Source organism: Pinus tabuliformis, chromosome 8 (genome assembly GCF_031772625.1).
Source record: "Pinus tabuliformis cultivar Carrire ecotype Pingquan chromosome 8, CPIR1, whole genome shotgun sequence".
Taxonomy (NCBI): Eukaryota; Viridiplantae; Streptophyta; class Pinopsida; order Pinales; family Pinaceae; genus Pinus; species Pinus tabuliformis.
Window position 1 is genome coordinate 439,350,166 of NC_142294.1, and position 144,179 is coordinate 439,494,344.

General features: G+C 37.9%; 3 pseudogenes; 2 read left to right on the top strand and 1 right to left on the bottom strand.

The window, feature by feature from the left end:
- The first annotated feature begins 25,887 nt into the window (after positions 1-25,887).
- LOC149235941 (protein RADIALIS-like 3 pseudogene) lies at positions 25,888-26,262 on the top strand (annotated as a pseudogene).
- A 6,633-nt stretch (positions 26,263-32,895) lies between these two features.
- On the bottom strand, positions 32,896-86,863 carry LOC149235942 (nicotinamidase 2-like; annotated as a pseudogene).
- A 7,520-nt stretch (positions 86,864-94,383) lies between these two features.
- LOC149235943 (uncharacterized) lies at positions 94,384-94,906 on the top strand (annotated as a pseudogene).
- The last annotated feature ends 49,273 nt before the right edge of the window (positions 94,907-144,179 follow it).

Below are 144,179 nucleotides of genomic sequence, written 5' to 3' on the forward strand. Positions count from 1 at the left end.
TGTTTCACCCTCAGCAATGTCGGCTTTGGAAGTGCTGCAATCATGCCCAGCATAGCGTAAATTACTTTTGTCGGCTATAGGAGCTGTTGACGTTCAGGACCCGAACCTAATAACTTTCGATCTAGAAAATAGTACACCGCGTCTCCCTCATCAAATGGCTTTCCAGATCCCAGTGATATTAAAAAACAGGCCTATTCATCAGACTGTAATTGATGAAGGAGCCTCAACATGTATTATGTCGATACAGTGTTGGAGATCACTTGGTTCTCCTTCACTAAATCAATCCCCGACAATACTTAAGGCCTTTGACGGCCGTGGGTTTCATCCTTTCGGCATTCTACAGGATTTGCCTATAGGGGTTGAAGGAAAAATCGTTAATCTAGATGTGGAGGTGGTTGATGCCCCTCTAGATTACAACCTTCTCTTGGGTTGAAGTTGGTCTTACGCTATGACACCTGTCGTATCATCGGTCTTTCGAGTAATAAAGTTTCCACATAATGGAAAGATCGTAACAATAGACCAGCTGGCTTACTTTTCATCCGACCTAGCCTCTTCTGAGAGTATACAGCATGTTGGTAGAACGACTATCCCATATAAGGATGTTGGAGTAGGATTAGTTAAAGATGCCGGTTTACTGGGAACTTTTCCTTTTCCTCCAATCAACGCATCGTCTTCGTTTGCATCCATTCATATGATTACATCAGACACCATTGTTTATGATGATCCTTGGATCATTCCTTCTGAATCTGAGATAGACTCATTTGGTGATGCTATGCCTTTGAGTCCATATGAAATTGCCTATGAAGCCGTGCAGTCTTTTGCCGACCCATCTTCAACCGAAACTGACTTAATGAATGTGGTCTGTGAGGAATCACTTTTCACATCAACCTCAGATTTAATCACGTTTCCTGAATTTGTTCACTCTGACGAGAAAATTCGCGAAATCCTATGTGTAGATGATTTACCATGGGAAGATCTCCATCACAGATCTTCGTTTTTACCTGAGGATGATCATTTTGAAAATGATTTTTCATCAATTTTTACAACTGAATATGTCAAGGAACCTCAGAATCCAATGAAACATCCTGATTCAGAGTTGAATATGGGAAACATCTCCCAAACTGTTCCTATTGACATTTCGGTTAAGCCTGGAATTGTTGAGAACATTCATATAGGTGCCTCGTGTACAGATGACGAAATTCAAATATATAAGGCCCTATTTCAAGAATTCTGCGACGTGTTTGCCTGGTCCTATGAGGAAATGCCAGGAATTGATCCCGCGATTGTTGTTCATGAGATCAAGACTTACCCGGACGCTAAACCCGTCCGACAATGTTTGCGTCAGATTCACCCACGAAAAGCAGCTGCAATCAAAGCAGAAGTTGAAAAACTGTTGAAAGCAGGGTTCATTTATCCAATCCCGCTAACGGATTGGGTATCGAATATTGTTCCGGTTAACAAAAAATAGGGAACAATAAGAATATGTATCAACTATAGGGATATTAATCAAGCCTGTCCAAAGGACAATTACCCTACTCCCTATATCGATCAAATCATTGATGATTGTACCGGCAACGAAATATTTTCCTTTATGGACGGTTTTTCCGGATACAATCAAATCAATATTCTACCTACCGATCAACCAAAAACGACTTTCATTTGTCCATGGGGGACATTTTCTTATTGAAAATTACCTTTTGGGCTTAAGAATGTCGAAGCGACTTTCCAAAGGGCGATGTCTTATGCGTTTCATGACATCAAGCACATTGTGCAACCTTATCTCGATGACTTGCCTGCTCATTCCTTACATCAAGCTGATCACCTTGTCCATTTACGAGCAATCTTTATGAGGTGTAGGCATTATCGGATTCGGTTGAACCCACACAAATGTGTCTTCTGTATAGAAACGAGTCGATTGCTGGGGTTTGTAGTTTCGAAAGCCGGCATTCGCGTTGATCCCTCGAAAGTCGAAGCTATCATCAAATTGCCTCCTCCTTCGAGTCTTCGCCAACTCCAAAGTTTGCAGGGGAAAGCAAACTTTTTACGAAGATTCATTCCTAACTATGCCAAGGTTACAAAGGGTTTTACACGGTTGTTGAAACAAAACACTCAATTTTATTGGGATGAGATAGCTCAGAAATCTTTTGATGCACTCAAACACGCGTTGACCCATGCACCGTTGTTGCATCCTCCCAACTACAACCAAGATTACTTCTTGTACCTCGCCGCCTCTCATTCCACCATTGGAATGGTCTTAGTTCAAGAAGATGAATTCGCAAGTGAACATGTGATACATTACCTTAGTCGAACGTTAAATCCCACTGAGCTAAAATACTCACATGTGGAGAAATTGGCATTGGCAGTCGTTCAAGCTGTCCAACATTTTCGTCACTACATTTTACTTCGTAAAACTACTGTAATTTCGGATTGCAACCCTATGATCTACATTTTGACGAAGCAATTGCTAGGGGGTAAGTACTCTAAATGGATTGTTATCCTGCAAGAGTTCGATTTGGAATTTGAGAAATCTAAGTCTAAGAAATCTTTAGTCTTTGCGGAGTTAATGTGTGACTTCCCGCGTGCTGACACGGAAACTGTGGCGGAGGAGCCCATTGCGGACGAATCCTTGTTTCTAATTAGCACTTTAGATCCGTGTTATGGGGATATCATCGTCTATCTCCAGACCCAATCCTTTCGGCCAGAAATTTCAAGGTCGGAACGTCGGAAAATTCAATTCCAGTCCCAGCAATACAGAATTATTGGAGATACTCTTTATCGCCGTGGGGCGGACTTGGTTTTTCGACGTTGCTTAACTGATGAGGAAGCTGAAAGGGTTCTAAATGACTGTCACTCTGGAGCGTGTGGCGGTCGTATGTCTGGGTATGCCACAGCCCAAAAGATATTACGCGCTGGCTACTTTTGGCCGTCATTGTTTAAAGATTGTATTAACGCGGTCCGAAAATGCCACAACTGTCAAGTGTTTGATCGAAAGATGCGCGCTCCACCTGCTCCTCTCCACCCTATAATTGTCGTTGGTCCTTTTGCCAAATGGGGTATCGATTTTATTACATGTAACCCTCACTCGGCCGGGGGGCATGCATATATCATTCTTGCGGTAGATTATTTTACTAAGTGGGCCGAGGCGATGCCTACATTTGAGGCAGACGGCAAAACAGCTGCAATTTTCGTGTTCAATCACATAATTGCTAGGTTTGGTGTCCCACAAGTGATAATCACCGATCATGGGCGCCATTTTCGAAACGTTATGATGACAAAACTTACAGGCCAGCTTGGTTTACGTCACGATAGCTCAACTCCTTATTATCCACAAGCTAATGGTCTGGTTGAGTCCATCAACAAAGTTTTAGTTATCATGATCCGACGAATCATTGGCATTCATCAGTCAAATTGGCACAACATGCTATTTTCAGCGCTTTGGGCGTACCGAACCTCAGTGAAAATATCAACAGGGTTCACTCCTTTCCAACTAGTTTATGGTTTGGAAGCCGTGTTACCCATTGAATGCGAAATCCCATCACTGCAAATGGCCATCGAGTTACTTCCAGCTACTTCCGAAGAGGAAAAGCGTTTATTATACTTAGCTCAATTAGATGAGAATCAACATGATGTTGCATTGGCGATCGAGACTCACGTAAAACGTATGAAAGCTCAGTATGATCGAAATGTGACCCCTCGAAATTTTTCAAAAGGAGACCTAGTGTTATTGTATGATCAAGCTAATGATAAATTAGGCGCTGGAAAATTCGTTCCTATGTGGCATGGGCCCTATATTGTCAAGCGAAAGCTAGCAAAAGGGGCCTATGAATTGGTGGACTTTGACGGGGACTCTTTAGGTAAACCCAGAAATGGTCTTTACTTAAAGAGGTATTATGCTTAAAAGAATGGATATGGAGATTTTTTAGTTAGGTTAGTTTTTCTTTCTAGCAAGTGTGTTTTAGTTTAAAAGTGTGCTTAGCTTAATAGAGTTTTTTTTCGTCATTATTCCTGCTTATCTTGGTTTTACTCTTGATATCGCAGATGTCGATGCCTCTCCAAACATACATTGGATTTGCTGATGGTGCCTGTCATAATACACGGAACATCTCTTCCGCAGCTTGGGTTATCTATTCGCCCTCTGACGAGTTAGTTTCTATGCATGGGGTAAGCCTCGGTCAAACAACAAACAAAATTGTCAAGTATAGTGCAGTGATTGAGTTATTATCTGAATCTATTTCATTTGGGATTCGGAGTTTGATAGTGAGGTTAGATTCTGAGCTCATTGTATCACAGCTTAATATAGTGTATGCCATTAGAAATCCAGTGTTACTGAGATTGTTTTTGAGAGTGCGTCTCTTGGAACGTGAGTTTGATTATATTGAATATCAGCATATTCCAAGATCTTTAAATACATTGGCAGATGCAATTGCTTCTCGAATGTTAAGTAGACATTTGCAATAATCATACATGTAAATTTAAAAACATTTCATCACACATGTTTAACAAGATAAGCCGGTAATAGTGATATATATATAGGAGTGTGTCAAAAAATACATCGTCCTCGATCATAGGTTGAAAAACACCTTATGATCGGCAAAAATGATAAGTACAAAAAACAAAAATGTCATATGTGCCCACAATAGGCGATCATCCTATCACTGGTGATGATCTCTATAAGAAACCACTGCCCGGGCCACCTTGCAAAGGAACCTCCTAAAAGGTCCTGGGACCCCAATCACATAGCGCTGAAGTCGACGAGGAATGTCATCTATAGTGGTCTCGGGAATATCTCCTGTCAAACGCTCTAAATGACCCTCCAACTCGGCCAAAACCTCTGCTGATTCATCCTGTGGGGCTGGCAAGGGTGCAACTGGTTGTTTCCTCTCGAAAGGCCGGAGAGCGGCTGGTCGCTGTGGACCCACATCTGCATTTCAAATTTTTTACTATCAGTTTTGAGACGATGGAAAAATAAAAAAAAATAAAATAGGAAAAATGTTGAAAAGGATTTTACCTGAGTCATCCCACTGCTCTCCTGGTGGAAGAGCCATGTCTGGGTCACCACGAAAATCTACCCCAGCGTAAGGGAAGTCCTGAATGGAAAAGACCTGGTTTTCCAGCCATTGGAAATACTCAGGTTTGAATCGAACAACCTCTGTCCCCTCGTCCGGATGACGGGCCATGACTGTGACCCATCGCATCAGTTTGGGCTCTCGAGGAAGCCCAACTCCAACAGTAAGGTGCTGTGGGATCAGCATAGGAACCCTCTCCAGGCCAAAACTCACAACCAAAGCCCCATAACCAAAGGTCTTTAGTCGTCCTTCTTTGGCCCTGGTCAGTTGGCCTTTCAGATTGGCCAACACAGCATCGCACCAGTTGTAGATGGTGCCTCGAAAGCAATTAACTGCCATACGCATCTGGGATCCGGTGGCAATATGTAATGCGGCAGCTCCCCAAAGTCTGGTGACAGTAAATGCAATCACCATGAGTTCAGGAAGGGATATGGTCTTTATGTCTATCCCTTTGTCTCTAGCCTGGCTGTTACAGTACTCTAACCTGAGGCTATCGACAGACTGGCCACCTGGCCTAGTCCCAGATAGAGTCAAGTCTTCGCCTCTCTTAGGCAAACCAGTCAAAAAATATATGTCTGCCGGCTCGAACTCGAGCTGGTGGCCACCAATGAAGAAGCACTAGTCCTGTATGCTCCACTGTCAACCAGCCACTATAAGAATTCCATCTGAGCCCTCATGCCAGGAATGGTCCAGAATTTGTACAAGCCGCACGCCCTCAAAGCATCAAGTGAAGGTTGATGATTCCATGCGGAAGCATCCACGTCCTCATGCTCTCTTTCGCGCCAATCTAGCATGATGTACTCTCTACATCAAGTAAAAAGATTAATTAAATTGCTAGGAATTATTTTGTTTGGTCAATTTTTGAGATTTTTTGGGTTAAAAACCCTCGCGGCGGGGTACGCACCCTCCAGGTTAGACACAGTGCGTGGGTACGCACTTCGTCTACATGGAAGGTGCGGGCCCCTGGCTTTTTCCCAATGGAGAAGAAGTCGGGGCCCGCGGGCCACCAATGTTACACCTGCGGGCCCCCGCGCGCGGAAATTTAGCCTAAAAACCCTCCAAAAAATAAAATGAATGACTAAAACAAGAAATGAAACGGTTAAAAATGAAGAGTAAGTTGATGTGGAATACCTGGAGAAGACGGCGTTCGATTCTGACGGTTGGATTTTCCGCAATCTTCATGGGAAGTTTCCTGAACGAAAGCAATGTTTTCTCACCCAAACTCAAACGGTAAAAATGAATTGTCAAAACCCCTTTTTATAAGTTTTTTGAGTAAATGAATTGCAAATTTGTTTATGTTTCACTTTGAAAAGGTATTTTACAACATTTTTATCCATTTCAAACAGGTATGAGTAATGTTTGTTTTTTTGTGCAAGATAACAGGATCATTCAGGCGAAATCTACCATTTTCAACGAAAAAACAAGTAGAGTCATCTTTAAGCCCTTTTCTGACTCCTAAAACATGAAAAGATTGCCGAGCGTTTCTTTTACACTCGTTAAAACGGAATTAAAAGACGGTCCACTTACAGCTCTTTTCCGACCGTAAAAACATGAAAAGATTGCCGGATTTTTGTCGTTTCAAATTCGATATTAGTTATAAAACGACGTGTCGTTGATCGTTTTTTTACTTTTTCGGATCAATGGCACTAATTACGAAAAATACTCCTTGGTTGTAAAAGATCAAGCGGTTCTCTCAAGTATTATTTTATACTTTTTCGGGCTTGGGAGACACAAATTTACGAAAAAGGTCAACCCTGGAGTCTTCTTTAGTTTTTTTTCAGACTCTCTAAAATTGAAAAACGCCGAGTTTCTCCTATACTGGACTCGTTAAAATTTCACAGTAAAGAGCCTGTTCAATTACAAACAGGAACGAACCACTCCTTCTTAGGGTTCGAATTTAAACTAATTTGGACTCATCCGAAGGATGAGCTTATAATCAAGAAAATGTTATCCTCCTCAAGCTTGTCAAAAATAAAGAGGTACTTGCCAGAAATGGTGGGGGAAAAGAGAGAAAAATGAGCCTGATTGTCATACTTTGTAACCACTCTTGAACACAACACTTTTATTCACCTGGGTTGGGAAATCCTTTGCCTAACAGTTGATCAAACCACATTGAAAGTCTTCAGCCGGTTTCTGGGTATTAACTTTGGGTCATTTGTCACCAAACCATCTGTTGTGTCGTTATGTGTTCAAGAGGTCACTGCCAATAAGCCATTCATCTGCAAAATATCTGTCATCCATCTTGACCATCCCTGAGTCATTCCTTGCAACTAAATTTCTTCAACTTGATCTATGATTTCGTGTTGTGGGCTTGCCTGCGACGGATCGCTTTCTATCGACATCAACACATTATCTAGAAAGATGATCTAGGAATCGTCAGTACCTTGGGATCTGCATGCCTCAATGGCAGGTTTCTCGCCTTTGACGACAGTTTACATCATTGACTTTCGATCAAAGGATTCCGTGATATGTTCGACATCAACACATCTATTCACATCTCATGGATTATACTGGGTACTTTGAGAGCCATTGACATCACTGGTGGTTTCTCTCACACTTGTTAACAGCTTACATCATTGACTGGTAATCAAGTGGTTTCTACCATGTTCGACTTCAACACATTTATTCGCATGGATAGAATCGTACTATTTCGGGAAGTAGAAATGAAGACCCTGGATCTAGTTTCCACCATCCAGGCTGCGAGGAATTTTGTATTCATTATATTGTGGACTATTCATAAACAGATGGCTGCATCCATACTGTGTTCACATGAGTCTATACTTGTGATGTCTTACAAGATCATTCCTATATCAGAGCAGTAGATAGTTTTCTAGTTAGTTTTGATCTGAGTATGGGAATGCCTACCTCAGCGATGATATGATCTCATATATATATCTTGCATTGAATGTTTTTACAGGTTTCGACCGGGTTCTCCACAAGATAATCCTCGAAATGATAAAGTACTTCACTCTTCCTATATGATAAATGAAATCCTCATCTACTACAGACTTCGCACTTTAGGGGGCAATCTGTTACACAAAAATATCGTCATCATGATTATTTGCAGTCAGTATGAGTCCATCATCACTTATACTGTCCTCCTAAGCAAGTCTAAGACCTCATCTCTTTAAGTCAAGCTTTGAAAATGAGAGAAAGACATTGAAAATCATCAAAGCTCTGGTTCCGCACTTTCTCCTACTGTCACCTGCGGGCCGGCACCCTTTGTTCGTGTCAACTGCGTACCTGCATGCTCTGTCTGTAAAGGGGTGGGTGCGTACCCCTATGAAAGTCAAAAGGCGCAAAGTTTATCTTAAAAAACTCACTTTGGGTTAATTCTAGAGGTTTCTAGAAGGAATTTTGACGTGGATTGTTCGCTCTGAGGTGGTTCATGCATCCCAAAAGAGAAGGAGCTAATCCCTTGACTAAAGGAGCTATCCCTTTGAAGGAGGGATTTATCCCTTTGAAGGAGGAACTAGTAACTTCCCTCCATTGCACTATAAATACAGGCATTGGGGTGAGGACTAGGGAGGTTAGAAGCTGAACATTTTGAGGGTAAATGCTGGTGAAATTAAAAATCTTTGGTTGAGCTTGAGAGGAGAGATCACATACCTCTTGGTTCCATTGGAGAGTGAGTGAAACTTGTCAAAGTAGAGGAGACATCTTGTTGGACCCTGGGAGGAGCTTGTACAGCGTCAAGGCAAAGGTTGTAAAGTTCTTCTTCTTTGAATTAATACAATCATGCTCATTTTTCTCAACAAGTATCTTATTTTATTTGTTTCATGGACTCCTTGACTTTCATGTTAAATATGTTTTATGCAATTGGTTTTTCAGGTGCTATTTAATTTGTTTGCCTTGTTTGTGTTTGCAGATTCGCGAAAAGGAAATCATTTGGATCAAAGGAGCGAGGGCATCCACAAGCTTGCGTTGGACCTAAGGTAGGCCCCAAAAACACTTGTTTGCCATTATTTTTAAAAGCATATTTAGAGAAAGATAGTGTCTGGTTGGTTTGCTTGTCATTAGGTCTTCTTTAGATTCTAGGAAGGTCTATCTTGTCCGCAAGATCGACTCATTCCGTGTGACACCTTAAATCATATATTCAAAAGTTTGTGGTGGATTGTTTGGTTTGCCAACAAAATAAAGTTGAAACAATTAAGACACAGGGTCTATTACAACCTTTATCCATTCCAGGCCAACGTTGGGAGGAGGTTTCAATGGATTTTATCACAGGTTTACCCAAGTCTGAGGGAAAGAGTGTCATCATGGTGGTAGTTGACAGACTTACCAAGTATGCACACTTTTGTGCATTATCACATCCATTTAAAGCCAGTAGATTTTCTACTGCATTTATGGAAACAATTCAAAAACTACATGGAAACCCAAAGATTATTGTAAGTGACAGCGATCCCATTTTCACTGGAAATTTTTGGACAGAATTATTTTCTTGTCTTGGTACTCAGTTAGCTCATAGCTCATCCTATCGTCCTCAATCTAATGGGCAAACTGAAATAGTAAACAAATGTTTGGAAGGATATCTTCTTTGCTTTGTATCTGATAAACAGACACAGTGGGTCAAATGGTTGCCTCTGGCTGAATGGTGGTATAACACTTCCTTCGATACAACAACAAAAATGACCCCATTTATGGCACTTTATGGGTATCAACCACCATCCATCACATCATATTTAAGAGAAAATTCTAAGGTTCAAGCAGTGGAACATCACATCGAACATCAACAACAAGTCCTCCAACTCTTAAAGGATAACCTCGTGTTGGCACAGAATAGAATGAAACAACAGGCAGATCAACATCGCAGTGAAAGAAGTTTTGATGTAGGTGATTGGGTATTCCTACGGCTATAACCATATAAGCAAATGTCCCTCAAGCAAGCTAAGAAGGAAAATAAATTATCACCAAAGTATTATGGCCCGTACAAGGTGTTGCAAAATATTGGTACTATGGCATACAAATTGGAGCTTCCTGCAACTTCTCGATTGCACCCAGTTTTCCATGTTTCATGTTTGAAGAAGGTTATAGGCGACAAGCTCCCAGTTCAAACAATATTGCTAGAACTTGACGAGGAAGGAAAAATTATATTGGAACCAGAAGCAGTCACAGAAACAAGAACTCGACAGCTACGAAATCGATCAATTTCAGAGTATCTTATCAAGTGGAAGAACTTATCCGCTGAAGATTCCACATGGGAGGATGAGAATTTTATGCAGAAGTATCCAGAACTACTCAAGCGTTGAGGACAACACTTTTTTGAAGGAGAGGGGCATGTTGGGTCCCTATAATACTAGCGATTACCCCATTACTATTGTAGTTATACCCCTTATTAATATTGTTGTGCCCCTATTACCCCCATATTGTTATTAATGTGCCCCATAGAATCCCTCTATTGTTATTTTTGTGGCTTTATATTATTATTTTTAGGTCGGCTCGATTATATTGTGACTCCTTAGACTCCTATATATAGAAAGGAGGTTTTTTCATTTGAATCATCCAAGAATTGTTCATTTATGTAATGTAAAGGAGTTTGCCCCCTCGAAGAGGCTGAATTCTAAGGCGTTCATCTATCTTTTCTATCTTTTCTTGAGCTGGTTTCATAACATTCCACTTAAAAATGCTACATGGATAACAACTTTAGACGTATCAAAGCATGGTAACAACATCAATGAAATCACAGACAAGAACCCATGAAGAAGTCTATTGTTGCTTGGTATTCTAATACAGATGCATTGTTAATACGTGTTTTTTAATTATTTTTTCATAGGTAGGAGTATTTTTGGGTACATACACATGTAGAGGAATTTGTATAAATTCATTATGCACACATAACCTCGTCCATCTCACATAATGAGCCAGTGAATGAAAATTTACTTGTTTAGCATGTATTTAGGTGTTTTAGAGTACATCTAGGAATTGGTTTTAATTTCTCTAATAATCAAATATCTCAACAAATCTATTGGGTTCAAGTTGTATTTCTCATGGTGTGTAAATTGAGTTATCATCATTGTTTATTACAAGAGGGAATGCGAATGTGTTTAGAATTAGATAGTGGATGTGTTCAATTTTTGAAATTTTTTGGCTTTGTGGGACCTGACCCAGGTTCAGTGTTAGTTATCCAAACAAATCCCTACACTACTGGCCCTTTCAGCATCAGCCCGTGGAGGGCAGACCGAAGTCTCACCCGTAGTATGGGGGGATGCTGGAACCAAGTTTCCACACCCTGAGATGGTCGTGATGTTGGTTTATATCCTCTGCCCCTGCTTTAGTGCAGGTCGCTAATACTTAGGGCTCTGTCAATCTACCTTTTATTCCGCCCTTTAGTACCTCCACGAAGGTGTACGATTGACCTTCGCGCAGCCCTAACCCGTGGTCCAGGTACTTTCGCGCAGCTATGACAATGTATTGTATAGGTTCCCAAGTTATCTCAAGTGTTTTACTTATCTTACTAATCAATCATAGTTAGCGCCGCGTAAACTAATATCCTTACTTGTGTTCAATTAACCGATACAATCACATATATTCGTGCATCAAATAAACATTGTAAATTAAACCCAAAATGCAATATAATCAGATGCATTAATAGGAACTAAATACACAGTAATTGCATAATACTTCTCTTTATTGATATCTTCCAGTTTAATACAAACTCTATCCACCCTGCGCACACAGCTGCAGGGGTCTGCGCACTCAATTGTGGACTTCCACCCTAGGCCTTTGCGCACTCAGCTGCAGAGCCTCTACCTACGCTAAGACCCAAGAACACTTAGACTTCTCCACTCTACTTTGCTACTTTCTTCCTTACTTAACTTTACTTAACTTAACTTAACTACTTAGAGCTTACTTACTTAGCTCCTTTTTATATAATCCCATGGTCCACGGACCATGGGTGGATCTTTACAGCTGACTTGACACTTTACAAAATAAGGGCGGACAACCCTTTATGACTCTTGACACCTTTACACTCCGTGACCACAAAGTGTGGAGACTTTACAACGTCATTACAAAATTATCCCAAAACATGGGCTTTTAGCCCCAAAACTGCTCTTGGGAGAACCCATTCCCAACAGCCCCCAACACAAACATGGTGACTCGCCCTCGAGTCACTCTACAGGCATGGAGATCTTGGCGCGAAGACCTCCCAGCTCAACCTGTGTGACTGCCACATCAACTATGCACTGCACGGCCACCTGCTTCACTTCCTCAACCAACTGCTCTGTCACTGGTCCTGAACTGTAAACCTAGAGCTTATGCTGAATCACTTGCAGATTAGCAAGCTTGCCTTCAATGGAGGCTGTGACTGAATAAGCTTCGTCCAACCAGGGCTTCAAACGCGCCTTTAGCACTGCCTCTTTGTGTTGCGCTACATCTACCTATTCCTTCAATGTTTTCTCCTCCTGTAGCTTCGCCAGTCTCTGTGTGAGAGCGAAGATGCACATTGTACCTTTTACTTCATCATATCGCTGTTGTAGTTCTTGCACCTTTGTCTCCATTCATTGTACATTAGGATCCTCCCACAGACTCGTTAGGACCTTGAACGACTGTTCAAATATCCATGTGGAGCCTGCTACTGCACTGTCTACCACTGTTATCACCTCTGTGACACCAGTTGCGCGTTGCTCCTTTACTTTTGGTGGAGTTGAAGGCTAGGCCTTCAACTGTAAATCTGTAATCTGTAGGTTTAGCTCCAACTAAACCTTAGACAACTTTGTGTGAGCGTCGTGCACCCCTATAAAAATCTTGCAAACGTGCACCTTAACTAGTTCTCCCTCAAGAATGGCCAACTCCAGTGCCATTCAACATGCTTCCTCCACGACCTGAACTATGCGCTTATTTCGGTCGGTTACCTCAGTCATGATGGCAATGGTAGAGTCTTGTTGTAGGGATAGCTGCACATTATTGATCTATTGCTCACTGATCACCTACACAGCGTGCTATTCGTGGGCCCTCAGCTCCGTGATCACCCCATCCTGCAGTAGGTGGAGCGCCTCGCCAAGAAGCACTGCCAAGTTCAACCCCACTCCCTTGAGGGCGCTGACAGTGGGTCTATCAACTTCATTTTCTGTGGTCAGTGCTCCATCCGGCAACACTATCGCTCGAGAGTCCTTCACACGCAACATCTTGGCAACTTTTGAAGTACTGATAGCAAGACTGGTGGACACCAAGTCAGCCTATGATGCGCAGATCTGCAGCTCACATAGACCCATATGGATGGTTCCCAATAGTTGTTGTTGCTGCTGCTCACATTGTTGTAGTACCTTCACAGTGACATCCCGCAACGTGTCTCCAATGTCATTCAAATCTCCCTCTCTTAGCGTGATTGGGTCCAGCGACGTCTTACTGGCCTTGGATTTCTTCCGTGACCACACTTTTTCTTGTTCTCTTGGATGTTTGATGCGGTATGATTCCATTTGTGGGTCTATTCCATGCTGCTCTGTTTGCTCGTCCGTTTCTTCCTCTGTTTTGGGTGAAGGTGACCTCGCACCTTTGTCAGAGCCATTCTCTATTTCACCTATCTGCTTTTCCACCTGCTGGGTGGCATCGGGCTCTGCCTAGGCCTTGTCAGTGGCCTCCTTCTTCCTCTTCTCGTCCAGCTAAGATATCTTGAGCTTGGCCTCCTCCTTTTTGTGCTACGCAGAAGACTTGCACGACCCCACCGCCGAGTCTGAGGTGCGCCACTTTGTCGGCCAACGATCAAGAACTACATCAATCGCATTGTCCGTTGCAAAGTAAGGAAAGTCATGCCACTTCCACTCAGGGTCCTTATGTGCCCTGATCGTGACGCATTGAAAGTCTGCCTTGAACTCCACGTACTCCTGTAGTTTGGCAAACATAGTAGGTGACAATCACGGTTTGCGATTAATAGCCATGCATATGTTCATTTCCATCAAGATCCAGAAGATCTTGTTATCCCTGATGCGCTAAGCATCTTTGGTCGCACACAACGAAACATACTTCACTGCTTCTGGCAGGTCCAACGCGACTGAGGGGAATTGACTGTCTTCCGGTAGCTCCCAGGCTACCAGCACAATGGATAGCAAGAGCCACACATAGTGGAAGGTCTTGCTGAGCTCTTGTGCCTTGCGACATCTTAGAAGGAACTCACTGCAGAGAGAGCATGCCCAATTAAACTAGACTCCTTCGGCGCATTGGGTTGTTAAAGCAACAATGGGTGCCGGCACTTCATCTGCGTGACACTTCCACATAACTTTTCCTGCCAGGATCTGCGTGGCCACCTTGACTGCAGGGTCACAGATACTCGAGATGGCATAGCCGCACGGCTTCTTCACGAGCTTGAATTTCTCCTTCATGGCCTCCGTGAGGGCCTACTCGCCACCTTTTCCGCCAAACATCATGGCCGGATTCTCCCCTATATAGGGCAGCCATGTGATCTTATGGATCAGCCTATTGGTGATGGGTATCGGCTCCTCTAGCCACAGACACCCATCATGCACCAAGCATAGCTACTATTTGATGATCGATACTGTAATGGGTGTGCGATTGTAGTGCGGCACCCATAGCAGGTTGAGCAGACCTGCTTTGTCTACACCCCTGGGCCACTTTCGTGGTTCTAATGCAATCATCCCGGTGGTTTTGTGAACAACGTAATGCATTAGTTGTTCTGTCACCAAGTGCAAGAACTTCTCATGGTCAGCTAAGTCCCAATCTTCCAGTTTCAACAGAGGAACCTGCCCTAAGCACGATCCTTCAAAGATAATCTCATCCGACAGCAGAGGTATGTGCAGGGCAACCTTGCTTTCAGCAATGTCCTTCAACACTTTGGTATTGCCTTTGCACGAAGGGACGTATTCGAGCAACTTAGTGATAGGGTCAAAACCCTCGACTTCAACGTCCTCCACTTGCACCCCCAAATCCTCATCATCCAACGAGATGTCCTCAATTTCTTCCTCCTCCAGCTCCAAGTTAATGGTTTTTCCCTTTTCCTATGCGATGGGCTTGTCCTTTTGTGGGTTTCTCCTAGGCAACATGCACACCGATATCATAGCTTGCTTGCCCTTCTTATCCTCCGCACTCTCTTTGGTCAAGGTAGGCTTCATTCTAGGCGTCCGTGGTGACTTTTGGACTTCAACTAGTACCTCTGCAACCTCTGGAGCAGCTCCTTTTGCTTCCATAACGACCTCTGGCATAGCCCCCTCGGCTATCACTGCTTCGGTGTGCATAGCTTCGGATCCTGGGATAAAATCATGGATGAAATTGTGGTTGGACTCTGGAAACCGATCAAACACTGGGTAGTCAACCAATTCTTCAAGGAATGTCCGAATCATGCACGTCTAAGAGCTCACCAACTCAATGTTCAAAATGCCAAGTGTTTTTCGTTAGGCCTCCACCTGTAATTTATAGGCCATTCTGAATTCAAATCCGACCATTCCCCCAACATTCGGTTCATTAATGTCAGATTGGCAGCAAATTTCCCAGGATCTTACCCATAAATTTTGTCTTAAATGTCAGCCGCCCGTTCCTTTTAGCCACATTCTCATCATCAAATCATGAATAGTGACTTTAATGGTCACTTTCCAGCTGACCTGCACGGTTTTTCCCTAGGTAGCGCAACTCTCTTCGCGCTATCGTGAACCCTATGAAATTGCCTCACTCCACATAATCCTCCAATCGCACAGTTCCCCAACCTGGGTAGTGTATTTTAGAGTCCCGCGCCTCCTTTTAGCTTCCTGGAGCACTAAGACTATGTTACCTTCATATAGTCATCTGTTCGGATCACTGGTGTATGGCTTCAATCGGCTGCCATTCATGTTTCCTGGGAAGGGATCTCCATTCAATTTAACCAACTGAACTACTCCACCATCGGTAACCTCCTTAATGACATAGGGCCCTAGCCAGTGCATTCTGAATTTCCCTGGAAATTTATCATACTTGATGTCATATAACAAAACCAGATCATTTACTTTAATGGTGCATGGTTTAATGTACCGATCATGCCATGCTTTTTCGCACTGCTTTTCGACCTGTTGGTGAAATCTAGCCAAAAATATTTCTTCCTCTAGCTCGACAAGCTGCACAAGCCTCTCTTCCAGGGCTTCGTGATCCATCATACCCTTGAGTGCCACTATGTGCAGACTAGGCACAATGTATTCCATGGGCATCACTACTTCAACACCATATACAAGCCTAAATGGTGTCTTCCCAATCAATTTTTTGTAGGTCGTTCGATAGGCCCATAGTACTATGGGTATGCACAGGTCCCAGTCACTTCACTGAACATTGCAAACCTTGGTCAACACGTTATCCAACACCTTATTGAATGCTTCCACCATCCCATTAACCTGTGGGTGATAAGGCGTGATTTTCTGGTGATACACCTAAAATTCCTCCGTTAGCGCGTTGATCATCTCGTTCAGAAAGTGCGTACCGCGATCATTCATCAAGACCTTTGTACACCCAAATCGCGTCAGTACATACTCAAAGAGAGACTTCGTAGTGGTTGCGACTGTGCAGTCCTTCACAAGCTGTGCCATCGCCCATCGAGTCAAATACTCAGTCGCGATGATAATGTATTGTGCTCCCGTCTTCTTTCCTTGAGGCTGAATGGGTCCCACAAAATCTATGGCCCATTTCCCAAAGGTTGTAACATCATCTGTTGGTTCAAGGGCAGCTCATCTCTCCGTGATGGCCTACCATTCCTTTGGCACACGTCGCACACCCTGAAGTAGGCTTTGGAATCCTAATGGATGGTTGGCCACCACAAACCTGCGCGTAGAATCTTCTATGCGGTCACTTTTCCTGCATAATTTCCTCCCAAGACACTCCCATGAGCGTCCACGAGGATACTGCTTCTTTCAAAACTTGGTACATACCATCGTAATACTTCATCAAACCCCATTTTGTACAAATGTCTGGCAATGACAAAAAAGTCTGTCGTGCGCACCACTAACTCCTTTTTCTGCTAGACAGTGTAGCCTTCCTTGGCAGTTCCTATTTTTAGAAAGTGTATGATGTCTTCAAAGTGACCATCTGCGACATGCACTGCAAAGAGTTTCGCGTTAGGCAATCCCTCCTCCAAATTAGTGGGCTCTTCCCCCGTTTCGATGCGCAACAGATGGTCTGGTCCCGCTTTTAGTCATCCAGGCTTCACAATAACTACAAAATCATACTCTTGGAACAATAATAACCACCTACAGCTTCTCCCCCACAACACAGGCTTATTGACCAGGTATTTCAACGCAGAATGATCTGTATACATTTTAAAATGTCCACCCAACAAATAATGTCTAAAATTTTGGAGCGCGTATACCATGGCTAATCCTTCGCACTCAGTGGTGGAATAGTTGTTCTCAGTCTTGGATAACCTCCTGCTCACGAATGCTATAGGATGGTCCAAGTCTCCTCGGTCGGCCTATGTCAGGACTGCTCCTAGTGCTATACGTGGCACATCTACATGTACATAAAACTCCTTCTTCCAATCCGGGAAGACTAAAATCGGTGCAGTGACCATTTTTCCTTTTAGTACATCCAAGCTTTTCTGACAGTCCTCGTTCCAACAGAACATGACATCCTTTTTCAACAGCTTCTCCATAAGCGCGGTGATCTGGGCATAGCCCTTGATAAACTTCCTATAGTACCCAGTATGTCCCAAGGTTGCGCGTAGTTGTTTCACACTCCTCGGTGCCTCCAAGTTAAGTATCATTGCAATCTTCACGGGATCTACCATCAGTCCCTGTCTACAAACCACATGACCCAGCAGAGTCCCAAAAGGAACACAAAACAGACATTTCTTCAGATTTGAGCGCAAACTGGCCACATGGCATTTTACCAACCCAAACACAGTCCAGTCATCAAAGTACACCTCCAAAAATTTCTGAATGAAGTCTTTGAATGCAACAATAACTACGCGTGAAAAAATCGTAGGCGCATTCTTAAATCTGAAAGGAATTATAGTGTATGGAAAACATCCCCGTTTAGTCGCAAAGGTCATCTTGCTTCTATCTTCAGGTGCGATTTTGATCTGATGGTACCCAGAAAACCCATCAGTGAAGGAGTATGCTTCCTGGCCACCTACATTATCCAATACCTCATCAATGAATGGAGTTGGGAAAGGATCATGCATGCAAGTGTCATTCAACTTCCTGAGATCTACACATATCCTTATTTCATCCTTCTGCTTCTTTTCCTATACCACCATTGGGCTCACCCAATCAGATTCTTCTACAAGCTCAATGATTCCTACCACGAGCATCTTATCTAACTCTAAGCGGACCTTCTCCTTATACTTCGGATTGAGATGGTAAGGTCTTTGCTTAACCGGCTTCGCGTCGGGTTTTAACATGATCTTCATAACACCCAAGTCTCCTATTATCCCCTTTAACTGTGTAAACTTGATAGGGAACAAATCCTGGTATTCGTAGAGAAATTTGGCGACCTTATCTACCATCATATCATCCCAATAATCTCCAATCTTCACGAATTTGGGCTCTGTTTCTATACCAATATTTACCTGTTTAGTTTTCAGTGGTGTGGTTATATCAGGATTCTTGATCTGCAGTCCCTTGACCTTGCGGTGACCCTCGGTTTCAGGGATATCAATCTTTTGGGGGTCCTCATCTTCTTCTTCGACTATCATGTTATAGCATTCCATCGCGTGGCTCAGTTGAGTAGTCCAATCAGGTTGAATCAGATCCAAAGGATCATGTGGTATCCTAAAGATTGTTGCTTTAACTTCTTGTAGCACTTCGTCAATACAGTCAAACCCATCTTTGAAGCTAAACGTCATTATGAACCCTTCATGCAGAATATCCCATTCGCCTGTGCCATGGTGAAGCTCTGTCTCCAAGTACAAGTTCATCGAGATGACATCTAAGGTGTGACAGAACAAGTGCACCCATTTAGGTTGGGGATTCGTGCCATAGGCCTTAGCCCATTTGGCCAAGTGTGCACGCGGATCATCCTTCCTGTCATACTTGTCTATTACTCATACGTTCGGCTTCCCAAAGATTTTTCTCATCATCCTCCTATACTCATGTCAGTCGTCAAAACTACCCTTGTGCGTACCCCACCATCTCGCGGGTGTAGCACGCAATGCCCAGTCCAAAGCCTGGAAGCACTGCTTCTCTGGTACTTCCCTCTCAAATGCATCCAAAAACACATCCACATCATTCAAGCCATCATAAGTGGGCAGATTTCGTACCTCTGATGACACACAATGTAGCGACCGGGTCATCATGTTACAGCTCAACGTAGTTACTTCATGTAGTTGATTCTACCAGTGCTCTAATTCTTCATCCGAGTCTGAGGTGTAGGAACTCTCGCAATCCCATGTAATTTAGCCATCCGTTGTCGGATTCACCCAATCTTTGTCTCACGCTGTTATTTTATATATGCAGTCCAAATCATCATCGCTCTCGTAATCGCATTTTAGTTCAGATAGTGCAATCCTTCGGTAGGATCTAGGGGTACTATTACGTGAAGTGATTTCTTTTCAAATATCATCTTTCGGTTATTTAGGTTGATTGCCCCGTTCATGTCAATAACCCAATCAATGCCAAGGAGCACAGGGTAGCGGTTACTGTCATCCACAATTTCTATCTCTTCAAAATCAGCCAATGCGCTCACGCCTTCAATATCTATAGTTACTCCTTGCAGCCATCCTATGGGGATGATTTTCTGCTAATTTTCCATCCTTAACTAAATCGAAGACCACTACAGCATGAGTCTTTCCATCCATTCCCAAGTCTGCTTCAGCAAAACGTTCACGTCTAACCCTAGATCTAGAATAACCTGATCCATTTCATATTCTCCTATCTGCACTGTCAGTCTCATCTCATGCCCTATCTTTGCCTTATGCCTACCAATCTTCCGTACGATGCGCGATTCACCCGGAGCATTTCCAGTGCATCTATTTATAAGTTCCTGTAACCCCTTCACAAACTTTCTATTGCGTAGCAGCTTCATGCAGGTCTCTAAAAAGGTCGTAAGCATAGAATTGTCCATTTCCTGAATAGGCTTATCTCGGCTCCCTGAGGTAGAGGCCTCAACAAAGCTCTTTTTTGCTTCCATGAACGTTTCGTGTGCGTGCCCGAAATCAAATTCAGCCTCCTTCACTGAAGCTTTGCGAACCCGTGCTTTGTCTTCAAGTTGTTTCCCTTACGTCACCCATTGCAATTCCACTTCGGAGCACTATATTCACATTCGGATCCTCTTCGCGAGGCTCAGCCCTCATCATCTGTAGGTTCTGAGTCAGCTGTGGTGGTAGCACCCCTTTATCACGTATCCTCGCTATTAGTGTAGAACAATCCTCTGTCTCATGACCAAACTGAGTACAATATTTGCACGACGGACGTGTTGGGTTAGTGCATTCACAAGCATAATGTCCTGGTCCTCCAAAATTGTAACAAATCAGTTGTCCCCGACTTCTGCTAGGTCCTCCTCCGCCTTGGCCTCGTCTGCACCCTTGAAAGTCTGTTCGTGTCATCCCAACACTCTGGTCAAGGGGTCGCATTTCTGCCTGAACTCTATAGGCGGGTGTTTTGTCCGTCATCATGCCCTACCGACCTACAAAAGTTGCAGAACAGTTACTGCGGTGTTTTTACAAACTTCTGTAGCAAATGACAGTTATTATTCGTATGTTTCCCTGCTACCTGACATATAGCGCACCACAACGCAGGCCCCGCACTCAGTCCTACTTGGGCTTCCACCTCAAAGACATCGGTCCTCCTCCTGCAATATAGTTCGCAAATACTGAGCAGTGGTCTTTTTCATGCCTCTAACCCTTACATTTCAGGCACCATATCTCTTCGCGTGCCTCCAGTCAAACTGTTTTGTCATGCTTCAAGTTTTGCATTTCAAGGCAAATATTTTGCAACTACGCATGGATCTACTGAACCCCCAGATTCAGATCTTGCATCACTGTCTCATTCATTCTTATTGCAATCTCCAAGGCCTCTGCCTAGGTCTTAATCTTCCGTTGCGACAATGCAACCCTTAGGTGAGGCAAGAGCAAAGCCACGGACCACTCGCGGTGTTGTCCATCTATTAAGTTCATATTAGCTTCACGGATTTTACACTTCAATCTCTGATCCAATTCCCAAGGTGTCTCACCTGGCTTCATCGTGATTTCCTTGAACCCCACAATCGACTGTGCCTCAGATTTAGGCCTACTAAACTCTTTATTCAGTGCGGTCTGGGTCTCTACCAACCCAGCGTTTAGTTTATCATTAGAGTACTTGATGCACTAAGTTAGCGCACGATCTTGTAGAGAACTAACCAACGTTGCCTTCTTCATGTGACCGTCTGTGACGCCCTGAGCTTCCCATACAAATTTTACGATGAACCAAGATTGGTCCCTGTCCTCATTTCCCAAGCCCTTAAACAAAGGCAGCTTCACTAAATTCACCATGTTGAACTGTGGTGGAGGTGGTGGTGGTGTGGGCAAAGTTGCAGGTGACGATGGTGAAGTTGAAGGTGGTGTAGGTGGAGGTGGCAGTCGCGGGAATCCTTGTTTTATCAACTAAAACAATGTAAACTTTGAAACGGGAACTGATACTGTTACCCGTTTTGTAGAGGTGGCAAAAAAATGACCCGATTTTCAAAAGTGTTGATGCAGAATACACATGTTTTTTTAAGAACATGCTTTTTGGAACTTTAATTTTTTTCATGTGCATTAAGTGGGTGAGGCTCGGTGAATGGTAGTGATTTTCATCCTGATTTTAAAAAGTGTGTATTCTGCATCACACCCTTTTTTTAAAAGACCTATTTTTTGACTTTAAATTTTCTAGTGTGTGAAATGTAAAAAATTATTTTCTAAATTTGATAGTTTTTGAAGTTGTCATTGTATTCATATTTTCTTGTTCTCTATCTTAATTTTTTATTTTTTTTAGTGGGGTTTTTATTGTTTTGCATTTTTAAATTAGAAAGTCGATAGTTTGAATTTTAGATAATCTACATATTTAGACATCCTTAATTAATTTTTCAATCCACATGAAATTATTGTTTCTAAAAAACAACATTTTTTAACAATGGACATAAAAAATAACCATTTTTAACATAAATATAAGCAAAAAACTAAACGTTTTGATAATTTTTTGCTAGAATTAACATGTCAAAATTACAATTTTTATACAAAAATATTAACTAAAAATGGTCAAATAATAGTTTTTTTTATGAATTTCATGTCAAAAAGATAATAATAACTACTTTTTTTTTCAAAAATTAATGATTAACTTAAATCTAACCTCATTTAGTAACCTAAACAATGTGATACACAAAACTTTAATATTCATCAACCATGTGTAAGACCAACATTATTGTTTTGCCAAAACTAACCATAAAAAATAATTTATCTAATGAATTCGCATCGTGTGACTGCACATATATTGTTGTGGCTATTTAGCACAAAGTTTTGTACCCCACGATTATGATGTCACTCAATCCTAACGAGCCTTCCCTGGCTTATCAGATGATCTACTTGCTCGTACAATTAAAATCAAATTTTTTCATGAGCTACTAACTGGATTCCTTGGTCAATACATCACCGTGTATCAGCTGGGGGATGATAAATTATCAAGGTTTGCTGGTCTGATAAACCACTATTAGAGTGCTTTCCACGACTAATAAACCACATGTAACTAAAATATTGTATGAAATGACCATGATTTCCAAGAGTGTTGGCATGTAACAATAAGTTTTTGTAAAGACTTTGTTTTTATAAGGATGTGCTCCCAATTGGTTGATGTCAAGAAACAATTACGAACTTTGTAAAAACTGTTTCTTTTCTTGAATGGTTTTGGCAAATACCATTAGTTTATGGACACCAATATTTCTAAAGGGGGGATTGATTATGGGGAATTAACCCAAAATATATGTGCAAGGACATTTATTCTTAGGGAATTGATTATTTTGTGCCTACAAGGTAGAGTCAAGCTCACATGCTAAAATGTATAAACTTGTGAGGTTGACTCTAACTTAAGGCAAAAGACTTTTGAAGATTACAATCCTAAAAATAATTTTTCCAACATGCATATTTTTTTCATTCTAACCATAGAATTGATATATTTCCATTCAATAAATTTGATTCATCCGTTTTCGTAAATCAAAAGTTTAAATGAATCCATACTTAAAACTGACCTTACTAAAGATAAAAAATTGATTTAAGAAATGAATATAAAATAGTGGTACGTTTCCGTAAGAGGCTTCTATTTATATCCTTTTAACATATACAAGGAGAGGGTTAGAAATTACTACTTTGGGTGGTTGTGATATTATAATTTGTTTACATAGTAATAATGAGATAGTGTAAATTTGTTGTGATATTATAATTTGTTTGCAGAGTAATAATGAGATAGTGTAATTTTTTTTAAATTGGTATGTATTTATTTTTTATATAAATATTTTTTTGGTTGATGTATATTTTAATGGTTATTTTTGTGGAAAATGTTATATGTTTTGAAGTAAAAGAAAAGATTTTGATTTATAGTGTTAATATGGCATTAGTTGGGATTCATTCTAATAATTTTTTTGGCATAAGACTTAGATTTTTTATTTTCTAAAAGATATATTTTATTATAAATGTAATTAAAGATTCATTTTAATTTCAAGCTTAATATATGCTGAGAGAAACCAAATTTCTTAGAGAGCAAATACTTTCAAATTTAAAAAAGTGTTTAATTGAGGAACTATATCCCTCTCATTTCATGATATCTTTAAAGTTAAGATATATATATATATATATATAAAAGGAGTAATTTGGAGAAAAACCCATTAACATTGTACATTATTGTTTGAGATAATTATTAACATACAGTTTATTTGGTTTCCAGATTTATTGTCTCACAGTGATATCATGTGTGTTTTGCGCTAGTTATTTTGGCATGATGTGAACGGTGTAAGAACGTCAGTGACTTTCTTGCTGGAACTGTTGGTGGAAGGGTTTCCCTTCTCACGGAAAGGAGGGCGTGCCACTTATTGAGACTGTGTACGTTGTTGACCTGGTATGCTTAAGAGTTGAATAAATAAGCAATTCAAACTACCATTCCAGTGAATCCCTCAATATAAATAACCCATTCTTAAATTAAATCATTAAATTGATTTTTATAACATTCGAGACTATATTATCTTTTTGTGGGATTTTATCGAGGATGTATGCTCCACGCTGCTGGTTTTCATTTTTCTGAGTTGTATTCTTTGAAGGAGTCTGTCTAGTTGTAGTCGAGGGAAATAAACTAGAGCTCACAAGCGTACGGGTCGATTCCGGGAATCGACCCGCCGCCGGTCGGGCGGCGCGGGGGTGGCGCTGCGGTGCGCAGCGCCACCCCCGCGCCGCCCGACCGGCGGCGGGTCGATTCCCGGAATCGACCCGTACGCTTGTGAGCTCTAGTTTATTATTCATTTACCTTTCATTCCATAACAAATATACCAATATCGACTCGATACCCACATAATACAATCCCGAATGAACTGACCACATAAACAAAGGAAACCATCCATCAAAGTTGCGTGAGTAGTAGAGACACGGAATCTCCACCTTTAAGCCCGCTTACAAATTGGCAAAACTTCATCACAGTTATAATTTATTAAAAATAACGAATGTTTTAATGGGTTATTGATATACATAGCCTTTGACTTGAGTCTAAGTGTAAATGTTGTTTTCTTTTTTAATCACAATTTTAATTTATTAAAAATAACGAATGTTTTAATCGGATAGACAAACTGATACATAGCCTTTGACTAGAGTGTAAGTGTAAATGTTGTTTTCTCTTTTAATCAATATTTACTGTGTTATTGATCCATTAATGTTCTGCGCTATATATACTCACTATTAATTTAACCTTTTGACTTGAGTTTACTTGTAAATAATGTTTTCTTTTGGCCATCAACATTTACTATGCTATTGACCTATTAATGCTCATTTGACTTGAGTTTACTTGTAAATAATGTTTTCTTTTGGCCATCAACATTTACTATGCTATTGACCTATTAATGCTCAACTACATTTTCCAATTGTAGACATATATAGCCAGGCTGATTAATAAGTCAATAACACCATAAATATTTAGTGTTCTGTTTCTTTATTGTTGTGTTGTTAATCTGCAGCTAAGAGAGAATCACGTTGGTGGATTAGGATTGTTGAAAGTGACATTCTTCTGATTCTGATTCTTGAAAGCGACATTCTTCTTGATGCAGACTTCATCGTGTGGTTTGTATACACTAAGACGAGTTACTCATTATTCATTCGAGAACAGTATCAGATATTCGACAACTGCCTCACTGTTTATAAGAACACACCAGGTCGTGGTATCCAAGGCAAACTGCATTCCTCGCCCCTTGAAAGAAAACGTCAATTGGAATGCCCCTCTGAGCCCATCGTGTGTCCCGTCCTCTCACAGCCCTGTATTTCATACAGTTTTTTTCCTTAGAATCCCGCTGATTTTACTGCCTAGCAGATCATTTGGAGGAAGTGGGTACTATGTTTTAGTCTTCATTTCTAAAATTTGCTATTGAGTTTAGTATGTTTTTAAGAATTTTACTGTGCTTTTAATACAATTTGGTACATTGGTTCCTTTAGTTAGATGTTTATATTGAAGTTGCTCATTGGGTTCTACGTTTTGGTAGAATTCTCTAGAAACTCCCCACCTATCTATGTGCTCAGGTAGCATCTCAAACATTTGGGGATTTTCATTGTTTTCTATAATTCTATTGGATTTTCATTGTTTTCTATAATTCTATTGGATGTAAGTTTGTTCGTTTGTTTGTTACATGAATATACTATGATTGAAAGGTTGGTAAACATACCTTAAACTTTGCGTTTGAACTTTGTCCTTGAAGGCGTCGGTTCCAGAGATAAAGAAATATGGGTAGTCAATCGGCTTCTTCCAGCGATACTGTAACAAAGTGGACTTCGCAGCAAAACAAAGTGTTTGAGAACGCCTTGGCTATCTACGACAAAGACACTCCTGACCGTTGGCACAATGTGGCTGCTATGGTTGGTGGGAAAACCCCACAGGAAGTGAAAAAGCATTATGAGATTCTGTTAGAGGACTTGAATCGTATCGAAACAGACCAGATTCCTTTACCCAACTACAAATCTTCGGGGTCTAGCAACCGCAGTAATTCTGTCGAAGAGGAGCGCAGGCAAGCTAAAAATATCTTAGTTCTTTACAAGCTTGTAACTTTTCGATTATTAGATAGTAACTTCTCTAAAGTTCGATTGGTTAGTTTTTATTAGTTCAATTAAAGTTTTTCAAATATAATTTGGAGTAATTTGGAGTAATTTCATGATACATTATCTTTGAAAAAGGAGTAATTTGGAGTAATTTCATGATATAAAGGAGTAATTTGGCATGCTGGCACTGCATTGGCAATATACCGGAGCTCACAAGCGTACGGGTCGATTCCGGGAATCGACCCGCCGCCGGTCAGGCGGCGCGGGGGTGGCGCTGCGCACCGCAGCGCCACCCCCGCGCCGCCCGACCGGCGGCGGGTCGATTCCCGGAATCGACCCGTACGCTTGTGAGCTCTAGTTTATTTCCCTCGACTACAACTAGACAGACTCCTTCAAAGAATACAACTCAGAAAAATGAAAACCAGCAGCGTGGAGCATACATCCTCGATAAAATCCCACAAAAAGATAATATAGTCTCGAATGTTATAAAAATCAATTTAATGATTTAATTTAAGAATGGGTTATTTATATTGCGGGATTCACTGGAATGGTAGTTTGAATTGCTTATTTATTCAACTCTTAAGCATACCAGGTCAACAACGTACACAGTCTCAATAAGTCGCACGCCCTCCTTTCCGTGAGAAGGGAAACCCTTCCACCAACAGTTCCAGCAAGAAAGTCACTGACGTTCTTACACCGTTCACATCATGCCAAAATAACTAGCGCAAAACACACATGATATCACTGTGAGACAATAAATCTGGAAACCAAATAAACTGTATGTTAATAATTATCTCAAACAATAATGTACAATGTTAATGGGTTTTTCTCCAAATTACTCCTTTTATATATATATATATATATCTTAACTTTAAAGATATCATGAAATGAGAGGGATACAGTTCCTCAATTAAACACTTTTTTAAATTTGAAAGTATTTGCTCTCTAAGAAATTTGGTTTCTCTCAGCATATATTAAGCTTGAAATTAAAATGAATCTTTAATTACATTTATAATAAAATATATCTTTTAGAAAATAAAAAATCTAAGTCTTATGCCAAAAAAATTATTAGAATGAATCCCAACTAATGCCATATTAACACTATAAATCAAAATCTTTTCTTTTACTTCAAAACATATAACATTTTCCACAAAAATAACCATTAAAATATACATCAACCAAAAAAATATTTATATAAAAAATAAATACATACCAATTTAAAAAAAATTACACTATCTCATTATTACTCTGCAAACAAATTATAATATCACAACAAATTTACACTATCTCATTATTACTATGTAAACAAATTATAATATCACAACCACCCAAAGTAGTAATTTCTAACCCTCTCCTTGTATATGTTAAAAGGATATAAATAGAAGCCTCTTACGGAAACGTACCACTATTTTATATTCATTTCTTAAATCAATTTTTTATCTTTAGTAAGGTCAGTTTTAAGTATGGATTCATTTAAACTTTTGATTTACGAAAACGGATGAATCAAATTTATTGAATGGAAATATATCAATTCTATGGTTAGAATGAAAAAAATATGCATGTTGGAAAAATTATTTTTAGGATTGTAATCTTTCAAAAGTCTTTTGCCTTAAGTTATATCTCTCTATCGCATGTGTGAGGAATAGAGCTACTGAGTGCACCCTTTACTTATTCGAAATCATCTTGTTGGTAATTGGTTCAGAAAAATGTTTTTTTGGTAATTTTTCATGGGTGCTTTTGAGGCAACCTATCTTATGGGTGTTTTTCTCATATTCTAGTTACCAATTAAGAATAACTTTTACTACACAAACATGGTTTCCATTGTCATGTATATCATCTATTCGCCCGAAAATTCCTTCGCCACAAAGTTATGCATTTGAATCTAAGACATAGTTTATAATAATGTGATTCCAAACCATGGTTGTTGCAAGTACTATTGTGTCGAGCACACACATGCTCGTGGGAAAAGGTTCTCCATTTTTTGTATTTCATGATCCTTTTATATAGATAGGCCTTGCACAATGTATCAAACGTTGGAAAATATGATATCATTGATAGCAGAATAAAAGAGAATATTAGATGTGCTAAGAATCTAGCTATTCAATTTCACATCATGATTATAATAATAGATTTAAACTGCTTCTAAGATTGTATTATTGATTTTTAATTTATAAAATTATTTTTTCAATTTGGTTTGGTGAAATAAAGAAACAAATAGTTCTATCTAATAGCATGTTTGTTACCTAATTGACTTTTCAAGTGTTAGTCTTGGAAAGGGATTTAGAGAATTAGTTATCAAATTTTGCAAATTATTTTCCTATATCAAATAATAAAAGAAATAGCAAAACCAATCCATGGTATGACAAAGAGTATAAAAGTGCGAGGAGAGCAATTAAGGAAGCTGTTGATGAATCTCTTAAAATGGACAAGATAAAAATATATAAAGCTCTAACTAAAAGGAAAAAGAGGCAATACATTCGTAAAAGACAAGGGAATCTCTTACACCTCTCTAAGCTAGCTCCTAAGAAATTTTGGAGGCAAATTCTGACTAGGAAGACTAAAGAGGTGTCTCACCTCCATTCTTGGAATAAGAAGAAGGATTCAGGGGAAGTTGCTAGGGGGATGCATGAGAGAATTCAAATAGGAGGATTCTCATAGATATGATTGCGCTTAGTTAAAAAACAACCGTGCATATTCATTGAACCCTTATGCTTTGGAACAATACAAATATTAGGATTGGATAAGTTCTTTAGTGATGCATACGCCCTTTGGTTGGAAGTCCTCACATGTATAGTGTATTTCAAGACCATATTACACTTCATGGACTCTTAAAGACTATTGTAATATATTGTATTTTATTATATGATACTGTGAAGGATGCCTCTTAGGTCAGCAATGGTCCAAGTAGCATGTTTTTGAAAAATTAATTGTATATATTAAATTTGTTATTTATTATGTGAATGTTTGAGCAACGATATCTATATTTGGTCGAGCTCTATTATGTTGTCTGTACTCCAATTATATATAGTTAGCATTATGGTTTTGATGAAAATTTTAAGGTGACGTTAGGTTGCCCTCGCATCCCCGACTACAGGTTTCGAGGGTGGACGTCAGCTTGTATGTGCGATACAACGGATAGAGAGACAGTACACGACAGAGAGACTCGGCAAAGTGAAAAGACGCAGACATTCTCCATTGACGGGCAGCTTGAGTTTTACCAATTCCACGCATCAAATGACGATCCACATTACCAATTCCACGCGGCGGCACCCCCGGGCCGCCCCACCCCACCGGACCGGCGGTGGGTCGATTCCAGTATCAACACTTTCGTTCTGAAGCTATATTTTGCAGGAAAATTTCGTAGAAAATTTCGTAGTCACTGCCATTTTTAAAACACCCGCAAAATTGACACCTAAAAAAAAAATCATTATTCCAGTATCAACACTTTTTTTCTGAAGCTATATTTTGCAGGAAAATTTCGTAGAAAATTTCGTAGTCACTGCCATTTTTAAAACAGCCGCAAAATTGACACCTAAAAAAAAAAAACATCGTTCCAGTATACACACTTTTCGTTTTGAGCACTGTTTTTGTGGTTTTTTTGGGGTTTTTGGGCCAGAGTTCTCGTTTTGAGTTTATAGTTCCCGTTTCAAAGTTTACATTGTTCTAAACTGCACTTCGCGAAGAACCCTGTGCTACTCCCTCTTCGTTACTCAAAGGAGGTAAAATCAGGGGGCTATATTCAAAGCCCTTTCTTCCTTCGTTCCTGTAATTCTTTACACTTCGCGTAGCTCCGAACATCAAGGTAGCTGCATAACCCGTTTTTCGCACAATAACATCTTAATCCAAGTGTTTAAAGACTTCAAGTACTTACCTCGCGGACCTTTGAAAAAACATCACTCTGATTCGTTGTAACTGACTGAGGTGTCGACCATTAATTCAGTCACAAATCCTCCTATGATACAATCGAGCCAACGATCGACAACGCGGGCGATCTTATCCTCAGAAGCTTCCAGTTTTTGTACTAGCTCTGGAGTCCAGACAATATGACCATCAAGCCTCCACCTTCCTTGGCTATCCGCTAGCTTCATGATCCACTCGTATAACTCAACTGGAAAGGAACAGAAAAAGGTCTCATGGATTTCTATATACAGGTACCTGTCTAGCCACTGTTCCTTTGTCAGTCGTGGGTTTCTATTCTCCTGCGCCACAAATTCGTGGATATTTCTATCCAACCAGCCCTTGATCTCTTTCTTAGCTGGATTCCAATGATACGACATCACACATCTCTCATGAAAATTCCGGTCCTGATGACAGAGCCATTTTTTGGCCTTGTGGGCCCTGACCCAGGTTCAACGTTAGTTAGCCAAACAAATCCCTACACTATTGGCCCCTTTGGCATTACCCCACGGAGCACGGACCGAAGTCTCACCCGAAGCAGTATGGGGGGATGCTGGAACCAAGTTTCCACACCCTAAGATGGTCATGATGTCGGTTTATACCCTCTGCCCCTACTTTAGCGCAGGTCGCTAAGCCTTAGGGCTCTGTCAGTCTACCTTTTATTCCGCCCTTCAGTACCTCTGCAAAGGTGTACGATTAACCTTCACGCAACCCTAACCTGTGGTCTAGGTACTTTCGTGCAGCTATGACAATGTATTGTATAGGTTCCCAAGTTATCTCAAGTGTTTTACTTATCTTACTAATCAATCACATTTAGCGCCGCGTAAACTGATATCCTTACTTGCGTTCAATTAACCGATACAATCACATATATTTTCACATCAAATAAACATTGTAAATTAAACCCAAAACGCAATATAATCAGATGCATTAACAGGAGCTAAATACACAATAATTGCATAATAATTCTCTTCATCGATATCTTCCATTTTAATACAGACTCTATCCGCCCTGTGCACACAGCTGTAGGGGTTCATGCACTCAGCTGCGAACTTCCACCCTAGGCCTCTGCGCGCTCAACTGCAAAGCCTCTACCTATGCTAAGACCTGAGAAATCTTAGACTTCTCCACTCTACTTCACTAATTTCTTCCTTACTTAACAATTAACTACTTAGAGCTTACTTACTTAGCTCCTTTTTATACAATCCCATGGTCCGCGGACCATGGGTGGATCTTTACAGCCGACTTGACACTTTACAAAATAAGGGCGGAGAACCCTTTATGACTCTTGACACCTTCGCGCTCTGCGACCACAAAATGCAGAGACTTTACAACTTTATTACAAAAATATCCCAAAACATGGGCTTTTGGCCCCAAAACTACTCTTGGGGGAACCTATTCCCAAAACAAGCTCTCTCGTATATTTGAAATTTATTGTTTTGGTTCTTAGTATTTTTATTTACTTCATTGTTCATGTACTTTGAATTGGATGAATAATCAATCTAACAAAGAATCGGAGATTCAAAACTCTATCTAACTAATCATTCTAAATTAAATTGAGGGCCACACTCTGGCCAACTCATCGTTACAAGTGCATTTAAGAGCCAAAATTCTACCTAGCTCATCATACAATTGAAATTGAGAGTTGAAATCTACCCAAGTGGAATTAATGGCCAAAACTCTACCCAACAATGTATTAATTTGAAATTGAAGGTCGATTTCACCTAGCAAGTTTATCCAAGCAAGTTATGTCAAGGCTCTAGCAGTTTTAATGAGAAAAGAATCATGTATTGAAGAATTTGTTGTAGCGGTTTTAAAGAAACAATGAGGAACTTTGGCATTCACTAGTTCTAATGACGTGGTGTTGTAGATATATGTTTTCTCCTTAAAGGGGAATCAAACCCCAAACCTCGTGGTCATGGGATTTAAGAGTGTTGGGTCTATATGAGGAAAGAAAACTAGCCCTCCAAACTAGCTAGAAACCACAAGATATTCCTCAGACTATCCAAGAAATTAAGGATGAACCAAACAAGTACCAAAGAGCTATATGTGAAGTGAGAGGGGAAATATGGCACAGGATTTGGAAAATGATATGGTAAATTCGATTTCTAATTGGTGTTGCTTATATTAATGAAGGAATAGTTATTCAAAGCTACAAGAAGACTTTTATTGTGGGTTAGCACAAAGTAGAGATTTATATGGGGTTTGTGTAAGTTAAGATACAAAGTTAAGATCAATGCATGCTCACACACACACATAGATATACACCCCTACACCACCATTTAACCAACAAAGCCCAATACCCAACTAACCATTCAACTAACAGACAACGAACATGGCATAAGATTTTTCAGTACAAATGTCATAAGAGTTTCCAATACCAATTTATTTAACTTTATACAACAAATAACAAGTAAATATGAAAAAATATCGAGCCTTATACACCATCAACAACTAAAGTTGATGATAAACTAGAAGTGGAAGTAGGATGCTATAGTAGAGAAAAGTTCCTATGAAAATCAAACAAAAATGTGAAGCCAATCATAAACATGAGCAGGGGCTCTGTGATAAGCCAAAGTACATAATTCTATCTCGATGCTTAAATCCCTTCCCTATAACTTGTTTAAGAATTAAGGATTCCAAAACAATTAAAACATTAATTTATCAATGTTCACACATTAGATTATAAGAATTTAATCATTGACCTCACCCTCAAGCACTTACTTGTATTGTATATATTGTGTTGATTTAAGCACAATTAAACAGAGACATCCATTCACACTTATAAGACCCCTAGAATCAAATGATATTTTTGATAGTAAAATCATCTTCTAATCTTTGAAAATCAATGAGATAAGAAAACCCATAAGCAATATTCTTGTTGAAAATAGCAACAGAAACGTTAAAACTAGAATCCAGAAATTCCAATTTAATTTGTCCTTGAATTAAATTGTGAATTAAAATTGTAATTATTTTCTCATAGCAACTTGTAGTAGTTAACTAAGTTAAGTTGACTTAGTTAATTTAGGAATTTTGAGTTGGAAGTCTTTTGGAATTCATGTAAGTGTTCTCCCTAATTTTTACGGGTAAAGGATGAGTTTAATTATGAGTTGTAATTAGATAACTTGGTTTACTGAGTTATGTTTAGTTAAATTAGTTCCAAACTATTTGTGGAACTAATATAGAGTTAACAGTCAGTTGGTTCACTAGTGCATCCACAAGTGTCACTCTAGTTAACTGAAGATTCCCTCATTAGAAACTCACGCAGGTCGATTCAGAGAAAGACCCAGTTGAGACTAGAGTGTAGGGGCAGTGTACTATCAGTTGTATGATTTAATGAGTTGTAAATATCATGCATGCAATCAAAGAAGGACCTAATTTTGGATTGCATAGTTATGGATGAGGAATTTCCCTTTAAATACGGGCTAATTCTCTTAGGAATTATGTGAAGAATTAGAAGCTTGGAGGCTTGGAAATTTGGCTAAGTATTGGCCAAATGAAGTCATCAGGCAGAGGATAGGAAATACTTGTGCAGGTTAAGTTCAAGGTTGAGTAGAGCATATTGTATTTATCCAAATTCTTTGACCAAGGGTGCAAGGAAATAGGGGCTTGGAGAGAAGCAAAAGAGGCTAGATATTGTCTTGAGCTTGTTTGTGAGATGGGAAATTGATCATACTGAGTGTTGGGATTGTTCTTGTGAGAACAAGCATTGTATTATCATCTTGGATTTCTGATTAATGCAATACAGATAGTGGGGTTTTGAATTGTGGCTTTCCCCGGATACTTATTGTGTTATGTGCCATTGATTTATGTTCCTCTTGTCGATTACTATATTCATTGATCTTTATGGGCTTCCATTGTAAAGAGTAGAAGTAGATTCTTGTCCTATGCTTTAGTACATTGCATGAGCTTGTGAATCTACAGGAAATTTTACATGGTATCAGAGAAGGATTTTTTTTGGGCTGTGAGTTTGCAGAGCAGATATGAAATTTTTTGTGAAAAAAATTCAAAAATAAATAGAAGATCTAGATTCCTTGCAGAAAAATACCCAAATTGAAAAAAAAATCTGTTGAATCAAAGTTCTGATGAGGGAGATATTGCTGATTTAAAATCAACTCTTTTTCTAGAAAATTTTGTGATGGTGGGACAGATTAAACAGATTGGTGTACTAGCCAAGAACCTGTATGCACTTGAGGTACAAGATGTATGCAAAGGCTTGAGGAGCAAGGAAAAGGTTATAGACTTATTGGTTTAGAGAGAGAGTAAATTACCCTTCAACATGCATCCCCAAAATAAGTAGTCTCAGAAGCAGCTTCAGGAAGTTGTGGAGCAACCACAACTAGAGAGGCTGAGAGGAGACCGAGTGGATGAATCCACTCATGCAGAGACCTCTAGTAGGGGGAAATTTTGAGCCAAGTGGGTTGAGGGATCACATGCATCCATACCTCCAGATGTGAGGTGGGGCAATGTGAAGTGATAGTCCCAAGAGGGCTGAAATTGGACAGGGTCCATTGAGAGGTTTTATCTCATGGATCGTACCTTGCTACAAGAACCCAAAGTACGCAGTACCAGGAGGAATCAGTGGTGATTGATGTAGTCAGAGATCAAAGTGACAAAGGCTAGAGTAGTCAGATATTGAAGAGTGCAGAGAAGGGTTGACAACAGTGTAGAAAGAAAGAGTCAGCAGAAGCGCAGAGTTTTCAGTCGACAGAGGCAATAGCAGTCAGAGACGTTGATGACATATGCATCATACTGATTCAAGTTGGATGTTTTTTGTTTCTGTAGTAGTTGTAGTAACAAAACTAGAGAGAAGTGTTTTATGCAGAACATTCCAAAGGTTCAGGATTGGGATCGAGTTGAATTCCTTTATTGTTGAGAGGGAGTGTTGAAAATAGAAACAAGAAATGTTAGAACTAGAATCCAGAAATTCCAATCTAATTTGTCCTTGAATTAAATTATGAATTAAAATTGTAATTATTTTCTCATAGCAACTTGTAATAGTTAACTAAGTTAAGTTGACTTAGTTAACTTAGGAATTTTGAGTTGGAAGTCATGTAAGTGTTCTCCCTAAGTTTTACGGGTCAAGGATGAATTTAATTGTGAGTTGTGATTAGATAACTCATTTTACTGAGTTATGTTCAGTTAAATTAGTTCCAAACTATTTGTGGAACTAATAGAGAGTTAACAGTCACTTGGTGCACTAGAGCATCCACAAGTGGCACTCTAGTTAAGTGAAGACTCCCTCATCAAAAACTCATTCATGTTGATTCAGAGAAAGACCCAATTGAGACTAAAGTGTAGGGACAGTGTACTATGATTTGTATGATTTACTGAGTTGTAAATATCATGCATACAATCAGAGAAGGACCTAATTTTGGATTGCGCAGTTATGGATGAGGAATTTGCCTTTAAATACAGGCTAATTCTCTTAGGAATTGTGCAAAGAATTAGAAGCTTGGAGGCTTGGAAATTTGGCTAAGTATTGACCAAATGAAGTCATCAGACAAAGGACAGGAAATACTTGTGCAGGTTAAGCTCAAGGTTGAGCAGAGCATATTGTATTCATCCAAATTATTTAACCAATGGCGCAAGGAAATAGGGGCTTGGAGTGTAGCAGAAGAGAATAGAGACTAGCTCGAGCTTGCTTATGAGTTGGGAGATTGATCATACTGAGTGTTGGGATTGTTCTTGTGAGAACGAGCATTGTATTATCATCTTGGATTTCTAATTTAATGCAATACAAATAGTGGGGTTTTGAGTTGTGGCTTTCTCTGGATACTTATTTTGTTATGTGTCATTGATTTATCTTCCCCTTGTCGATTATTGTTTTCATCGATGTTTATGGGCTTCCGTTGTAAAGAGTAGAATTAGATTCTTGTCCTATGCTTTAGTACATTGCATGAGCTTGTGAATCTATAGGAAATTATACAATTCGTGAGCATGGACTCATTGAAATCCACATTTCCTATAGCAATTGCATCGATGGAGAATCTCTAAACCCTCGATTAAATGAATTCTTAGCCACCGTCTCACATCACATATTTGTCATGACTCTCATTATAATCAATTCATATTTTCCCTTCTCTCGCAGGTACTGTTCGAGATCGGCGTCATAGAATCTATTGTAAGTGTGTTTATGAACACATTTTTGAATCACCCTTTTGTTGAGCTACATTCAAATGTGAATTCATTTAACCTTATGTTTTAATTACAACAATAGCATGTGTTGATGTGCTTTAAGTTGAGGGGATCGAGCCTTGGGCATTAACTTAGACTCCAAAGTGTCATTGTGAATGACACTATTCCAACACAATTCTTGCATCCCATAGTCAGAAGGGTATTTATCATAGTGACAAATGTAGACAACAAGGTGTTATAGGCTCAACAGGACTCAATCATGTGATGAATCACGAGGAGAATGGGAGTAGTTATTTCCTTGAAGTATTACGCATCAAATTTTCATTCAAGGGAAGCAGACAAAAATAAGGTTCTGTGATTGGTTGGGTTGAACAGTGCCTACCCACCCCAACCCGGCACAACTCAACTCGTACAACAACTCAATTCATAGTTGATATGTTAAATATTATCGAAGTAAAGACATTGCAGTAGGATAATGTAACTAGAACCTCTCAATAATCATCTTTCAACATTGCATGAGAGATGTAAGAACTTATGCCTATCAATAGTTCTAATAATAGTCGAGGGTGCATGTAAGGACTAGTAAAAGGTGATTAGGAAGCGCAATGAGCGACAAAGAATAAAATTCAAAGCTAGTGTTTAGCAATGGTTAGGAAAGGTGATGCATGTAGTATAGGTGGAGGATGAATGTAGCCTATCAGTACTAATCAGATGCCACTCTTAGAAACAATTTCTACATTTTTATTGAGTATATCACATTGAGCCAAGAGGCTCATTCTACAGCCCAGTATGAGGGGGATGTGTAAGTTTGTTCATCCATCCATTCGTTGAGTTGACACATGCCCCTTCAAAATAAAAATAAAAATACTACGCACTAAATAGAATAATAATGTCAGCTATAATAAAAAAAATGAATATGTTGTAAAGTAATTAGAAGTTAAAAAAAATTGTGTCAGTAAGATGTTTAAACCTTAACATTTAAATAAACTATTTGAAGATCTATGTTAACTAATTTATGTCAATATCAACTTCATGTATATCTATATATAGAAGAAAAAAAAATGTTAAAATAAAATATTTTAATGTTGTATATAAAAAAATATTCAATGTGGGTGATAAATAAAATATTTTAATATGAATTAATATTGACATATACTTACAAATATATTAATAATAAAAAAGCCATTTTAATTTTCCCAGATAAAATGTCTCGATGTACATGTTATGTAAAATATTTTAATGTCAACTATGTATATACTATATATCATTTTTAAAAAGTTACATATATATCATGAAAAAAAAAAAGAATATGGTTGAAAAATTTATTTGGTCCTATATATACTCTATATACCATTCAAAAAAACAATTTAAACAATAAAAAATTACACATTGTATTTTGCACTCTAAATAAGTTTGCACGCGAAGAATTTTGATCCCTCTCGACTCGTGTTAGATGCATAGTTTAAGATGGATCTACGTTGGATCCAGTTTAATATTTTTCCCTCCTTTCAGTGTGGAATACGTATCCCATGATCTTGGTCTTATTTTTGTCTTTATAACGTCGTTCCATTTACATGGAAAATTAACCCAAGGCTATTGCAACAATGATGTTTTAAGAAAACAAAATTTTCAAAGGATTTTTGTATCAAGCTAGAGCAAAGGATGAGTCGTCAAACTAGACAATGATAAATAAGCTAAACTAAGAAAAAATGTGATGTTGCAAAGTGGTCCTTTTAAATCTAAATGCATTGTTTTGTAGCGAAAAATGCTGAGGATGGACCTTCCACTTAAAAATGCTACATGGATGACAATTTCAGATGTATCAAAGCATGGTAGCAATGTTGATGAACTCACAAAAAAAACCCATGAAGAAGTCTTTTGTTCCTTGGTATTCTAATACAACTGCACCCTTAATAAATATTTTTTTGTTGTTTTTTTCATAGGCATGAGTATTTTTGGGTACATACACAAATAGAGGAATTTGTATAAATTCATTATGCACCCATAACCTCCTCCATCTCAGATAATGAGCCAACGAATGAAAATTTACTTGTTTAGAATGTATTTAGGGGTGTACATTGCATATTAGAATTGTAGTGTTTTTGATGTTGATTTTAAAAAGTGGTAATTCTACACCAAGCCCTTTTTTCAAAAACCTTTTTTTTTATTTTATTTTTTTTCTAATGTATGAAATGTAAATAATTATTTTGTAAATTTGATAATTTTTTAGGTGGTCTTTTTCTTCATATTTTCTTGTTTTTATTTTAAGTTTAATTTTTTTGTAGTAAGGATTTTATTTGCTGCATATTTAAAGAAAAAGGTCGATATTTCGAATTTTCGATATTCTACATATTTATACAGTGTTAATTAATTTTTCAATCCACATGAAATAATTGTTTCTAAAAAACAATATTTTTTAACAATTGATATAAAAATAACCATTTTTAACATAAATATAACTAAAAAACTACACGTTTTGATAATTTTTTGTAATTTTTTGCTAGAGATGACATGTCAAAATCACAATTTTTATAGGAAAATTTTAACTAAAAATGGTTAAATAATAGTTTTTTAATGAATTTCATGTCAAAAAATAAATAATAATCACTGTTTTTTTCAAAAAATAATGATTAACATAAAAATTAATGCGAAAATCACATAATACAAATATTGAACGCATAACAACCTTAATTGAGTGCTTATTCTTCTCATAAAATGTCAAAGTCAAAACATTACAAGAATAACTAATTAATAGTAGCAAAAAATGCACTTGATTTCAGAGCATAACTTAAATTTAATCAACAATGTCACGTAATCCAAACTCTTCGTCCTCTAGGGTTTCATCATTGTCTTCTTATACAATATTTTCTTCTTCGTTTTGCTCATTTTCATCTTCTAATGGATTTTTGATGTCTGCGAATCTCCCAATGTGGTGCTGCGGTGCCTACCCCATGCCACCACGGCGGCCCGCCCGCCCCCCGGGGTGGTGCGGGGTGGGGCTGCGGCACCCACCCCGCGCCACCCCGGCAGCCGGCCCACCCCCTGGGGGCCCGGGGGGCGAGCGGGCCACTGGGGTGGCGTGGGGTGGCGCTGCATCACCCACCTGATCCGAATGGAAAATGGCATCAACCCATGGTACTCATCGACCCATATTATTCATCGACCCATGGAATTTACCCATGGTATTGTAAATGGCATCCGCCCGTGGTATTGTAAAATCCACCCATGGTATTCATTCACCCATGGAATTTACCCATGGTATTGTAAATGGCATCTGCATGTGGTATTGTAAAATCCACCCATGGTATTCATTCACCCATGGAATTGACCCGTGGTATTGTAACTGAAAAATACTATAAGTAACAAGTCACATTTTGTAAAATGACAGATTGTCCGCCACAATGTAGCCTTTACAGTTATTATCAGTTTTAATAAAAAAGTTTCTTTGTGGTTTTGTTTATTGGGCATTCTACTCTTTTTCTTCTAGCATTTCAAGTTTTCAAATCTTGGGGGTCTCTTCCCCAAGATCCATTTCAATCTTTCAGATCTTGGGGGTCTCTTCCCCAAGATCCATTTCAATCTTTCAGATCTTGGGGTTCTCTCCCCCCAAGATCCATTTCAATCTTTTAGATCTTGGGGGCCTCCTCCCAAGATCCGGATCAGTGGTATCAGAGCAGGTTATGATTCCATGGGAACGAGGGTTTGATGCATGTTTCAGTTTCAAATTTTGCAGCAATATTCAACAAACGTCAGGCATGTGCTACAACCTCCACAGAGCACTTTCTTGGGTCACGCAGGAAGAATTTTTCTTTTCTCATTTTTTTGCAGAATTTTTTTTTGGGCGGCGACTTTGCAGATCAGATCTGTACATTTTGGTGCAAGATCTGCAAAATATAATTGCAGATCTGTATTCCTGGTGAAAAAATAGCCGATTTCAAAAAAAAAATCGGTTGAATCGGAGTCCGGATGAAGAAGATATCGCTGATTTAAAAATCAGTGGGGTTGCAGACAATTTTCAGGGCAGCGATTTTGCGGCGCAGATCTAGATGTCCTGGTACAAGATCTGCAAAATCTAATTACAGATCTGGATTCTTTGGGAAAAATTACCCAACTTCAAAAAAAAATCAGTCGAATCGGAGTCCGGATGAGGGAGATATCGTTGATTTAAAATCAGCTCTTTTTTGCATAAATTTTGGTGACGGCGGGAGAGTTGCAGCGCAGATCTGGAATTCTAGTGCCTGGATCAGGATTTCTATCATATGGGCAGATGCAAAATGGTCTTTCTGCTTCCAAAAACAGGTTATAATAAATATTCTGAGTTATATTGGCCGAGTTATGTCCATTTTAATTCTGGAGCAGCATTCAGAGTGGGTTTCCATTGGAGACGTGCCCTCCCACCCCACTTTAGTAGGCGCCTGCTTCACATTCATCAGTTTCAACATAGCAGCAATCGGCTTGGGTTATTTGGAGATGTGCCCTCCCACCCCAGGCTATGTAGGCACCTGCTACTTCATCAGCAACCAACATCATGGGTGTGGGTCATCCACAAACCCACACTTCATCGAAGTCCATTTGCTAGGCCGTACACTGTTAGTATCACAGTTGGTCACAAGCATTACAGGGTATCTCTATCCTCGGATCTTCGTTCTTCATGGTTATGGGTCATCCACAAACCCACAGTTCATCGAAGTCCATTTGCTAGGCCACACACTTTCAGAATCACAGTTGGTCACAAGCATTACAGGGTATCTCTATCCTCGGATCTTCATTTATCAGGGTTTTGGGTTAACCACGTAAAAAACCTTATCTTCAGTGGATCTTCATATTCAACAAAGGCTTTGCAGGAGGGAACTTTACGCAATGGGGACCATTGCTTCTTAAGGAGGGAGGAATGATCCGAATGGAAAATGGCATCAACCCATGGTACTCATCGACCCATATTATTCATCGACCCATGGAATTTACCCATGGTATTGTAAATGGCATCCGCCCGTGGTATTGTAAAATCCACCCATGGTATTCATTCACCCATGGAATTTACCCATGGTATTGTAAATGGCATCTGCATGTGGTATTGTAAAATCCACCCATGGTATTCATTCACCCATGGAATTGACCCGTGGTATTGTAACTGAAAAATACTATAAGTAACAAGTCACATTTTGTAAAATGACAGATTGTCCGCCACAATGTAGCCTTTACAGTTATTATCAGTTTTAATAAAAAAGTTTCTTTGTGGTTTTGTTTATTGGGCATTCTACTCTTTTTCTTCTAGCATTTCAAGTTTTCAAATCTTGGGGGTCTCTTCCCCAAGATCCATTTCAATCTTTCAGATCTTGGGGGTCTCTTCCCCAAGATCCATTTCAATCTTTCAGATCTTGGGGTTCTCTCCCCCCAAGATCCATTTCAATCTTTTAGATCTTGGGGGCCTCCTCCCAAGATCCGGATCACCACCCCACGCCACCACGGTGGCCTGCCCGACCCCCAAGGATGGCTGGGCGATTATCGAAATCAAAAGTGATGATCAATTTCAATTAGGTCATTTAACCATAGATCTTTTTCGTTTTCAAGCTATTTTTTGCACGAAAATTTCGTTTTCACTACCATTTTTAAAACATGTTCAAAATTGACCCTAAAAACAAATCATCATTTCAGGATACACACTTTTCGTTTTTAGCACTATTTTTGATGTTTTTGCGGGATTTTTGGCCAAAGTTCCCGTTTCAAATTTTACATTGTTTGTGTTAGACCTTGGGAAGAAAATGTGCACAAAAAATCGGAACTGGAGTGAGATATAATAATGATGTTTCTTTTCATGTTCCTGATTTTTCAAAGCCTATACTGTTTCATAGTGCTAGATTTCTAGATGATGTTATCTCACAACAAATTATCAGATGTCAATATTGTGACAAAGTTGGACATGAGAAAGATCCGTGTTATGATGTTCACCGTGAACATTGTGGAAAGAATCATCATCATTCAAACAGATGTTTCAAGCATAAGAATACTGCAAGAGAGAATTAAATTCTGATGGATTTTTTTATGGGATTGATCTAAAACTGCCAAGAAGATTTACAGGTCATGCCAGAGGACATGTTCTAGAGTATTGTCTAGTCTTGCAGTGAAAAGTACTTCATCTTCTCACCCTCTATCTGACAAGGGGGGAATTGATGGAATTGATGGCCTGTAATAGGTTCGAAGATTTGTCAAGTGAACCTAAGTTATAGATAATCAGAGTTGTACAACTACAACCTAAAGTCTAAGTTCAAAACCAGATTCAGAATTGTAGACAAAGTTATTTTGATTTATGCTCCATGAGCTTTTATACTCTATGAGCATGATTGCATGTTTTTGGCATGTTGAGATTTGTGACAGAGCACTTCCACTAGCAGAAGATGCAGATTAGGAACTGTTTGAGAGTTGGCTTGTTTAAGGAACTATTATGATAGTTCTAGAGTTAGTGATCATCCTTAAACCATCATTGGTTGAGCCCTTGATTTCTCTCATATTTTGGTATTGTCTGTGGTTTTCTCTTAAAAACCACCATCCTTGGGTTTTGTCATCCTTTGAAAAACATTTCTGAGAGACATTCAGCTCTTGGCTGAGATGCATATTTGCATTTTTAGCTTGCATTCTTGGAATTTTATACATCCCTTCTGATTAAGGGGGGGAATGTTAAACACTTAATCCTCGGATTATGATTTGGGTTAGTGTGTGTTGTGGTGAGTAGTTATTGGAGTCTACGAAACTTAGGAAACGGAATCAACAACTTACTTATTGTAGTAATATGTACATGATGTACATCATTCTTTGAGATCCTTCTTAATAATACAATTGAGTTGGTTTCCAATTTGTGTGTCTAACACAGGTGAGTTGTTGGGTTCCTGTGGGTCACAAAAAAAATTATGAATATTAATAATGGAGTCTAGATATTCCATGGAGATTTTGATATGTTGTTATAGACATTTTTGTGCCTTACAGCTCTAAGCATGAAATGTCCATAAATCAAGGGATCCTAAGTCCCTAAAAGTGTTGTTCCGACCCCTAAAGGAACAAGGTCAACAAATTACAGCTTCTCCCAGAAGTTCTCCACCAGAAACTGCTCAGAATCAGTCAAATCAGGATCATTTCAGCTGCTCCACTGGCTAGCTGCGTTGCATAGCACCCAAATACACTAGCTAGGTGCGTTGCAACGCACCTAAATGCACTACCAAGGTGCATTGAGCGGGAAATGACAAATGGCAGTGTCATTCCGCGAGGTGGAAAGACAATGGAAGCTTCCAGAATCTTCTCCAATGACACTTGCCTCACTGAGTTTGACCAAGGATGAGTAAGAGGCTCTCAGTCTCCAAGTGGAAGCAAGAACTAACAGAGAGAAGCCACTAGTCAAATCATAAGCTGACTCATCCTCCTTGCATACATCTATATATGGATCCCTCATCCCAGAGATCCAGAGGCTGGAATATTGTACATTGCAAAGAATTGTTGTTGGTTTTGAAATAGATATCAGAGTATTGGGTGATTTATGCTTTGTTGGAGGTGAAGAGGGGCTTCTCTGCTGGGAGGTTGATGCTGGATCAGGAATCATCAGTTGTAACTCCTCCTGGATCTTCTTGTTATATCAATAAAACTATTTGAGTTTCTCCTACATGCTTGTGGATCATTGATGTTTGTTACATTTGTATGTTTAGCTTAAATCTGATCCTAAGCTTTTTATGAGTATGAACCCATGTCGTTGTATAGTTTCCTTCTTCTATGATCTTGCAAGTACTTGGTGAAGTTGGGCAAGTAAGGGAGCAGGTAGCTGGAAGCTGTCAAAGAGGAGAGAGATTGGATCAAAGGACTAACGCAAGACACAGGTTGGTTCATCCTATTTCTCTTTGTTTGTAGTTCAAAAAGAAGAATACAAAAGTAGTTTTCTCTGTTTGTTTCTAAGGTCACTGTCACACCTTAGTGGGATAGGGTCGTTCTGAATAGAAAATTTTCCCGTTAACAAAATGGCGACTCCACTGGGGACGATTGTCTAATTAGTTTACTTGTGTTTCTCTTGTTGTTTGTTTCATAAACTTAGAAGTAGCAATCGAACTGCATTTTCCATTAACAAAGGCAAAGTAGACATCTGCTACTTCAATCCATTCACTAGATCTGTTTATGATTTGAACAGTTGATTCACAAATGATCTGATTGCCCTTTGTGATAGCTCTTAGACCTTCTTTAAATCTACCCTCTGATTGTGCATTACTAATTGCTTTTACTCGGCCAAAAACCATAGATTAAACTGCAAACCGTGACCCAAAACCCGGATAGAATTCTCGTTTCTGCCCCAGCGCAGGTACTGTGAAGAGTTCCTGCATTTCAGTGCAGTTCCCGAGAGGCAAACCTGCATTGCAATCCAGTTTCTCTGTGTAGCAGGTGCGTTGATCAGCCTAGCCTTGTGCAGCTGAGGTTCTTTGCTCAATTTTTTCAGTTTTGTCTCTGATTTTTGCAGCCTGTGATCAGTGTATGTGTCTGTTTAAAAACCCCTTTTCTTTGTTGTAATTCCGCCTCAGTTGTATAAAAGAAGCTGTAGATGTTTTTGTGTGTTTGTTACGTCATTTACAGTTTTCCATTGCAAAAGTAGAATAGTCATACTGTCGTCCTTTGATTTAGATCCATCGCAAGTGTCGATTTTGATCATAGGAGAAAGTTTATTTGTTGTTGACATTTGATTATGCTTTTACTTTTGCCTTTGGTCTGAATTTGTGACTTTCTAGTGTCGAAACGACTGTTTATTTCAAAATCATAAAGTTTCGTAATCGTCTCTACCTTTTGATTTCAAAAAGAAGCTTGTTTGTGTTTTTCACTTGAAAGCGAAATCAGATTTGTACAACAACTTTCTTTTTAGGCATCAATATTAAGAAAGTGAAAAACAAAACACATGCATGTGCATTTGCATATTGGTAGTCTGTTTGGCTTGATTTAGGAAAAGTGCATTTACAGTGTGCTCTTTGCTCTTTGTGAAAAGATTGTGTCTTTCTTTTCCCTTGTAGCTAGGATTTTCATTACTGAAAAGAGATAAAAGTTTGTTTATCATCTTTAGATTGCATTTTAGGAATTACATCTACATCTCGTGGTGATCCCAAAAGGCAAACTTCATAAGAAAGATCAACTTAAAATAAATTCAATGAACTTAACAACGCTTTGGAACTTAACGCAAAACATTTAGAGGTCTAGGCTAGAGACGTATTCCGGCGTCGTAAAGCCTGGTAACTGTTGTCCTCACTGATGGTTGGGTGATTCCTCCACTTTGAGACGATAAGTGCCAGTACGGACTTGTGCTCCCACGTACCGTCGAGTATATATTGGGAGACCCCTATAGGCTTAAATCCTTTTATCCATAGGAAGTCGTGTCGACCGCCCTACTGATCGCAATGCACCGAACATAGCATTCGGGAAGATTGACTGCCGTACCGTAAAAAGTATTCTGCAGTTTTGTGATTGGTTTGGTACTCCCTCTACCTAGACCTCCAGAGCAGTCCCTTTCGTTCCTTTTCAGACTCCTTAACGGAAAAGGTCCATCTAAGCACTTGTCACTTCAGGATCATTAAAAATCGAAGGAGACTAGAGTCATCTTTTGTTTTTTCTCGACTCTTAAAAACTGAAAAAAAAAGTTGTGTCAAAGCGTGTTAAAATTTATTTTAAACGGAATATTCATACCATTTTCCTACATTGATCTTGGCTTGAGAAAATGGAGCCTACCAACCAAGGAATTCCCCTTGGTGGAAATCCTAGTCCCTTCTCCTCTTGGGGAGATGTTGGTGTGCCCCATATGGCCACATTGTCGCTTCCAGGACTGACAATTGGCTTGCCAGTATGGCTCTTCTCAACCAGTGTCGTTCAGAACACCACTATTCCTGAACAATCGAATCAGCAATTAGACGAGTCCAGAGTTACCCACCAACCTTCTGCTTCCTCTAATTCTTCCTCTCCTCCTTCTTCTTCGCTTGATGGGGCTGGTAAAGCCAAAAGTAAAGTACCTAAGGAGAAGAAGGAAAAGAAGAAGAAAGAGAAGAAGAAGAAGGAGCCAAAAGCGAATGGGGGCAAACGAGTGTCGTCTAACGAAAATCCACACACTGCACCGACCACGCCTAAATCGCCATGTGTCATTTGCAAAGGAGACCACTTTCACAGAGATTGTCCTTGCATCCCCCGGATACTAAGGGACTGGTCTCCTCGTTTGCACAATCCAGTGTCATCAACCTCTGGTGATCATGTTGAAAGCACACCGTCAACTAGTGAAAGTGAAGCCCTAGGACAAAAAGGGAAAGCTAGATTTCCTTGTAAACTGTGTGAAAGCGATCATGCCCTCCACCGTTGTCCCTTCTTAGACGAAGCTAAAAGAGTTTTGGATGATCGTCCGGTTTCACCGTTACGACTTCCTCCTGGATATAAAAAACTCTTGTCGAGTTCGTCACTAGTTGAGAATCCAGCTGGCCCGCTCAGGTGGTCAGCTGAAGCATCTATCATTGAATATAAACCATCTGAATCCATACCAGACGAAATTCAAAAGGTCGAGGCAGCAGTTGACCCGGTCTTACCTTCAGAAGTTTTCTCTTCGGATGATACAGTCACTGAGGAGAACAAGGGTGACAATTTACCCATTCCTTTACCGCAGGAAGGAAGTTTGTCAGAGCCATACCCGGCCGTCTATTCGGTCCCACCTCCAAGCAACCTAGTTGTCTCCTTCGACTGGAATCAACTAGGCAGACCCCGTTTACCAGCAAGCATACCATTTTGAATTATCGTTCAAATATATAGAATGGTCATGGCTGGTACCATCATAGATGAGGGGGCTTCTGTGAGTATCCTTTCCTCTATTGCTTGGAAAGCGCTTGGTTCGCCATCGCTGTCGCCTGAGATGATAAATCTTACAAGCTTTGATAAAGGAACCAGTCGACCTTTAGGGATCCTTCCCGATGTGCCCATAACATTGAGAAGGAAGACTGTTCGCATGAACGTAATGGTAGTTCAAGGACCCTTGGATTATAACCTACTCCTTGGACGTGACTATATTTATTGCATGGGAGCCATCGTCTCCTCACTCTTTAGAGTAATGTGTTTTCTGCACGAGGGAATAATGGTCAAGCTCGTGGACCAGCTTTCATTTCCAGGATCACGCATAGCAAATAGTCATATAACGTCCCTAAATGGTCTCTTCACGCAAGAAATGTCTCAATCCCCAATCCATCCTCCCGATGAGCGCGAGTAATTCGGAGGGATATGACTGAAACCCAGGGGGCATGCATCCTGGTCTGCTTCGGCAGGAAAACTTCAGGTATAGGGTAGGTTTCCGCGGGAGAATATGACTAGTCTGTACCCCGTCCGTCAGTGGAAGAGGGGTTATTCTAGAACAAGATTCTCTCGTCAAAGTTATGTGAATTGGTTGATCTCGCCACTCACCTTTGTCTATTTCGATAGGCATCGCCGAAGAAGTGTTTTGGTTGCGCCGCGAATAGAACAATCTTTGGGTAACCTGTAAGAGGTAGGCCTCTCCCGATAGAACAAATGTTTTGCCTGCAAATTGAGGGGTAACCTTGAAACCATATTTTATACCTGGGGGCATGCAAACCTTTTGGAGTGCAAGCTAAGGGCGGCTATTTATTTTTTTTAAATTTTTAGGTCCTCCCTTTAAACCCGTAGGCTAACCCTTTAAACTCGTAGGATAAGTCGTCACCTAACTTGCACAAAGAAAGGATGTGGGGCAAAAATCTAAAAGTTGACGTTTATATATGAGACATTCTTATCATATGACTGGATTAATCGAGCAGTTTTAGCGCATAGTTCAAGCTCGTTAAAAACTAAACATAAGATCTGAGCAAATGTTTCCATCCGCGTTTAAGCTCGTTAAAAAATGAACTATTCCCCGGTAAATAACCACCGTGAATGAAGCATTTCAGCCATTAAAGCCTTGGTCGTGTTTGCACCGTCACCTCCACTTTTCCATTGGCCGATCATTCACCTCCATTTGATTTTTTACCCATTTTGAGGAACAGCTGCGAAGAGTGATTTCACTAGCCATCCTTGTCACACTGCCGTGATTGGAAAATTCCAAACCTTACCTGGAATCAGCTGCTACCCATTTTATCACTCGTTCCTCAAAAGACGAGTCTTCTTTAAGCTCTTTTCAACTGACTCATAAAATATGAAAAGATTGCCGAGTTTTGGCCTTCCAGCTCGTTAAAGCGACAGGAAGTGCTATCCCTCCTCTAGATTTTAATCTTTTTGGACTTGAGGGATTATTGCACAAAAATATCGAGCGCTTGTTTTGTTCGGCTCGTTAAAACTATCGAAAATTCATCCCTTCTGTATTGTTTTATAATTTTTCGGACTTAAGGGATAAGATGACAAAAAAGGAATTTTGGAGTTATCTTTACGTACCTTTTCAGACTCTCTAAAAATTAAAAGGACTGAGTTATCTTTGTCGTTAGACTCGTTAAAAAGATTAATAGCGACAAACTTGTCTTTAGACGAGAACGAGTTTCACTATCGCTAGGCTCGTTAAAACATAGCGATGGGTTTGCCCGAAGGGAAAATTGTAGAACAAGCATATGTTATCCTCCTCAAGCTTGACAAAAATAGAGAGGTACTGGTCAGCAATGACTGGGGAAAAATTGGGAAGAAAACTCAAAGAATCTTTATTGGTAGCAAGTCGCTCTTGAACATGACACTTCCACTCCGTGCCCGAGTCGGGTTGGGTTGTTTCATTCACCGGTCACATCACCATGGTCATGCCATACCATCCACATTTGGGGTAAATGCTACCGATCCATCACATAAGTGTCGCCGACATGTTCAAGAGAAGTCATCCAGAGAAGTCACCTGTGTCCCATCCACTACCATACATTATACTTCATTCTTTCATGACCGCCATCCTGGACCATATATCATCAGATCGTTTTCACCTCCATCAAAATCATTTGCTCCGTTCCGTGTCATTGATGTGGGATTCATTAAGGCCCTCCTTTGACGGATCGCTTCTTGACGACATCAGCTCATTATCCAAGAATTTGATCTAGGAACACCCCATTCAGTACTTTGAAGCTTGCATGCCTCAATGGCAAGTTTCTCACTTCCCGCGACAGGTATACATCAATGACCTTCGACCGAAAGATTTTGCGTGGTGTTCGACGCCAAGTCCTTTATTCACACCACGTGAATTGTACTGCAGTACCTTGAGGGTCATTATCATTATCGATGATTCCTCTCGCGCTTGTTAACAGTTTACATCATTGACTGGTAATCAAGCGATGTCTTTCCATGTTCGACTTCAAAACATTTCTCACATGGATCGACTTGTACTTCGAGTGAAGATCGAACGAGATTGAAGACCCCGGATCTAGTTTCATCCATCCGGGCTGCGATATATATTCAGGAAAATAAAGACATTGAAATGTACAGCATTGCAGCACAGATAATCATCCTACCAAAAGGATGATGGCTCTATCAGAATCATCAGTCTACCATCAGACGATTGTCTGTCCTATGTACATGAAAATGAATTTATAAAGCTGAGCATGGGAATGCCCGCCTCAGCTAGATCATGAAAACAGTATGAAGATAATGTATTGTATTGTATCTTATTACAGGTCTCCTCCCAGCATTGAAAGAACTTCGGATCCTCCTAATAAAGCATTTCACCCAATAAACGGCCTCATACTTTAGGGGGAAACTGTTATAGACATTTTTGTGCCTTACATCTCTAAGCATGAAATGTCCATAAATCAAGGGATCCTAAGTCCCTAAAAGTGTTGTTCCGACCCCTAAAGGAACAAGGTCAACAAATTACAGCTTCTCCCAGAAGTTCTCCACCAAAAACTGCTCAGAATCAGTCAAATCAGGATCATTTCAGCTTCTCCACTAGCTAGCTGCGTTGCATAGCACCCAAATACACTAGCTAGGTGCGTTGCAACGCACCTAAATGCACTACCAAGGTGCGTTGAGCAAGAAATGACAAATGGCAGTGTCATTCCGCGAGGTGGAAAGACAATGGAAGCTTCCAGAATCTTCTCCAATGACACTTACCTCACTGAGTTTGACCAAGGATGAGTAAGAGGCTCTCAGTCTCCAAGTGGAAGCAAGAACTGACAGAGAGAAGCCACTAGTCAAATCATAAGCTGACTCATCCTCCTTGCATACATCTATATATGGATCCCTCATCCCAGAGATCCAGAGGCTGGAATATTGTACATTGCAAAGAATTGTTGTTGGTTTTGAGATAGATATCAGAGTATTGGGTGATTTATGCTTTGTTGGAGGTGAAGAGGGGCTTCTCTGCTGGGAGGTTGATGCTGGATCAGGAATCATCAGTTGTAACTCCTCCTGGATCTTCTTGTTATATCAATAAAACTATTTGAGTTTCTCCTACATGCTTGTGTATCATTGATGTTTGTTACATTTGTATGTTTAGCTTAAATCTGATCCTAAGCTTTTTATGAGTATGAACCCATGTCTTTGTATAGTTTCCTTCTTCTGTGATCTTGCAGGTACTTGGTGAAGCTGGGAAAGTAAGGGAGCAGGTAGCTGGAAGCTGTCAAAGAGGAGAGAGATTGGATCAAAGGACTAACGCAAGACACAGGTTGGTTCATCCTATTTCTCTTTGTTTGTAGTTCATAAAGAAGAATACAAAAGTAGTTTTCTTTGTTTGTTTCTAAGGTCACTGTCACACCTTAGTGGGATAGGGTCGTTCTGAATAGACACTTTTCCCGTTAACATATGTTATACCTTTTTTATATATAAAAGTTAATCGTTTTTAGTTATGTGTATTTTCAAATAAGGAACGAAGGAGAGATAAGGTCGCTCTTATATTGGTTGTTTTTTCTACTTAAATTATCAGTAGACACATAAGGTCGATCTCATACTGGTTTTTTTTTCCTACTTCAATGATGAGTATATAGAGAATGTATATATTCTTCTTTAGAATATATACAATATTTTTTCTTTCAAAAATATTAATGTTATTAATATCAACACATTAACATCGTGATTGTTAATATTTCCTTATAACAACTCAAAGTTTCGGAAAAAATGAGTCGGAGGAGATAAAAGAGGAGACCCAATGAGGGTTAGGGTTTAGCTCCGAGTTCTGAAGCCTGAAGCACTTCCCCCTGAGCCTGTCCCTGTGTCGTTCTAGCCGCTATGTTTATTATATGAATGACGCCGTTTCACCTCTGTCATTCTCTGTTCCGGTTAGGCTTTTTACCCCTCCATTTTTCACTGCCCTTCCTCGACCTTCTCCACCTGCTCTCGGTCTCAACAGCGACAGGCACAAATTTCTTTACGGCGACAACTGGTGTGGGACTTTCGAGGAGGTTATGGAGGGCCTAGTGGATTCTTTGAAGGACCCATTAGAGGGTGCCCCCATCTAGACAACACTACATGCAATCCCAGTAGGCTTGTTCATTACAATTGTGAGCTATCCGACACTATAGCGATGTTGCCCTCAATCTCAGGACCCTCGTGTTCAGTCGTTACCCCCCCAAAGGTCATCCCCTCCTGGCCAGCTTTTGCAACTCCTCCTCCGTTGTTGTCCACCCTAAATTTTGTGGCCCACTCCATAGGCCCTAATCTAGCTGACTCCTCCTCAAGCCTCGCATCCTTCCCCCCATCAGCTGGCTCCCACAACCCCTCTACTACTCTACCCAACGAACCCTTTGTCACTTCTATAGGGTTTCATCTGGCATTGATTTCTTTGGCCCCTCCATCCGGCAATTTCACCAAGGTCCCGTCTATCTCCAAAGCTTTCCCCTCTAAGCCTCTTTAAAATCCTCCTAACCCTACTACAAACCCTCCTCTGAGAGGCCCTCAACAGGCCCAATCTAATGTAGGGCACAGGCCAAGCAAGAAGCAAAGGTGCATAAGATCTAAAGCACAAGACGTAATTCTCAGTTTAGGTGAGGATATTCAGTGGGGAGACACCATGGATACAACGGACAGAGTTCTATTTGGAAGAGTACAGGGATAGAATTATATTGTGGCCAGGCTGAAGTAATGGATGACCAAAGTATGGGGACATCATCTGGTTGATCTTCCCTTTTTCCAAGCCTTCGTCAGGGGATGGTTTGCATTAATATTTTCAAGGGTCGAGCATACAAACTGGGTCCTATCATCAGTCTGGCATATTGAACAAGATCCCATCCTCCTGCGCCGATGGAATCCCCTCTTTGATCCAGAGAGAGAGAAACTTGGGGTTGGCCCCCTTTGGGTTCACCTACTAGGACTACCCCTACAGTTCTGGTCCGAAGACATATTTAGGCGCATTGGGAATACCCTAGGTACATACCTGGAACATGACAAATCCTTCCTTTCGACCGGCATGATGGCTTACGCAAGGATACTGGTACACTTAGATACCAGGGAGGGATTACAGGAGCACATTACCCTCCAATGGAGAAATTTCTCAAGGCTGCAAATAGTGGATTATGAAGGGGTGTCCTTTAGATGCAGGAGATGCCATAAGGTTGGTCATCTCTTTCGGGACTGCCCTCTTAACAAAAAAACAACAGTAGGGGAGTCTAGCAAGGCAATTCCGACAAGGAAACCTCAAACGCAAGAGGAGCATCCCCCCTCTGGAGATGCAGAGATTCATGCTGACCCTAAAGCAGCTAAGGAGACACCTACAAAAGAGGTCCTGAAGAAGCACGACAAAACACCTCATCGGCCTCCCTCTCCTTCACTCACCAAGGCAATGGCGGCTATCAGGGCTGCATTATCTTTGGGTAAGAGTACCTCTATACCTTGCTCTAATAATATTTTTGCTCCATCTAAAAGCATTGCACTTTCTGCTTCTATTAATAATAAGTACTCTGTCGGATGCACACAGCTCCCCATTTCTTTGGCTTGCCCTCTTCATATCCCCTCTCCCACTTTCTCTATCACCCAACCTTCCCTCCCGAATTTTCCCCCTAACATAACCCCTACTCCTGAGTCTGGGCCTCCTTCCCCTAGATATCTGACTCGATCCAAGGTGAAAATTCAGGCCCCAGACAATTTAGGTATCGACCTGGATACAACCCCCATCCCTCCTAAACTTCCTCGAGGACATCCTTCCTCTCTCCCCAAAGCAAAGATGCAGGCCAGAGAGGAGATTGCATTAGGGAAACAAAACACCATCCACAGGGCACTTAGAGCTTTGAACACCCTGGCCAACCCCGCTCCATGAAGTTGTTCTCATTCAATTGTAGAGGGCTTGCTAGGCCCGATAAAAAATTAGCACTTCGAAGACTGATCTATGCCGAAGCAGTTGATATAATTCTTCTTCAAGAAACCTTGGGTACTCCTGAATCCATCTCCCATCTGCTCGAAACGATGCTCCTAGGATGGTCCTTTCTAGCACTTGATGCAAATGGTCTATCAGGTGGCATTGCTCTAGGATATAACACTCGATCCATCAACCGTTGCAATAGTTGGGGATTCTCTAGGCATATGGGAGCAGACATTTACTCAGCCAACCTGGGCATTGAGATCAGGACTATTAATGTGTATGAGCCTTGCCATCATAGGCCTGAATTCTAGGATCAATTTCTGAGCTCTGATATTCTACAAAAGGACCACTTAATCTTGGGAGGGGATCTAATCTTGGGAGGGGATCTAAATTTCTCCATAGGCCTCTCTAAATCATGGGGACATCGTTCCCAGACTGATCCCCTATCAGCTTATTTTGAGAACATCCTGGAAACCCACAGTCTATTGGACATCCCTCCAGCAAAGTTATAGCCCACCTGGACAAATAACAGAGCTCGGGAAGACAGTCTGGCCAGAAGACTTGACCGCTTCCTTATTAAGGAAGGCCTTCTAAACTTTTGGTTTAATTATAGAGAATGGGTGGGAACGAGGGGTTTATCAGATCATCTACCTATATATTTTGAAAGTAGAGGGGGGATTGATAAGCCTAAGGGTCCTTTCAAATTTAGCTCTTCCTAGCTAAAGGATGCATCTTATGCTCGCATGGTCACGGATTATTGGAATGCCCACCCCCCTGCTGATGGGGGGCATATAGCAGAGGGTTTTGCTCATAACCTAAAAGAGCTGAAGAGACTCTCTAAAATTTGGGCACATAACAAGAGAGTACAGGATGACCAAACCCTAAGGGATACCGAAGTAAAGATTGTTGACTTTGAAAACAATCAGGGAGGAGTCTTCACCTCGATTGAACATAAGGATAATATCACATATTTATACACTAAAAGAGGAAAAATATTAAAGGATAGAGAAGAATCGTGGAGACTGTGAAGCAGGGCAATCTGGCTACTAAAGGGAGACGATAACACGAAATTTTATCACAAATGTGCAAATGGCCAGAAATCACTCAACACCATATGGCAGCTCACAAATGAGAATGGAAACTCTGTAAACACCTTCCCACACCTTGCATCCTTGGTCTCATCACACTTTAAGTAGATTTACAGAGCTCCCACTAATGCCACCCTTGCTGAAATCATTCAAGTGGCATAGTTATTTCACCGTTTTGTGGATTAGGAGGATGAAATGGAACTGACTAAGGAGGTCACTCTTGGAGAACTTGAAGCTACTCTCAAATGTTTCAAGAGAGACAAGAGTGTAGGACCATATGGCTGGTCAGTCGAGTTCTATTTGGCTTTCTTTAAGACGCTTGGTGCAGACCTCCTCAAGGTCGTCGAGGACACCAGGATCAATAGCAAGATGTATGAAGCTTTCAATTCCACATTCATTTCCCTCATACCCAAAACTGATAATATGACATCTTTTAATGACTTCCGACCCATTTCATTGTGCAACTATACCTATAAAATCATAGCTAAGATCATTGCAAATCGATTGCGCCCCATCCTATCCACCCATATCTCACCTGAACAATTTGCCTTCTTTCAAGATCAATAGATCCATGATGCAGTTGGAACATCACAGGAGGTGATGCACTCTCTGCAGACTAAGAAAATGAAAGGTATGATACTAAAGGTTGATCTCTCAAAAGCTTTTGACAGAGTAATCTAGTTGTATATAAGAATGCTTCTAACACACCTTGGGTTTCCATTTGAATTTATTAAATGGATCATGATCTGTATTACTAATATATCTTTCAGTGTTCTGGTAAATGGAGCGGCATCACCTTTCTTTCATTCAGAAAGAGGCCTCAGACAGGGATGCCCCCTATCTCCACTGCTCTTCCTGCTCATCATGGAAGGGCTCAGCAAACTCATCAAAGAAGAACACAACAGGGGCAGACTCCAAGGGATCAAAATCATTGATAGATGCATACTGACTCATTTATTATTTGTGGATGATGTGTTGATATTCCTCAATGGAGGCATAGGGGACCTGACTATCATGAAGAATACCTTCTCTCTGTTTCAATCTGCTACTGGCATGATTGTCAACTGCAACAAGTCCACATTGATAGCACCCGGATGCTCTCCACATGAGATTCAATATGCTCTCCAAAGATTCAACTTTACCTTGCTGAGAATGGAGGAAGGTCTTAGATACTTGGGATACAAGCTAAAGCCCCTGGGATACAAAATAGCAGACTAGACATGGCTTATAGCTAAACTGGAAAAAAGACTCAATATTTGGTATCACAAGTACTTATCCAGGGCAGGTATATTAATCCTCATAAAAGCAGTATTGGAGGCTACTCCAGTATATTGGATGTCATTAGCATGGATACCTAGGGGCATACTCTCTAGGATACAAACCCTATGTTGCAGGTTTCTTTGGAAGGGAAAATAGTCTAAAAGAATCTTTGCCTCGGTCAAATGGGACGCTCTCTCACTACCAAAGAAATGGGGAGGTTGGGGCATCAAGAAGTTGGAGGACTTTTCCTCAGCTCTAGCAACAAAACTTGTTTGGCAACTCATCACTTCAAGGCGCCTGTGGACAAGGGTGGCCACCTCAAAATACATTGCACCACTCAATTTAATGGATTGGCTAAGACAATCTCTAAGATACACCACGGAGATATTTGTTATATGGAAGGTAGTTTTGAAATCTCTGGAAATCATCAAATCTGGCCTTACTTGGAGAATACAATCTGGCACGGTTGTGCGGATAGGGGGGGATCCCTGGATTAGATGTGGGAATGCCCACAGGCTATGCATCGAGCTCAAAAACCATCTCAATGCAGCGAGCATTACCCACATTAGTCATATTGTTGACCCTGATCATACAACTATGTTTCAACAAGCCTAGAAATCGGCTCGCATCCTACACACTCCTCAGCAATGGGAACATCAATGGGTTGACTACACAATAGCCTTAACAAAAGCACGCATTAGAACTGTTGAAGGGGAGGATGAGATAATATGGGCGATCACAAAGTCAGGAAAATACTCTCCCAAGGAGGGTTATCTTGCATTAGTTGAGGCTCACCGACCTCAAGCCATCAAGCCCTAGCGGAAACACCTGTGGAAGCTCAAAGCACCCCCCAAGGATCCAACTTCTCATGTGGAAAATTCTTAAAAATAATATCCCCACTAGCGACAACCTCCTTAAACAAGCTCAGCATGGACCATCTTGGTGCTGCTTATGCAAGAGAAACAATGAATTTGTGGACCACCCTTTTCTCGATTACCGAGCCGCAAAGGACCTCTGGAGCTTGACCTTAACGACCTTTTCCTCCCAGATCATATGGTAGGGATTGACTATAAAGGAGGCCTAGTCTACTTGGTGGAGTAGAGCAGACCCATCTAAATCTAGGAATCTTCCCCTCCTTATCTTCTGGGCAATCTGGATAGCCTGCAATAATCTCATATTTAATAACATTACCCCTCACTGACCCTCCATTTCTACTCACATTATGACTGACTATAACACCATCCCAGATGATGAGGATATCCCTCAGACCCGTACCATTGTCCCGGAATCCATTAACCACCTAATTCCTTGGGCTTATTTTGATGGATCTGTAGAGGAGGTTGGCTGTGGGGGAGGTGCCATCTTGTACCTAACTGAATCCCACTTCTTTAAATTACAAATGAGCTTGGAAAGAGGCACAAACAATTATGTTGAACTAATCACGGCTAAATTCCTCATACAATTCGCTCTGGAAAAACACTGTAGAGATCTACAATTGTTTGGCGACTCAAAAGTTGTATGTGATTAGATAAATAAAACATCAAATTGTACTGCATATTCACTGAGACATATCTTGGATGAGGCATACCGACTTATCACTCAATTTGACTCATTTGTATGCCATCATATTTACAAGGAACGAAATTCAGTTGCCGATCTATTATCCAAAGAAGTTGTGGTCAGGCCTCTCGGCACTTGGATGATTCAGGAACAGAGGGATGGCTCTCATTACCAGTTTTACCATCGGTCGTTTATGGACATAACAAACTAGATGGCTCAAAGGGAGCCTGGTTATATGTTTATTATGCTACCATTTGTAAATATTCATACATGCTTTTAAATTATCAGATGTATATATAATAGTCATGCACTCTCTATGCTAGAGTAATTATGTTTTAATTTTGTTGAACTTCATCAGAGATCTGTGCCTCCCTGCGTGGATATAAGGCACCAATTTTGCTACACTGGTTTATCTTTTTTTTGATAGGCACTCTGCCTCTCTTACAGCATATGCATTATGCATATACAATATGTAATTTTCTTGCACATAATGGAAATTACGATTTTTCCAAAGGGAAATAAAATACATTAACATCGTTAATATAAATAATATTAACATTAATATTGGTAAGTAAAATTATCAATGCTTATATTATAAACAACAACATTATTATTTTAATGCTAATAATATAAAGAATATAATATTAATATTAATAACAATAACATGATTAATATTAAAAATCCAAATGTTAATTGGTAAAAAAAATTATCAACATTTATACTATAAACAACATTATTATTATTATTAATGTTAATAATATTAAAAATATAATATTATTAATAATAACAATAACATACATGATTAATATTAAAAATGTATCTTAAGTTCAGATCTATCAGTCAAGCATTATAGGGATCAAATAAGTCATATATTTATAGGGATCAAACCTCTCAAGTTGTAAACTTCTTTTAGAGTCACAAATTGAAAGAAAAAAAAGTACACCTCAAAAGTAATCTCTATCTTTGATAGATCTTATTTATATATATATATATATATATATATATATAACCGTGTCAACACCATAATTTTTTTTAAATCTTCATTTCAATTAATTTATATATTATAACAGATACATTTTTAAATACACATATCTTTGATATTGAAAAAGTGGAGATTATCTCTCTCTTTTTTATATGTTACATGTATAGAAATTATATGTCTCCCTCTTACACTAAATTGGAAAGCATCTATATAAATGGAATAATAAATCTCTCTTTTGTATTAAATATTAAAGGATATACACATCTGATTGATACTTAAAAGGGAAAATATAAAAATTAAAAATTAAAATTAATAAATATTTTCAATTACATCTCTCCTTTATTAGGGTGTAGAGCGTCTTATGGCCCAATAACAATATTACTAGTAACAACAATAATAATAGTAACAATAAAAACATTAAAAAAGTTACATTAATGTAATAATTCATCTTCTTATATGTAATAACGTTATTATTAATATTAATATTATTAATAAAAGTAATATCAGTGTTATTAGTAACATCATTAATAACATTATTAAGCCCAAAAAGGTTGGAGTCTTATCTATATTTAACACAAGATTGTGTCTATGCAATCACTTTGGTTTAAACATTTATGTAACAAATTGACTTTCGTGATAATGAATGTTGACCTAGATTCCAGTAAAAGAACAATGAATATTGACCTGGGTTCTAGTGAAATAATAAAGAATGTTGACCTAAATTCTCGTGAAATATTTTTAACTCCATTATTAAAATCGAAATCATTAATTTAATCGACATTGTGAGGTTCATATCTCATCAAAATCTATTTAAACATTCTAATAATGCCATAAGGAGTGGCCATTATGGTTAACTACATATGATGTTTTCATTAATTGGAAATACTTTGTGCTTTTAATAATTCCTCTACTTCTCTTCGTGCATGATAGAATGAAATCACTCAATTTAAAACATTAATAAAGATTACAATGACACAACCAAGTTTGATATTAATGTTATGCAAATGTCTTTTATCTCAATAGCCTATTTCTTCTGCTACTTTCAAACCATCCAATAACAAGTTCACCGTCTTTATTATATAACACGTAATTTGTGATTTGGAATCATTCTAACCCTTTTAAATTTATTTAAATATTTGAGTTTACACTTTAAATACAAAGTAATTTATTTAAAATTTTAGAATTATAATGTAAATAATATATAGACATTTTCTAACAACTCTTCATTTATATAAAATGGTTTCAAAGCTCTTTATTAAACTTCAGTTTTACTATCAAACACCCAATAAAACTATTTAAAAGAAACTCAAGTTTTACTATCAAACACCGAAGAAAAAGAAAACTTAGTCTATCTTACCCTTCTTCAATAGCAGTTATGGAGGTGATGTTGTCTCTTCAGTCTTTAGGTGGAGGTGATGTTGTCTCTTCAATCTTTAGGTGTAAAGAGGTCTTGTTCTGAGACATTGGTTTGGATACTATGATAACTATTGTATTTTTTTTAGAGTCTCAATAGTTGTACTTTATGCATAAATATGTTGGTCATGGCTACTCAATTTTTGGATCTATATAAGTTGTACCCATTTTTGTGATCAATAGAATTTTCTTGCCTCGGTTCACAAATATATGTGTGTGTGTGTAATTCATTTTTAACCAAATTTTTACATTTGAGACCTTATTTGGCTTCTTTTAAAAGCACTGTCTTGCATTGTGCATTAATTTCTTAGGTTAAAAGTATACACTTGATTAGAATTAGTATTTTTCCCAAGTGCAATAATGTTAGAATGAAGTTTAGCATTACTAATCTAACATTAAAGGTTTGGTTTTAACATATATAAAAATGATTGAAATATTTATCAAATACTACATCTAAGAGGCACCACTAAAGTTAAGTTGCATGGTTTGCAAGCCATCTCTAGAGAGAACTTTCCAATATACATCATGTATAGCATTAAATGAATTTTATCTTAATTAAAACTCCAAATTCATTACTATCTATTGGTGTAAAGTGCACTAACTCTCCTTCTAGAACATTTGAAATTGATCCCATGGCAATATAATTTGACTTCCAAGAACATTGATGGACCAGATTCACCATTATACTTGAGGTCTTAATGTTGTGATTTTGGATATTATTATTTATGTTGGTGCACCTTCAAATTGGTTAATACCTTCAAATGTTAGGATAGAACCAACTTTTAAGTTCACCATTTTCTCTATTGGCCAAACATTAAGTTGCTAAGCTCTAACTCAAATAAGCAAACATTGAAAAGAAATAAAAGATTGCTCCCAAACTCAAAGAAAGGCCTAAAAATATTTATTTTAATAACATTATGTTCATCTATATTTGACACAAAACTACGTCTATTCAATAGCTTTGCTTTGAGCATCAATTTAACAAAATTACTTTCCTAAGAATGAATTTTGACCTAGATTCTCTCAAAATCTTTTTCACTCCATTATCAAAATCTACATCCTTGATTTACTTCACACTTTGTCTATTTGAACATTCTCATAATGCCACAAGAAGTGTCCATTATGGTTAACTACATATGATCCATCCCATTAATTAATCGTACTTTGTGCTTTTGACAATTTCTCTACTCCTCTTAATACATGGTGGAATTGAATCACTCAATTAAAAACATTAATAACATTAAGCAAAGTCTTTCAGTAGAAATCACATAAGAGAAATTTTTGGCTGACGATTTAAGCCTTTTCCATGGTCTGCCTCTTCATCTGGTCCTAATGATGAACCACACTTGTTGGTTTGAAACGCGTCGGCCAAAAATTTCTCTTATGTGATTTCTACCGAAAGACTTTGCTTAATTCATTATGAATTACAGAAACTTGAATACATAAATTAATAACATTTACAATGACACAACAAAGTTCAATATTAATATTATACAAATGTCTTTTATTTTAGTAGCCTATTCAGTGTTACTTTTAAACCATACAACACTAAATTCAAAAAGTCTTCATAACCTAATAACATAAAAGACATTAATGTTAATCAACATATAGAGGTAAAAATGTTTTTCAAAATCAAACTATATAACATTGAATTAAGATTTATGATTATGTCACCTTCAAATAAAAACATAAGTGAAATGATGAAAGCATTCATAATTTCATTTTTTCTTTTCATTATTTTACAGCATAAAAAACACACCCTTTCACAACTTTTTAACCTATTTTTTTTATCAAAATTAGATCAAACTTAATTTTTAATTTTAATAAAACAACAACATAAATACAAAATTTACAAAAACAGGCATCTTTTACATTCAATAATGGTTAAAACATAAAACACATTAAATAATTTAATGTTCATGCCCAACCTATGTAGAAAATAAATCTGAAATTTAGTCGTTAAATAAATGACTACATTGTTTCAACAAGTCTTTATAGGTTTCCAAAGTCAACTTTGTAGTTTCACACATGTATATTTATAAGGCGTCGTTCATCGAGCGGCAAATATGTTGACGGATCTTTCTGACCACCTATTTATTAAAAAAAAAAATGACCCACTAGCTTGTTTCTTACAATCAAAATGGTTTAATGGAGTTCAAAGCATATTATATTGATGTAAAAATGTCACTGATAATTTCTATTGCTACTGGATATAAAAACCACAGATGTATAATTTTGAGCTATAAAGAAAAATGAGAAATTTTTTGAGGAAAGAGATCACTGGAAAGGATAGAGATAGAGCTTTTTTTAATAATTTTTTCTCATTCAATTCTTTATAATGTTAAAAAAAATTGTCTATTTATAAATAAATAAATAAATTGACCATCAAGAAATGATAAAGGTGAAGACAACAAAGCTACAAATGTTAAGAAGAGATTTTGAAACCATTTGCATGAAGGAGTCTGAGACAATACACTTATATTTCACACAAGTAATTGGATTGGCTACTCAAATTAGGGCTCATGGTGAGACACTTGAAGAAAGAAGGATAGTTTAAAATTTTTTGAGTTTACCATCAAGATTTGAACTCATTATTGTGGCCATAGAAGAGACGAAGGATCTCTCACAATTCTTAGTGGATGAGCTTCATGCATCATTGATATGTCATGAACATAGATTGAATATAACATCAAATAATTAAATGGAGCATGCCTTCAAGACACAAGTCTCAATTGGCTAAGGTAATGGAAGAGGAATATCAAATGCTATAGAAAGAGGAAGAAGTCGACAGAGAGGTGGATGAGGAACAATCAAAATCCAAGTCAAGGTCCAAGCTAAAATCAAGCACAAGGACATAAGTATGATAAATCTCAAGTTCAATGTCATTATTGTAAGAAGTATGGAAATTATGCAAATGAATATAGAAATAAACAACATGATCTTAGTAATAAACCAAATGTAAATTTCACATAAGAAAATCATAACCAAGACAACATGTTTTTAGCATGTAATGTAGTATAAGAGAATAAAAAAGATGTATGGTTTCTAGATTATCCCATGCTTGAATCAATACAAAGCTCTTGTTGAGAAGCAAAGTGGACAATATATGAATGTTTTGAGAACTAACAGCAGTGGTGAAGACATATCAAGTGACTTCCCATGTTTCTGCAAGGAGCATGGAATTCACAAACAACTTACAACAAGAAACACAGCTCAACAAAATCGAGTCATGGAAAGGAAAAATAGGACCAATATGGAAATGGTAAGAAGAATGTTGAAGACAAAGCATTTGCGAAATGACTATTGGGCTAAAGTTGTCTCTTGTGCAACATATATTATAAACAAGTGTCCAACCAAAAGTGTCATGAATATGATTCCTGAATAAGCATGGAGTGGAAGAAAGCATAATGTCACTCACATGAGAGTGTTTGGATGTGTGGCATATGCACATTTTCCGGATGAATTAAGAAAGAAGTTGGACAACAAGGGGGAGAAATGCATATTTGTCGTTTACAGTGATGACTCCAAGGCATACAAGCTATATAATCTAATAACCAAGAAGGTCGTAATCAACAGAGATGTGGCAATTAATAGGAGAGGAAGCATGTGTAGTTTATATTTCGTAATGTGCTAACTATTTCTTTACTTTATCGATTAATGTTCCAACTAATAGTAACTATAAACACACCTTTTGTTCATGGTGTGATAACTTCTTCTTACTACACACCTTCCAAGACATCCAACTAATATAATACTAGTGTTATTACTATATCATTTTTTCTGTGATGATATATCTATTATTAATATATCATTTTTCTATGATGATATATCTATTATCAATATATGATGTAAAGTGAGAAATATGTTGCTGGAAAGATGATCTATTAAAAGAAAGGGCTTTATGACTTCTCCCATGAGAAATTCGATAGAGCAGGTTGATAATCATGATTCAAGGAAAAATAGGTATATGCAAAAGCTATGCAAAATCGCAGAATCTGAATGATCTCTGAACAAATTCATCCTTTGTTTGACGGATCTCAAATTGATCCTAAATGTTTATCTCGAATCCTAACTCCGACGTGAATAAATTAACTTGTAAGTAGTAGGATTTGTTGAAATCCGATTAGGAATTCGGCAAGTGAAAAAAATTATTAAACTCATATCACCCACCCCGCATGGTTTTCATTTCCACTAGATTCACCTGACACTAGATTAGATTTCATTCGAATTTACTATGTGGCACACATTTGAAGCACCTGACACTAGATTAGATTTCATTCGAATTTACTATGTGGCACACATTCGCTTCAAAGCTCGACGTTGGTTTTTTTATCTGCCCAACACTAACACTATGGCCTTTGTCCCTGCTCACGCTCGACTTGTCTTGAGACATGCGTCGAGGGTTACATTGCACGAATCAAAGGTTCATTTGTGATTCATTGAATATTGAAGTTTATTTTTTAAGTTTACGAAAGTCCATAGTTTCATAGAATATTGAAGTTGTGATAAAACAACATTGATTACAATTAGATGACGCGACCCAAGAGATTGAAACTATTTTTTAAGATTTTAAAGTTGGGATTCAGGACTCTATGACCATTGCATCTACTACACCTTTTCATTTATGATTCATTTAATCATGGATTCTCTAGGTACCATTGAATCTGAGCACGTTGTCATTTTTGAGGTAGATAGCAAGTTACCAACCGATCTAACAAGCATATCCAATGTCCATCACTTTAGATTTCCCATCAAGTTATTAATTTCCCACCTAATATTAGCACTTCACAACCTTTGGCTCAACCTTATGGTTCTTGTTCATTATACTACATGATTTCTCTCATAAGTCTACATTTGGTTTTCATTCATTTTGTGGTTGTATTCAGGGATTACAACATTGACTTCTAAAACAAGCAATTGAGCATATAAATGAGAACAATAGAAAGGAGGGAAATGGAAGCATTTTGTAATATTGAAGATGCATATAAACCCTCCTCTATTCTTGAAACTCTTTAAGGAGGCCGAAGAGGAATATGGATTTGAGCAGAAGGGCACCATAACAATTCCTTGTCATGTCTTTGATTTCCAATGCATAGAGGATCTTATTAATGAAGAACAAAACGAGTTTCACAGTAACAAAAAACTCTACTTATGGTAACAATGTTGACTTTCAGCTTAGCATTCAAGTCATTATTGTAAGTGCCCTGTAGAAATTTCCAGGGATCAAGCCCAACGCCAGCGACCCAGTTCTTATAACAACCCCCTCTCACATTTACCCAAGTTCACCAGCTTAACAGGGTAAACATGAGAACGAAGAGTTCCTATGGCATTAATCGACCTCCAAGCTCTAGTTAAGGAAGTGGGGCCTACAATTGACCAAAAAATGATCCTCGAGAGAAGAAGGATCCCCCTTTAGCATCCATAGGAGGGCTAGGTGGAATTTAGGAGCATCTTCTATCTCGAAAGCCCAGAGATAGGAAATGTAATTTATCTAAGGCTCAACTGAAAGCTAAAATGGACATAGAAGATGGGAAATAACTCTCTCTGAAAGGGGCACTTAGAGCAGTGCAATCCCCTTATGTGGTGACCAAATGATAGTTTTATCCTTCAATTGAAAATGTTTTGCTAGCACATGTAAGAAGTTAGCTCTAAAAGATCTTTTCAAAAAAATTTGTCCTGATGTTATCATGCTTCAAGAAACCCTTGGATATGGAGATATCTTGGGGACATATATTTATAAAATGATGTCGGGTTGTTAATTCGTGACATCTAATGCAAAATGAAGATTTGGGGGCTTAGCTTTGGGTTTTAACGATAATAGTATCAAGCTTTTAAACTCTTGGGGGATCGATATGATTCTAGGTGCAGAGGTATATTCATCATATCTATGCATGGATCTCTCCCTTATCAACATTTATGGTATGTGCCATGACAAGGACTCTTAATGGAATTCTCTTTTATCTAAATATTTTATGAAGGCCTCAAATCTGGTGCTGGGAGGGGACTTCAATTTCTCCCTAGGAATGTTTGAAACCTGGGGGCCAATGGCTCAAGTCGACCCCTTGGAAAAGTTCTTGCGAACAAGTTAATGGTTGGTAAGCTTATTGATGTTAATTTTATTAAAATCAGACTCACCTGGAGGACAAGGTTCTCGGGTGAGGCGAGGGTGGCTAAGACACTAGATCGTTTCTTAATGAAGGAAGATCTAGTAAACCGAATCCCCCTCTTTAGATAGTGGGTAGGGATGGGGGTGAGTCTAACCACTTCCCAATCATCTTGGAAATGAAAGGGGCCAGTAGGAATAGTGGTTCCCCTTTTAAATTTAACCCAACGTGGTTCAAAGAACTCAGCTACAATCACTTAGTTAAACCCACATGGATTCCTCAGGTCCCTATCCAGGGTTCCTCAACTCAATTTTTTATGGAAAATCTAAAAGGAACAAAACATGCTATAATTACTTGGGTGAAAGAAAAAAGGGTTAGGGGAGAGGCTGAGGTAAAACTTATTGAAGAATCTCTTGAAAACCAGGAAAGCCCAGAGGGGGATGGATATGAGGTAGAAGAGAAAAAGGCGTGGATAAAATAGCTCGAAACCTTAAAAAGAAAGATCCTTAATGATATAGAAGAACAATGGAGACTTAAAAGTAGAGCTATATGGCTTGCATCTGGGGACGAAAATTCTAATTTGTTTCAAAATTATGTAAGAGGCAGAAAGAATATAAATACAATATGGGAAATGCAACAAGAAGAAGGGGGTACAACTAAATCTTTTGATGAGATTGCGTCTTTGGGGAGAGATCATTTCAAAAGCCTGTTTAGAGCCCCAGAAGAAGCTTCAATTGCAGAAGTAATCCAGGTTTCTCAACTTTTCCCTAGATATGTGGAGGAAGAAGAAAACAAAATACTAATGGCCCCTATTTCAAAAGGAGAAGTTGAAGGAGTTATTAAGTCAATGCAGAAAGATAAGAACCCGAGACTGCATGGTTGGATGGTCAAATTTTTTCAACATTTTTTTGAGCTTGTAGGGGATGAACTTACAGGGGTGGTGGAGGAATCTAGAACCAAAGGGTATGTATATAAGCCATTCAACTCCACTTTCTTGGCTCTAATACCCAAAATCGATGATCCAAATTTTTTTGAGGATTTCAGGCCCATCTCGCTTTGTAATTGCCTCTATAAAATCATGGTCAAGATCATTGCTCTCCACCTAAAGCCAATCCTCTCTAAAAATATTTCCAAGGAACAATTTGGATTTCTTAATGGCATACAAATCCATGAAGCTATAGGGGTTGCTTAGGAATCTAAACACAACATCAAAAAGAGCAAAAGAAAAGGTCTGATAGTAAAAATTGATCTTTCAAAGGCCTATGACAAAATCAAATGGTTATATTTGTGCCTCTTTCTTACTCGTCTCGGATTCAGAACTATTTTTTATCAATTGGGTCATGGGATGCATAACAAATGTGATATTTTTAGTCTTAATTAATGGCTCAACATCCCATTTTTTCTACAGTCAGAGAAGGCTCAAACAAGGGTGTCCTTTGTCCCCACTACTTTTCTTACTAGCGGCCGAAGGACAGAGGTAGTTGATTATTGCAGCTAAACGAAGAGGAGAGGTCAAAGGATTAAGGTAGCCACAAATATATTTGTCACCCACCTCCTATTTTTATATGACATCCTCAATTTCAGTGACGGATCCATAGGTGATATTGAGCAGTTGAAATCCTCGTTCGATCTTTTCATTAAAGAAAATGGTATGTGTATTAATGTTCAAAATTCCTCTTTAGTTCATAAAGCTTTATCTGTGGCTAAAATAAATAGAGTACTTACGGTTCTCCCTTTTGAAGCAAAGCCTATGATGGACAATTTTAAATATTTGGGTTTCCGCCACAAACCTAATTCTTACAGAAAGCATAACTAGAAGTGGTTACTGGCCAAAATTGAAAAACACATAAAACATTGGAGTTTTAAGTGGCTATCGAGGGTGGGAAGACTGGTATCAATAAAATTTATTCTAATTGCAATATCGATTTATTGGATTTCCCTTACCTAGGTCCCCAAAGGAATCCTAGCCCGGATTAGGAAACTGTGCGGTCGATCTTTATAGGTTGGCTCTACGGAGGAAGCGGTTCTTCCTTGGGTAGCCTTAGATAAAGTTACCCTCCCAAAGGCCTCAGGTGGATGGGGAATAAAGGACCTGCCCCTTTTTGCATCAGCTATTGCACCAAATTCTGGATGACACATATTATCAATGGATAATCTATGGATTGTTGTGTTGAAAAGGAAATATATTGACCCTTCTCCCATTAATGAATGGACACATAGGAAAGGCAAGAAACTCAAAACGTATATGTTATCTAGAAGGTCACTTTGGAATACATAAGCATTATAGAAGATGACCTTATGTGGCATAGTGGAAATGGGGAGAATCTTAGACTAGTTATCGATCTGTGGGTGGGTTGCAATGAAGGTTTTGTTCTCCCAAGGGAGCTAACGGTATTTCTCAATAATCAAGGTATTATCTTTCTGAATCAGGTTGCAGATGTTGAAGGTTCTTTGATCTAGCATCAAGGATGGAAATCTACTGATGATCTCCACTTAGAACCACAATGGGGACCTGATTAGGAGATCTATACTAGAGAACTGCAATGCACAAATGTCAGGATAAGGGATCTCCCATATGAACTTAGATGGGTTCATGCGCCCTCACGTCATTACTCTCGAAAATGTGGTTACAGTTATCAAATGGACATGAGATTTGAGGGGGTGTAGGCATGGTGGTGGAAACCACTATGGAAACTAAAATTCCCTAAAAAGTCAAGACTTTTTTCTCGTGTCTTCTTAGAAACAAGGTTCCCACGTGGGATAACCTTCAAAAAAGGAACAAACATGGACGTGGATGGTGCATAATTTGTAAAGACTCAAAAGAATCAGAATACCATTTGTTCTTAAATTGTCCTTTCATTATAAAAATATGGGAGGCCTCTTTGAGTCTCCTGGGAATTATACAAATCTGGAGAGGTTCTAGTATTGTTGAGGATTGACAGAATTGGTGGAACTCGACAAGAGATGAAAAGTTGAGAAACGTTCCACCAATAATTACATGGGGCATATGGTTGGCAAGGAACAAAGGCATCTTTCGAGACACTCCCTCGTCCCCATCCCTTATCGATTCTAAGTGTGCTTCAATATACTCTTTAGTCCCACTCTCAACATCAAATCATCCCCCTCGGATGATCAGAGAGGAACAAATAAGCCCAATATCCATTGGGCTTATTTCGATGGTGCATCTGATGCACAAAATAGATGTAGGGCATGATTGATAATTCACATAAAAGATCAAATAACCTTAAAAGAATCAATTGGCCTTGGTTCGAGATCAAACAAGTTTGCATAACTCTAATCACTGAAATTATTATTATGCTAGATTTGGGAAATTATAATTGATACAGTTCAAATTTTTGGTGATTCTTTAACTGTTATTAATTGGTTTAATGAAATTCAGAGATGCCAAAATCACATTTTGACTCCACACATTGAAGAAATTCTACATATTAAAATGGGTTTTGATTCTATATATGTTTGCCACATACACAGGGAGCGGAACTTAGAGGCAGATATCCTTTCTAAGGAGGGTCTGAAACAAGATTTGGGCACATGGCACATAATAGAGTAAGAAGATGGGAGGTTTTGTGAGTCGGATCAATAATCGTATATTAGATGATGCTTGTTTTTCAACATATGGGGCAGTCTTTCTCTACTTTTTTAGTTTACTTTTATTACAGTGTTATCAGTTGTTTATTTACAATTGTATTGTCACTATTGGTACAATTATTTTTTGTGGACATATTGGCTATAGTTACATATAAAAATTTATTGTTTGTGGGTTAGTTTCTCCGATTTATGGGGAGGCTCAGTTCAGTTTTTGGTTATTTGCATGGTCTGAGTAACAGTTTTATTCAGATTCTCTGTGTTTTTACTTTTTGTGGACTCATAGGTTCAGAAATACTTATGGCATCTACATCTGTAACTTTTTATTGACTTAATAAAAAGTTTGATTTTTTTTTCCGAAAAACAAAAAAACAAAAAACAAATATTGAATTAGGATTTATGGTTATGAAATGAGGCAATCAAGACATAAAACCTGTGATTAGATAATAATAATTTCATTATCTAATATTACTATTTCATTTTCACCAATTTTCAATAATAATAAAAATAATATCAATATAAAATTTATTTTTTCTTTAATTATAAACAAAAACACTAAAACCAAAATTCCATTATAAATAAACACTTTTACTTTTGAATTTTAAAAGAATAATAATAATAATATCTTTTGCATTCACCAACTCAATTAACACTTTTAAATCTTAAAATAATAATAATAATATCTTTTACATTCAACTCATTAAGTTTAGGTTAAGTTAAAACATAAAATGCACTAAATAAATTAGGGGTGTCAAACCATGTCTAAAACGAACTCATTAAATTTATATTAAGTTAAAATATAAAATGCGCGAAATAAATTATGAGTCTCAAACCATGTCGAAAATAAATCTTAAGATAGATTTAATCTTGATGATCTAAGACTTTTGTGATTCATAATGTAAATAGATGTCTTTCCGATTAATCACATAATCAAGATTTAGTGGACCTTTCGAACCAACTATTGTGATCCATCCTCAAGACAAGATTTTAAACTTTTAGTAAATCTTTATAAATTTCACTTTAACAAATCCACACATTTAATTGAGTTTCCATATCCACACATCTAATTGAATGATATTTCTCACCTTCTTATCTAGCACTAACTCTAATATATATAGATGTCAGATCCTTAGATGATGTTTGAGTGTTGCTATGTTAATTTTACTGAACAAATTTAATAAATAATTTATTATTAAAATCATGACATCGGCCAGTTATTAAAATAAAAAATGATTGGACGTCTTTAATGTAGAATAACTCTAATGGGCCTTACTACATTATTTCTCATTGTGGTGAAGAATATAAATATAAAAAAAAAAATTATCTCAGTGATCTGTCTGTAATCAGAAATAGCGGTGACGAATATAAATAGTAAAAGAAAAGTTTGTAATCAGAAATAGTGGCGATTAATATAAATACTAAAAGAAAAGTTAATGAAGAGGCAAGATTCCAATTTCAAAGTGCGTGAACAACTTTGGTCATACCAGTGCTACTTTTTCACTTCCCCATTATTCATTTACAACTGGTGATCAATTTATCCATTCCCCATCTATATATGTTTGCTCATCGTTGCAAAATTTTATATATATATATATTTCAATTCTACATAAATGTTAAAAAAATATGTCCATTCAAATTTTAAAATCTACTTATTCACTTGAACAATTTTGAGCTCGCACTTTTTTATTGGCTTACTCAATAACTAGTTTGGAGTTCACTGAATAAAATTATTTTTCTTTTCTTTTCAGTAAAATTTTAGTATTAACAAAATTAACATAAAAAGTAATTAGTTTTGATAGTGATTTTGAGCAAAAACTAATATCTTTAATTATAAATTAATATATTTTTTCATAAATTAAGCATCACTGATAGTATCATAAAAATGAGAGGAATGCTTTTGAGTGGAAATCTTATGTGAATAATTAATTTGTTCAAAAGCCAACAACTAAAGTGATTTCGTTTGCTATATAAAAGAATAATGGTGTTTGAAATCAAAACTCTAATCAATCTCACCATTTTTATATAATATAACCCTGTTTGGTTACTTGTGCTTTTTAATTATGTTGGAAATATATATGAATGAAAGAATATGGTTTATAAGTTACAAAAGTTAGTAATAATAACTTGTTTGCAATAAAGTCTACGATACTATTTTTTTTTTTTTTTTTTTTTTCTCGATGTGGTTCACGGGGCACCGGAGGTGGGCCGCTACGTCCACGTAGAGCTGCACGGCCATCAGGCCTACCCCCGAGGGCGTCAAGGAGATTTGACCCCGTGACCTCTCAAACCGGGAGAGTACTATCAGCGGGAACTCGACCATTTGAGCTATCCCTCGGGGGCGTCTACGATACTATTTTTTGCAACATTTGAAAATAGTTATTATTCATATTTGAGATCACATAATTTGATTGCAGTAATGACTTATTTGCAACAAAATATATGATACGACGCAACTCAAGGAATTGAGCTGCTTTAAAACATTTGAAAATAATTATTATTCATATTTGAGATCACATAATTTGATTGCATACGGAAATTAAAAATATTATGACCTTAAAAATTAAAAGTATACATGGAAATTTGGAATGTTATAACTTGATATTGGAGATGTTTCCACTGATCTCATTTACTCACCCACTTCTCAGTCCAATAATCATACAAGTTTATAGCAATGTGGATTGAATACTAGTTTCAAAGTAATTGTTGGGTTGGTAATCGAGCACAATTAGCATTATACAGACCATTCATTTTTTTATAATGTAAAATAAATTATATTAAACTTTTTCTTAAAATGTCAATCACTGTACACTTTCAAAGCAAATTATTCCTCTCTCATATAAGATCCGCCTCTCCTTACTGAATTTGATTGATTTGATATCAACCCCACAGGCCCCTCACCAACGGTGACTCCCTGAGTCACAAGAAAATGATAGTCGAAAGCCTTTGTTTGACGAAAATCTGACGCCAACAACTTGGGTTGCGTGTTCCGCACAGTTCTATGCATACAAGGCTATGCCTTTATCAGGGTAGAGTTAGTATGGATTATTAAAAAATTGTACAAAATTAAGTACTGGATTCTTAGGTAATTAATAGATAGGATTTGATATATGCAATTTTATGACACTTGTTTGTTAGGGAGAATTTTTTTATTTTTGTTTTTTTAAATAAATTTTATTTTTGATAAATCTATTAAATATTCCATAAAATTAGTCATTTCACTAATATCAGCCAATTAGAAAATAGAAATTTAAATTTCAAAAATAATTTTTGATTTCCAAAAAAATCAATTTAATAATTTTTTTTAACCTTAATAAACTTTATAGATTGATTGAAAAATTTGAGAGGTCAAATTTTTTTGACCATAAATTGATTACAATATAACCTTCCTGGTATAATAACATTTACATTGGCATTGATAAATAGCATTATTAACATTTACATTATAAGCATCATTATTACTATTAATATTAATAATATGAAAAATATTATATCAAAATTAATAACTATAGCATGTTTTGAGAAGATTTTTCGGCGTAAATCACATTAGAATGCATTTTTCAATGCGTTTCGAACCAACAAGTGTGGTTCATTGTCAGGACAAGTTGAAGAATCAGATCCTAGCTGCATGTTAAATAGATAGAGCAGAACATCCATCTCTGCATCTTTTAAGAAATGCCAGATCTGACTTCAACTTCGAAACCTACAAGCGTGTCCATTCAAAATGATGAACCTTAGTTGCAGTGGCTCTTCCGTGTAGGGATTCAATTGTGGAATTGAGGCTTCTGTGATCCATATCAAGTTTTGAGAAGATTTTTCAGGGTAAATCACATTAGAATGCATTTGTTGATGCGAAAGAGCCACAACAACCAAGGTTCATCGTTTTGAACAGACACACTTGAAAGTTTCGAAGTTGAAGTTAGATTTGGCATTTCTTAAAAGATGCATAGATAGTCGTTGGATGTTTTGCTCTATTTATTTATCATGTAGCTAGGATCTGATTCTTCAACTTGTCTTGACGATGAACCACACTCTTTGGTTTGTTACACAAACTTATCTTCATGAATTACGATGCATTTAGTAATTGTTATAAGTAATTTTATATATCGTAATATGTATTTTTTTAATTTTATATATATATATATATATATATATATATATGTTGAATTTAATGTTAAAGTTTATTCTCAGACATTTCATTATCAAAATTTTCTATAACTTCAACGTCCTTGAATTCAAGCTCTAATGAATTAGGTTATGATCTCTAGATGAGAAGTACATTGGAAATGGTTCTTCATTTGGAAGTTCAAGGCATTACTTAAATTGATTTTTTTATGTTAGCAATAAATAAAATAAAATTATTACTTGGCACAATTTATAGAAAAAAAATGTCATGGTCCAAGTCTTTGTCCACCTTGTAAAGAAAATTCTGAAAGTGCAAAACACCACTTCACTTTATGCTATTTTACCAAGAAAATTTCGGCCGAAACCAAGTCATTCACTCTATGCCATTTAACCAAGGAAATATGGGCTACAACCAAATCATTCACTCTATGCCATTTAACCAAGGAAATATGGGTTGCAACCAAATCATTCGCTTTATGCCATTTAACCAAGGAAATCTAGGCCACAACCAAATCAATCACATGTGGGAAGGGGATTTGGGAATGTGTAGCAGTCGAAGAGGCCCTAGAAGATTCACTAAAGAACCTAAATAAGACCCAACATTATCACCTTGTTTTTGTTTTATGGGTAGTTTGGGCCATAAGAAATGAATATCTCTCAGGATACTTGCATCTCCCACCAAGGATCTTTTTACAATATCAAAAGAGCATAAATAACTTTCAAGGAATCAAAAAAGAAAATGTTAAACCCATATGGGATGTGAACAATCATAAATGATAGAACAATGAATTGCATTTCTTATTATCTTATATGTACATTTATAATACATTAGAGTGATCGTTGGATTCCATATTCCAAGGTCCCTTAGACTCCCTTTGACTATCCAATTTCCACACTAACCCTTAGGATTAGGTGTCCAGCATTCCCCCCCCCAATCCGAAGGGGTATGTGTGAGTCCAAGAAGAGAGTTGTAATACAAAATGTGCAAAAATGCATGGAAACACTGGGTTGAATGTGCTCTCTAAAATGTTGGTATAAGGGGTGGTTTAAGGATGACCACCAACACTGGAATGCTTAGTGCAATTCCCGGAACTCTTCCAAGTCTGGCAAGAAGTTGAAATATTCTGCAAGAGGAAGTGTCCCTAATGCTTTGGAGAGGGAGACCTTCAACCTAAAAAAGGGAGGTCTACAACCTGTAGTGGTTTAAGGATGACCACCAACTCTGGAATGCTTAATGCAATTCCTGGAACTCTTCCAAAATTGGCAAGAAGCTGAAGTCTTATGCTAGAGGAAGTGTCCCCAATGTTATGAAGAGAGGTCTCAACCCCGCATAGATGGTTTAAGGTTGACCACCAACCAAAAGCATGCTCAGGGGCATCTTTGTCTCTATCTACAACTCTGAATCTGGTATGGCAGGTTGTGGCTCAGGCTCTCTTGATGTGGCTTTGAAACTTGTAGATGACCATCACTTCCCCCCCTGTCAGATACAAGGTGAGAGGATGGAGAAAACTTGAATGAAATATTGTTCAATACTTTAGAACAAGTTCTGACATATGACTGAAATATCTTCTTGGTTGTTGAAGCCCATTTCCAAGAAGCGATCCATCCAAGATGAATATTTGTTCTTGCAAGAGGCTTGTTTCTGAAGCATCTATTTGAAGAGTGAGTGGTTTTATGACAGTGCTCACATGGATGAAGATCAAAACAATGATCTTCCATATTGACAACTCGGTCACAATGTTGGCATTTAACAACTTTTGACTGTGAATGTGGAGGAGCAAAATCTGGAATAGGTGAAGGTGAACCGCCATAAAGAAACCTAGCACTTTGAAATTGAATGGGCTTGGAATAGTTTGGAATATGAAAGGATGCCTCCTTATCGTATCCAAGACCTGTTTTGTGCTTGTTGTGGACAAGCTCTTCCCAATGTCTGATGATTTTCTTAGGAAGTGGAGGTTGAATTTCAGCTTCTGCATGCAATTATGCTGCTTCATTAGGTACTAGATCTGAATCAACTTGTTGCTTATGGGAGTCTATTTCAGTGTTCTGAACAGAAACAAGTTCAGAATGATGACTCCACTACTATAATTCTTCTTGTTGTAGCTTTGTCTCAAGTTTCAAAAAAATCAATCATTTTTTGTGCATCTTGTAAACATGTTCTAATGTTAGCAAGAGAAGCTTTGCTGAATCTTAATGTGACTTCAATAGTAGACAACATTAGAGTGATTAATAATTCTAACAACTCATCTAGTTTGGCCATCTTTTAATCTCAATAATGAGACTCAGCAAAGAATAAAAGCTAAGGAACATAAAATCCTGAAACAAATTTGTAAATCATAGTGCACTAAGAATCTCATTACCTTTGGGCTTTGTCGCTAGTGAATGCGTTGAATCTCTATGGTGTTAATGAATATCAACACGTTGTTGTGACTAGAGTCTATCATTTTATCAGAAGTCACAGTACCACAATTTCCACATAATGATCGAAATAAAAAACACTGAAGGAGTTATTGGAAAAATTGATGAAGCCCTCTTAAACTTTGAAAAGGTTTGAGCTCTTGATCAATACAATATAACTATCATGGATAAGTATGTTATGCTGCTATAGACATGGACATACCTTTCTAAATTGAACAGACTGTTAAATGACTTATTGACTACTGATCCTAAAAGGCCAGAAGTTTGGGTTGTGTCAGTTATTTACTGGGATAAGTGAGATGATAAGAGTTGTGATTTGACAGATGCAGAAAGGAGTCTGCGGGTTGATGACAGACATATACTAGGTTACATTGTTAAGGGGAACCTATTACTATCCTACATGGCAATATCTATGGTAATGGAATAGGAACTTTCTTGAAGCAACAAGTTGTTTTCTTTCCTGGAGCATATTTCATTTCGTTTTGTCGGGAGCTCATGCATCACCTAACTCAGGTAGTGCACACTCAAAGGTGTGTCTTTGCCCCGCCTCAAGACTCAGCTACTGCAAAAAAAAATCCAACTGATCCACTACTTGTGGCGTTGGAAGAGAGTATTCACAGATATTTGGCTCAATATCTTGCTTATCTTGATCTGTGTATGGTCTCTGAAAATAATGTGGACAGCTGGTGTTGGGTTGCCTTCTTTGAAGAGACTAGAGAAACCTACAAGAGAATTATATCAGCTTGTTTAAGACCTTTGGAACATATGGAAACGAAGCTTCTCGAAGGCTTGGACAGTTCATCTGTAGAGAAGATAGCAGACATTTTGTCTTAGCTAATGCAGTTGTAATGGCATTTGGGAATGTTGAACAATTGAGGCTTTGAAATAGCTAAATTTCCACGCACAATACTTTAGTAGGATTCATCTATAGATAAGACAACAAATATTTTGTCTCAGCAGATGAAGTTGTAATGGAATTTGGGAGAGCTAAACAATTGAGGCTTTGAAATAGCTAAATTTCCAAGCATAAGACTTTAGTAGGAACGAAGATCAACCACATTCTGGAACTCGGCCTGAGAAAAGAGTGAAACCGCTCCCCACGCGAAGCCGCCGAGAGGAACAAAGGCTTTAAAGGCCCACGTCTTATTTATCATTACGACAGGCATCCTATTCTTTCTCTTTTCTCTTGTGTTGTCAATAGCTCCTCAAAAATATCCATATATGTTGGGTGCTTTGAGGGGGAAGCCAAATTGTTTGTGGATTTTATATGGCAACCAATGACTTTGAAGTAGAAGAAGAGTTCCCCTACAATGGAGGAGGGGACTCCTTTTCTATCGCCCCTCCATTCCAACGACAATGGAGAATATTACAAGGGTGATTCACGTGATTCTATTAGGAGTGCGATGGTAGCACTGGGAGAGGAGTTGAATGATATGGTCCGAGGAGGTATGAGTTAACGTAGATGACCAGAAAGTATGGAAAGGCCACCAAGTGATGTCGCAACATAGTATTACAGTATTAAAACCAGGAGTTGGGAGATGACTATACACATACCATTCAACTGGAGTGGAGAGGGCCGACTATACACATACCATTCACCGCACCATTTTCTTCAAACCAAGACTGCTCCAAGGCTACACCACAAACACGTTGTGCAGGGATTTACCAATCTGATCCATTTCTCCATAGAAACTGTGGTCTATCCTTTTTTTCAGAGACAATCTGTCAGTGGCGATGTTCAACATCCATTGTAAACCTCCTGACACTTTCGTTTCTCTTTGTTGCGCTCTCGTTTCCTCTTACAATCTGGAATGCAAACAACTATTTCTGGTAGGAAACCGACAAACAGTGTGACAGGTAGAGATATAAATTTTGAAACGGTCTGGTGCAGGTCTGCAACTTGACAATTAAGGAAGGCAGTGGGACAACGTGCAGCAAGAATAATAATGGTAGTTCTGACACACAAGAAGGCGACAGGAAGGCGGAGCTGACATTTAGAGAGTCCACAAAACAAGTGGCTCAAATTAGAGTAGGCCAAAAACTCAATTGCAACTCTGATACCATGTTAAACCCACATGGGATGTGAACAGTCATAAATGATAAAACAGTGAATTGCATTTATTCTAAACTTAGATGTACATTTATAATACATTAGAGTGACCGTTGGATTCCATATTCCAAGGTCTCTTGGACTCCCTTTGACTGTCCAACTTCCACACCAACCCTTAGGATTACGTGTCCAATGGAAAAAATAGAAAAGGATTGAGCTTCCAGATATAGATTCTTCCATCCCTTTTGGTTACTTTGATTGTGTAAAAAATCGATATCCCAATGCCTATGGGACTGGGGTATTTTACTCATCTCTCCTCCTTCAAAAATACTTTTTCAGTGGCCTCAGAGAAGGAAAATAACAATGCACAAGTGTAAGAAAGTGGTAAGAAACAACTATTTTAATGAATACTCCATAGAAGCATAGATTAAATTACCTCAACATGTTTCAAGATTCGGATTTGGTCACAGATTGGATGATCAGTTGTCTTAATCGGTTCTAACCATAATAGAAGTATCAATCTCTATGGAAATATCCAAGTAGCAGAGGAGGTAAGATCATCATTCACATATATTTCTTCCAAGCACAATTTATTGAAATTATAACCACGGAGCAAAACGGTTATCTAAAGGAATCTGATGTTTTTCAGCGAATGTATTTTAAGCTCCCCATCCTCTTAGGAGAGCTAAACGAGCAACATGATTGACTCCAAGAGTGAAAGATCACATTCAAAGATCACAATAATGAGTTTTACACATTTCCTTAAGATGTTGAAAAGCGCTTGTCATATAGTTTTTCAGCTCGACATTAACCTTCTACTCATCCCACAAAAAACCTTGGATGTTCTGCAAGAAAAAGCGATATAATTAGAAAGAGGAACTAAAATTAAAAAAAATCACCCAAAATTCAACCACCTCACTCAGACAATGATTATACCAACATTTTATTGAAATGTAGCACTTAAAGCCCATCACCAAAATCCTTGTCACATAATAAAAGGCATAGTTACATGGGAATTAATGAACTCTGTAATTTTCAAGATCATTAATATAAATCCTTCACATTTATATGCGGTAGAATTGCAAGAATATAATGGGCAGTACTTTACTCTACAATCTTTTAAATCATCAATTTACCCAACCTAACATATATCATTGTTCGGGAACTGAATAAATAAGTTCGGCAACAAAAACAGGTCTACTTCAATCTAGTAAAGCATCAACTCACCAAACACAATAATAGAATCATCGAATAATGGACAAATGAACACAACAAAATTGGCAAGAAGCATGTACTTCTGCTAGTCATTTTGGACACTGTGGGAATCCTATTCTTAGATGGTAGGATGACAATTATTTTAGTTGTTTCCTATTTTATTTTATATTTTTTTTTCTAAAGAATACAAAAGGAGATAGACAGTGCATAGCATTTCCAAAGTGGAGTCATGGATTACTTTTTTTTGTATGATGCTATAAACACATGAGAACCGTGATTTTTTCTCTTTTAAATAAAAATTGTGATGTTTTTCTTGGGATAAAAAGAAAACTGGCAAGTCTATCAATTCATATGAGGCAATGTTGCAATAAATTTAATGGACCATCAGTATTCAATTTAGTATATCATCAATGTACCCAACATCATTGTATTTTAGTAGACATGGGGGGGGGTCTTGTGTTTTAAGGAAGTTGGTTTCCTAAGTGTTGAATTATTGTAATTATTAAGGTTTCGAGTGATTTTAATGAGAGAAGATAGAATAGAGATTTAATTAAGTATAGTGAGTCATATTTGTAAATGTTCTCAAATGTTGGAGAACATGAGAGATTCAGGATAGTTGAGAGATTTGAGAATCAGTTGTAAATCTTAGATTAGGAGTTGGTTTCCTGATTTGTGGATTAAAGAGGCTCCATGGGGATAAAGATGAGATTTTAGGATTTTGTTGAGAAGTTTATGAATCTAAACCAGGAATTGGTTATAGAATCATTCTGTATAAATGTAAGCCAAAAAGGCAGAGAAAAAGTTAGTCAAGTTAGTTTGTTAGCTGGTTAGCTAGTTAGAGGTTGTGAGTTAGAGGTTTGATTGTAAACCTACCGACAGTTAGGAAAATAGAGGCCATTGATACAAAAGATCAGGCCAAGGAGGGAGTTCCTATGTAAATACATGTTTATTAATACAAACAACTTGATTCTGAGTTTTTGTGTGTGTATGGAGTAATTTAGTTATAATCTATGTGTGAACCAAAGTAAGTTCTGTGTAACAGAGGTTGCAAGTGGAATTCGAGCATAACATGGAGAAGAAGAATGATAAGAAGGATCATAATGGATCACTTGAATCCATTCGAAGGATCACAGTCGAGATTCAGGAGTGACTGTGTTAAGAAGCTCAAGAGGAAGTTGTGATGCAGGGCATCTAAAGACCAAAACCTTGGAAGAAACCCAAACCCACAGAAGAACACTGAAGAAATGCATAAAAACGAAGTAAAGGGAAGAACGAAGATGTGAAGTGTCGATGTTAGGAGCCATTGGATCAGCTAGATCAATGAGCGAGATTGTTTGTGATAAGCGGCCAGGATTAAGTCGTGTAGAATGGAGTCAACAAATGAATGAGGAAGATCAAACCAAAGTGCTTGCGGAAGGTGAATCGCGGAAATTGATCTAGATTGTCAGATCAACAGATCCGTTAGATCGACGAATATTAATGGTGGAGGAATAGATATGGATCATTAGATCGATATATCTATTAGATCAATGGTGATCAGTGACTACGGGGGTAGGACAGTACAGGTTTCCTTGATCGTGGTTGAAGTCCCACACTCGCTCCTAGCCATCGATCTCATATTCAACCTCTTAGATCACGGTCAACTACGGGGGTTAAGGCCATTTTAATCTGTGTTCTAGTTGAAGTCCCGCAAACTGTATATTTGATGGCCTCTTATATCTAACGGTCATCGCGCACCAATCAGCTCGTACAATAGTCAAGGAAGAAAGACGTGTTTATAAGCGGAATCTGTTTATCAGGTGGAGAAAAAGTGGTAAGTGGTAATTCGGGGTAGTCACCCGATTCCATTTAGCAGTCAACACGTAGCATGTCGGAGGAGAGAGGAAACCACTTTATCGGATGGGTAATCCTCATGCAAGTGCCTCACCCAATATTGTTGTTAACCGTTGGATCAAGTGTGCTTTGATCAATGGTGGGGGATCGCCGATTAGTTTCGCATCGCAATATTTCATGAGTGGATGAACCTTGGCCTTAAGAAAATGCGATTTGCGATGTGTGATGCTCAGGTGTATCATCAACCGTCGGATTGAAGGGTGAGATCAACAGTGGAGATTGAAGCCGATAAGGATTGGGCCTAAGCGGACTCAAGAAGTTTATCAATGCGAGTTAAGTGATTTGAGTTCCAACAAATGAATGGGTTTAAGTTGTGATACGATGTGACAGTCGTTGATCTGATGGAGTGAAATCAATGGTGGAGGATGAATGCGATAAAGGTAGAGCGTCGGGAAATGTGCAAAGACCGTGGATTGGCAGAAAGGTAAGGTTTACATACGCTTTGTGGAGTATTTCTATTATATAAGAATTATAATAGAAATAAAGTGGATAAAGGTTTTATGGGTTAAGTTCGAATATAACCAAAGTTAAAGAGTGGGGTTTGGTTAATATGCGCGGGGCATAAAGATTAACTAAATTTTATGAGGGTGTATAAAGTCCCGATGGAAAGGATTAATTAAATTTCAAACTATGGTTAGTCAAATATAACATTTCCGCATAAATTTTAACTAAGAACCTTAAACCTTTGTTTAAGAAGGTTTTCACCATGGATCAGGTGATTAAGGCCTGGGACCAGTGACATGAAATTTTATTTGCATAATGTGGGTATTGTTGGCTTAGCATGGCATCAGGAAGGAACAACATGCCTTAGAACCTAAGGCTAAGCCCCCAGTCATAACCCTCGGTCCTTTGAGAAGGAAAACACTTGCGGATCTAAGTGTTAAGAGAGCCAAGGATATCAGACAGTGCATAACATTTCAATTGTGTAAGTTACAATTTAGAGGAGCTCCGATATAACGCCAAGCCATCAGTCATAGTTCTAGTCCTATGAGAAAGCAATTTCTCAAGGAGCTAAAGGCAAAGGGGGCCAAGGATATCTAAGAGTGCAATATCGTAACATTCGTCTTGTGTAAGTTATGATATGTTGTGTTCTGACATGGAAGTAAAACAAGTTTAATGGATGTATGAGTTGGAAACTGAAGAATTGAATGTAGGAACAATGCATTTGGTTGTTGAAGTCAGTGAGAACTACAGAAGACTCTGAGACAATGCAACGAGGATAAAATTTAACAGACATGAATTTGAGGGAATGAAGGAAGAAATTGGCTACTTCGTGTGCACGTCTGGGAGAGTTAAATGAGGATTAGAGTAGCCATCCCTGAGGACTGTCAAGCTCTACGGAGCAATAAATAAGAATGGGACTCCGAGAGGCGTGCGTAGGCCGCCTGAGAATTAAATTCTCAACATGGAGATTTATGTAGTCAGTTAGTGAAGATCTCCATTGTCTATATCTGTGTTTAATATTGTGATAGGATTCATCCAAAAGATGAAAGAACAACAGGGGGAGCCATGTCGAACTACATTTGGGTAGTAAGGGTACAGACAACATAGATATCCTTGCAGAGTGTGCTTCTTTGAATCAAAACCAACGTTTGAAATTGATCAATTGGGGGAATTGAGCATATTGTTGAAGTGCTGAGGAGTGAGATCTATGCGTATAAGAAGTGAGGTCTAAGCACTGAGAGTAGATAGAGTGGTTATGCAGTAAGAGAAGTTGGTGTGCTGTGAGAAGAACAATGAGGGAAGAGTTGAAGAGCAAGTAGTAGATTTATTTCTTTGTAAAGAACAATGTGAGTTGAATTGAAGTAGTTGTAGCAGAGAGCCCGTGTGAGAGAGGGTAGAGTGTTGAGGATATGTTGTTGTGAGCAACGAGTAACTATCAGCTACATGAGACAAAAGGGAGTCAGTGGAACAATAGAACACAAAGAGCAGAAGTTGATTCAACAACCAACCATTTTTGTATTTTAGTTGTAATGTATAAGCCTTTGTTTTCAGTTTCAAAATTGTATGAAATAGTAAAAGAGTGGCCAGCGCAGGTTTGTGCCTGCATTCAAAATAGGTTGGTGCCTCTTGGCAAGTTGGTGCTTGCTAACCAAAGGGGGTCGGTGCCTCTTGTGAGTGGGTGCTCACAAACAAACATATGTAATTAAGTAGGTGCTTAATTTACATCATAAACAAACAATAAATTTGGTGTTTTTTTCCCTCTGGGTTTCCACATGAAAAACATTGTGTCAAATGTGTGTGTTGCTCATGTGATTGTTGTATGAACATGAATGTTTAAACTTGTTGTTCACTTCCTTTATGAATGAATGCTCCCACAAGTAACATAATATAAAGGGGTTGTAAGCATACTAGAAAAAGAAAAGAATCTCACTATTACTAATTCACCCCCCCAGTAATTCCTTATTCCAACATATTGGACTTAAGCTAATTTTTATTCAGCCATTAGACTATATCTCAATCACCATGTATGATTATCGGGCTTAATGGTATTATTATGCATAATTTAAATTATAAAAGGGCATCTCTACATGGTTACACACACTTATATATTAAATGGGTTTTTCATTGGAATTGGAAGATACAATTTCAAGCAACATTGTGATTTTTTATTATTAAAATTACAATTTTTAATACATAAATGGATTCGGCACTCTGAAAAACTCCTGGAGTACTCAAATTCTACAACACCCTGGAAAACAATTAGAGTACTCAAATTCTACCGATTAAACAACAACTACCAAATTTTGGTTAAAATTAGCTAGAAAAAATGTCCTCAAACTATTTCATCTATTAGTTAACTGTAATAATTGTTAAACTATTTCATCTATGAGTTAAGTGTACTAATTGTTATAAGTAATTTTATATATCATAACATCCATTTCTTTTTAATTAAATAATATCTCCACACACACACACACACACACATAAACCTAGTTTATAACACACTATATTTTTAAGGAATCACTAGATTATATCTCAATTACCATGTATGATGAAGCCATTATACATAATTTAAATGATAAAAGGGAATCTCTATATCTCATTTTATGATCATGGTTAAACAAACTTATCTTCATTAATTACGGTGCATATATATATATATATATATATATATATATATATATATATATATATATATATATATTACTGTGAAAATTTATTCTCAAACATTACATCATCAAAAATTTCTATAACTTCAACGTCTTTGAATTCAAGCTTTAATGACTTAGGTTATGACCTCCATAGGAGAAGCACATTGGAAATGGTTCTTTATTTGGAATTTCAAGGCATTACTGAATTTTTTTTTAAGGTAACATTAAATAAAATAAAATTATTTCTTGGCACAATTTATAGAAAAATTCTTGTCATGGCCCAAGCCTTTGTCCACCTTGCAAAGGAAATTCTGAAAGTGTAAAACACCACTTCACTCTATGCAATTTTACTAAGGAAATTTGGGCTGAACCAAGTCATTCACTCTATGCCATTTAACCAAGAAAATATGGGCCACAACCAAATCATTCATTCTATGCCATTTAACCAAGGAAATCTGGGTTGCAACCAAATCAATGAGTGGTGGAAAGGGGATTTGGGAAGGTGTAGTAATCGAAGAGGCCCTAGAAGATTTGCTAAAGGACCTAAATAAGACCCAACATTATGACCTTGTTTTTGTTTTATGGGTAGTTTGGGTCATAAGAAATGAATATCCCTTAGGATACTTCCATCTCCCACCAAGGATATTTTTAAAATCTCAAAGGAGCATACATAAATTTTGAGGAATCAAAAATGAAAAAATAAAAAGGGATTGAACCGTCGGATATAGATTGTCGCATCCCTTTTGTTTACTTTGATTGTGTAGCAAATAGATATCCCAATGGTTGTGGAACTGGGGTATTTTACACATCTTTTCTCCTTCCAAAATATCTTTTCAGTGGGCTCAGAGTAGGAAAATAACAATGCAGAAGTGTAAGAAACAACTATTTTATTGAATACTGCATCGAAGCATAGATTAAATGACCTCAACATGTTTGAAGATTCGAAGTTGGTCACAGATTGGATGATCAGTTCTCTTAATCGGTTCTAGTCTTAAGAGAAGTATCAATCTCTATGGAAATCTCTAGTTGGCAGAGGAGGTAAGATCATCATTCACATCTATTTTCTCCAAGCACCATTTATTGAAATTATAACCACAAAGTAGACCGATTATCTAAAGGAATCTGATGTTTGTCAGCAGATGTATTTTAAGCTTCCCATCCTCTTAGAAGAGTGGCACGAGAAACATGATTGACTCCAAGAGTGAAAGCTCCCATTCGGAGATCACAATCATGAGTTTTACACATTTCCTTGAGATGTTGAAAAGTGCTTGTCATATAGTTTTTCAGCTTGACATTAACCTTTTGCTCATCCCACATAAAACCTTGGATGTTCTGCAAGAAAAAGTGATATAATTAGAAAGAGGAACTAAAATTAAAAAACTCGCCCAAAATTCAACCACCTCACTCATACCATGATTATACCAACTTTTTACTGAAGGATAGCACTCAAAACCCATCACCAAAATCCTTTTCACATAATAAAATAAATAGATACAGGGGAGTTAATGAACTCTGTAATTTTCAAGATCACTGATATAAATCCTTCACATTTATATGGGGTATAATTGCAATAATATAACGACCAGTACTCAGCTCTACGATCTTTTAAATCGTCAATTTACCCAACCCAACATATATCATTGTTCAGGAACTGAAGAAATAAGTCTAGCAACAAAAAAGGTCTAATTCAATCTAGTAAAACATCAACTTACCAAACACAATAATAGAATCATCAAATAATGGAAAAATGAACACAACGAAACTGGCAAGAATCATGTATTTATTCTTGTCATTTTGGGCATTATGGGAAGCTTATTGTTAAATGGTAGGACGACAGTTCTTTTAGCTATTTCTTGTTCTATTTTATATCTTTTGTTTTCTAAAGAATATAAAAGGAGATAGACAATGCATAGCATTTCCAAAGTGCAATCATGGATTACTTTTTTTTGTATCATGCTATAAACACATAAGAACCATGATTTTTTCTCTTTTGAATAAAAATTGTGATTTTTTTCTTGGGATAAAAAGCAAACTGGCAAGTCTATCAATTCATATGAGGCAGTATTGCAAGAAATTTAATGGACCATCAGTATTCAATTCAGTATATCATCAATGTACCCAACTCAACCTATATCACTGTTAGAGATCTGAAAAATAATTCAGGCAACAAATACAAGTCTATTCCTATATTGTAAAGCATCAATTCACCAACCTTAATAACATAATAATCAAATAACAGACAAATAAACACAAGAAAAGTGGCAAGTCAATCATATGTAGATGAAAAAGCGTCGTGACTGAAGTTTGTATAATCAAGTCCAAAAAAATAGTTTCCTCAAGGATACATACCTGAACCCACTCAAAGTAGCTAACAATCACACCACAAACATTTGCATATATGTCTGGTAGTACTACAACAACCTTCTTGTATAGAATCTGAAATGCATCTAATAGTACATAACATAGCTAAATTTAAGAATCATGAGAGAAGTAAAATTACTCCAAAACCTCTACAACTTTAACTGATTGTCTAATTCACCTTGTCAGCTTCTGAATTTGTGGGATGATTGGATGCCTCTATCATTACAAGAAATTTCAACCTAAAAGTGCCCATGAAATTTTCATGTAATTTCCATGTCAACCAATCAAGGTCATTTAAATTCAAAAAGAGGTACATGTAAATATTTCAGAGGGAAAAGAAGAAAACTTTTTTTTTAATTGTATTTTTGGCTTATCTCCTTGTAAGTTTACTCAAATTTCAAGTGTAGACACTCGTTGGATGTGGAATTAAATTCCACATCCAACGAGTACCCATTATACATATTTCTAAGAAGAGCCACATTGATAAAAATTAAAGATACATTAAAAAATCATGTTCATCGTGCTTTTTTAATGTATGTTCAATTTTTTTCAATGTGGGTTTTCTCAAAAGTATGCATAATGGATACTCGTTGGGTGTGGAATTTAATTCCGCATTCAACAATTATCTACATTTGAAATTTGATTAAACATATGAGGAGATAAACCAAAAATACAATTAAAAAAATAGTTTTTTATTTTACCTCCAAAATTCATCTCTTATTTTATTATTTTAACTATTATTTTATTATTTTTCCTTAGGAGGTCACTTTTAGGCTAAAATTTCCTCAAATGAATGCATTTAGCCTTTACTTCACTAGCATTCTCCCTGTGACCAATATGCAGTAGCAGTCAAATTAATAAATTAGCATCTTTGACTTTGCAATAACAGTGATTATGGAATGTATGTATCAAAACTAAATCTCAACAAAGTAGCCTATGTAATGTAGTGCATTGTCAATTGAATTAAAAAGTACTTTCAAATCCCTATTAAAGAGGACTTCAATGATCTACAAATCAAATTCAATCTTAAAATGGTGTGTGGCTACAAATGCAAATATTTCTAAAGAACAAACTTAAGCAAACATAACTGACAATAAAGAAACTAGTTGCAAGTGGTGGAGAAATATATTTGGAAAGAAGATTGTTCAAGCAAAACGGGAAGCAATCAAGAGAGAGACATAGGCTTCCTCTTATATCTTAAAGAACTCCTCCATCAAGTGCCAAAATTTCATTGGAATGTTTAGTGACTAGTCATGTATGAACATTTAAAGAGATCACATTTGAGCACGAGATGCAAGTCATGGCTCAAAATGGACCAGGTTTGCTTAGACATTGATCCAAAGTTGCCTCAGTTGTTTGTAAGTTGTCAATATGCCAATGTACCTCGACCTATCAGTGAGGTCAACACAAAGTTGCCTTAGTTATTTGTAAGTTGTCAATATGCCAATGTACCTCACCCTATTGGTGAGGTCAACATTGTATTAAGCCACCCACAAGGGTTCCATTCTCACCATTGTCTGCCCCACGCAAATAGCATGTTTCAAAAATGGGATGAGACTAGCTGCAAGTACTGAGAGATTTTGACAGAATTCTAGTTTAGCCAAATTAAAAAGTAAACAATAGTTTTGCAACACATAGATATTTCAGAGATCTGAAAATCATATTCGATTTTAAAGTTGTGGGTTTACATATGCAAATACAAATCAAAGCAAATGTAATTGCTAATAAATAAAAAAATAGTTGCAAGTGTTTAAAAAATGTGTTTGGGAAACAATTGTTCCAGCCAAATAGGAAGCATCCAAGAGACAGACAAATGTTTCCTCTTGTCTCTTGAAGCAATCCATCAAGTCCCAGGTCAGAAATCTATGTCATGTAATAAGAGATCACATACAACCTGAAATACGAGTGGTAGTTCAAAATGGGCCAAGCGCTGGAACATTGATCCCAGGTTGCATTAGTTGATTTTCGTCTGAGTTAAACATTCCCATGGATGCTTAACAAAACATTAATCCATTCCCAAGGATTCCATTCTCAATGTAGTCTGCCTACTCGAGTCGCATGTCTCAAAAAAAAACAGATGAGACAGGGTGCCAGACTTGATGGGACACTGATCAAAGTTGCGTTAACTGTTAGTAATTTCTATATGCCAATGGACCATGGTTCATTTGTGAGGCCCTTAGTTCATTTGAGAAGTCGACATAGTATTAAGCCACCAACCGGGTTTCCATTCTCGCACCTGGTCAACCCCACCCAAATTATATGTCCTGAAAATAAAAGGGATGAGACCAGGTGCAAGTACTAGGAGATTTTAGTGAAATAGTTAACCCTCAGACCTGGGTTTGAAGCCTAAGGAATTCCTTTTAGCTAACCCTTCAATCTCGTTTATGATAAAAAATAGCAAATTTTATGTAAAATACATGATTTCTCAATTTAAAGGGTCTTTATTTGAAGGTTGTGGTTAACTCTTTGACCACAACTTTCAAATGTTATGAAATGCAATGTCATCGAAATTTAACTAATGCGAGGTTTTACTTGAGATGAAATTAAACAAATATCCCATTCTAAACAATTTATGTATGTATTTGAGCAGTAAATATTTGTGGGCACCCATAGCAGGCACTGACCCTCGACTTTCCACAAACCCTGGCACCTGATTGGAATAGTTTTTTGCAGAGACTCGAACTGTTGCCATATCAACCATTTCATATTCATATGCATACGCCCTAAGCCCTCGAAGTAAAATAAAAGAAATACGAAAACCCAGAAAGAGAAATACAACAACCAAGAAAAAATTGTACAAGAATTTCTACCAGAATCCCAGAAAGGGAGGTTATTAAATGTAACTGTATAAAATAAAATTTCAAAAAAAAATAGTTCAATGACCCGCAAACACACAGAGGAGAAACTGCCAGCTGCATATATAAGCAAAGTGTGCTTTGAAAACAAGGACATGATGCACAGTGTCCTAAAAAATAGGAGTGTGTACCTCTTCCATGAGGTTGTGAGGTTGATAAGGTGAGTTCACTTGTATAGAAAACGTTGAAGGGATAGATGCACATGGCTGATGGTACTAATGATGAAGCCCCATTCCTGCCATGGCATGATGGATTTGTAGAGAACAAAACCGTCGTCTTCAGCACACACAAGCAGATGAAGAGAAGAATATGAAAATGGGAAGTCTCTTTAGTAATGTCTAGAGTACCCTAGTAGAGTCGAATAACTTTTGCATACTTATCTCGCCAGAGCTCCACAAAGAGTGACGCCATTCACTGTTATCGAAACGTTAGCCGGATGTATGTTAGCTGAATGTGTCCCTATGTGATGTGAAGGTTCAAGTTGTTGGGCGTTGTGAAGGTTCAAGTTGAAGACAAGAAGTTTTGAACATCAGCGAAGAGAAAATAGGAAACAAAAAGAGGAAGAAGGGGAGGTGAATAATTGTGAGAGGGAGAGGAATGAGAAGGAGGAAGAAGGGGAGGTGAACAATTGCGAGCAAAAGAGGAACGGAAAAGACAAAGAAGGGAAGGTGGAGTACATTTGCATGCAAATCGCTCGGTGACTTTAGTATGTGTCAAATGTTGATTAGTGTGGATGAAGAAAATAAAGCTTTGTGATTGGATGGGGTGAACAATGTCTCCTCACCCCAAGCTGGCAATGAAAATTCCTATCGGCATAATTAGTTGTAAGAGAACCTTTATCATCTTTTGTTATACTATATAAAGAATAGTCTCCTTTATTACAATATAGTGGATCAATACCATGTCTTGCTAATACAATATGCCCAAAAAATGATGTAAATAGACTTTGTTACAATTCTATGGGCCAATACTTTGGCTTACTAATATCACATGCCCAAAAAAACTATTACTCATACATGGTCTATGAAGTTGTTTTTAAATTAATCAATTTAATGAAAATAGAATAACTCACAAAATTACTTTTAAAATAAATCTTAATCTTTGATCTATTTTAGAATATTTTGTGGCGATTACAACTAGAATTAAAATTCTAAAACTAGATATATATATATATATATATATATAATTCTCTGGAAGTAAGATTTCACACCATACCAAATTCAAGTAAAAAAATAAATGATTAGTTAAACAATACAATTTGGAACTTGATAATAACAATTTCATTTGCTTAGCACATGGAGCTTTGGATTGACAGTGAATGGGTGCGCTGTTAAGGCACTCATTGCAATAGGTCATTGGTTCAAATCCCGTATGGGTGCTTACTTACCAAAAATAAACAATTTCATTTGCATATTTTATGGACTTTAAATCACTATCATTCACCTAATAATTATTGATAAACACTCATATCAATGGAAAATAAATTTTCACCTTATTAAACTAGTAGATCCATCTTAAGCACGTATCTACCATGAGCCAAAAGGGATCAAATTTCAAATTTCTTCAGGGGCAAACTTATTTCATATTGAAACGTGTCTTATTAAACTAGTAGATCCATCTTAAGCACTTATCTACCATAAGCCAAAAGGGATCAAATTTCAAATTTCTTCAGGGGCAAACTTATTTCATATTGAAACGTGTATTTTTTCATAGTTTAAAGTGTACTCTTAAATGTTATATAATTTTTAAGTATTTTTTCATAGTTTAAAGTGTACTCTTAAATGTTATATAATTTTTAAGTATACATTAATATTAATTCATATTAAAACATTTTATTCATACTCTATATAGAATATTTTATTATATACAACATTATAATATTTTCTTTTAACATTTTTTTCTATATATAAATATATATGAAGTTGATATTCACATAAATCTTAAAATAATTTATAATTTTAAAAAAATACAAGATTTCAAAGTCTTATTTATATATTTTTTATTACTTCTAATATATCCACTAATATTATATTATTAATTCGATGTAACAAAAAAACCAACCTTCCATTAAAATGGAATTACTGATATAATATTACCTTCCATTACCACTAATTACAGAGAAGGTGTTCTCTTTTGAAAGAGCTTCACCACCGATTTTTGTCTACCTTTTTATTTTCCACCGTCGATTGGAAGAACAACTGTCATGGTTTTCTACGGTTGATTTGACTCCATTTTAGAAAATGGATGAGCAAAGCCGACTATTATGCGATTGATGCCACGTCGAGCCTTTTCCAGCACGAAAACTGGCCTCGTCTGCACAATTAACATGCCCAATGGCACTGTCCCCATCTTCATGAATCAAATACAGCTCAGAATACTTCTTCAGAGAATTCCGGTTTTTCCTCACAGTCGAAGCCTTACGGATCTCCTTGTCCACAAACTTGATCTCATTCTTGCACTTTTTCGCGGCCTTTCCCTGAGGCAGAGAGAGATTTGAGGTAATTCATGAAAATCCCTCGCAATCGACGGCCAATTTCAATAATGAGGGGCGGCTCTGCGAAAATTAGTTCGGGAGTCCAGTCGTGGGTACTTAATAAACGCTGCTCCCATAGGAAAACCACACCTTTGACTGTCAATTCCCAGCGTTTAAAAACAATTTTGCAACAACGTGCCCGTTACTGTAGATACTTGATAATATTCAACATCCGGGCACGCTTCTATTATGCATTTCGGGTCGCACTTTCTTCCGTTATCAAAAGAATTACAAATCCAGCTTCGATTGAAAAGTTATGACAATTTTTTGCATGAAATATTTGCGTGCTGTGAATCCATAATTATCGTCTGGCAAACACAAATACAGACAGAGGTCGTTGCTCTCCTTGTTAATGTCACAGTGACTGTTGGGATTGTTGGGATTTGCAAACCTCAGTTTGAGTATTCCTGCTGACTATGCATCATTATCTTGGCCGGGCGAGTAAACATTTATAAAAATAATTCCAAAGTAGTGTTGCAGAATACTTTTAAAAAGATCGCAAGTTAAATCTTAAATGGTAATAGCGGTTGTATATGAAAATCCTTTGGTAGGTGTCACCTAATAATATGGTAAATGGAGTTTTTGACAAAAATAGTTTTGGTAATTAGTCTGTATCGTTTTGGTAACTAGCTTGGATTATATATTTTGTTTCTAATTGGTAAAAATCTAAGAGTTAAATATCCAAATCATTATTTTGGATTGGTATTATAAATAGGTCATATATTTGAGTATTTTAATATTAGCATTATTTTGGATTGGTATTATAAATAGATCATATATTTAAGTCTTTTAATATTGTTGTTTTGGTGATATTAAGTTTTGATAAAAAAATTATTAAATATTATTTTAAAAAAATAAAATTCACTTTATATTTTATTTCCTTTATATATTTTTTAATAGATAAAAGAATTTTTTATGTTATAAAATACTTTTAAAAAATTGCAGGTCAAATCATCTTCGGTAATATGGTTATGGATGAAAATCCTCGGGCGGGTCTATCGTAATGATATGATACAACGAGTTCGTAATAATATGATACAACTAATTTTTTGTTTGGTTTTGGTAACTGGTCAACATCATATATTTTGTATTTTGTTTGTGTTAATAAAAATCTAAGAATTAAACATTGAAATCATTATTTTGTATTATACTAAAAATAAGTTTTAAAATTTTTACATATATTTTAATATTATAATTTTTAAGATTTATTTTTATAATTAATTTATATATATGTATGTAATTTATTATTATTATTATATTATATATATATTCACTTCATTTTTAAATGAGTTTATCTAATTAATTTTTTTATTTGATTAAATAAATTTTTATTTAATTTTTATAATATAAATTTTATTATTATTATGATTTTTTTAAATGTTTATAGAGAATGAATTATTTTTTATAAATTTAGATTTTTTTGATAATATTATGCATTTTTATAGTTAGTATTTTTAAAATGAATAATATTTACTTTGGATTCTACATAAGATAAATATGAATCTTTAAAATTTTATGTGTATATTATCAAAGGTAATAAATTTACATTTATGTTGTCCTTTAAATCATGAAGGTGTGTGAACTTTGCTTCAAAATGTTTTCATGTTCTTCTGTATTAAAATTATTATTTTTTTCCTTTTGTGTGTAATCTCAGTAGTTTTGAGAATCTTGTTAGGTTTTAGACTATAATTATATGAGAGGTGTTTGATTACTCGAGTTTGTATTCTTCTGTTCAATAAAAGGAGGGATACAAAACTAAGAGTATGGCATAACCAACAAAGAAAAACTACCTTTTACAAGTTCAATCTATTTATCTTTTACAATATGTGGATGTGTCCAAATGCCAAATGTTGATTTCCAGCTATGAAGATAGAACATTAGTTTTTGGCTTCAATGTGTAGAGACAATGCCTCATATGTTAGCATTTCTAGCTTTTTAGGGGCTGGAATTTCCTTGTAGTCATGACTTTAGAGTGTTGTAACTCTCATTGTGCCATTATGTATATCTTTTTCAAGTAATATATGTTGTATTTCCCTCACTGAAAAATAAAAGAAAAATGGAATCCATTATAACATCTTATTTTGTAGGTGACAAAAGGATAAAACTTGTGCCACATACTTAAAATTTCGTTATGAGCGTGCATTTAATAGTAAGTTATATTTTTGACAAAATATTCTTCTCAAATCTGCTATTCCTTAGGTGTATCTTTGCACTTTTAAAAACAATTACTAATAATATAATATTAGTAATAAAAGCGCCTTTTATCATCTTCGGTTACACTATATAATCCTTCCTCTCCAAGGTTTTCGATATCTTCAATTGTCTCGTCTAATTTTGTAGAGAAAATTCAGCACCATGGAGCATGCCGTGATAAAGGTCTGGAATTCTGTGTGTGTTATGCTCCTTAAAAATTGATTTTCCCGGTCATTGATTCCTTTTTCAGGACTGAATGGATCTCTTTACTTTTATTTTATTTGCATTGTATCATAATCATACTTTTTGTTGTAACATCTAATATCATGTGTATGTGTCAGTTCGGAGACCCCAATGGCTTCGCTCGGCGTTGAGTGGTTCGCAAGAAATCCAAAGACCCTCCCGCTATCTCATTTTCAGATGTGGCACAATTTGTTCGCAGGGTGTTTGATTTGGAAGAATCAACTGAGATACGCATCAAATACAAGAAAGATGGAGACGAAAACAGGTGGTAGAGGAAGATATGGGGTGGGAGGAAATGTGCTACAGTATATCCAATCTGGAAGTGCTGCCGGTGGATGTGCAAATTAAATTACCTGTCGCTCCTGATACCAAAAAAGTGATGTGGAAACAGATCAGCATCGCTACGGCTATTTGGATTTACCCCAACAATATAATCTTCTGAACAATCTTTGGACAAGACAACAGCAACCGAGTCCCCAATCCAATCATAAAATATGTTCACTCCCACAGCTTATTTTATATATTTTAGGAAAAATTTTGATTTTGTGTTGAGTGTTCAGAACCTAACTTAATTCACATTTCGCATTGTACACTCATTCACATTTCACATCGTACACTTTGCAGTTGTGATTCATTTCATTTAGCAGATATGACTCATTTGAATTGGTGCCGTGAGACCAGAGGGCATTCATGGATAAGTATATACTTGACTATAAGTGCTGTCATTTAGTTCTAACTGAGAAGGCTGGGAGTAAGTATACCTGATTATAAGTCCTGTCATTTAATTCTAACCGAGAAGGCGAGCCAACGTTCTACGCCTGCTGCAATATTGTTCTCCTCTGCTGGGAATTTTCCGTGCAAACCTCTGTATCAACTGGCTTACATTGAAGGTAGCGGCAGGTATATTTGTAGCGATTTCTGAAGCCAGTGAAATAATGGGGCTCGTCCTTCGCAACTGTGATTCATTTCATTTCATAGGTATGACTTATTTGAATGGGTGCCGAGAGACCAAAGGGCATTCATGGAGTAAGTAGTGCTCTCATTTAATTCTAACAGAGATGTCGGGCCAAAATTCTCGTACCTGTACGCCTACTGGGATATTGTTCTTTTCTGCTAGGATATTATTCTCTTCTGCTGGGAATTCTCAGTGCAAACTTCTGTGTCAATTGTCTTACATTGAGGGCTTACATTGAAAGTAGAGGCAAATGTATTTGCAGCGGTTTCTGAAGCCAATGAAACAATTCCATCCCTTGTCCAGCCAGAACATCCCAGCCCAGAGTAAGTTTATATGACGATGCCTGCAATCAATTATAAAGAATTATTGGATGTTCAAATTGTTTTGGGAACAACAGTTATTAAATCTGTTTCAGAGTTCAATTAGAATACAGTTTCTGGTTCGAAACTTTAAAAGATTGTATAGGCTTCTGTAATAAATTTGTAACCTTTTATAATTTATGACATATCAACTATTCAAACTCACCCGGGTATTAGCTTCCTTGTTACTTCTCATTGTTGCTCAAGCACGAGCAGGGAGTGGGAATGGAGGATGACTGAGACGATATTCGACCAAACCCTTAATTTGATACCCTACAACACAGCACAACGCTAAGTATGTACTTGACTGTTGTTACATAAACTTTTTGAACTTTATTTCACCCATTCAACCAAGCATTTCACCCAAGCTAAGATATTGGAATCCTTCTTCCTTGCAAGAGAAGGATAAACATGAATCCGACTCATTATGGGCTTTTCCCTCTCTCAAACATGAATCTTGGTAGATAGGTGTTTGATTTGCCTTAGGTTCAATCCTTGGACAAAGAAGGTGCCATTTGCGCTAATATTGTGGACACACATAGAGAAACACACCAGGACAACAAATATGTAGGGCATATGTAAAGTAATTAATTAATTATAAATAAATTTGTGGGTCAGTCTCCTGATCACTTGTCTACACCGCTACAAGATTTATCGTGCATTTTTAGCCAGCGCGTTTTTACTGATGTGGTTCTCTACTTGTTGCCTCTGTTTCATTCTTTTACTTTCAACAACATATTCCTCTGTTGTCTCAGAAGTGGGGCTGCCATTCAACATTGGCATTATGTTTGCCCATTTTCAGAAGCATAGTATCAGTGTGCTTCACATTCAGTGAAAAACGGGAATATCATTTAGTCAGTCAGTTTGGTTCATACTATTTTGGTTCAATAAGGCAAATGTGACCCTGTTTTGTCCAATGGAAAAGTGCATATTGGGAAGCCCTTCCTATTAAAATGATTGGTACTGTGCCAAAGGAGCCTCGGTTCACTGGTAAGATCAAAAGAGGATTTATCTGCACTGGTTGTTTACTGTCCCCACCCAAATGGTACGTCTCAAAAGAAAACAAGGCCAGGAAAACATCCAGGGGATGTTCAAGGAGTAGTTAACCCTTGGACATGTACCGGAGACTAAACGATTTTGCTTACTTGCAGAGTATGGCTACACAATGAACAGTACAGAGAAGAGTGATGTATACAACTATCTAATTGTTCCCACCAATTAGAATTTAGAATTTACACGACTGAATACAAGCAAATCAAGAACATTTAAGCTCTATATCATTCGATTATCATTATAGGGGTATTTTCTATTTAGTTACCATATTTTTCGCTATTTGTTTATTTGTGAAAATCAATGTAATGGGCCTCATAGGAATTCTGGACTGTGCCTGGGTTCCTTATGATTGTAATTTAATTCTGCTTGAACGAGACTCCCACTCCCGTTCTCTGCTCCCAACAATCTTGAACTTACTAAGCAGATTGACAATTTTTTTTTCTCTGCTCCCAACAATCTTGAACTTACTAAGCAAATTGACAATTTTTTTTGGCATTGCATAGACTTTAGATTTACATGCCCAAATTTCATACCTTCCCTTCCTTATTGTAGATATGCATTTTTGGGTATCTAATGCACTTTTTCAATTCAAATACAGATGTCACATATTGCAAAATTTCTCTTCTTTTTTTCATGAGTTGTTTCTGCTTAAATTGCTCTTTGGCACCCTTTTTCTTTTTCTTTTTCTTTTGTGCCCAAGGGTTAATTTTTTTACACCTTTTTCTTTTTCTCTTATGCCCAAGGCTTAAATTTTTTACATTTTTTTTTATGCCCAAGGGTTAATTTTTTTTTACACTTTCAGCTATTTGGAAATTGCAAGGAACATTTTATTTTCAAATGCTGAAATCTAAGACTGTTGAATTCACTATTTGGCAAAGTCAATGAATTCTAAACATTGTAGTTGAAAGTCAAATTGTCATCCCTTGTTTGCAACCTATATGTCCTGCTGGCGTAGTATAAATCACAAAGTGAACATGCAATGACATGGCGTAGTATAAATCAGAGAGTGAACATGCAATAAATTGTCATCCCTTGTTTGCAACCTATATGTCCTGCCGGCGTAGTATAAATCACAGAGTGAATATGCAATGACATGGAACCTGCAGTCCTATTTAAATTTATTCGATCTTTAACAAAGCTACATTCCTCCATGCGAAGCTGCCTTGAAAAGACTCCTGATCCCTTTTGTATACACCGGTGGAAAAGCACAATATGGTATGGCTTAGGCCAATTTCTAGGTGTTTTTGCAAGTTTTCTGAATGGGTACTGGGTGCGTTAGGCATTTCCTGCAACGTAGCCTCCAAAAATTCTAGATCTGGTGCACACGGTTGTAATGAGTGCTTTTTGGGGTTAAATTCTGTGGAGGATCTTAGATGTGTTAATATATCTCCTTTAGTTTGTTTCTAAAGTGCATCTTTGATGATGGATTTGACAGCGCATAGGTTCACTGCCAATAGTGTTGATTATGGATTTGTTCACTGCCAATAGTGCTGATTATGGATTTAACAGTGCATAGGTTCACTGCCAGTAGTGTTGCTGAGGTTGGTGTTACTTACCTTGGAGGTTGCCAAAAGTGCGGAGGAAAAATGATCGATTCTCATTTTGGTACAAATGCAGAGTGGGCAGATCTACATTAAAGCAGTTTGTACGAATTGCACATAGATCACCATTAAAGCAGTTTGTACAAATTGCACATAGATCACATGGTGTTATGTATTAGCCCTAAGCTTCACCAGCAAAATCATAGTAAAGAGTTTCTTGACGTCATTCATTTAGTTCTTCCACCCCCCAAATTGGGAATTAATGCTTTACATGACCATACTTGTGGTATGTGTTGCACCCAAACGCATATTTTCAAAAATAGGGACTTGCTTTCAAAATCTGCTATATGAACTTATGTAATAGTGTCCTTAAATTCATCGCTTCTTTTCACAAACTTTTATCCTTTGCACTTGAATCACAATTGAAGCAGGCCTTAAGGTGCCTTCCCAAATTATTGTGAATCAATTTGATCAACTATTCTTCCCAACAATCAAGCTATTGAACGTGTAATGTTATCCCTGTTGGAGTCCACCAAGGAGCCTGTAATGTTGTGAATCCAGCATCCTGATGTGTCATAAACAGAACTGAACCATTTTGATAATATGGCCTTCATTTCAAAACCTCACTTGTAAATGAGAATCTAATATCAAAGTAGCCACTTACTTTTCAAATTCCACTGAGATTCAATCCAACCCCAATTTTGATAATATGGCCTTCATTTCAAAACCTCACTTGTAAATGAGAATCTAATATCAAAGTAGCCCCTTGCTTTTCAAATTCCACTGAGATTCAATCCAACCCCAAGGACTTGTCATGGATGGCCATAATCCAATACATTTGCATATCGGCCTTCTCTTCTTTTAGAATGCAAACATTTCTTTTCAAAATGTTTCATTTAAAACTAGTTCTTGGCCCATCTTGGACCTTTTTAGTTGACCATTTTGAAGATCTTCTAGGATGGTTCATGTCTTCATTTTCCCTTTTCTCTGTGGGAAGCTTTTCAATGGACTGCCTGAAATTACAATATCAGGCTCCTCTAGTGTTTGCATAGCATATGAGTGTGAAGGATAAAACTGAACTGTCTCTAGAGTCCTTTATGCATATGCTTCAAGAATCTATTCTCCTATTCTTTATCAGTTTTATCAGTTACAACATTGTGTAGGTTATTTGAATGTCGCATAGATGCTGATTAATAACTTGGTATCCTTTCTGAAAAGTATTTTAAATAACTATAAATTTAACATAGCGTGATGTTAACAAAATCATATTAAAAAACAGTCATTGGCTTGCATGATGACAAAATATGTAAAGCTTCTTAATGTGAAATTAACCTTAAACAGCGTATCCTTTTGAGTTAGATGGAGGGTATATACTTTGTCATGATATTGGTATGTTATCTGTCTGGCCCAAAGGTGCTATGTTCTAAGAGGCATATCCGTCAAAGGTACCATGTTCATAATTAGTATTTAGCATATCCGTCAACCAATGAGCATATACATAAGTGGAGTCTTCAGGTTTGCTGTTTGAATCGCTAGAAAATCACTTTTAATAATGTGTATTATTAGCTCCATTCAGCTAATAATTTCTTAGCAATCATTAAGTCATATTGGCCATTTGTCCAAATTATTATTAGAGAGGGAAACGTGATGCTATTGCTTTGCTTATGATGGAATATCTTTCTTTAAATTATTAATGTAGTTATTCTTTTCATCTGCCAAAAATGTGTTTCTTGAAATAAATTTCTATAATGAGATCGTATATTTGAAATTAGGTTCAGCATCATGGCTTATCAAGGACACCAGTTCCGAGTTGATTGATCAAGATATAATGATTATATAAATAGTCTTATTGCAAGGTTAAAATATATGAGTCACAGTTTATTGTCTTGGATGTTCTTATTACTGTGGCATGTTTATTATTCATATGATATTAAACTTTGAAATAAAAAATGGTGGGTTTTGTTTTTACAATCACAATACTGATTTTAAAAATGGAAAAAGATTCAATCTCCAATTTCAAAAGAGTTGCACATTCACCTATGTCTAGGTAAATATGTATTTATGTTAGATTCAATCTCCAATTTCAAAAGAGTTGCACATTCACCTATATCTAGGTAAATATGTATTTATGTTTTCTCAATTGTACTGAAATTTTTGTCCATCACTGCATGGTACTTAGGTTTGATAGTGTGTTTTGGATGTGACACGTAAAGAACATTGCTCAGTTGTGACCATGTTCTTTCTCAAGCCCTGGCTACTCAACACGCCATTTGTGACCATGTTCTTTCTCAAGCCCTGGCTACTCAACACGCCATTTGTCACCACGTTCTTTCTAGAGCCCTGGCTACTCAACACGCTTCTGCTTGATATCTTATATTCACATATTTTGAGTCATTGCTCTGGACTTTTTTTCTATTTGAAGTCTGTTAATGGTCCTTGTGTTTTCTTGGTCTTTTATAAAAAAAATTGCCCTGAGATTGATATTATTATTTCATTCAATGAATAGGGAATGTCTGGAAGTGAAGTGCCAGTTGTTGATGTAGAGGATAATTATGTAGTTGTTGATGCAGACGATAATGATGTATCAGTTCATGGTGAAGCATTGGAAGTTCCAGAGAATATGGCCATGGAGGAGAAACACCTAAAAACAGTTGTCTTTCTCAATGAAGCCCTATTTTTTATTTTTGTCATTTCTGATTTTTCAAGTGTGCGAGCCAATGAATCTAGTGGAACACCAATTTAACTGATGCAGTGCAATCTGGTAATCCTTGGGCAGAAATCTGCCCTTCAACCTGGCCACCATCCTTGGCCATTTCTTTCTTGGCAACTTGTTCATCCTTCTTCTCTCCGCTTGGACACTGTCCCACCATAGGGCTGCGTGTCCCTTTAGCTTTGCTATAGCGAACTTAACTCTCCGATCCTCACTGACCTCTTCACACTCAAAATATTTTTCCAATTCGCTGATCCAGTCCAGCAAAACTTCTGTGGACAAGCTTCCGTCATAATTTGGGATTTCTGGTTTAGGCTTGCTACTAGCCAATAGGACCGACCTCAACAATCTCATTTCTGGCCCTTCTTCATCCGATCCATCTGTTGTCACTATGGCTTCTTCTTCGTTGTCATCTCCTACCTCTGGATCCCTTCTCCTTCCTGCTTCAACTGCCTCAAAACGGGCAGTAAGGATCCTGATTTCCTCCCACAATCCTTCCTCTGCTGCTCTTCAAGCACCTCTTCCACGTCCTCGTCTTCCAACTTCCATCTCTGAGGAAAACTCTAAATCCTGCTCTGATACCAATATGATGGGACCAGCCGGTAACTTATATTTTAATACTATTAATAATAATGCACCAATGCTTTAATCAACAATTGTATGATTAGCAAATAATCGGGGGTTAATACATTTGATTAGGCTCTAAACAAATGATTGTTCTGGATATTTATTTGTTGGCATTTATGTCGGAATTCAATGATGTCTGCTGGTTGTACCCGCATGGGTTACTGTTTTCTTGCTATTTGTTGTTACCAAAACCCTCGGTTCTTTGTCATTCGGTCATTTCTCATTTTCGTTTTCGCTACAATGAGGGTTTATACCTGCAACGAGGGTTTGTGCTGCGATTGTGTAGAACTTGGTGGCAAGGTTCTCTGTGCGGCCAGCTATGAGTTCTTTTGTCCATTGGCGAGATATCTCTGCCTGCACTTGTGGCTTTGTCGCTTGGTTTCCTGGGCACTGTATGGAAGGTTTCTTGGTCTGTGTGAGAGGGTTATTGCTTTTTCCGTCTGCTTGGTTATTATACCTTCCCCTATTCCATTGTTTCGTTTTGTTACAGTATTTTTGGTTGTTAGCTTATGGTTGATGGATGACTGTTCTATATTCTAACAGGTCGCAGTCACGGTGGCTTCCTCAGTGTCGCGGTCCTGGCAAGGTAAGTTGTTCCTTCATGCTATTTCTTACCCTCTTCAGTTTTCTTCAGCACTAACAATGTTCACTCCTTGGTCTGCAAGGTTTCACCGTTGACTGTCGCTCAGTGGGGTTTCACTCCTCCAATGCAAATTCTCTTTAGGTAAACGATTTTCCTGACTGTTCTTTCAATTCTCTTTTTCTTTTGCTACTTCCTTCTATACTCAGCATACATTTGACTGACAGTACTCCGTTGGCTCACTGTGCAGGTGAGGGTTTGTTCCCAGGCGTGGTCTACGTAACTGCTACGAGCAATGGCTCCGGTAGGGTCGTTCTCTACTACTGTTGTCAATTTATAGTTTGGTTGTCTCTGTCAGGTTACTGGGCAAAGTCCCAGTACTCCTTAGTTTGATTATCCTTGTTGTTGTGCAGCTCGGAATTCAATTTGTATATAAATTTCGATTGTGCTCTGAACACTTGTAATTTTTGTCCACCTTTCTATGGTGGCCGACTAAACCCTCAGTTTCAGGGGTTTTCTATATCGTGTTATCTTTTCCTCTGTTCTTAACTGAGTATTCGGGACTGTTTGAATGTATAAAAATATTTTGGTTATAAAAGGAATTAACGGGAAAAAAAAAATGTGTAATCTGTTTACCTCTGTTTTAGGGTCGTTATTCAGTGATTATATTCTCATTCGATTCCAAACTGCTCGTACTGTTGTTTGCTTTCGTTTACTTGGACTCCGTTGTGGTTGTTTCCGGAACTCCGTGCTGGGAATGCTCGTTTGGTTTCTCCGTTTGCTCTCTCTATTTAATAGAAGGGAAACAAAAATACAATAGATAGGAATGCACAGTGCTATTTAGTTTGCATACTCAATAGTTAGAGGAAAGTAAATGAATGTCATGGACAAACTGTTACAGATGGATTCAGATATTCGAATGAAAAATTACTTTCTCTTTATTGTATTTCTCTTCTCATGCATTGAACCCCTCCAGAATGTATTACATTGGTTTTTTTATTGTATTTAGACAGTTACTTGAACTATTTTCGGTTACCCTTCAGTTACTTTTATAGTTACACAATTGATGACTATGTTGGGTTTTCTTGTACTGTAGGATTTACAATATTATATTTTTTATGAACAGACAGATGTAAAATGGATTAAGAAAATGACAGAACAACGTAACTGTAATGACACTATCCTAGCTGTATTATTCCTAATATTCCTTAACTAATAATAATAATAATAATAACTAGTTTCTAAACATTGTTTTATTCAATAAATGTAAATGAAACTAAAAGACATTGAACCTGTCCTCCTTAGTTGAGACCAACACTGGCTCATGGTGCTCTTAGCTAGATGCTCCTGCATCAGGCTCCCGGGGTAAGAAAAATTCATGACTCCGGTCCATGAGCTTCTTGACTGAATAGCCCGCCTGCTCTATCTGTCTGGCATTAAGCCACGAACTGTCCTCAATGGGACGATTCTTCCACTTGACTAGATATTGTAGATATTCTTTCCGCCGTATTCGCTTGGCCACCTGAGTGTCGAGGATCCTCTCGATCTTGAGGGGCTGAGCGTAAGGCATTTGTCTCATCCAAGTCTCACTCCCTTCCTGTGTGTCCCGTGTAGGCCATGTTGTGCTGTCCTCTTCTGGACTGGCAGTATATGGAAACAGGTCTACCACATTCAAGATGGGTGAGATGCCTATTCCTGGTGGCAGCTGTAATTCATAAGCATTTGCTGAAAATTTTCGGAGAATTTTCCAGGGGCCTATCTTTTTGTACTTCATTTTGTTGTATGCACCTCTAGGAAAACGCTCCTTGCGCAAATGCGTGAGGACTTCATCCCCCACATTAAACTGTACCTCTTGCCATTTCAAATCTGCTTGCTGCTTATATTTTTTACTGTTGTCCTGCAACTTCATTTTCACCTGCTCGTGTAGATCATTCATTGCTTTGGCGAAATCTTCCCCATTAGCACTCCATCTTTCCTGTTGTCCTAGATCTCGTAACTCATGCACTCCGCGAGGATGCATGCCATATAAGATCTGAAAAGGACTGTAACCCGTGTTGCGGTTGGGCGAGTCGTTGTACGCGAACTCCGCCTGGGAAAGTACTCGATCCCACATTCGTGAGTTTTCCCCGATCAAACTTCGTAGCAGGTTCCCCAAGCTCCTGTTTACCACCTTTGTTTTCCCGTCGGTCTACGGGTGATAAGCAGAGCTGAAACTTAACTGCGTGTCCATCTTCTTCCACAAGGTGCGCCAGAAGTGCCCTGTAAACTTCACATCCCTGTCAGAAAGAATGGACTTAGGTAGGCCGTGTAGCCTGACAATCCTTGTGAAGAACAAGCGGGCCACGTGAGTCGCATCGCAGGTTTTTCTGCAAGGGATGAAATGTGCCATCTTTGAAAACCGATCTACTACTACCATCACTGAATCATAACCCCGCTTCGTCCTTGGTAGACCCAAGACGATGTCCAAGCTAACTAAGTCCCACGGTCTACGCGGAATGGGCAATGGTGTGTAGAGTCCCGTATTCTGATTGTGTCCTTTTGCCAACTGACACACTTTACATCTGGTCACAAATCTCTGCACATCCCTTCGCATTCTTGGCTACTAATAAAAATGGCTGAGCTGCTCTAATGTTTTGTCTATGCCAAAATGTCTAGCTAGAGCTCCACTGTGCTTCTCCCGAATAATATTCTTTCTCATTGAACAATTAGGAATGCATAACTGTCCCCCTTTAAACAATAGCTTCTCCTGCAAGTTATAGTCCAACCATGGACTATTGTTTCTCAGCAAAGGATTCTGACAGGCTTCATAAGCCTCTTTGAAATCCATGTCAGTCTGATACAAGTCTTTCAAATGCTCAAAGCCCAGCACTTGTAACGTACTCTCCTACAAGAGCAAGGCCCTTCTGCTCAACACGTCTGCCACCTTGTTGGCCTGCCTGCTAATGTGTTTCAACACAAAGGTGAAACTCTATAAATATTCAACCGACTTAGCATGCTTGTGATTTAGATTATACTGTTGCATCACATATTACAGGGCAGAATTATCTGAAAATAAAACAAACTCATTCCCCAACATATAGTGTCTCCAATGCTTCAATGCTTGGACGACAGCATAGAATTCCTTGTCGTAGGATGAATACTTCTTCCTTCTTTCATTCAACTTCTCGCTGAAAAACGCAACAGGTTTGTCTTCTTGGCTAAGTACAGCTCCAATGGTCGTATCGCTTGCATCACAGCGAACCTGAAAAAGCTTTTTAAAATCTGGCAATCTCAGGATCGATCTTTCTATGATCTTCTTCTTCGGTAGCTGAAAACTCCTTTTTTCTGCCTCGGTCCAACAAAAACGCTGACTTGCCTTCTTTATAGTGTCCAACATAGGTGCGCAGATTTCACTAATATTCCTTATAAATTTACGGTAAAAACTTGCCAGTCCATGAAAACTACGTACCTCAAACAGACTTTTTGGGGATGGCCAGTTGACAATTGCTGCAATCTTCTCTGGGTCCATCTTCAACTCGTTTTCTGCAATCATAAAACCCAGATAAACGAATTCTTTTTGTAGAAAAGTGCATTTTTTCAAATTTATCAGTAGCTTATTCCGCTGCAATTTTTCCAGCACACTTCGAACATGTCGAAAGTGTTCCTCCCTTGTCTTGCTGAAAAGTAATATATCATCAAGGTATACTATTACAAATTTTCCAATGAACTCTTTTAGCATTTCGTTCACCAGTTGCATAAACGTACTGGGTGCATTAATCAATCCGAATGGCATTACCAGCCACTCATACAGTCCTTCATTGGACTTGAAGGCTGTCTTCCACTCATCCCCTTCCCTGATTCGAATTTGATGATACCCACTTTTTAAATCAATCTTTGAGAAATATGCTACCCCGCTCAGGCAGTCCATCATATCGTCCATTCGTGGCAGTGGAAATCTGTACCTGATGACAATTTTATTGATGGCCCTCGAATCCGTGCACATTCGCCATTCTTCTCCTTTCTTGGGAGCGAGAAATGTTGGAACTGCGTAGGGGCTCAAATTCTCCCTTATCAGCGCTTTATCTAGCAATTCCTGCACCTGTTTTCTAATTTCCTCATTGTCTTTGGGGCTCATCCGATACGCTGCCTTATTCGGTAGACTTGCTTCAGGTATAAAGTCAATATGATGACTTATACTTCTCTTGGGAGGCAATTTATCTGGTAAGTCGTACACTACTATATCGCTGAATTCATGTAGCATTTGCTGAATTTCCGCAGGCAAATCTAACACCTCTGTGTGTAACAGCACCGCTTTTTCTCTTATCACAACAACGTAGTTTACTTCACTATCTTCAATCTGCTTCAAAAACTGTTTCCACCCATTAGTAACACTCTCGTCCTGCTTGTTTCTGTTGTCTCCTCCTCCTTGATGGGCACAAGTGTGTGCTTGATCCCATCGTTGACAAACTTATAAAAGTTCGTCTTCCCGTCATGCACTACCTTCCAGTCATACTGCCATGGCCTTCCTAGCAGTATATGACATACGTCCATCGGGATAATATCACAAATAACCTTATCCTTATACCTGCCAATATGGAACTCAACTTCACACTGTTCATCCACCAACAGCTGATGGCCTTTCTGCAACCACGATACCATGTAAAGTGGGGTGGTTCAGCCGCTTCAAACCCAACTTCTCTACCATCTCTATGGCAACCAGATTATTCGTGCTCCCACTATCGATAATCATCTTGCAGCATTTTCTGTGCGACTTACAAACTGTCCGGAACAATGCTTTCCTTTGAGTTTTTCCAGCTATCTCTTTGGCTGGTTTCAGCAACACTTTGTTCAGAACTAAGGCTTCCCCTATTTCTAGCACATTTTCTGCTTCCTTTGGAGGTGCCTCTGCTTCCTCTGGTTGTGCAACATACACCCCTCTTTGACCAACTTGTTCCGCATTAGGACACTCAAAGGATCTGTGCCCCCACTTGTGGCACCTATAGCACTGATAGTTAGCTCCTCTGCCTCGGCCATTTCCTCTTCCTCGCTGATATGGCTTGCCACCTCTAGTGCTGTCTCCTTTTTCTGTTGTCCCGGAAGTTTTGGAACTGTTGCCTTCTTCACTATTGCTAGCATTTTTTCCTCTGCCATAAGACTGTCCTCTTCCTTTGTCGGTTCCCCGTCCTCTCCTAGCATTTTTCTTTCTGGTGATCTTCTCCTCTGCCTTCATGGCACTCTGGTATGCTTCTTCTATATTTTTTGGGGAAAGAATGTTGATTTCATCTAATATTTCCAATCTCAAACCATTTACATACCTTGTTGTTTTCTTCGAGGTGTCCTCTGTATAACCAGCTCTTAAATTTACCCAGTAGAATTCTTCAGTATACTTTCTCACTGTCATCCCTTTTTGTTTCAAATCCCGCACTTGCCGATGCAGTGCAATCTGGTAATCCTTGGGTAGAAATATGCCCTTCAACTTGGCCACCGTTTTTGGCCATTTCTTTATTGGCAACTTGTTCATCCTTCTTCTCTCCGCTTGGACACTATCCCTTCAGCTTTGCTGCAGCAAACTTACCTCTCTGATCCTCACTGACCTCTTCACACTCAAAATATTTGTCCAATTCGCTAATCCAGTCCAGCAGAACTTGTGTGGACAAGTTGTCGTCATAATTTAGGATTTCTGGTTTAGGCTTGCTACTAGCTAATAGGACCGACCTCAACAATCTCATTTCCGGCCCTTCTTCATCCGGTCCATCTTTTGTCACTATGGCTTCTTATTCACTGTCATCTCCTACCTCTAGATCCCTTCTCCTTCTTGCTTCAACTGCCTCCAAATGGGCAGTAAGGATCCTGATTTCCTCCTGCAATCCTTCCTCTTTTGCTCTCCGAGCACCTCTTCCACGTCCTCGTCTTCCAACTTCCATCTCTCGGGAAAACTCTAAATCTTGCTTTGATACCACTATCATGGGACCAACCCGTAACTTATATTTTAATACTATTAATAATAATGCACCAACGCTTTAATCAACAATTGTATATTAGCAAATAATCAGGGGTTAATACATTTGATTAGGCTCTAAACAAATGATTGTTTTGGATATTTGTTTGTTGGCATTTATGTCGGAATTCAATGATGGTCTGCTGGTTGTACCCACCTCGGTTACTGTTTTCCCGCTCTTTGTTGTTACCAAAACCCTCGGTTCTTTGTCATTCGGTCATTTCTCATTTGCGTTTTCTCTGCAATAAGGATTTAATCCTGCAACGAGGGTCTGTATGCACCCAACTATGAGTTCTTTTGTCCGTTGGGGAGATATCTCTGCCTGCACTTGTGGCTTCGTCGCCTGGTTGCCTGGGCACTGTATGGAAAGTTTCTTCGTCTGTGTTAGAGGGTTATTGCTGTTTCCATCTGCTTGGTTATTATACCTTCCCCTGTTCCATTGTTTCATTCTGTTACAGTCTTTCTGGTTGTTAGCTTATGGTTGATGAATGATTGTTCTGTATTCTAACAGGTCGCAGTCACGGTGGCTTCCTCAGTGTCACAGTCCTGGCAAGGTAAGTTGTTCCTTCATGCTATTTCTTACCCTCTTCAATTTTCTTCAGCACTAACAATGTTTGCTCCTTGGTCTGCAGGGTTTCACCGTTGACTGTGGCTCAGTGGGGTTTCACTCCTCCAATGTGAATGCTCTTCAGGTAAACAATTTTCTTAACTGTGCTTTCAATTCTCTTTTTCTTTTGCTACTTCCTGGCTATACTCAGCATACATTTGACTGACAGTACTCCGTTGGCTCACTGTGCAGGTGAGGGTTTGTTCCTAGGCGTGGTCTCGTAGGGTCATTCTCTGCTACTATTGTCAATTTATAGTTTGGTTGTCTCTGTCAGGTTACTAGGCAAAGTCCCAGTACTCCTTCGTTTGATTATCCTTGTTGTTGTGTGACCCGGAATTCAAATTGTATATAAATATCGACTGTGCTTTGAACACTTGTAATTTTTGTCCACCTTTCTATGGTGGTCGACTAAACCCTCACTTTCAGGGTTTTTCTATATCATGTTATCTTTTCCTCTGTTCTTAACTGAGTATTCGAGACTATTTGAATGTATACAAATATTTTGGTTATAAAAGGAATTAACAGGAAAAAAATTTGTGTAATCCATTTACCTCTGTTTTGGGGTCGTTATTCAGTGATTATATTCTCATTCGATTCCGAACTACTCATATTGTTGTTTGCTTTCGTTTACTTGGATTTTGCCGGAACTTCGTGCTGGGAACGCTTGCTTGGTTTCTTCGTTTTCTCTCTCTGTTTAATAGAAGGGAAAAAAAAATACAATAGATAGGAATGCACAATGCTATTTAGTTTGCATACTCAATAGTTAGAAGAAAGTAAATGAATGTCATGGACAAACTATTACAGATGGATTCAGATATTCGAATGAAAAATTACTTTCTCTTTATTGTATTTCTCTTCTCATGCATTGAACCCCTCCAGAATGTATTACATTGGTTTTTGTATTGTATTTAGGCAGTTACTTGAACTGTTTTCAGCTACCCTTCAGTTACTTTTATAGTTACACAATTGATGACTATGTTGGGTTTTCTTGTACTGTAGGATTTACAATATTATACTTTTTTATGAACAGACAGCTGTAAAATGGATTAAGAAAATGACATAACAACGTCATTGTAATGACACTATCCTAACTGTACTGTTCCTAATATTCCTTAACTAATAATAAAAATAAAAAACTAGTTTCTAGACACTGTTTTATTCAGTAAATGTAAATGAAACTAAAAGACATTGAACCTATCCTCCTTAGCTGAGACCAACACCCAGTCATGGTGCCCTTAGCTGGATGCTCCTGCATTAGGCTCCTAGGGTAAGAAAAATTCATGACTCCGGTCCATGAGCTTCTCGACTGAATAGCTCGCCTGCTCTATCTGTCTCGCGTTAAGCCATGAACTGTCCTCAATGGGACGGTTCTTCCACTTGACCAGATATTGCAGATATTCTTTCCGCCGAGTTCGCTTGGCCACCTGAGTGTTGAGGATCCTCTCGATCTTGAGGGGCTGAGCATAAGGCATTTGTCTCATCCAAGGCTCACTCCCTTCCTGTGTGTCTCGTGTAGGCCGTGCTATGTTGTCTTCCTCTGGACTCGCAGTATATGGAAACAGGTCTACCACATTGAACATGGGCGAGATGCCTATTCGTAGTGGCAGATGTAATTCATAAGCATTTGCTGAAAATTTCCGGAGAATTTTGCAGGGGCCTATCTTTTTGTACTTCAGTTTGTTGTATGCACCTCTAGGAAAACGCTCCTTGCGCAAATGCGCGAGGACTTCATCCCCCACATTAAACTGTACCTCTCGCCGTTTCAAATCTGCACGTTGCTTATATTTTTTACTGTTGTCCTGCGACTTCATTTTCACCTGCTTGTGTAGATCATTCATTACTTTGGCAAAATCTTCCCCATCAGCACTCCATCTTTCCTGCTATCCTAGATCTCGTAACTCATGCACTCCACGAGGATGCATGCCATATAAGATCTGAAAAGGACTGTAACCCATGTTGCGATTGGGCGAGTCGTTGTAAGCGAACTCCGCCTGGGCAAGTACTCGATCCCACATTCGTGAGTTTTCCCGTTCAAACTTCGTAGCAGGTTCCCCAAGCTCCTATTTACCACCTCTGTTTGCCCATCGGTTTGCGGGTGATAAACAGAGCTGAAACTTAACTGCATGTCCATCTTCTTCCACAAGGTGTGCCAAAAGTGCCCTATAAACTTCACATCCTTGTCAGAAAGAATGGACTTAGGTAGACCGTGTAGTCTGACGATCTTTATGAAGAACAAGTGGGCCACGTGAGTGGCATCGCTAGTTTTTCTGCAACGGATGAAATGTGCCATCTTTGAAAACCGATCTACTACTACCATCACCAAATCATAACCCCGTTGCGTCCTTGGTAGACCCAAGATGAAGTACAAGCTGACTGAGTCCCATGGTCTACTCGGAATGGGTAATGGTGTGTAGAGTCTCGTATTTTGATTGTGTCCTTTCACCAACTGACACACTTTACATTTGGTCACAAATCTCTGCACATCCCTTCACATTCTTGGCTAATAATAAAAATAGTTGAGCTGCTCTAATGTTTTGTCTATGCCGAAATGTCCGGCTAGACCTCCACTGTGCTTCTCTCGAACGATATTCTCTCTCATTGAACAATCAGGAATGCATAACTGCCCCCCTTTAAACAATAGCTTATCCTGCAAGTTATAGTCCAACCATGGACTATTGTTTCTCAACAAAGGATTATGACAGGCTTCATAAGCCTCTTTGAAATCCGTGTCGGTCTGATACAAGTCTTTCAAATGCTCAAAGCCCAACACTTGTATCATACTCCCCTGTAAGAGCAAGGCCCTTCTGCTCAACGCGTCTGCCACCTTGTTGGCCTACCCGCTAATGTGTTTCAACACAAAGGTGACACTTTACAAATATTCAACCAACTTAGCATGCTTGTGATTTAGCTTATGTTGTTGCATCACATATTGCAGTGCAGAATTATCTGAAAATAAAACAAACTCATTCCCCAACAGATAGTGTCTCCAATGCTTTAGTGCTTGGATGATAACATATAATTCCTTGTCGTATGATGAATACTTCTTCCTGCTTTCATTCAACTTCTCGCTGAAAAACACAATAGGTTTGTCTTCTTGGCTAAGTACAGCGCCAATGGTCGTACCGCTTGCATTACAGCGAACCTGAAAAAGCTTTTTAAAATATGGCAATCTCAAGATCGGTCTTTCTGTGATCTTTTTCTTTAGTAGCTGAAAACTCCTTTCTGCTGCCTCAGTCCAACGAAAACGCTGACTTGCCTTCTTTATAGTGCCCAACATAGGTGCGCAGATTTCACTGAAATTATTTATAAATTTACGATAAAAACTTGCCAGCCCATGAAAACTACGTACCTCAAACAGACTTTTTGGGGATGGCTAGTTGACAATTTCTGCAATCTTCTCTAAGTCCATCTTCAACTCGTTTTCTGCAATCACAAAACCTAGATATACCAATTATTTTTTCAGAAAAGTGCATTTTTTCAGATTTATCAGCAGCTTATTCTGCTGCAATTTTTCCATCACACTTCGAACATGTCAAAAGTGTTCCTCCCTTGTCTTGCTGAAAATTAATATATCATCAAGGTACACTATTACAAATTTTCCAATGAACTCTTTCAGCATTTCAATCATAAGTCACATAAAGGTACTGGGTGCATTACTCAATCTGAATGGCATTACCAGCCACTCATACAGTCCTTCATTGGTCTTGAAGGTTGTCTTCCACTCATCCCCTTCCCTGATTCGAATCTGATCATACCCACTCTTTAAATCAATCTTTGAGAAATATGCTGCCCCACTTAGGCAATCCATCATATCACCCGTCTGTGGCAGTGGAAATCTGTACCTGATGGTAATTTTATTGATGGCCCTTGAATCCATGCACATTTGCCATTCTCCTCCTTTCTTGGGAGCGAGAACTGTTGGAACTGCGCAGGGGCTCAAATTCTCCCTTATCAACCCTTTATCTAACAATTCCTACATCTATTTTCTGATTTCCTCATTATCTTTGGGGCTCATCTGATACACTGCCTTATTCAGTAGACTTTCTCCAGGTGTAAAGTCATTATGATGACTTATACTTCTCTTGGGAGGCAATTTATCTGGTAAGTCGTCCACTACTATATCGCTGAATTCATGCAGCATTTGCTGAATTTCCGCAAGCAAATCTGATACCTCTGTGTGTAACAACGCTGTTTTTTCTCTTCTCACAACAGCATAGTTTACTTCACTATCTTCAAATTGCTTCAAAAATTGTTTTACACCCATTAGTAACACTCTCATCCCACTTGTTTCTGTTGTCTTCTCCTCCTTGATGGGCACAAGTGTGTGCTTGATCTCATCTTTGACAAACTTATAACAGTTTGTCTTCCCGTCATGCACTACCTTCCAGTTATACTGCTATGGCCTTCCTAATAGTATATGACATATGTCCATCAGCATAATATCACAAATAACCTTATCCTTACACTTGCCAATATGGAACTCAACTTCACACTGTTCATCCACCAACAGTTGATGGCCTTTCTACAACCACGATACCTTGTAAGGAGTGAGGTGGTTCAGCCGCTTCAAACCCAACTTCTCTACCATCTCTGTGGCAACCAGATTATCCGTGCTCCCACTGTCAATAATCAGCTTGTAGCATTTTCCGTGTGACTTACAAACTGCCGTAACAATGATTTCCTTTGAGTTTGTTCAGTTGTCTCTTTGGCTGGTTTCAGCAACACTTTGTTCAGAACTAAGTCTTCCCCTGTTTCTGACACATTTTCTGCTTCTTGTGGAGGTGCCTATGCTTCCTCTAGTTGTGCAACATACGCCCCTCTTTGACCAGCTTGTTCCGCTTCAGGACATTCAAAGGATCTGTGCCCCCACTTGTGGCACCTGTAGCACTGATAGTTAGCTCCTCTGCCTCGGCCATTTCCTCTTACTCACCTATATGGCCTGCCACCTCTAGTGTTGTCTCCTTTTTCTGTTGTCCCAGAAGTTTTGGAACTGCTGCCTTATTCACTATTGCTGGAAGTTCATCCTCTGCCATAAGACTGTCCTCTTTCTCTGCCGATTCCCCGTCCTCTCCTAGCATTTTGTTTTTCTAGTGATCTTCTCCTCTGCCTTCATGGCACTCTGGTATGCTTCTATATTTTTTAGGGAAAGAATGTTGATTTCATCTAATATTTCTAATCTCAAACCATTTACATACCTTGTTGTTTTCTCCGGGGTGTCCTCTATATAACCAGCTCTTGAATTTACCCGGTAGAATTCTTCAGTATACTCTTTCATTGTCATCCCTTTTTGTTTCAAATTCCACACTTGCTGATGTAGTGCAATCTGGTAATCCTTGGGCAGAAATCTTCCCTTCAACTTGGCCACCATCCTTGGACATTTCTTTATTGGAAACTTGTTCATCCTTCTTCTGTCCGCTTAGACACTGTCCCGCCACAGGGTTGCGTGTCCCTACAACTTTGCTGCAGCGAACTTAACTCTCTGATCCTCACTAACCTCTTCACACTCAAAATATTTGTCCAATTCGCTGATCTAGTTCAACAGAACTTCTGTGGACAAGCTGTCGTCATAATTTGGGATTTCTGGTTTAGGCTTGCTACTAGCCAATTGGACCGACCTCAACAATCTCATTTCCGACCCTTCTTCATCTGATCCATCTGTTGTCACTATGACTTCTTCTTCACTGTCGTCTCCTACCTCTGGATCCCTTCTCCTTCCTGCTTCAACTACCTCCAAACGGGCAGTAAGGATCCTCATTTCCTCCCACAATCCTTCCTCTGCTGCTCTCTGAGCAACTCTTCCACGTCCTCGTCTTCCAACTTCCATCTCTCAGGAAAACTCTAAATCCTACTCTGATACCACTATGATGGGACCAGCCCGTAACTTATATTTTAATACTATTAATAATAATGCACCAATGCTTTAATCAACAATTTTATGATTAGCAAATAATCGAGTGTTAATACATTTGATTAGGATCTAAACAAATGATTGTTCTGGATATTTGTTTGTTGGCATTTATGTCGGAATTCAATGATGGTCTGCTAGCTGTACCCGCCTCGGTTACTGTTTTCCCGCTCTTTGTTGTTACCAAAACCCTCAGTACTTTGTCAATTTCTCATTTGTGTTTTCGCTGCGATGAGGGTTTATACCTGCAATGAGGGTTTATACCTGCAATGAGGGTTTGTGTTGCGACTGTGTAGAACTTGGCGGCAAGGTTCTGTGTGTGCCCAGCGATGAGTTCTTTTGTCCGTTGGCAAGATATCTCTGCCTGCGCTTGTGGCTTCATCACCTGGTTGCCTAGGCACTGTATGGAAGGTTTCTTCGTCTGTGTGTGAGGGTTATTGCTATTTCCGTCTGCTTGGTTATTATACGTTCCCCTGTTCCATTGTTTCGTTCTGTTATAGTCTTTCTAGTTGTTAGCTTATGGTTGATGGAAGACTGTTCTATATTCTAACAGGTCGCAGTGATGGTGGCTTCCTCAGCATCGCAGTCCTGGCGAGGTAAGTTGTTCCTTCATGCTATTTCTTACCCTCTTCAGTTTTCTTCGGCACTAACAATGTTCGTTCCTTGGTCTGCAGGGTTTCACCGTTGACTGTGGCTTAGTGGGGTTTCACTCCTCCAACGCGAATGCTCTTCAAGTAAACGATTTTCCTGACTGTGCTTTCAATTCTCTTTTTCTTTTGCTACTTCCTTGCTATACTCAGCATACATTTGATTGACAGTACTCCGTTGGCTCACTGTGCAGGTGAGGGTTTGTTCCCAGGCGTGGTCTACGTAACTGCTACGAGTAATGGCTCTGGTAGGATCATTCTCTGCTATTGTTGCCAATTCATAGTTTGGTTGTCTCTGTCAGGTTACTGAGAAAGTCCCAGTACTCCTTCGTTTGATTATCCTTGTTGTTGTGCGACTCGGAATTCAATTTGTATATAAATTTTGACTGTGCTCTGAACACTTGTAATTTTTGTCCGCCTTTCTATGGTGGCCGAATAAACCCTCACTTTCAAGGTTTTTCTATATCATGTTATCTTTTCCTATGTTCTTAACTGAGTATTCGGGATTGTTTGAATGTATACAAATATTTTGGTTATAAAAGGAATTAAAAGGAAAAAAAAAATTGTAATCCATTTACCTCTGTGTTGGGGTCGTTATTCAGTGATTATATTCTCATTTGATTCTCAACTGCTCATACTGTTGTTTGCTTTCGTTTACTTGGACTCAGTGGTGGTTGTTGCCGGAACTTTGTGCTAGGAACGCTCATTTGGTTTCTTCGTTTTCTCTCTGTGTTTAATAGAAGGGAAACAAAAATACAATAGATAGGAACGCATAGTGCTATTTAGTTTGCATACTCAATAGTTAGAGGAAAGTAAATGAATGTCATGGACAAACTATTACAAATGGATTTAGATATTAAGATGAAAAATTACTTTCTCTTTATTGTATTTCTCTTCTCATGCATTGAACCCCTCCAGAATGTATTACATTAGTTTTTGTATTGTATTTAGACAGTTAGTTGAATTGTTTTCGGTTACCCTTTAGTTACTTTTATAGTTACACAATTGATAACTATGTTGGGTTTTTTTGTACTGTAGGATTTAAAATATTATATTTTTTATGAACAGACAACTGTAGAATGGATTAAGAAAATGACATAACAACGTAACTATAATGACACTATCCTAACTGTATTGTTCCTAATATTCCTTAACTAATAATAAAAATAAAAAACTAGTTTCTAGACACTGTTTCATTTAGTAAATGTAAATGAAACTAAAAGACATTGAACCTGTCCTCCTTAGCTGAGACCAACACCTGGTCATGGTGCCCTTAGCTGGATGCTCCTGAATCAGGCTCCCGGGGTAAGAAAAATTCATGACTCTGGTCCATGAGCTTCTCGACTGAATAGCTCGCCTGCTCTATCTGTCTGGCGTTAAGCCACGAACTATCCTCAATGGGACAGTTCTTTCACTTTACCAGATATTGCAAATATTCTTTCTGCCGAGTTCGCTTGGCCACCTGAGTGTCGAGGATCCTCTCGATCTCGAGGGGCTAAGCGTATGGCATTTGTCTTATCCAAGTCTCACTCCCTTCCTGTGTGTCCTGTGTAGATCATTCATTGCTTTAGCGAAATCTTCCCCATCAGCACTCCGTCTTTCCTGTTGTCCTAGATCTCATAACTCATGCACTCCGCGAGGATGCATGCCATATAAGATCTGAAAAGGACTGTAACCCGTGCTGCGATTGGGCGAGTCGTTGTAAGCGAACTCCGCCTGGGCAAGTACTCGATCCCACATTCGTGAGTTTTCCCGTTCAAACTTCGTATCAGGTTCCCCAAGCTCCTATTTACCACCTCTGTTTGCCCGTCGGTTTGCGGGTGATAAACAGAGCTGAAACTTAACTGCATGTCCATCTTCTTCCACAAGGTGTGCCAAAAGTGCCCTATAAACTTCACATCCTTGTCAGAAAGAATGGACTTAGGTAGACTGTGTAGTCTGACGATCTCTATGAAGAACAAGTGGGCCACGTGAGTGGCATCGCTGGTTTTTCTGCAACGGATGAAATTTGCCATCTTTGAAAACCGATCTACTACTACCATCACCGAATCATAACCCCGCTGCGTCCTTGGTAGACCCAAGACGAAGTCCAAGCTCACTGAGTCCCACGGTCTACGGAGAATGGGCAATGGTGTGTAGAGTCCCGTATTCTGATTGTGTCCTTTCACCAACTGACACACTTTACATCTAGTCACAAATCTCTGCACATCCCTTCGCATTCTTGGCCAATAATAAAAATGGTTGAGCTGCTCTAATGTTTTGTCTATGCCGAAATGTTCGGCTAGACCTCCACTATGCTTCTCCCGAATGATATTCTCTCTCATTGAACAATCAGGAATGCATAACTGTCCCCCTTTAAACAATAGCTTCTCCTGCAAGTTATAGTCCAACCATGGACTATTGTTTCTCAGCAAAGGATTCTGATAGGCTTCATAAGCCTCTTTGAAATTCATGTCAGTCTGATCCAAGTCTTTCAAATTCTCAAAGCCCAGCACTTGTATCGTACTCTCCTGCAAGAGCAAGGCTCTTCTTCTCAACGCGTTTATTATCTTGTTGCCCTGCCCGCTAATGTGTTTCAACACAAAGGTGAAACTCTGCAAATATTCAATTGACTTAGCATGCTTGTGATTTAGCTTATGATGTTGCATCACATATTACAGTGCAGAATTATCTGAAAATAAAAAAAAACTCATTCCCCAACAGATAGTGTCTCCAATGCTTCAATGCTTAGACGACAGCATAGAATTCCTTGTTGTAGGATGAATACTTCTTCCTGCTTTCATTCAACTTCTTGCTGAAAAGCGCAACAGGTTTGTGTTCTTGGCTAAGTACAGCTCCAATGGCCGTAGCGCTTGCACCACAGCAAACCTAAAAAAGCTTTTTAAAATCTGGCAATCTCAGGATCGGTCTTTCTATGATCTTCTTCTTGAGTAGCTGAAAACTCCTTTCTGCTGCCTCGGTCCAACGAAAACACTGACTTGCCTTCTTTATAGTGTCCAACATAGGTGCGCAGATTTCACTGAAATTCCTTATAAATCTACGATAAAAACTTGCCATCCCATGAAAACTACGTACCTCAAACAGACTTTTTGGGGATGGCCAGTTGACAATTGCTGCAATCTCCTCTAGGTCCATCTTCAACTCGTTTTCTACAATCACAAAACCCAGATAAACCAATTCTTTTTGCAGAAAAGTGCATTTTTTCAGATTTATCAGCAGCTTATTCTGCTGCAATTTTTCCAGCACACTTCGAACATGTCGAAAGTGTTCCTCCCTTGTCTTGCTGAAAATTAATATATCATCAAGGTACACTATTGCAAATTTTCCAATGAACTCTTTCAACATTTCGTTCATCAGTCGCATAAAGGTATTGGGTGCATTACTCAATCCAAATGGCATTACCAACCACTCATACAGTCCTTCATTGGTCTTGAAGGTTATCTTCCACTCATCCCCTTCCCTGATTTGAATCTGATGATACTCACTCTTTAAATCAATCTTTGAGAAATATGTTGCCTCGCTCAGGCAGTCCATCATATCGTCCATTCGTGACAGTGGAAATCTGTACCTGATGGTAATTTTATTGATGGCCCTCGAATCCATGCACATTCGCAGTTCTCCTCCTTTCTTGGGAGCGAGAACTCTTGGAACTACGCAGGGGCTCAAATTCTCCCTTATCAGCCCTTTATCAAGCAATTCCTACACCTATTTTTTGATTTCCTCAATGTCTTTGGGGCTCATCCAAAACACTGCCTTATTTGGTAGACTTGCTCCAGGTATAAAGTCAATATGATGACTTATACTTCTCTTGGGCAGTAATTTATCTAGTAAGTCGTCCACTAGTATATCATTGAATTCATGCAACATTTGTTGAATTTCCGCAGGCAAATCTGACACCTCTGTGTGTAACAGCTCTGTTTTTTCTCTTCTCACAATAGCATAGTTTACTTCACTATCTTCAATCTGTTTCAAAAACTATTTTCCACCCGTTAGTAAGACTCTCGTCCCGCTTGTTTCTGCTATCTCCTCCTCCTTGATGGGCACAAGTGTGTGCTTGATCCCATCTTTGACAAACTTATAACATTTCGTCTTCTCGTCATGCACTACCTTCCGGTCATACTGCCATGGCCTTCCTAGCAGTATATGACATACGTCCATCAGCATAATATCACAAATAACCTTATCCTTATACCTGCCAATATGGAACTCAACTTCACACTGTTCGTCCACCAACAACTGTGGCCTTTCTGCAACCACGATACCTTGTAAGGAGTGGGGTGGTTTAGCCGCTTCAAACTCGACTTCTCTACCATCTTCGTGGTAGCCAGATTATCCGTGCTCCCACTGTCAATAATCAGCTCGCAGTATTTTCCGTGCGACTTACAAACTGTCTGGAACAATGCTTTCCTTAGAGTTTGTTCAGCTGTCTCTTTGGTTGGTTTCAGCAACACTTTGTTCAGAACTAAGGCTTCCGCTATTTCTGACACATTTTCTGCGTCCTGGCGAGGTGCCTCTGCTTCCTCTGTCTGTGCAACATACGCCCCTCTTTAACCAGCTTGTTCCGCTTCAGGACACTCAAAGGATTTGTGCCCCCACTTGTGGCACCTGTAGCACTGATAGTTAGCTCCTTCGCCTCGGCCATTTCCCCTTCCTCGCTGATATGGCATGCCACCTCTAGTGATGTCTCATTTTTTGCTGTCCCAAAAGTTTTGGAAGTGCTACCTTCTTCACTATTGCTGGCCATTTCGTCCTCTGCCATAAGACTGTCCTCTTCCTCTGCCAGTTCCTCGTCCTCTCTTAGCATTTTGTTTTCTGGTGATCTTCTCCTCTGCCTTCATGGCACTCTGGTATGCTTATTCTATATTTTTCGGGGAAAGAATTTTGATTTCATCTAATATTTCCAATCTCAAACCATTTACATACCTTGTTGTTTTCTCCGGGGTGTCCTCTATATAGCCAGCTCTTAAATTTACCTGGTAGAATTCTTCAATATACTCTCTCACTGTCATCCCTTTTTGTTTCAAATTCTGCACTTGCCGTTGCAATGCAATCTGGTAATCCTTGGGCAGAAATATGCCCTTCAACTTGGCTACCATCCTTGGCCATTTCTTTATTGGCAACTTGTTCATCCTTCTTCTCTCCGCTTAGATACTGTCCCATCACAGGGATGTGTGTCCCTTCAGCTTTGTTGTAGCGAACTTAACTCTCTGATCCTCACTAACCTCTTCACACTAAAAATATTTGTCCAATTCACTGATCCAGTCCAGCAGAACTTCTGTGGACAAGGTGTCGTCATAATTTGGGATCTATGGTTTACCCTCGCTACTAGCCAATAGGACCAACCTCAACAATCTCATTTCTAGCCCTTCTTCATCCAACCCATCTGTTGTCACTATGGCTTCTTCTTCGCTGTCATCTGCTACCTCTGGATCCCTTCTCCTTCCTGCTTCAACTGCCTCCAAACGGGCAGTAAGGGTCCTGATTTCCTCCCGCAATCCTTCCTCTTCTACTCTCCGAACACCTCTTCCACGTCCTCGTCTTCCAACTTCCATCTCTCACGAAAACTCTAAATCCTGCTCTGATACCACTATGATGGGACCATCCCGTAACTTATATTTTAATACTATTAATAATAATGCACCAATGCTTTAATCAACAATTGTATGATTAGCAAATAATCGGGGGTTAATACATTTGATTAGGCTCTAAACAAATGATTGTTCTGGATATTTGTTTGTTGGCATTTATTTCGGAATTCAATGATGATCTACTTGTTGTACCCGCCTCGGTTACTGTTTTCCCGCTCTTTGTTTTTACCAAAACCCTCAGTTCTTTGTCATTCAGTCATTTCTCATTTGTGTTTTCACTACGATGAGGGTTTATACCTGCAACGAGGGTTTGTGCTGCGACTGTGTAGAACTTGGCGGCAAGGTTCTGTGTGCGTCTCGCTATGAGTTCTTTTGTCCGTTGACGAGATATCTCTGCCTACACTTGTGGCTTCGTCGCCTGGTTGCCTGGGCACTGTATGGAAGGTTTCTTCATCTGTGTGAGAGGGTTATTTCTATTTCCGTCTAATTGGTTATTATACCTTTCCATGTTCCATTGTTTCTTTTTGTTACAGTCTTTCTGGTTTTTAGCTTATGGTTGATGGATGACTGTTCTGTATTTTAACAGATCGTAGTCACGGTGGCTTCCTCAGCATCGCACTCCTGGCAAGGTAAGTTGTTCCTTCATGTTATTTCTTACCCTCTTCAGTTTTCTTCGGCACTAACAATGTTCACTCCTTGGTCTGCAGGGTTTCACTATTGAGTGTGGCTCAGTGGGGTTTCACTCCTCCAACATGAATGCTCTTTAGGTAAACGATTTTCCTGCCTGTGCTTTCAATTCTCTTTTTCTTTTGCTACTTCCTGGCTATACTCAGCATACATTTGACTAACAGTACTTCGTTGGCTCACTATGTAGGTGAGGGTCTGTTCCCAGGCGTGGTCTACATAACTACTACGAGCAATGGCTCCAGTAGGGTCATTCTCTGCTACTGTTGTCAATTTATAGTTTGGTTGTCTCTGTCAGGTTACTGGGAAAAGTCCCAGTACTCCTTCGTTTGATTATCCTTGTTGTTGTGTGACCCGGAATTCAATTTGTATATAAATTTCGACTGTGCTCTGAACACTTGTAATTTTTGTCCATCTTTCTATGGTGGCCGACTAAACCCTCACTTTCAGGGTTTTTCTATATCATGTTACCTTTTCCTCTCTTCTTAACTGAGTATTCGAGACTGTTTGAATGTATACAAATATTTTGGTTATAAAAGGAATTAATAGGAAAAAAAATTGTGTAATCCGTTTACCACTGTTTTGGGGTCTTTATTCAATGATTATATTCTCAGTTGATTCTGAATTGCTCATAATATTGTTTGCTTTCGTTTACTTGGAATCTGTTGTGGTTGTTGCCGGAACTGCATGCTGGGAACGCTTGTTTGGTTTCTCTGTTTGCTCTCTCTGTTTACTAGAAGGGAAACAAAAATACAATAGATAGGAATGCACAGTGCTATTTAGTTTGCATACTCAATAGTTAGAGGAAAGTAAATGAATGTCATGGACAAACTGCTACAGATGGATTTAGATATTCGAATGAAAAATTACTTTCTCTTTATTGTATTTCTCTTCTCATGCATTGAACCCCTCCAGAATGTATTACATTGGTTTTTATATTGTATTTACACAGTTATTTGAACTGTTCTTGGTTACCCTTCGGTTACCTTTATAGTTACACAATTGATGACTATGCTGGGTTTTCTTGTACTGTCAGATTTACAATATTATTTTTTTTATGAACAAACAACTGTAAAATGGATTAAGAAAATGACAGAACAACGTAACTGTAATGACACTATCCTAACTGTATTGTTCCTAATATTCCTTCACTAATAATAAAAATAAAAGACTAGTTTCTAGACATTGTTTTATTCAATAAATGTAAATGAAACTAAAAGACATTGAACCTGTCCTCCTTAGCTGAGACCAACACCCGGTCATGGTGCCCTTAGCTGGATGCTCCTGCATCAGGCTCCCGGGGTAAGAAGAATTCATGACTCCAGTCCATGAGCTTCTTGACTGAATAGCCGTCTGCTCTATCTGTCTGGCGTTAAGCCACGAACTTTCCTCAATGGGACAGTTCTTTCACTTTACCAGATATTGCAGATATTCTTTCCACCGAGTTCACTTGGCCACCTGAGTGTCGAGGGTCCTCTCGATCTCGAGGGGCTGAGCATAAGGCATTTGTCTCATCCAAGTCTCACTCCCTTCCTGTGTGTCCCGTGTAGGCCGTGCTATGTTGTCTTCCTCTGGACTTGCAGTATATGGAAACAGGTCTGCGACATTGAAGAAGGGCGAGGTGCCTATTCCTGGTGGCAGCTGTAATTCATAAGCATTTGCTGAAAATTTCTGGAGAATTTTGCAGGGGCCTATCTTTTTTTACTTCAATTTGTTGTATGCACCTCTAGGAAAACGCTCCTTGCGCAAATGTGCGAGGACTTCATCCCCCACATTAAATTGTACCTCTCATCATTTCAAATCTGCGCGCTGCTTGTATTTTTGACTGTTATCCTGCAACTTCATTTTCACCTGCTTGTGTAGATCATTCATTGCTTTGGCGAAATCTTCCCCATCAGCGCTCCGTCTTTCCTACTGTCCTAGATCTCGTAACTCATGCACTCCGCGAGGATGCATGCTATAAAAGATCTGAAAAGGACTGTAACCCGTGCTGCGGTTGGGCGAGTCATTGTAAGCAAACTCTTCCTGGGCAAGTACTTGATCCCACATTTGTCAGTTTTCCCCGATCAAACTTCGTAGCAGGTTCCCCAAGCCCCTGTTTACCACCTCTGTTTGCCCATCACTCTGCGGGTGATAAGCAAAGCTGAAACTTAACTTCGTGTCCATCTTCTTCCACAAGGTGCGCCATAAGTGCCCTGTAAACTTCACATCCCTGTCAGAAAGAATGGACTTAGGTAGGCCATGTAGCCTGACGATCTCTGTAAAGAACAAGTGGGCCACGTGAGTGGCATCGCTGGTTTTTCTGCAAGGGATGAAATGTGCCATCTTTGAAAACCAATCTACTACTACCATCACTGAATCATAACCCTGTTGCGTCCTTGGTAGACCCAAGAAAAAGTCCAAGCTGACTGAGCCCCATGGTCTACTTGGAATGCGCAATGGTGTGTAGAGTCCCGTATTCTGACTGTGTCTTTTCGCCAACTGACACACTTTACATCTGGTCACAAATCTCTGCACATCCCTTCGCATTTTTTGTCAATAATAAAAATGGTTGAGTTGCTCTAATGTTTTGTCTATGTCGAAATGTCCGGCTTGACCTCCACTGTGCTTCTCCCGAATGATATTCTCTCTCATTAAACAATCAAGAATTCATAGCTGTCCCCCTTTAAACAATAGCTTCTTCTGCAAGTTATAGTCCAACCATGGACTATTGTTTCTCAGCAAAGGATTCTGACAGGCTTCATAAGCCTCTTTGAAATCTGTGTCGGTCTGATACAAGTCTTTCAAATGCTCAAAGCCCAGCACTTGTATCGTACTCTCCTGCCCGCTAATGTGTTTCAACACAAAGGTGAAACTCTGCAAATATTCAACCCACTTAGCATGCTTGTGATTCAGCTTATGTTGTTGCATCACATATTGCAGTGCAGAATTATCCGAAAATAAAACAAACTCATTCCCCAACAGATAGTGTCTCCAATGCTTCAGTGCTTAGACGATAGCATAGAATTCCTTGTCGTAGGATGAATACTTCTACTTGCTTTCATTCAACTTCTCGCTGAAAAACACAACAGTTTTGTCTTCTTGGCTAAGTGCAGCTCCAATGGTTGTACCGCTTGCATCACAACGAACTTGAAAAAGCTTTTTAAAATCTGGCAATCTCAGGATCAGTCTTTCTGTGATCTTCTTCTTCAGTAGCTGAAAACTCCTTTCTGCTGCCTCGGTCCAACGAAAAGGTTGACTTGCCTTCTTTATAGTGTCCAACATAGGTGCGCAGATTTCACTAAAATTCCTTATAAATTTACTGTAAAAACTTGCCAGCCCATGAAAAATACGTACCTCAAACAGACTTTTTGGGGATGGCTAGTTGACAATTGCTACAATCTTCTCTGGGTCCATCTTCAACTCTTTTTCTGCAATCACAAAACCTAGATAAACCAATTATTTTTGCAGAAAAGTGCATTTTCTCAGATTTATCAGCAGCTTATTCTGCTGCAATTTTTCCAGCACACTTCGAACATGTCGAAAGTGTTCCTCCCTTGTCTTGCTGAAAATTAATATATCATCAAGGTACACTATTACAAATTTTCCAATGAACTCTTTCAGCATTTCGTTCATCAGCCACATAAAGGTACTGGGTGCATTACTTAGTCCGAATGGCATTACCAGGCACTCATATAGTCCTTCATTGGTCTTGAAGGTTGTCTTCCACTCATCCCCTTCCCTGATTCGAATCTGATGATACCCACTATTTAAATCAATATTTGAGAAATATGCTGCCCCGCTCATGCAGTCCATCATATCATCCATCCGTGGCAATGGAAATCTGTACCTAATGGTAATTTTATTGATGGCCCTCGAATCTATGCACATTCACTATTCTACTCCTTTCTTGGGAGTGAGAACTGTTGGAACTGTGCAGGGGCTCAAACTCTCTCTTATCATCCCTTTATCTAGCAATTTCTGCACCTGTTTTCTAATTTCCTCATTGTCTTTAGGGCTCATCCGATACACTGCCTTATTCGATAGACTTGCTCCAAGTATAAAGTCAATATGATGACTTATACTTCTCTTGGGAGGCAATTTATCTGGTAAGTCGTCCACTACTATATCGTTGAATTCATGTAGCATTTGCTGAATTTCCGCAGGCAAATCTGATACCTCTATGTGTAACAACACCGTTTTTGCTCTTCTCACAATAGCATAGTTTACTTCACTATCTTCAATATGCTTCAAAAACTGTTTTCCACCCATTAGTAACACTCTCGTCCCGCTTGTTTCTGCTGTCTCCTCCTCCTTGATGGGCACAATTGTGTGCTTGATCCCATCTTTGACAAACTTATAACAGTTCGTCTTCCCGTCATGCACTACCTTCCGATCATACTGCCATGGCCTTCCTAGCAGTATATGATGTACGTCCATCAGCATAATATCACAAATAACCTTATCCTTATACCTGCCAATATGGAACTCAACTTCACACTGTTCGTCCACCAATAGCTCATGGCCTTTCTGCAACCACGATACCTTGTAAGGAGTGGGGTGGTTTAGTCGCTTCAAACCCAACTTCTCTACCATCTTTGTGGCAACCAGATTATCCGTGCTCCCACTGTCAATAATAAGCTTGCAGCATTTTCCGTGCGACTTACAAACTGTTCGGAACAATGCTTTCCTTTAAGTTTGTTCAGTTGTCTTTTTGGCTGGTTTCAGTGACACTTTGTTCCGAACTAAGGCTTCCCCTGTTTTTGGCACATTTTCTGCTTCCTGGGGAGGTGCCTCTACTTCCTCTGGCTGTGCAACATATGCCCCTCTTTGACTAGCTTGTTCCACTTCAGGACACTCATATGATCTGTGCCCCGACTTGTGGCACATGTAGCACTGATAGTTAGCTCCTCTGCCTCGGCCATTTCCTCTTCCTCGCTGATATGCCCTACCACCTCTAGTGTTATCTCCTTTTCCTGCTATCCCAGAATTTTTGGAACTGCTGCCTTCTTCACTATTGCTGGTAGTTCGTCCTCTGCCATAAGACTATCCTCTTCCTCTGCCAGTTCCCCGTCCTCTCCTAGAATTTTGTTTTCTGGTGATCTTCTCCTCTGCCTTCATGGCACTCTGGTATGCTTCTTCTATATTTTTCAGGGAAAGAATGTTGATTTCATCTAATATTTCCAATCTCAAACCATTTACATAACTTGTTGTTTTCTCCGGGGTGTCCTCTGTATAACCAGCTCTTAAATTTACCCGGTAGAATTCTTCAATATACTCTCTCATTGTCATCTCTTTTTGTTTCAAATTCCGCACTTACCGATGCAGTGCAATCTTGTAATCCTTGGGAAGAAATCTGCCCTTCAACTTGGCCACCATCCTTAGCCATTTCTTTATTGGCAACTTGTTCATCCTTCTTCTCTCCGCTTGGACGTTGTCCCACCACAGGGCTGCGTGTCCCTTCAGCTTTGCTGCAGTGAACTTAACTCTCCAATCATCACTGACCTCTTCACACTCAAAATATTTGTCCAATTCGTTGATCCAGTCCAGCAAAACTTCTGTGGATAAGCTGCCATCATAATTTGGGATTTCTGGTTTAGGATTGCCACTAGCCAATAGGACCGACCTCAACAATCTCATTTCCGGCCCTTCTTCATCCGATCCATCTGTTGTCACTATGGCTTATTCTTCACTGTCATCTCCTAACTATGGATCCCTTCTCCTTCCTACTTCAACTGCCTCCAAACGGGTAGTAAGGATCCTGATTTCCTCCCCAATCCTTCCTCTGCTGCTCTCCGAGCACCTCTTCCACGTCCTCGTCTTCCAACTTCCATCTCTCAGGAAAACTCTAAATCTTGCTCTGATACCACTATGATGGGACCAGCCCTTTACTTATATTTTAATACTATTAATAATAGTGCACCAACGCTTTAATCAACAATTGTATGATTAGCAAATAATCGGGGGTTATTACATTTGATTAGGTTCTAAACGAATGATTGTTCTAGATATTTGTTTGTTGGCATTTATGTCGGAATTCAATGATGGTCTGCTGGCTGTACTCACCTCGGTTACTGTTTTCCCACTCTTTGTTGTTACCAAAACCCTCGGTTCTTTGTCATTCGTTCATTTCTCATTTGTGTTTTCGCTACGATGAGGGTTTATACCTGCAATGAGGGTTTGTGTTGCGACTATGTAGAACTTGGCGGCAAGGTTCTGTGTGCGCCCAGCTATGAGTTCTTTTGTCCATTGGCGAGATATCTCTGCTTGCACTTGTGGCTTCGTCGCCTAGTTTCCTGGGCACTGTATGGAAGGTTTCTTTGTCTGTGTGAGATGGTTATTGTTGTTTGTGTCTGCTTGGTTATTATACTTTCCCCTGTTCCATTGTTTCGTTCTATTACAGTCTTTCTAGTTGTTAACTTATGGTTGATGGATGACTGTTCTGTATTCTAACAGGTCGCAGTCACAGTGGCTTCCACAATGTCGTGGTCTTGGTAAGGTAAGCTGTTCCTTGATGCTATTTCTTACCCTCTTCAGTTTTCTTCAGCACTAACAATGTTCACTTCTTGGTCTGCAGGGTTTCACCGTTGACTATGGCTCAGTGGGGTTTCACTCCTCCAATGCAAATGCCGTTCAGGTAAACGATTTTCCTAACTGTGCTTTCAATTCTCTTTTTATTTTGCTACTTCCTGGCTGTACTCAACATACATTTGACTGACAGTACTCCGTTGGCTCACTGTGCAAGTGAGCGTTTGTTCCCAGGCGTGGTCTACGTAATTGCTACGAGCAATGGCTCCAGTAGGGTCATTCTCTACTACTGTTGTTAATTTATAGTTTGGTTGTCTCTGTCAGGTTACTGGACAAAGTCCCAGTACTCCTTCGTTTGATTATCCTTGTTGTTGTGCGACCTGGAATTCAATTTGTATATAAATTTCGACTGTGCTCTGAACACTTGTAATTTTTATCTGCCTTTCTATGGTGGCTGACTAAACCTTCACTTTCAGGGTTTTTCTATATCGTGATACCTTTTCCTCTATTCTTAACTGAGTATTCGAGACTATTTGAATGTATACAAATATTTTGGTTATAAAAGGAATTAACAGGAAAAAAATTTGTGTAATCCGTTTACCTCTGTTTTGGGGTCGTTATTTAGTGATTATATTCTCATTCGATTCAGAACTACTCGTAATGTTGTTTGCTTTCGTTTACTTGGACTCCGTTGTGGTTGTTTCCCGAACTTCGTGCTCGGAATTCTCGTTTGGTTTCTCCGTTTGCTCTCTCTGTTTAATAGAAGGGAAACAAAAATACAATAGATAGGAACGCACAATGCTATTTAGTTTGCATACTCAATAGTTAGATGAAAGTAAATGAATGTCATGGACAAACTATTACAAATGGATTCAAATATTCGGATGAAAAATTACTTTCTCTTTATTGTATTTCTCTTCTCATGCATTGAACCCCTCCAGAATGTATTACATTGGTTTTTGTATTGTATTTAGACAGTTACTTGAACTGTTCTTGGTTGCCCTTCATTTACTTTTATAGTTACATAATTGATGACTATGTTGGGTTTTGTTGTACTGTAGGATTTACAATATTATATTTTTTTATGAACAGACAGCTATAAAATGGATTAAGAAATGACAGAACAACGTAACTGTAATGACACTATCCTAACTGTACTGTTCCTAATATTCCTTAACTAATAATAAAAATAAAAAACTAGTTTCTAGACATTGTTTTATTCAGTAAATGTAAATGAAACTAAAAGACATTGAACTTGTCCTCCTTAGCTAAGACCAACACCCGGTCATGCTGCCCTTAGTTGGATGCTCCTGCATCATTAACAATTTGGCATTCTAGTTTATTTTGCCATGGCATAATCTTGTAAACAAAATGGGAATGTTGATTTTGCTTAAATACAAAATTCTCTTCGTTGTGCATCTTTTGACTTGTTGCTTTACCATTGTTGTGTGTCTTTTGACTCGTTGCTTTATGATTGTCGATGATTATTGCAGGATGGTGAGATATATTTAATTATGTCATGGCATAGTGTCATAAACTTTGTCGGAAATATGGTTTTGCCAAATTACAATGTTTTATATTTTTATATGGATTTTCTCATGGTATTGTTCGTGTGTCACAATACCATGCCAGACATAGTTCTTGTAGTAAGGTGTATGATTGATTATTTATGACTAACAGGTGTTGAACATGGGTCTTGTGATAATGTGTGACTCCTTTGTTGATAATGTGTCACTCCTTTGTTAAAAATTGGCAGCCTTTTTGAGTTCATGATGTTCTGTGTATACTAGTGTTATGTGTGTACTAGTGTTGTGTGTGTACTAGTGTTGGCCAATGATTAAGTCATTTTTTCTAACAAACTAATTTCTTTGCATAGTAGTCATGGTCCTTGAAATTAGTAATATTTTTTGAAATTAGTAGAATCTGATTAAGTCATTTTTTTCTAACAAACTGATTTCTTTGCATAGCAGTCATGGTCCTTGAAATTACTAAGATTTTCGAAATTAGTAAAATCTCACTTTACAAAGCATTATTCTCCTTGAAATTTGGAAGTGACAGACATTTCCTGAGGATTCTCTGAAGCTCCACACGGCTATAGAGGGGCATGAATTTGTTCCCATGGCTTAGAAGTTCAAATGCAAATTTCAAATAAAAGTAAAACAAAAAAAGAATCCCCTAGCTTAGAAGTTCAAATGCAAATTTCAATTAAAAGTAAAACAAAAAAAGAATCCCCTGACTTAGAAGTTCAAATGCAAATTTCAATTAAAAGTAAAACAAAAAAAGAATCCCTGTGCATGAAGCCTAACTGTGGCCCATCTTGTCAATAAAATGTTCAAATTATTAAAAAAAGCCATAAACCTCTGAATTTCTTACAAAATAAGAACCCGACATTTTCATTCATCTTTTGGTGTTTCATTTTTTGTCATTATTGTTTGGAGTTTTTGGTTATTAATGTATGGGTGTTGGAAGTTTGACAACTTATTATGTAAATTTGGGTAAAATGTATTAGTTATTAACAAGTTAGTTTTATACCGAAACATCGATTATGTAACTAAGGAGGCTCATATAAAACTGATGAATGCCTGAACTATTGTATGGGGAATCATTTATTGATTGAATAGAGATTCCAAGCCCTTGCCCGTGGATGTTTCTTTGACACTCTGTCAGGGTTTTACCACATAAATCCTGAGTTGTTACTTGTGTGATTGTATTCAGTTTCCTGTCAGTTATATTCCTTCTTTCTTGGTTAGTTTATAACTGTAAATGCTAACTCATCTAACAACAAATGGTATCAGAGCCAGAAACCACAGTACGTGAAGCTGCAAATTTAGACCGAACGAGGGTTTTGCTTTATGGTTATCCATTGTTGGTGAAGTTGTGAGTGCTAAATTTTACCTCTGACGGATGAATTTCATCTCCAGAGCCATTATATGTTAATGGCAAGCTTTATATCATTTGCGATTTCCGAACAGGCAGAGCAAATGAGTTGTGTTGAGTTGGAAAACACTAGTGTTAAAGAAATCAGTCGTCTGCCCGAGGCATGTGTGGGGTTTGCACTGTCAAACCAGAACCCATCGAGGAAGCTCCTGCCCTTGCGTGAAGGGCAACACTGCTGCGATGTGGTCTGCGTTGCCAAACCATTACTCTCTGCGTGGAAGAGCCATTGAACCAGAGGTGACACGGTTTGCAAGGAGGAGCGAGGAGGCTCTGTCAAGTTTGCATGCTGGAGCAGAGAGGAAGAGCCTGCATGGTGCGTGATGGAGCAGAGAGGAAGAGCCTGCGTGGTGCGTGATGGAGCAGAGAGGGAGCCGTTGAGATCTCTGCGTGTGAAGACCAAAACCATCTGCATGAAGTTTGCAAGGAGCAGAGAGGAAGAGCCTTCGTGGTGCATGCTGGAGCAAAGAGGAAGAGTTGTCATTGAATGTTGCTGCTAGAGCCGTCAAGGAGATTGCTGAAGTAATTCGGGTATATCTGAATCTGGGTATTTGTGAAAGAAAATATTCTTTTCTTCAAAAGCAAAGTTTCTAGAAATTTTTTAATTTGGGAAAAAACCAGTGGAATTTTTTTCCAGAAATTAGTTTTTTTCCTGAGAAAGACAACAAAATCCAGAAAATTGAAATCAAAATCAGGTTTTTCCTTAAAGGGGAGATTCATAAATCTGTTTTGAATAAATCTCTGAGAAAGATAAACAGAATTTAGAAAATTGAAATCTGGATCGAAGTTTTTTTTTAAGGGGAGATTCAGAAATTTGTAAACAGGCTCTAGGCTCAAATTTTAAATTTGTAAATAGGCTCCAGGCTCAAATTATTAAAAAAAAACTCAAAATTTTTTAGAAAGGAGGAAACCTAGCTGAGAAACCCTAGGAGGAAAAATGGCCAAGATGTCGAATGCAAAATTCGAGGTGGAGAAATTCACCGGAAAGAGCAATTTTTCTCTTTGGAAACTGAAAGTTAGGTATTTACTGGTGCAACAAGGGTTGCACAAGGCATTGGATGGAGCAAATAAGAAACCTGCAACCATCACTAGTTCAGACTGGGATGCCCGAGCTCTCGGTACCATCAGGTTATGCCTGGCGGATGAAGTTCTCTTCAACATTGTTGAAGAGAGTACAACTTCAGGGTTATGGGAAAAACTGGAAAAACTATATATGACAAAGTCATTAACCAATAGAATTTATCTGAAAAGACAACTGTATAGTGTTCGAATGGAGGGTTCAAAAGTTGCAGAACATTTGAATGTTTTTAATACACATATATGCCAATTAATAGATATGGAATTTAAAATTCAGGAAGAAGACAAAGCTATAACCTCGTTGTGTTCTCTGCCCCAATCATGGGATTACTGCGTAACTTCAATCAGCTTGAGCACCGCGGATTCTTTGAAATTTGAATCAGTTGTGGGAGCTCTCTTGTCTGAAGAAGTACGAAGGAAATCCAGTACTGAAACAACTACATCAGAAGCCATGATAGCTAGAGGATAGTTAAAGGAAAGAGGAGAAAAAACAAGGGGGTCTTCCAGATCTAAATCGAAGGGAAAGAAGTGTAAGGCAAAATGTTGGCACTGCAATAAAATTAGACACCTGAAGAAAGATTGTTGGAAACGAAAAGAATTTGATAACCCGAAGAAGGAAGCAAATCAGGTCGATTCAGGTATGATAGACGAAGTTTTATCTGTTGAAGAATTATGTATGATAGATGAAACCTCACCTGTATGTAATGTCTCTCAGGGTTTAGAAAGCTGGCTATTAGACTCTGGTACTTCTCATCACATGTGTCCACACAGAAATTGGTTTACTTCGTACGGAAATGTAAATGGTCATTCTGTGTTTATGGGTAATAATGTATCATGTCAGACTGTTGGGATGGGAAATATCAGGATTAAAATGTATGATAACATAGTTAGAACATTAACTAGTGTTATACACGTAACTGATTTGAAGAAAAAATTGATTTCTTTGGGAGTGTTGGATTCAGATGGTTATAATTTTACAGGTCAGAATGGCGTGCTGAAAGTCTTTAAAGACACCCTAGTTGTTATGAAGGTAGAAAAGGTCGGAAATCTTTACAGACTCAAAGGAAGTACTCAGATCAATGAAGCAATGATTGCGTCAGAAAAAGAAGAAGCAAGTACTCGTCTATGGCATCAACGATTGGGTCACATAAGCGAGAAAGGTCTTCAGATACTAATGAAATGTAAATCGCTTCCCGATCTAAAATCTTTGAAGTTAGATTTCTGTAAACATTGTGTGTATGGAAAATAGTGTAAATAGAGATTTAAAACTGGAAATCATAATAGTAAGGATATTTTAGAATATATTCATTCTGATCTGTGGGGACCATCTCATTTTGTATCATATGGAGGTGCTCTATATTTTTTAACGTTTATTGATGATTTCTCCTGTAAAGTTTGGGTCTTTATGCTAAAAAAGAAAGCTGATGTATTCAATGTCTTTAAAAAATTTAAAGCAATGGTAGAGAAAAGAACAAGCAAATCAATTAAATGTTTAAGAACTGACAATGATGGTGAATTCACTTCAATAGAATTTGAACAATAGTGTAAGGATGAAGGAATTATTAGACACAAAATTGTTGTTTATACTCCTCAGCAAAATGGTGTTGTTGAACGTATGAATCAGACTCTTATGGAAAGAGCCAGAAGCATGATCAGCAATGCTAACTTGCAAAAGGAGTTGTGGGCAGAAGTAGTATCCACTGCTTGTTATTTAGTTAACAAATCACCTTCAGTAGCAATTAATTTAAAATTCTTGAAGAGGTTTGGACAAGTTAGTCTTGTGATTATTCACATTTAAGGATATTTGGTTGTGATACTTATTCTCTTATTCCTAAAAATCAGCATTCAAAATTAGATTCAAAATCGAAATGTTATGTCTTTGTTGTGTATGACTATGCAGTGAAAGGATACAGGTTGTGGGATCCTACATCACGGAAGATAGTCATTAGTAGAGATATAACATTTGATGAATCTTCTCTTTTAAAATCAAATGTTGAAAGAATTGAATAGGAACATATATCGCCAAATCAACAAGTTCAGTTGGAGGCTAGACCTTTCATTGACAGTCAAAAGGAAAAAGAGACTTTTGGAGAAAAAGGTGTTGAAGATACAAAGGAAGCTGTTGAAGTTTCTGAACTAGTTCAGCAACCAGTCACTCTAAGAAGGTCTACAAGGGAAAGAAAAACTCCCAAAAGGTATGAAGATTTTGCTTCATCTTTTGCTTTGATTACTGAAGATGGGAAACCTTCTTTTTATCAGGAAGCAGTAGATGATACATATAGCGAAAAATGGAAAACAACTATGGAAGAAGAAATGGATTCCTTAGCCAAGAACAATACCTGGGATCTTGTAGAACTTCCTGAAGGGAGAAGTGTTGTTGGATGCAAGTGGGTCTTCAAACTGAAATGGAAATTTGATGGAAGTATCGAAAGGTATAAGGCGAGACTGGTAGCAAAAGGATATTCTCAGGTTGAAGGTATCGACTTTCATGAGATTTTTTCACCAGTTGTAAAACTTGTTTCTATTCGTACTGTGTTGGCACTAACTGCATTACTTAACCTTGAGTTAGAACAGTTAGATGTTAAAACAACTTTTCTACATGGTGATTTGAATGAAGAGTTATATATGGAACAACCAGAAGGTTTTGTACAAGGTCACAACAGAAGATTAGTTTGCAAGCTTAGGAAATCATTGTATGGTCTGAGGCAGTCTCCCAGACAATGGTACAAGAAGTTTGACTCCTTCATGGTGAGCCAAAACTTTATTAGAAGTGAATATGATCATTGTGTATAATTCAAAAGTTTCAATGGCATATTCATTATCTGAGCTTTGTATGTTGACGATATGCTTATTGCAAGAAAAAGCATGGAAGAGATCAACAGGTTAAAGGCTCAAATCTCTAGGACGTTTGATATGAAGGATCTTGGAGCAGCAAAACATATCTTGGGCATGGAGATACACAGAGACAGGAAAAATGGTAAGCTTTGGTTATCACAGCAGAAGTATGTGGAGAAAGTACTTGAAAAGTTCTGTATGAACAATGTGAAACCTATTAATGTTCCATTAGCTTCCCATTTTAAGCTTTCTTCAGTTTTGAGTCCTAGAATTGATGAAGAAAAGCAGTATATGTCTCATGTACCATATGCAAATGTTGTAGGCAACTTAATGTATGCGATGGTATCTACAAGACGTGACATTTCACATGCAGTTGGAGCTGTCAACATGTTCATGGCAAATCCAGGTGAAGAACATTGGCGAGCAGTGAAATGGGTGCTTCGATATCTAAGAGGCACAAGTGACCATTGCATCATCTTTAATGGTAGTGAAGGATCAGTCTGTGGATATGTAGATGCTGATTATGCAGGTGATTTGGACAAAAGAAGATCTACTACAGGTTATGTCTTTACTCTTGCAGGTGGAGCAATTAGTTGGATATCAAAGCTTCAAGAAACAGTTACATTGTCCACTACCGAAGCAAAATATATAGTTGCTTTAGATGCCAGTAAAGAGGCAATCTGGTTAAATGGTTTACTTGATGAGATTGGAAGGATGCAGGAGAAAGTGAATGTACTTTGTGATAGTCAAAGTGCTATTCATTTGGCTACAAATCCTGCTTATCAGAACCAATCACATTGATGTAAGGTATCATTTTTGAGACATGTGATCAATGGCAGAAAAGTAGCTCTTCAAAAGGTCCATACACGAGAGAATTGTGGAGACATATTCACAAAGCCAGTTACAGTAGAGAAGCTGCGATGGTGTTTAGCTTCTCTTGGCTTGCAGAAAAGATGATGAATGGGCATGGGCAAGGGATTAGGAAAATTGTTGTCAAGGTGGAGTTTGTTGGAAGTTTGACAACTAATTATGTAAATTTGGGTAAAATGTATTAGTTATTAACAAGTTAGTTTTATACCGAAACATCGGTTATGTAACTGAGGAGGCTCATATAAAACTGATGAATGCCCGAACTATTGTATGGAGAATCATTTATTGATTGAATGGAGATTCCAATCCCTTGCCCCGTGGATGTTTCCTTGACACTCTGTCAGGGTTTTACCATGTAAATCCTGAGTTATTACTTGTGTGATTGTATTCAGTTTCCTGTCAGTTATATTCCTTCTTTCTTGGTTAGTTTATAACTGTAAATGCTAACTCATCTAACAACAGTGAGGTCATTGAGCTCCTAATCATTTCGATTGTGGAGTTGTCTTTTGTTGTTTGTTGGCATCTGCTAGAGCGTTACTATTTAGTATTTATTTTTTATGAATTTGATGTTTAGGTATTTGATTTGGAAATTGGGTGTATGTTTGTTCTTTATGATAATTATATGATTTAAAAGAATCAATGATATTGAAATTGAGAGTATGTACTTGGCATTAATATTTATGCTTTTATATCATCAATAACAACTTATGAATTTAATTTAAATATTTTTTTACATTATTAAATGTTTCTTTTGGTTTGTATAAGTATCTGGTGAGCAATGGTACATAAGCATATTCACATTGGTTATTGTATTAGGTGGTGAAAATTCCAACTTTAGAATCCCCATCTCACTGTCCCTGACCAAATGAGGTCAACTGCCTTTCCTACAACTTGTACCTCTGCTTCCCACTGAATGGTGGGACAACAATTGAAATTGGAACTTACTAAGATACTAGTGGTGAAGCAACTGGATCAATAGGTTCAGTCCTAGCACAACCTAGCACCACCAGCAGATAGAGGAGCATATTGGAACTTACTAAGATACTAGTGGTGAAGCAACTGGATCAATAGGTTCAGTCCTAGCACAACCAGCAGATAGAGGAGCATATCTACTAGCAGCAGGAACAGAGTCAGAAGAAGAGCCAGACGCAATAGCTTCTTTCCTAGTATCCCTTCTTGTACCAGATAAAGATCCAACACAAAGTGTTCTAGGTCGAACATATTTATAGTTTACATAGTTTACAGATCCATAGCCAGTGGTTTATGTGATAATTTTTTGTGTAGATCCAGAAGTAGATGGAGCATTGAAGCTAGCAAAGCCAGAGAAAGAGTAAGTAGAGCTGGCCAAACAGAGCTATTATCCTTTGAAGGCTTTTTGTGGCCTTTTATTAATTAAGGCTTTAATAATTCTGAATTTAGCAGCAATAGTTTTCGTTAATGCCCAAGAGCTAATACTACTAGCTTTTGATGAGCGAGATGGGTGTATTATAATATCGTGCTATTAACCAGTTGACTCAAGCGAGATAGGGAATAAAGCTTGGAAAACGAAATAGATGGGGAAGAGAGCTTGGAAGGGAGGGTCGGGTTAGGTCAGGTCAGGTACCAAGCCCAAGAAAGAGAATCCATACTTCCGACTTCCTAAGGTGACATCTAACAAGTAACATATGAGAACACTAATTGACCTGGATAAACCCTATATCCTTAGCTAAGTCATGCATAATCGGATAAATTAGCATAATTGAATAAATTTGAAAATAGAGACCTGGAACTAGCTATGCTACTATAATTGGACTGCTCTTTGTCAACATTGAAAATCATCAGAGGGTTTTTATTCAGTCTAGCGGCTCCAGTGGGATATATCATTTGCCTTCCGAAACTTTTAGTAATGGTAAATTGTGATCATAGAAGTTAAGGAAACTGCTTCACACTTGTACTTTTCCATTTATAATATAACAAAACTTTTTGATATAATTTGATATTGCAATAAGTTTTTTTAAGCAGAAGTGTTGTTAATTAGGACTGTTAGCTAAGTTTAATTTGACATTGCAATAAGTTTTTTAGTTGTAGTGCTGCTAATTAGGACTGTTAGTTGTTAGCTAAGTCATTTCAAGTACACTGACCAAGACTAGCTGCGACTTGAAAATATGGTTGTTCATTCCCCACACAGGGATCTTGGTAAATACTTATTGTTTGAGTTTTCTAGGGCCCTATGTAAAACAAAACTACTTCATAAAATTATCTCATATAGCTTCCTCCAAACGAGTTTACAGTTCTTTCTTACAACCTTCTCTAAAAAAAAAAAAACAAACTCACTCTATAGCTTGCTTCTTACCGTCAAAAATGGAGTTCGGAGCATATTCTATTGATATAAAAATTTCATTGATATTTCCTGTTGTTTCCGGCAATGAAAACCATAAAACAGAATTGATGTATAATTTTGAATTATAAAGAAAAGGAAAATTCTTCAACAAGATGATCTAAAAGGTAAATGAGAACATATCCCACATAGAGTTTCTTTGCACAGCTCTTTGACATTCAAGTCGTTGTAGTTGTGCTACAAATATGTCCATTCAAATTTACTGAAATATAAATTAACCATGTTTTCGATATGTTCAGTGAATGATTAATTTGGAGTTCACATATGATTAATTTGGAGTTTATATATATATATATATATATATTAATTTTATTTGAAATATTAGAACTATTTGAAAATTCTGATCTTTTAATTTTATATGAGATATTAGTTCTTTTATGTGAAATATTAGAAGTACTGAAAATTCTAATATTTTAATTTTATGAGAGATATTAGAACTATATGAAGATTGTAATATTAATATAAGTACAAATGAATAATATAAATAAGAATTATAGTGTTAATAATAATAATAATACAATTTGTATGGAAAGGTGTCTTCAAGTATGGAAGAGATGTGGTAAGGTTATAGTATGTTATGTAAACATTTTGTCTCAGTCAAATTAGATAACAATAAAATTAAATGTAAAATACAATAAAAAAATATAAAAATGAAATTAATAATATTATGGGTTTTCTATAGTATTCTCAATCCATAGTTTTTCCCATGATACTCTCTAAAATGTATTTTTTTAAGAATTTGAAACATGATTATTTTAAACAAATTATAAATTTAAGTCCTTTATTTAATGCTTTGATTTATCAAATTATCTAAAAATAAAAAATAAAATAAAGTAACTAATAAAATTAATAATTTTGTCAATCCGTGTTTTTTCCCATTGTATTCTTAACCCATGGGTTTACTCGTGGTATTCTTTAAACTAGGCTTTTAGTAAGAATTTGAAACATTGTTATTTTAAATATATTATAAAGTTAATAAACATGAAAAAATACTCGAGTTTAAAAGTTTATTGTCCCTAGAGGTGTTGTCTAACCTAGTATGAGAAAAACGTTGTAATGTTGTGTCCCATCACGTTTAACATTTTTACACATTCAAATTAAGCAATAATAATAATAATCATAAAATTTATAAATTTGACAATCCATGGTTTATTCCCTCGTATTCTTAGGTCATGGTTTTTCCTATTGTATTAGCCTATGGCATTATTTTCTAATGTAGCAAATTTAAAAAGGTCCATAGCAACACACTTAACATTTTTACACAGTCAAATTAAGCAATAATAATAATGTACCAAAGTTAAAAGGGTCCATAGTGTTTTTTAAAAATTACAGTTTTCCATTTTTAGCCAATTTACAATTTGTGATTAATATTAGTTTCTTCATTTTTACCCTTGTCTTTTTACCTAGTTTTCGTTTGTTACAGAGCGGAAGATATATTGCTAAGTGAATAGTTTCGTTGTTGTCTTACTTTAACCATTTTTCAATGTATAAGTTGTTTCATAGTGATGTTGTAGGAAACTGCAAGGGTGGATATATTGCTAAGTGAAGAGTTTCTTTGTTGTCTTACTTTAACCATTTTTCAATGTATAAGTTGTTTCATAGTGATGTTGTAGGAAACTGCAAGGGTTTTAACTATTGCCATACATATCAAGGTATTTTAACTAAATATGGGTTGGAAGATATATTGCTAGGTGAAGAGTTTTTTTGTTGTCCTAATTTAACAATTTTTCAATGTATAAGTTGTTTCATAGTGATGTTCTAGGAAATTGCAAGGGTTTTAACTATTGCCATACATATCAAGGTATTTCAACTAAATATGGGTTGGAAGATATATTGCTAGGTGAAGAGTTTTTTTGTTGTCCTAATTTAACCATTTTTCAATGTATAAGTTGTTTCATAGTTATGTTGTAGGAAATTGCAAGGGTTTTAACTATTGCCATACATATCAAGGTATTTAGCTAGTTAAATATGGGTTGTTTTTAATTCTTTTTAAAAGAAGGCTCGACCATGAATCAAACTAGTAGATAGTCCCTTTACTCACAAAATAATATGATTGATTTCACTTTAAATTTTAATTTATTGATCAAATAAGTGTTAGTTAAATTGTGTATTGGAAAAGAACACAAAGAAATCAATAGACTAAATAGTTATTAAGTAGAATATTTTATAATTAACAAAGAAAAAATCCCCAACTAACAAAATTGTAAATAAAGCATTTTTGATAGCCTAGATCCGGGTACTCTCAAAAAAGTTTGTGATATTTGACCCTTTTGTAGATCTAGAGTTAAGATGGATCGAGATTGGTGTTAATATTATTGTGCTCAAAGGTGTTATACAATTCAATATAGAAGAAGAGATATGTAGGTGTAATGTAAGTATTTTAACCATTTTTAAATTCCAAAAAAAGAGTTGAAAGCAATATAGAGCCCAATATGGGTGATGTTGTAGTGTCTATAAATGATTGTAAACATTGTAATGTTGAGTCAATTTAAAATAAAAATTTAAAAGCAATCAAAATAATAAAATTCAATTTGTTATATTGTAAATTTTTTTTCATGAATAAAATTACAGACATTTTTTTTTTAAATAAAAGAAAATATAATATACATATCACATTAAAATATATAACATATAAATTGTAGCTAGAAATTAACATTTATTTTTCCATATAAATTAAAACAAGTGTTGTGATCCTATAGTCTTAAATTGAGATGTGAAGTGGATAAATTAATTGATTGTTAGACACATGGTGGATAGTAACAACTAATAAGTCTACACATTTATAGTTGCAAGAACTTACTTAAATTATGGTGGGACATAACTTATAGTAAATATGTTATTTAACTCAATATGAGCTATATTATTTTTTATTTAAAAAATAATGCATGAATATTGGAACTATATCCTTAAATCATGGCATAATATATGAGATGTTGTTATCCACATGACATTATATTATACAAAGGTTACAATAAGACTTTCATGTTATGGTCCACTCAAATGTTTGCAAAACAATTTTTTAATTGTACTCTCGAGCCTAGTATGGAAGAGATGTTGTAATGTCATGACATGTCCTATTAACCAGTATAAACCCATCTTAAACACAAATTTGACATGAGTGGAGAGAGATAAAATCTCTTTAAGTGCAAACTTCTTTTAGAGTGTAAAATACAATGTGTAATTTTTCATTGTTTAAATTGTATTTTTGAAAGTTATATAGAGTACAAAAATAAACTTGTATTCGGTTGGATTTGGACACATAAAAAATACCAAACAGTAAAATACTGAGACCACTTCAAATTTTTTAACTATAAAACTTAATTTTTCAATAGCTTTATATGATATATACATAATTTTTTGTAAACAATATAGAAAGAAAAAAAGAAATAAAATTTTAACATCCATGAGGCTAAAGATATCTTATGGGATATATTGCTTTACCATCTGATTCTTGCATTCACCTTTTTTCCAGTGAAGAATCTCTCAAACCCCTCGCTGAATAAATTATCTTAGAGCTAGCTTCCATAATATATGCATAACTTTCTATAACATGTTAAACCAAAATATATTATACATAAAACAAAAAAATTACTACCATTACAATTTTTCCAATGATATGAACACATATAACACAACTAGATGCACAAGCATTGAAGTATTTTTTTTAGGCAAGAAACAGAGGAACATTTATAACAAGAAGTCAATCCACACAACATGTACATTTCATTTCAGTAAACATGCTTTTATTTTTTTTTTGTAGTATCTAATACAGTTCAGTCATTTCGACCAACATCTAATTCATCCATTGTAATTTTCAGCAGTATGACTTTCACAGTGGAACAATATTTTTCCTACAAAACAATTACTACATCCATTACTTTTTCCTTTTACAGATAATAAAAATCCAATGCATAGTTGCATAGATGTGCAAGTACAAATACTTATTTGTTAATTCACAATCTCACGAATTCAACAAGGCTGAGACCGTTCCTCCCAACCTTGAGAAGGGAAATTACGTCCACTTCTCCCCCTGAGCTTTCACTCAAACAATAAACAACAATTAGATTTCAATAGTAGACCTCAAGACTTTAGTCCAATCTAAATTTTTTTGATCTTAATCTGTAATAGAGTTATCCACTGGTTCTAGTCCAACTCGGGACATCTCTCTTTGGCAGTGTCCTGCCAGTTTTACAGATCATTCTTTCCTTCCATTCGGAACAACAAAAGAATAACCCCCCAACCGCCCTCCCCCCCCCCCCCCCCCCCCACCACCTCTCCACTGAAAACTTATTTTATCTCCAGGAGAGGGGTGTAACTATTTCTAACTGTCTGGAGGTTAGAATTCGTTTACTGATCTACCCTCCTGAATTATGAGATTTCATCATAATAATAAAACAACATTACTTGTTTGTGAACATTAACAAAAGTTCCTCTAACTTCCAAATGTAAATATAAATGTCGTTAATTCAAATACCATTATGGTGTGTTACATATTCCCTCCCTTTGGCGAAACATCATCCTTGGTGTTTATTATAGCCCATAAAACAAGTCACGATAATCCTGTCACATAAGAATTTTGTCTTCCCAAGTGGCTTTCTCTGGGCTAAAGTACCTCCACTGCACTTTAACCCGAGTGATAGCTCGCTTTCGCAACATTGTTTCTCTCTAATCGAGAATACACAAGAGGTTATACCAGAAATTCCCCATCCAGTTTGACCTGCCAAAGCATTAATATCATCATTAGTTAATATGTTTCTTAACTGATTATACATGTTTCAGAATTGAGCTCATACTTACTTTTACATCATGCCAGCTAATAATGTGTCTGGATTCATATACATATTTCTTTAACGGTGAAACGTGAAATACATTATGAACCTTTATATGGCTTGGAAGGGAAAGCTAATAAGCCACTGACCCTATTCTTTCCAAGACTTGGAAGGGTCCACAATAACGAGGAGCTAACTTAGCACAACTACCCCACTGCAAGGTGCTTTTCCTGGGTTTCATCCGAACGTAAACATGATCCCCAATCTGGAACTCTTTATAAGTTCTCCTTTTATCTGCGTAAGCCTTTTGTCTATCCTGGGATGCTTTTAAATTCTTTCGAACGTTTCTCACCTCTCGTTCCATCTTCGCCAACATATCAGGTCCTTAAATCATCTTGTCCTCCAGGCTACACCAATTAGCAGGTGTTCTACATTTCCTTCCATACAACACTTCATAATGTCTCATTTTTGGTGATTCATGGTAGCTGTTATTATACGCAAACTAAACCAAATGGAGATATTCTTCCCATTCAATTGGTTGTTTCATTACGTACATTCGTAACATGTCTTCCAACACCTGATTTACCCACTCAATTTTTCCATCAGTCTATGGGTGATAAGCAACGTTGAATTGAATTAAATTGAGTTAACGTATATCTTTAAATAATTTATTTAAATACCATGTTAAAATATTTTTGAAAAGTATAAGGTTTAAACATCCTACTCACATATTTTTTTTACTTCTAGTTACTTTATATGAAATTATCATATTCTTTGTTTTTAATTGTAGGGGGCCTTGCTTTTCTATTTAGAGAATATTTATTTTTATTTTAAGAGGACACGTGTCATCTCCAAATTGAAGATGAACTTATTTACACATCAATTTCACACATATATCTCATTTTGTAGAGAAAAATCAACACCTTGGAGCATGTTGTGGTAAAGGTCTATAGTTCTCTGTGTGTGTTATGGCTTCACTCGGCGTTTAGTGGTTCGCAAGAAATTCGAAGACCCTTCCGCTATCTCTTTTTCATATTTGGCACAATATCTTCGTAGGGTGTTTGAGTTGGAAGAATGAAATACAAGAAAGATGGAGACAAAGTGGTGGTAGAG